The 144179-nt window shown below is 36.1% G+C and overlaps 10 protein-coding genes and 1 pseudogene across 21 annotated transcripts; 3 read left to right on the forward strand and 8 right to left on the reverse strand.

Moving 5' to 3' along the window:
• Positions 1 to 24045: 24045 nt before the first annotated feature.
• On the reverse strand, positions 24046 to 24759 carry LOC147569692 (uncharacterized). Its single transcript, XM_086663232.1, has one exon. It carries the CDS (start codon positions 24757 to 24759, stop codon positions 24046 to 24048), a length of 714 nt encoding a protein of 237 aa, XP_086519358.1.
• A 3521-nt stretch (positions 24760 to 28280) lies between these two features.
• Positions 28281 to 29039, reverse strand: LOC147569693 (uncharacterized). Its single transcript, XM_086663241.1, has one exon. It carries the CDS (start codon positions 29037 to 29039, stop codon positions 28281 to 28283), a length of 759 nt encoding a protein of 252 aa, XP_086519367.1.
• A 16331-nt stretch (positions 29040 to 45370) lies between these two features.
• Positions 45371 to 48269, reverse strand: LOC147569694 (F-box protein At5g51380-like). The gene is made up of 2 exons (XM_086656199.1): positions 46858 to 48269; positions 45371 to 46392 (listed from the first exon to the last, which is right to left on the reverse strand). Exons 1-2 carry the CDS (start codon positions 48057 to 48059, stop codon positions 46125 to 46127), a joined length of 1470 nt encoding a protein of 489 aa, XP_086512325.1. The 5' UTR covers positions 48060 to 48269; the 3' UTR covers positions 45371 to 46124.
• A 6379-nt stretch (positions 48270 to 54648) lies between these two features.
• LOC147569695 (uncharacterized) lies at positions 54649 to 56617 on the reverse strand. The gene has a single exon (XM_086656200.1). The coding sequence runs from the start codon at positions 56349 to 56351 to the stop codon at positions 54912 to 54914; it is 1440 nt and encodes a 479-aa protein (XP_086512326.1). The 5' UTR covers positions 56352 to 56617; the 3' UTR covers positions 54649 to 54911.
• Positions 56618 to 60221: 3604 nt separating this feature from the next.
• LOC147569696 (replicase polyprotein 1ab protein) lies at positions 60222 to 65086 on the reverse strand. The gene is made up of 4 exons (XM_086656201.1): positions 64472 to 65086; positions 64160 to 64213; positions 62136 to 62261; positions 60222 to 60686 (listed from the first exon to the last, which is right to left on the reverse strand). Exons 1-4 carry the CDS (start codon positions 64859 to 64861, stop codon positions 60489 to 60491), a joined length of 768 nt encoding a protein of 255 aa, XP_086512327.1. The 5' UTR covers positions 64862 to 65086; the 3' UTR covers positions 60222 to 60488.
• Positions 65087 to 66722: 1636 nt separating this feature from the next.
• LOC147569697 (pre-mRNA-splicing factor of RES complex protein) lies at positions 66723 to 73554 on the reverse strand. Its single transcript, XM_086656202.1, has 8 exons — positions 72971 to 73554; positions 72150 to 72864; positions 71535 to 71599; positions 71332 to 71390; positions 68994 to 69097; positions 67984 to 68056; positions 67705 to 67885; positions 66723 to 67273 (listed from the first exon to the last, which is right to left on the reverse strand). Exons 1-8 carry the CDS (start codon positions 73155 to 73157, stop codon positions 67188 to 67190), a joined length of 1470 nt encoding a protein of 489 aa, XP_086512328.1. The 5' UTR covers positions 73158 to 73554; the 3' UTR covers positions 66723 to 67187.
• A 1793-nt stretch (positions 73555 to 75347) lies between these two features.
• LOC147569698 (pentatricopeptide repeat-containing protein At5g15300 pseudogene) lies at positions 75348 to 78042 on the forward strand (annotated as a pseudogene). The gene has a single exon (XR_015231332.1). The product of XR_015231332.1 is annotated as a pentatricopeptide repeat-containing protein At5g15300 pseudogene (transcript).
• A 9057-nt stretch (positions 78043 to 87099) lies between these two features.
• Positions 87100 to 91139, forward strand: LOC147569699 (auxin canalization protein (DUF828)). Of its 3 annotated transcripts, none has more exons than XM_086656213.1 (7): positions 87100 to 87172; positions 87451 to 87592; positions 87861 to 88189; positions 89210 to 89591; positions 90022 to 90237; positions 90481 to 90588; positions 90735 to 91139. In XM_086656213.1, exons 2-7 carry the CDS (start codon positions 87538 to 87540, stop codon positions 90986 to 90988), a joined length of 1344 nt encoding a protein of 447 aa, XP_086512339.1. In that variant the 5' UTR covers positions 87100 to 87172; positions 87451 to 87537; the 3' UTR covers positions 90989 to 91139. The 3 variants fall into 3 exon arrangements, with proteins under 3 accessions (XP_086512339.1, XP_086512340.1, XP_086512338.1); XM_086656214.1 differs by lacking the exon at positions 87100 to 87172 and adding an exon at positions 87687 to 87750 and having other exon boundaries at positions 87211 to 87592; XM_086656212.1 differs by lacking the exon at positions 87100 to 87172 and having other exon boundaries at positions 87270 to 87592.
• A 355-nt stretch (positions 91140 to 91494) lies between these two features.
• Positions 91495 to 99557, reverse strand: LOC147569700 (autophagy-related protein 9-like). Of its 5 annotated transcripts, none has more exons than XM_086656207.1 (12): positions 99153 to 99332; positions 98994 to 99036; positions 98699 to 98786; positions 96607 to 97257; positions 96207 to 96527; positions 94732 to 94954; positions 93785 to 93964; positions 93417 to 93623; positions 92945 to 93022; positions 92772 to 92842; positions 92519 to 92629; positions 91495 to 92393 (listed from the first exon to the last, which is right to left on the reverse strand). In XM_086656207.1, exons 4-12 carry the CDS (start codon positions 97182 to 97184, stop codon positions 91601 to 91603), a joined length of 2562 nt encoding a protein of 853 aa, XP_086512333.1. In that variant the 5' UTR covers positions 97185 to 97257; positions 98699 to 98786; positions 98994 to 99036; positions 99153 to 99332; the 3' UTR covers positions 91495 to 91600. The 5 variants fall into 5 exon arrangements, with proteins under 5 accessions (XP_086512333.1, XP_086512334.1, XP_086512337.1 ...); XM_086656208.1 differs by having other exon boundaries at positions 98699 to 98792; XM_086656211.1 differs by having other exon boundaries at positions 94732 to 94822; positions 99153 to 99330.
• Positions 99558 to 107424: 7867 nt separating this feature from the next.
• PXY (Leucine-rich repeat protein kinase family protein) lies at positions 107425 to 111566 on the reverse strand. The gene is made up of 2 exons (XM_086656205.1): positions 108610 to 111566; positions 107425 to 108127 (listed from the first exon to the last, which is right to left on the reverse strand). The coding sequence occupies exons 1-2, from the start codon at positions 111392 to 111394 to the stop codon at positions 107691 to 107693; spliced, it is 3222 nt and encodes a 1073-aa protein (XP_086512331.1). The 5' UTR covers positions 111395 to 111566; the 3' UTR covers positions 107425 to 107690.
• Positions 111567 to 130607: 19041 nt separating this feature from the next.
• LOC147569702 (putative glycosyltransferase At5g03795) lies at positions 130608 to 139263 on the forward strand. Of its 5 annotated transcripts, none has more exons than XR_015231334.1 (7): positions 130608 to 130715; positions 135274 to 135489; positions 136093 to 136572; positions 136876 to 137006; positions 137398 to 137746; positions 137888 to 138709; positions 138990 to 139263. XR_015231334.1 is itself a non-coding variant. In XM_086656203.1 (6 exons), the coding sequence occupies exons 2-6, from the start codon at positions 135438 to 135440 to the stop codon at positions 138572 to 138574; spliced, it is 1608 nt and encodes a 535-aa protein (XP_086512329.1). In that variant the 5' UTR covers positions 130608 to 130715; positions 135274 to 135437; the 3' UTR covers positions 138575 to 138961. The 5 variants fall into 5 exon arrangements, 2 of the variants coding, with proteins under 2 accessions (XP_086512329.1, XP_086512330.1); XR_015231333.1 differs by having other exon boundaries at positions 136184 to 136572; XR_015231335.1 differs by lacking the exon at positions 130608 to 130715 and adding an exon at positions 130773 to 131995 and having other exon boundaries at positions 135143 to 135489.
• The last annotated feature ends 4916 nt before the right edge of the window (positions 139264 to 144179 follow it).

Consider the following 144179-nt stretch of genomic DNA (forward strand, 5'->3'; position numbering starts at 1 on the left):
TAGTTTTTGAAAAAATGTTCTTTTTGTAGCCATCATGTTATCTTCATCGGTATTTTATATTTCGAACAACACAACCATCGTACCATCACAATTATAAAAACAAAGAAATAAAATATTTTTTTTGTTGAAAGAAGAAAAAAATATTTATCACGAAAGAGAGGACATTCTTTTTACAAATAAGAGTAACTCTAATGCAACACTCAATTTTAAAAACTTCGAGTGACAGGTATGATTTTTACAATGCAAAACTCAAGTTAGATCTTTAAGGTCCACTTGAGATATCTCTAATTTTCCAGCTCATCAAAATTTGAGTTTCAACCAATAGAAATCAAGTCTTCATATATTTTATTTCTTTACAAAAGTAACCATGCAACATAAATGAATAAAACAAATTTCGAGTTTTGCAGTGGATAAACAAAAGAAATAAACATCTCTACTTTCGTCACCTAAGAACGAAAATCTCAAATTAAAACTTGAAACATAATATAGAGATTCTTTTTTAGTTTTGCATTGAAAATGCTCTAAATTTATAAGATGACAATGCATAAAAATTGGTCGACGTATTAGGATATAGCAACCGTGAAGGCACAAGGAGTAAACTTCAAAAAAGTGTTGTTAAAACTTCGCTCTCCATGAGGTCAGCACAAGAGGTGCGACCCACGTCTACCTCACAAATATATATATATGTATATTGCTTTCAATGAGATGAGCACCAAAGCTGCGAATGGAACATATATATTATAAAATGCTGAAAACGATATGTTTTCAACAAATAACGTGTCTTCATCGATCCAGGGCAAATGTAGTTTCGTCCAAGAAACTCTGGCTCTAAATTCGCATTTGTGGGCAAAAATCTCATGCTTATATAGTTTGTGGAATGACCTTTTTTTTTTATTATCATCTCAAGTTCGACCGTTCTTCCTTTCATTCACATACTAAATGTTGAAAGGCTTCTCGACAAATGTTCCATACGATTAATTACTTCTGAAAATACGTAATCATGCACCTTAGATAAGTTTAAAACTTGTCAAGTAGAGCTTTAACATACAGCTGCAAATTTAGTATGCAATAGAACAACAAGAACCACCTATCAGTTCATATTACCATGAAACCAAAAAAAGTAAAAGAAATCGTATATCGACCTACTCAGATATGACTTCTGAGTATGTGCATCTAATTTTCAACGAAGAAAGGTCTAAACTTTAACAAGTAATATAAATCTGTTTTGGTGTCCATGATTAATACACGTAAAGCTTACCCGTTTCAATCAATACATATAACATTAATCAAGATAGATATTAAATCTAACATTATCATTTTACACGAAAAAGAAATTAAAATAAAATTGAATTTCAGATTCCACTTTCTTTAGTTCTTTATTCTTTAAAAGATTGTAAATATATACCCAACCAGAAAAGATCTTAAACTAAAGAGTCACCCATTGTTACATATGTGTTAATAAATGTTGCTGAAAGATATTGAAACGATATCTGATAGTGACCATACCTTTAACAACATGCAATCTATTCTAGAATTTTCTTTAAAATAAATGTTGCTAAGACTCGAAAGATATATTTTTATCATTAAATAGAAGATCACGAAATCACTACATTAATTTTTTCCCCATAAAAATGCCACTAACCCTATCTTTAAGATCTTTAATATTCCTTACCATCTTGTAGACTAGTACATTTCTTATACATGAACAGGGCCCATGGATTTTTTCCACCCAAGTATTATTAGAAACGAAACCAAGAATTATAAAAAAAAAAAAATATATATATAATTGGTAAGTGTATTAATACTAGTTACCGAGAGATAAATATACCTTCTCGGCTACCCATAGCTCGTGAAATATGCTATGTTGAAGCTGTGCAAATTACTAACCGGTCTCCGCACACTGTAATTCTTGTAATTTCTTGCAGATTTTAATTTGCTCACTTAGGATGTACCATTTATAGGACACTAAGCTATTGCTTAGTTCCTCTTTTCCTTCAATGCAATCAAATCGTTCCAAACTAACATTTGTATAGACCCTCAAGTTTCAATATTCATGAGTGAACTTAAAACGTGAGGATAATTGCGACGATAAAATTTAGTCAAGTGCAAGTACGAAATATATGAGAGAATTTATAAATTAAGCCTCTAGATCTCTACGAAGAGTAAATTTATTCATGGCGTAAGCGCAATTAGCAACGATGGTTAAAGTCCCTAAAAATGACTACAAACAAGTCAAGTATCTATGTTTGAAAATGATGTATATAGTCGACAACGTAAAGAAGGTGATTGACTGATTATAACCTAGAAAACTTCAACCGTCCACAATCTGGAAAACATAAAAAAGAAATGAGACCCATTCATCCAATCTATTGGTTTCTATGCTCTTCAGCAATGCACATAAAACATACTTCCCAATTTTTGCGTAGTGTCTTTAAAGCTCAACGAGTCCAAAGCTTCCAAAACAGCTTTAAATCTTTCTCAATTATTACGATTTTGATATTCATAACACAAATAGGATATATACAGCATGCCCATTATAACCACTCCCCACTCCCCGTTCATATAACCATGCCGCTATTGGTAGTACAAAAACAAAATAGTTATGATTACGGAATGTCGTGACATTACACCAAAAGTTTTAAGAATAAAGGCAACGATTAACCAACTACTGTGCAAAAACTAGTAAGTTAATAACTACAATATGTCATCTGCCTTCAGTATTTTACATAAACTAGATAGGTACTTGAGATTCCTTTTAACGTCATTAACATTCTCGAAACCAAAACTCATGCATGAGTTTCAGAAATCCACCAAGCATTTCTCACTTCGTTCAATGATATACACTATCTGGTTGGTTATTACAGGTTGTACATAAGTAAATGTAAGAAGAAGCTCTCAACTCTATTTTATTTCAATAATCCTTTTTAGTTTACAATTATCCTTTTATAGGAGAATTAAGAGAGTTGTAGTTAGTTAGCTATAACAGAAAACTTAAAACCTAAAAACAGAAAACAACTGAAATCTAACAAGTTTAACTAACTCTGTTTTCTTGATATCGCAGGTGCCTTTAAAACACAATAGAAGTCAGTCTACTCTTGTTGACTTAGTCTTGGAGCATGGTCTCGGTCCAACTATTTGACTTGACTAGAACAGATTAGAAGAAGGGTTTTAATTGACCATATAAAAACCCTTTTCTAACCTTTTTACCCTAATCTCATTTCTTCTCATCTTCAGCCGAAACCCTAGTTCTCCACAGCCCCCCTCAAACCGATGGTGTGGAGAGATGAAACACCATCAGTTTGGCTCGAAACTTCTTAAACAAATCTTCTGGTAACCCCTTGGTGAATATATCTGCTATTTGATCTGTAGTGGAGACATGATTCACCATAACCGAACCATTAGAAACCAGATCTCGTACATAATGAAAATCCACTTCGATATGCTTGGTCCTCGCATGGAAAATAGGGTTCGAAGCAAGATATTTGGCAGAGATATTATCACAGAAGAGAAGGAAAGGACGAGTTAGTGGAAGACGAAGCTCTTCCATGAGGTAAGATAACCAAACTAACTCTGTAGCAGTGTTTGAAAGTGATTTATATTCGGCTTCTGTTGATGACTTTGCTACTGTTGCCTGTTTCTTCGAACTCCATGATATTAGATTTGAACCAAGGAATATACAGTAGCCCCCTGTTGATTTCCTTGAATCTGGGCAACCAGCCCAATCTGAGTCAGAGTAGGCTGTAAACTTAGTTAACTCACCTGCAGAGAGGGTTATTCCAGACCCTATGGAACCCTTGAGATACCTTAGAATCTTTTTGACTACAACCAAGTGTACTGTTGTTGGTTTATGCATGAATTGGGCTGCATAATTAACTGCAAATGATATATCTGGTCTAGTGAGTGTTAGATACTGTAATGCCCCAACTAGACTCCTATACTCAGTGGGATTTGAGAGGTCTTCCCCTTCTGTGATTGAAACCCTTTTACCACTAGAAACTGGTAATTTAGATGGTTTAGAGTCCAAAAGCTTTGCTTTTTGTAGTACCTGCAAAGTGTACTTGTTCTGTGTAAGAAGTAGTTGCCTCTGATTAGTAATGACTTCAATTCCTAAAAAATAAGATAAAGGACCCAGGTCTTTCATCTTGAAGTTACTGCTTAAGTCCTTGATAAGAGATGATATCTGAGACATTGAACTCCCTGTTAGAATTATATCATCCACATATAACAACAGAATCATTGTTGATGTGGGATGATGAAGGACAAACATTGAATGATCTGATTTGCTCTTTTGGAAACCATATGACAATAGAAAGGTTGTAAATTTGTGGAACTAGGCCCTAGGTGCCTGTTTAAGACCATATAGAGCTTTGTGTAGATGACAAACAAGGTTGTCTGTTCCTGGTTTGATAAACCCTGGTGGCTGAATCATATATACATCTTCTTCTAAAACTCCATGTAAAAAAGCATTTGAAACATCAAGTTGTTTGATATTCCATGCTTTTGAAATTGCTATAGTGAGTACCAATCTTATAGTATTTGCTTTCACAACTGGACTGAAGGTCTCATCATAATCAACACCCTCTTGTTGATGAAATCCTTTTGCTACAAGTCTTGCTTTATACCTTTCAATTGTACCATCACTCTTTTGTTTCAACTTAAAGACCCACTTGCACCCAAGTACATTCATTTTGTTGTGATAAGGTACTAAAGACCATGTTTGATTGTCAAGTAAGGCTTGGTACTCCTCATTCATGGCCTGAACCCAGGCAGTATGCTTAGCTGCCTCTTTATAAGATGTTGGCTCAGTTGGTAGTTGTAATATGGATAAATAAGCAACATCTAAAGTGTGAGAGGATGAATAATGAGCTACAAAATCATTGGGTAGATCTTTCCTTTTGATAATCCCATTTCTACCTCTTGTTGTGATTGTTCTAGATGGTGGAGGATGAGATGTTCCTGGTGATGTTGCTGGTGTACTAGTGGAAACATTAGCAATGCCCTCATCACCAGCCAAAAGCCTTGATACTGAATTAGCTGGTGTACTAGTATTTATACTAGGTGTCCCTAATTCAGTTGGACTGTCTAGAACATGATTAATAGAAGGTAGGGGTAATGAGATATGTGGCTGTGTATTCTGATCACCACTAGACTGTCTATCAATGAGGTTGACATAGGGAAAGTTGTCTTCCTCAAATGTGACATGTCTAGACATATAAAGCCTTTTTGTTAAAGGATCATAACATCTATACCCCTTATGTTCATTACTATAGCCCAAGAAAACACACTGTACACTCTTGGGGCTGAGTTTATCTTTTCTGAGTTCTCTAAGGTGTGGGTAACAAGCACAGCCAAAGACTTTGAGACATGAATAATCAGGAGAATGATGAAATAGTGTGTCATATGGAGTATTGCCTTGTAAAGTTTTGGTGGGTATTCTATTTATTATATCGACTGCAGTACTAAAGGCATCAAACCATAGATGTTTTGGTAAAGAACAGTGGAAAGATAGTGTATTACCAAGTTCTGTGATGTGTCTATGCTTCCTTTCAGCTTTTCCATTCTGTTGAGGTGTATATGGGCAGGAACATCTGAAAAGAATACCACTTTTGTCTAAGAATTCTCTAAATTCTCCCTTTTTGAGTTCTGGTGCCCCATCTGACTGAAAATAGACAATCTTCTCTTTGAGAAGGTTTTCATTTGTTGCTTTGAAATGACTGAAACACTTCAAACTATCAGACATTAGTTTCATTGCATAAATCCAGCTATACCTGCTGAAATCATCTAGAAATAGTATATAATACCTTGCACCATTTGGAGTGGTGACAGGGGCTGGTCCCCAAATGTCACAATGAATCAAATATAGAGGAGTATTGGTAGTAGAAGAAGAAGATTCAAAAGGTAGACACTTGCTTTTACCCAATTCTTAGTACTTAGACTGATTTTATGCTCCTCATGAAGTTGCTTTATAACTGCACTATTTGAATGTCCCAATCTTGCATGCCAAATATCATAGTTTGAAGATGACTGAGATAGATAAGCAACCTTATGTCTATTTTGTAACATAGCATTATGTACTTCTATAGGATACAAATTGTTTTTGACAGGCCCTTCTGCTAGGATTTGTTTTGAATGAATGTCTTTTATATTATATCCCCATGGTAGAAACTCAACTGAGCATGAATTATCTTTTGTAAATTTTGAAATTGATAGCAAGTTCCTTTTAAGATTAGGTACACAAAGAACTTTACTAAGTTCAAAATTGTGAGTTGAAGTTGAAAGTGTAGATGTACCTGTGCTAAAAATAGGCAAAAACTTCCCACTGCCTACCATAACAGCATCAGAACCATTATAAGGTTGAATTAGTGTAAGATTGTCTTCACTATGAGTCATGTGACTACTGGCTCCTGTATCAGCCAACCAAGAGCTAAACTTTTTTGATACAGAAGTAGAATCTGTAGTAACAAAACACTGCTCCTGTTCTGGGTTGCATTCATAATAAACTTCATCAGCTAAATCTGTAATCACTACAGCAGTATGACACTCATGAAATTCATCATATTCATCACTGTTTTCATATGGTACTAGTACAGCATTATTGCATTCTAACATGCCTTCTTCCATATAAGAGTATGATTTCATGTTTGTGATATCTTCTTCATGATGAACTACTTCAATATCATCTTGTGGACATTGGGATTCAGTATGATAAGTTGGGTAGCTTCTATTTGGTTTGTATCTAAAATAACAGACACTAGGAGTATGTCCCCATCTTTTACACAGACCACATGGGACTGAAGAGAAATCAAAGTCCTCAGCCTTTTGACCTTTTAGTTGATTGTTTACTGAAGATTGACCCTTTGTAGGAGACCCATCTCTCTTTGCATAAGCTTGATTTTTATAATAAGATGGTGAGGGTTTATTTAATTGTCTTTGATGTGGCTTTGGATACTGTCTCTTAACATAATATGCCTCCTGTTCAGTTTCTTTTTGTAATAACCACTGTTCATGTTGGATTAATCTGGATTTTAGATGAGCTAAAGTCAATTGCTCATTGTTTGCCCTTATAGTAATGACAAATTGATCATAGTCAGAGTTTAAACCATGAATAGCGAGTCTGACTAGCTCAGATTCACTAATTTTATCATTTACTGAAGTTAAAGAATCAGCAATTAGCTTTAATTCTCTGAGATATTCAGCAATAGATGCAGTTCCTTTCTTAATTGTCTGTAATTTTCTTCTAAGTTGGTCCTTTTTTTATTCTAGACCTTCATTGTTGGTAAGATCAAGGTATTCCCATATTTCCTTTGCTGTCTTTAGCCCATATGTATCATAGTAAACAGATTTTGAGAGAGTACTCTTAAGATATGACCTAACAAAACTCTCTTTCGATCTCCATGATTGAAATTCAGAGTTTACTTGTTCTATACCATTTACATATCTAAGTTGAGGTGGTTCTTCTATAGTACCATTAACAAACCCTAATAGATCATAGGTTCCAAGCATAGTTTCAACTTGGTCTTTCCACATTAGATAATTGCTATCATCTAGTTTTTCTGTTATAAAGTTAGTAACAGAAGAAATTGGGGGAAGATTACCTTGATTAGAGGCTGCCATGATTTAGAAAATTGAATGGATGATTAAAGAACCAGGAGATGATGGAGAGAAGTCTGAAAAAAACAGTAAGTGATTCTTTATCACTTAACACTTTTGATCTTGAAACTTGATATTGATCTTTGTTATCTAATTTTGATCTTTGTTGTCTGAATTTGATATAATCTTTGAGTATTGATCCATTTTAACTGAATTTTGATCTTTGTTGGTTGTTTTGCGAGATTGTGGATTGAATGTTCTTGAGTTGATGAGCAGAAACCCTAGCTATGGATCTTTAAACAAAACCTAACTGATACCATGTAAGAAGAAGCTCTCAACTCTATTTTATTTCAATAATCTTTTTTAGTTTACAATTATCCTTTTATAGGAGAATTAAGAGAGTTGTAGTTAGTTAGCTATAACAGAAAACTTAAAACCTAAAAACAGAAAACAACTGAAATCTAACAAGTTTAACTAACTCTGTTTTCTTGATATCGCAGGTGCCTTTAAAACACAATAGAAGTCAGTCTACTCTTGTTGACTTAGTCTTGGAGCATGGTCTCGGTCCAACTATTTGACTTGACTGGAACAGATTAGAAGAAGGGTTTTAATTGATTATATAAAAACCCTTTTCTAACCTTTTTACCCTAATCTCATTTCTTCTCATCTTCAGCCGAAACCCTAGTTCTCCACAGTAAAAATAGACGGATTCTGAACATTGAGGAATAAATAGTTCAAACTTCCCCGAGAATGACTTCTATTTAAGCAACAAAATAAGTAGTGAAAACGTGTTAAATGGAAGCCGAATCAGCTTCTGTTGATTGCTTTCGTTAAAAGAAAACGACTAGCTCCAGAGTGATTATTTATTGAGCCTCAAATAGGAGACCGCGTTATTTAATTCAACTAAAGAGACTACTTACGTAAGAAACATCTTATATGCAGGCCCTGCAATATAAACACATGAGAAAGTTTTAATCTTACATGCGGCAGCCTTATTTCCTTCAAAGTTTTCACCAACACGACGAAGATATATCTAGCGACCGGCTTTATCACCCCTGTCACTTCATATCCCCATGATGATTTGTCAGATGATAACTAATCAAATTGATAAGGGTAAAAGTGGTACTTAAGTCAAGTATTCCTACTCGAGATACAATCAAGGAAATATTCTCATATATATCTCCATAATTTGAACACACTAGAATTTGGATTATTTATATGTTTACGTTATTTATTTCTAACCATTGTAATTCTCCTCTATTATAAATAAATATGACGGTATATGGTTTTCCTCATCCAAACCTAAATCTTTCACAAATACAACAACTAACAAAATAAGCATTGAACTCAGTCCGATTTAATTGCATGAGAAGCTTGACTAAATTCTCAAAGATATATTATAGAAGGTTACTACACTGATCGTGCTAGTATAAATACTTTTGGCCCCTTATTCTGATTCTTTTTTCATTCCCCATTGAAACATAAACCTCCTAGTACGCTTGGTTTAAATCACTTACCGAAATAGTTGTAACGATTAACATAAAAAGAAAATTTAGCTGTCTTGGTGATATCATTATGATCTAACGTTAATTTTCACTCGATATTCAACACGTTTGAACACGCTTATAGTGTGGAGCACTGTAAATATACACACACAGTTTGAATTTTCTGCCATCAATCGCTCAAATAGTTTTCATCGAAATACAAGTATGTAAGACCAGCTAGAATAAAAGAAAATTCCTTCTTTTTCATTCAATATGATTTTCTTCCATTCATAAGCAAATAAATCCGAAGTAACTAAATTAACCCTTGAAAGCAAAACAAACCAACAAAAACGAAAACAAAAGATAAATAAAACAAAATAATAAAGTACTCCAAAAAAAAGCTAAGAAGATCCTGCCCTACTTTCTCCTCATCAAGAACTCATATCCACGTTAAATACGTTTTCGGCGGAAATGATATTCAATACTTAATCAGAAAATGATCCTCTGCCTGATCTATATCCCAGCAAAACCCTGTCTGGAGTATGTAGATTGGTAAGATTCAAAGAGAAAGTACTCTCACTGTTTCTCTATAAATCTTGCCCATCTATCTACACCGGCCAAGATTCGACTAGAATATGTGTCGGACAAAGTATCAACGTTGTACATAATTAGTCTTCCTTGGTTGGCATTTCGTACTTGCAAAGAGGGCAAACATTACCGGTCTCCAACCATTTAGTAAGGCATTCACGATGGAACACATGAGAACATGGCATATGTAAAATTTCCACTCCAACAATATAGTCTTCCAAGCAAATAGTGCACTCTTCGGAAGAGATCGACTCGTCAAACTTTTCCATTATTAAAGCCTTCACAGATGACGGATCTGCAGGCACAGTTGTCGGAACATTGCTCTGATCGTCATTGTCATTATTGTTGGAAAAAGGGGCTTTAAACCAAATTTGAAGTTGGGCCTTGTATGGAATATTATGTGGGCTTGGAGTTTGAGTGTGGCTTGAGTACTATAGGGTTATCAAATAGAAGTGTGTTGGAACAAAAGTGGGTGCAAGTAAAAAACGTGTTTGTGCCTGAGATTAGAAAGTATCCTAGTGAGAGAAAGTAAAAAAATGAGATAGAGTTCTTGGTGGTTCTTTTGCAAGAGGATGTGCTACTTTAAAGAGATAATCTAATGGAACAAGACTCTTTAGCTTAATGGTATTTTGTGTTGTTTATGTCAAAAGGTTAGTAGTTATCTATGAGTATTTAACTTTGTTGTAGAAAAGATTTGAGTTCATATTTGAATCTAAGTTTGATGAGATTTAGTTGATTGATAATTTTAGGGTTCATTACTTGAGGTTTTTATTTGTGATTAATCTTTTATCATCAAACAACATGGTATCAGAGCCATAATGCTTTAGCATTTTAACACTTTGAGAATCTAGGGTTTGTAAAAAAATTGGGGATCTTGTAAGAAAGATGGCAAATATGGTACAATCTCAAATACCTAGATTAACAAAAGAAAACTATGGACATTGGTCTATCCAAATGAGTGTGTTGTTGGGTTCTCAAGATTTGTGGGATATTGTTCAAAATGGTTATGTAGAACCAAGTTTAGAAGAAGAGGATAGTATGAATGATTTACAAAAAAATGTTCTTAAAGATTCAAGGAAGAATGATAAAAAAGCTTTGTTTCTCATATATCAAGGGATAGATAGTCCTACATTTGAAAAAGTATCCGAAGCAAAATCATCGAAAGAGGCTTGGAATATTCTCAAGAATTCTTTTAGAGGAGTTGATAAAGTAGTGAAGGCTCGTCTTCAAATTTTGCGCGGTGAATTTGAAAGGTTGAGTATGAATGAAGGAGAACTTGTTTCCGATTATGTTTCAAGAGTATTGTCTAATGTTAACGAAATGAAAAGGTGTGGTGAAAAATGTGATGATGTTCGGGTGATGGAGAAAATTTTACGGTCTTTGACACCAAAATTTGATAATGTGGTTATTGTTGTTGAAGAATCAAAAGACTTGGAATCTATGACGGTAGATGAATTGATGGGAACATTGCAAATCCATGAACAAAGGGTGAATAGAAATGTTACAAACTCTTCAAATTATTCGGTTGATCAAGTGCTTCAAGCAAAACTAACTTTAGAAGAAAAACAATGTATATCAAAAAAGGAAAAAGACTATGAGAGTTATGGAAGAGGCTATGATAATCATAGAAGGGGCTTTGGAAACCAAAGAGGAAGAAATCCTTTTAATAGAGGAAGAACAAATGAATCAAGAGGAAGAGGTAGAGGAAACTTTACTAGACCTTATAATAGTCAAGGTAGAGATAAAAGGGATATTGAATGCTACAATTGTCACAAACTTGGACATTATAGTAATGAATGTTGGTATAAAAATGAAGTGAAGGAAGAATCAAATCTTGTTGAGAACGATGTAGAAATTAATGTGGATCCTACATTGTTATTTTCTTGTGATGGGTTTGATGAATCTCAAACAAATACTTGGTATTTTGATACCGGTGCAAGTAATCATATTTGTGGGAAAAGAGAATTGTTTGTTGAAGTAAATGAAAATGTAAAAGGGAATATAAAGTTTGGCGACTCTTCAAAGATTCCGGTGCTAGGAAAAGGTAATATCCTCATTCAACTAAAAAATGGCAACCATAGTTATATTTCCGATGTTTATTATGTTCCCGATATGAAAAATAATATTTTGAGTTTGGGACAACTTTTAGAGAAGGGATATGATATTAGATTGAAGGATCTTCATCTCACATTAAGAGATAGAAGTGGAACTCTCATTGCCAAGGTGAAGATGGCGAAAAATAGATTATTCCCTTTGAACATTCAACATGGTGATGTAAAATGCTTAAACTCTATTGTGAAAGATAAATCTTGGTTGTGGCATTTGAGACTTGGGCATCTAAACTTTGATGGGATGAAGACTTTGGCAAGCAAGAATATGGTAAGGGGTTTGCCATATATTGATCACCCACATAAAGTGTGTGAAGGATGTATCTTTGGTAAACATCATCGAACAAATTTTTCGAAAGAAGGAAGGTGGAGAGCTTATAATCCATTGGAACTTGTGCATACCGATGTTTGTGGTCCATTGAAGCCGATGACAAATGGAGGTAATAACTATTTCCTTACTTTCATTGATGATTATAGTAGAAAAACATGGGTATACTTCTTGAAAAATAAATTTGAAGTATTTGAAGCATTTAAAGAATTCAAGAATATGGTTGAAAAACAAAGTGGTTATGTGATCAAGAAATTAAGATCCGATAGAGGTGGAGAATACACTTCAAGAGATTTTGATATGTTTTGTAAAAATCATGGGATTATTCATGAACTTACTCCATCATACACACCACAACTAAATGGAGTGTCCGAGAGGAAAAACCGCACCATATTAAATATGGCAAGAAGCATGTTAAAAGAGAAAATGTTGCCTAGAAATTTTTGGGGGGAAGCCGTGGCATGTGCCGTATATTTGTTGAATAGATGTCCCACAAAAAGTGTGTATATGAAAACATCGGAAGAGGCATGGGGCTACTACAAGCCAAGTGTGGCTCATTTAAAAGTTTTTGGGTGCATTGCTTATGCAAAGATACCGGAAGCAAGAAGAACAAAACTTGATGACAAAGGTGAAAAATGCATATTCCTTGGTTATAATGAACAAACAAAATGCTACAAGTTATTCAACCCTATTGCCAATAAAGTTCTTCTTAGTAGAGATGTTGTATTTGAAGAAGAAATGGCATGGGAGTGGAAAGGAAAAGAAATTACTCAAGTTGAACTTGAGCTTGAAGGGGAAGAACATGAAAAAGAAGAAGCACCAAGAGAAGTTCAAAGAGAGCCACAAACACCGATGTATAGAGAAGCATCATCATCGTCATCACCTTCATCCTCGTCTCCATCATCTTCATCATCGGGGGGAAGTTCTAGTGAAAGACCAATGAAGACGAGAAGTTTGAGAGAAATTTATGAAGTTGTAGATAATGAAGAAGAATTGAACTTGTGTTGTTTTCTCATGGATTGTGATCCTATTAGTTATGAAGAGGCCATCCAAGAAGAAAAATGGGAAAATGCAATGAATGAAGAAATTAATGCAATTGAAAAAAATGATACGTGGGAGTTGACAAATTTGCCAAAGGGATACAAACCTATTGGCGTGAAGTGGGTGTATAAGACAAAGAAGAATGCAAGTGGAGAAGTCCAAAGATACAAAGCAAGACTTGTAGCTAAAGGTTACAAGCAAAGAGCCGGCATTGATTATAGTGAGGTATTTGCTCCCGTTGCTCGTATGGAAACAATTAGATTGTTAATCTCTATAGCGGCTCAATATTCATGGAAGATTTATCAACTTGATGTCAAGTCGGCATTTTTAAATGGTATCCTAGAGGAAGAGATATATGTTGAACAACCTTTGGGATATGTTAGAAAGGGAAAAGAAGATAAAGTTTATAAGTTGAACAAAGCCCTTTATGGGTTAAAGCAAGCTCCACGTGCATGGAATGCAAGAATTGATAAGTATTTTCAAGAAAATGGGTTTGAAAAGTGTCCTCATGAGCACACTTTATATATGAAAGTGAAAGAAGATGGAGGTATGTTATTTGTTTGTCTCTATGTTGATGATTTGATATTCACCGGTAATGATTCAAAACTATTTGAAGAGTTCAAGAAGAGCATGATTAAGGAATTTGATATGACCGATATTGGGTTGATGGGTCATTTCCTTGGTATTGAAGTGAAGCAAATGGAAAATGGCATATTTATTTCTCAAAGTGGATATGCCAAGGAAGTTCTTAAAAGGTTTAAAATGGAGTCATGTAATCCGGTAAACACCCCTCTTGAAAGTGGAGTGGAGTTAAGAAAATGCACAAGAAGAAGTGATGTCGATCCTACATATTTCAAAAGTTTGATTGGAAGTCTACGTTATCTTACATGTACAAGACCGGATATTCTCTATGGAGTTGGGCTAGTGAGTAGGTACATGGAGACACCGGATGAATCTCACCTTAATGTTGCAAAGAGGCTCCTTCGATATGTTAAAGGTACGCTCAATGATGGTTTATTTTTCTCTTGTGAACAAGATTTTAAGCTTATCGGTTATTCCGATAGTGATTGGGGTAGAGACTTAGATGAAAGAAAGAGTACATCCGGATTTGTATTTTTCATGGGCTACACGGCATTTACTTGGTCTTCTAAGAAACAACCCATTGTGACTTTATCTACTTGTGAAGCGGAATATGTAGCCGCTAGCTCTATGGTTTGTCATGCAATTTGGTTAAGAAATATGTTGAAGCATCTTCAATGCCCTCAAGTTGGTCCAACCGAAGTGTTCCTTGATAACAAATCGGCTATTGCTTTAGCCAAGAATCCCGTTTGTCATGAAAGAAGCAAGCACATTGATACACGCTACCATTTTATTCGTGAACATGTTAAAGAAGGTGATATTGAAGTGATGTATTGCAAGTCTCAAGATCAAATAGCGGATATATTTACGAAGCCTTTAAAGCATGACGTCTTTGAAAGATTGAAGTGGATGTTAGGTATGAGAAGCTACGGAAATTTGGTTTAAGGGGGGATGTTGGAAAAAGGGGCTTTAAACCAAATTTGAAGTTGGGCCTTGTATGGAATATTATGTGGGCTTGGAGTTTGAGTGTGGCTTGAGTACTATAGGGTTATCAAATAGAAGTGTGTTGGAACAAAAGTGGGTGCAAGTAAAAAACGTGTTTGTGCCTGAGATTAGAAAGTATCCTAGTGAGAGAAAGTAAAAAAATGAGATAGAGTTCTTGGTGGTTCTTTTGCAAGAGGATGTGCTACTTTAAAGAGATAATCTAATGGAACAAGACTCTTTAGCTTAATGGTATTTTGTGTTGTTTATGTCAAAAGGTTAGTAGTTATCTATGAGTATTTAACTTTGTTGTAGAAAAGATTTGAGTTCATATTTGAATCTAAGTTTGATGAGATTTAGTTGATTGATAATTTTAGGGTTCATTACTTGAGGTTTTTATTTGTGATTAATCTTTTATCATCAAACAACAATTATCAGAATCACTGGCATCTGTATCACTATAAAGACCTGCATAGAGAAATTCTTCGAAAACATTCTCATCAAATATTTTGTTTAACGTGACACTTAGCTGGATAACGACAGGAATTACCATACGCCCAGTATTTGCAGCGGCGGTCCTTGAGAAATATTCTTCAAGCCATGGAAGCAATTGTTGTTGAACCCCCAATGGTACGCCCATTGATACGAGCATGGTAGTTATGTTCCAATTTGAAGTTGGTTGAGTTGTTGATGAATTCACGTTTATAAGAAACACTTTAGTGATTGATGGGAATTCAAAAGTAGATACCACTGTTGGTGGTGCATTTTCTTCTATCATAACAGTTTGTTCTTTGAATTCGACAAGAACTGTGACATAGAATACAGGGTGCCTGTTATGATCAAAAGAGTATAAAGCTGGATCAATGAATTCAAGAGATTCCCATGCCTTAATAATAAGAAATGCCTCTGGATTCTGATCAGCCATTAAGAGAGACAGAGATGGATAGAAAGACAGATAATGGGGGGAGACAAGAAGAAGAAGAAGAATTGAGTTTGTTGATGGTTAAAAGATAGGAATTGGATGAATATATAAGAAATTTTAGGGTTCTTTCTGCATCCATTGGTCAAAAAACTTTTGTATTACAAGTAAATAATTCAATTTAGTTCTATACATCCTTAGGCAATGATCTTTGAGATATCTATATATATGAATACCCATTAATAATTTTAACATTTTCTCAAAATTTGGGTTGAAAATGGATTCATTGATTCATTTTCATGCTATATACACAAATTCTCTAGCTATCACATAAGGAGTTTGCCACCTTTGGTGTAGAGAGCAATGATTCTGCATCCATATTCTATGAGGTAATGAAAAGTATTCCCAATTCGTCGTGTCTAAGACCCGGACTGTTCAACTCAAGGAAAGAAAGTAATACTGATATTCTTTTACAAATATTAGGTTATTATTACAGATTTCAAAAGATAAGATGATTTCACATCCACAACTATATCACGACTCGTTTAATGAAGAAAAGCTTGTTATATTAATATATTAAATAAGTTTCCAACTTCTAATAAGGAATAATAATATTGTGATTGCGAGAGAAATATATTCATGAATTTCCAAATTATAAAATTGACTAGTGAAGGAAAAGTAATTAGTGAGAATTTACGATGCAAAAAATGAATTGTCTTTATAGAGAATAATAAAATTTTGTGAGAATTTATGATGCTCACTATAACCACTACCAGTTCATATAACCATGATGCTATATTGCTATGTACTGAAATAGGTAGTACAAAGACAAAAATAAATCGCTGATATATATAACAAATTTTGTTCATATAGAAGTGGTCGATCAAGTATGTTACGAAACTAGTAAGGTACTTGAGAGTTGAGAGAGAAGAAATGCTTTAGACGTATTCTTGACTTCCTTATTCACAAGCATTCTTACCAGAAACGCATGCATAAGGTCATAGAACTATTAGTGATGCCATATAAATTCTCCTTCGATGTAGTACAGTAACTTCAAGGCCAAAAAAAACAGTGTTTTATATGATATTTAGTTTAGTTGACAAACCAATATACATGATCTCTAGAGTACTATTTACGTAACAAAAGAAATACTGAATAAGTTTTAAGTGGAAGCCGGAATCAGATTCTGTTGACATCTTTCGTGAAAAAACTTAACTAGGTTCTAGAGTGATTATTTAGTGAGCCTCAAATACGTGATCGACTTCTTTAATTCATTTAAAGAGACTACTTACATAAGAAACGTCTTATATTTAAGGCCTGCAATATATAGTTATTATATACACGTGAGAAAGTTTTGATTTTACAAACAACAGTCTCATTTCCTTTAGTATTCACCACCACGACCAAAAAAAAACTAGCGTCCGGCTTTATCACTATTATCACTTCATATCCTCATGATGATCTGTCAGATGATAACTAATCAAAGATAGGTCAACCTGTGGCCCAAGTGGCTCCAAGGTGTAGACATAAACTCCAGAAAGCCCTGGAGGTCTCAAGTTCGAAACCCAGAGAAGGTGGATATTAGAGCATAAGGATCGAGATCCGAAGATATCAAAGTCAACGGTCCAAGATATAGAAGAGATCCGAAGATATTAAAGTCAACGGTCCAAGATATAGAAGATATTATTTGTATTTATCCTAGATAGATTCCTAGGATAATAAGACACCCAAGTCACTCTATAAATAGAAGTGACCTCTATGTATTTTATTATTGAGTTGCATTGAGTCTGAGTCTGTAACCAACAATCCCACGATTGTGGAGATAATATAAAGCAGCCATTAATGACTTTCTCCGTGGACGTAGGTCGTGATCATCCGACCGAACCACGTAAACTATTGTGTCATTTATTTTAGTTTATATCTTTTATTCTAACATGAAATCTTCACATGGTATCAAGAGCAGGTTAATCAATCTTGATCAAATTTCGCATTTTATCGATTTTTTTTAGATCGATTAGTTCACAAATCCTGTTTTATCAAAACAAAATCATCAACTCTCTCATCATTTCATATGTATTTATCCACGGCTCAATCTCTTAGCCGAAGGTTGCAATATGCTCAAATCAAGAGAATCAGATTATAAGTCTCTCTCTCTCGTTTTTATCAAGGATTAAGAGGGATTTCCTAAAACCTTTTCCTGTCTCACTCGACTTCTCTCTCTCGACTTCCATCAATCCCGGAAGAGGGTTATACTATAGTCGGTTAAACTCAACACTTTGAAGTTAAAACCCTAATAATAATTTCATCAATCATCTCCTTCAAGCTTCCGTATTATCCAAGGTACTTTCCTTGTGATTCAATTTTTTTTTCTCTAGCTTTTGAGTCAATCTAATATCCACTTGCGAACCATCATCGTCGTAAACTCTTTCTGAGATTTCAACAAATCAAAATCCAAGTTTCTGGATAGTTCAATCCCAAGGATCTCCATATGATTCTGCAGTTTCTTGTATATGGTTTGTTACTTTTATTAAAGTATTAAGATCTATAGAAAAGTTCTAATCGACAACCTCTTTGTTGGGACGTTTTTTATCTCTTTCTCTCTCTAGTTCTCAAACCTTTATGAATCCCAAAACAATCGATGAAGTGCTCTCCAATTCAAAATTTGAGCTTGAATTCTAGGTTAAATTGTTGCCACGACATGACCACATGTGGGAGTTCAATGTTTTAAAAATAGAGTTTCAGAATTCAAATGCCTATACAGGTAACCCTACTTCTATGTATATGAAGTGTTTGTGAAAATGTTTCAATGAAACTTTCTCTGTTTCTTTCATGTCTTTTAGCTGTGTTGGTAACTTAACGAAACAAGTCAATTATACGACTTTGTTGTTCGATCATGCAAGCTAAACGGTCGTTGAATCTTCTCTATGCCTGGAACAATTTAATACAAATCTCGTAGAGTCTCTGACTCCCACTCTGCTCTCTCTCTAAACTGTCTTTGTTCTTGTAACAAATGGTGTCAATGGGTTTTGGTTCACTGCTACTATTCATTAGCAGTACTTGGTATCCTTCTTATAATCTATAAAGAATGGCAAGATACCCATATGGAGGTTAGCTAAAGTGACATTGATTACTTCGTCTTTTCTGGTGCTGCTTCTCTAATGGCTTCAGGAAAATCTCCTTATGAAAGATTTTTTCAATTGTTCTTTTGTAATTAGAGAATATCCTTTGCATTCTTTTTGGGTTGGTTCATGTTCGTCCTTTGACGGTGAACTGAAAAGTGTTTCAGTGAGTTCAGATAAATCTGGTTCTATTAGTCGTAGTAGCATCTGGTTCTATTAGTCGTAGTAGCAGCGATGATGATTGATTTTTCGAAGAGGGTTTGGTGGTGTTAGTCATTGGTATAAAACATTTACAAACCCAGCTGCTGCAATGAACACTAGATTTATTTATTTTTCGATAGTTTTTCCGATCTTCCCTATCACCGATTGGTATCTCATCTGTTTTTGGACAACTTCCACTGTCCCACCATCGATTTTACCTCACTCGGTGACACATCAATTAGTTTCTTCTTCTCGTTTTATGACAGTTATCTCTCTCTTTTGCCGATCGATTTTTTTTTCAGGTCTTCTCTTTTATCAATCGGTCATTCCGATCGTTTTGGACAAGTTCACATGGGGTTTGTATCATCAATCAAATCTCTTTGTCAAGCTACCTTGTGATTATCATCATCTCAAAATCGAGATGATCGTTTCTAGGGTTTTATCATCAACTTCATTTGTTACTTCCGCCTCTTCTGTGAGCATGATAAACCTTGAAGTGCATAAACTCATTCATGAGTTGATATTGCACATATACATTGAGAAGAGTATTCTGGTTTTTCACCCAAGGTACTATTCATTGGTGCAGCAATGGGTTCTTGTAAGGTCATTTAGTTCAACTTTGAAAATTCACATTCTTTACATTAGCATTGATACTGAGCAATCTCTGATGGCTATGAACAATCCGTTAACTTTCGAATGAGTTTGATCTTTTATCAATCGATCAATCGATCGATTTTTTGTAAATTTATTCGTAATCTCTAAATTTCCAGCCTTTTGTTGTGATATAATCTAATTCATTCGGTCGACTTCCTAAAGTTTTCAAGTTTCTTATCTTTCTCCAGTGCCAACTTTTTGTTGCGATTCATTCATCTTATGATGTTTTTATCACTATATACTGATCTTCTCGAGTTTATAAGCAAATCTTGAACAAGTTCTACAAATTTGTTTCACTTTGGCTTATTCATCTAAGTTGTCTTCTTATCGTTTATAGTGTTCCATTCTTCACCTTTTTCAATAACTACTGAAAAAGATCTTGCTTCTCTCCATAGCACTCGAACTATGCGATCATCGTCATCGTCTCTTTATGAGATTTTCATTGATAAATTTTTTTTCTCAAAAGATGACTTCTGCAGAAGTTCTTTTCTCTTTTGTGCACAGAAAACAAATTATGCCTTTTAATATTAATAGCAATCAGAATATGTCTTTATGTGTTTGTAATTAAACCATCACTCTGAATCATAGGAATCAAGTTATCAATTCTCTTTATGAACATCATGCTTTATAAGCCAAATCAAAGTCCAAGTTTTTGGGTATTCAATCGTGCAACCTCCTTTCCACATGATATCCCATCATGAAAACGAAAACCTAAAGTCAGATTCATAACTAAACTTTAATATTTAAATCAGTGAGGTTCTTTGTGCACCAACAATGAATCGACATTAATATAACAATCTAGTCAAGATCACTGATCAATAGCATATCAATAGATCTAATAAGAGCACCACATCTATGGATGCTTCTCTCTCCATCCAATCATGGTGATTTTTACCTCACAGATGTATTCTACATCTTCACATTGTCCAGATGTTCACACTATCTGTGATTTTCGTAGAGATTATATAATTTTTTTTTATTGGCTTCAACTCTCCTCTTCTCGCTTATGGAGGCTAATCAATCGTGTTCCGATTACCTCTTGGTTGTTCTTCACAATATTCGTGACATTTTATTTAGTTCTGTCACTGTCTCTTTTACGGCACTATGTTTGTTGTTGTGAATATTTTATCACGGTTTCTGCTCTATACAGGAAACGTCGTGTTTATTACTATACTTTTTCTGAACTGTTTATAGTTGTGACAAATTTCTCTGTCACCTTTCTCTTTCTATTTGTGACACTGTCTTCATCATCCTCTTCATGGGTCCTCAAGATGAACCCATTATATCTATCGGTTCCTCTCTTCCATCATCAAGTACATATGGTATCGTCTCCTCATTAGTTGATAAATTTGAAGCTGACCTCCTCCACACCAAATGTTATACAAGCTCTAGAAAGAAAAGAGGAAAAGAATAAAAGGAGAAAAGAATGTTATGCAAGCTTACAAAAGACAAAGAATATTATATAAAGTTTATGTGCGAATAAAAGTTCAAGTTGACGACAAAGAATTCAACACCATTGACAATTGTTCGACATTAAACGGAAAACAAAAATCAAGTTCAAGTTTTGAATCTAATCGTATACGAGCAACAATCATCTTTTCCAAGTTCAATTTTCAAGTTGGATACTTCACATGTTCCGCAGTCCAACTTGAGGGGGAGTATTAGAGCATAAGGATCGAGATCCGAAGATATCAAAGTCAACGGTCCAAGATATAGAAGAGATCCGAAGATATTAAAGTCAACGGTCCAAGATATAGAAGATATTATTTGTATTTATCCTAGATAGATTCCTAGGATAATAAGACACCCAAGTCACTCTATAAATAGAAGTGACCTCTATGTATTTTATTATTGAGTTGCATTGAGTCTGAGTCTGTAACCAACAATCCCACGATTGTGGAGATAATATAAAGCAGCCATTAATGACTTTCTCCGTGGACGTAGGTCGTGATCATCCGACCGAACCACGTAAACTATTGTGTCATTTATTTTAGTTTATATCTTTTATTCTAACATGAAATCTTCACAGTGGAATCTTTGGTTATTTGAATTGGGATTATTGGGTATAAGTAATGTAGCTACTCCTTTGTCAAATCCTTTGTGCTTCTAGCACTTCCGGATAGGGATCTTCTGCTACACTGTCTCAATCAAGCGAAGGGTTCTTTACCCACTAATGCTAGAAGAGGCTCTTACTCTAGATTTATCAACCATCTCAATTTTTGTAGCTACTCTATTTGTCTAGGACTTTTCAGTTTCATTCATGTTTTAGTCTGAGATAAGTACACTCATTTTTTATATATATATATCTTCAGTTGCCATTTTCTTTCATCGGACAGTAGTTCAACGTGGTTTCAGGCAATACACCCCTTGTTATTAAAGACAGTGTAGCAGGAGATCCCTATCCGGAAGTGCTAGAATCACAAAGGATTTGACAAAAGAAGTTACCCAGTTGATGTGGTTGTTCTGATATTCATCTCTCAACGGTTCTGATTTAGTCAAACTTTCAAACCACAACCGCCACATCAGTTGGGTAACTTCTTTTGTCAAAATCCTTTGTGATTTTAGCATTTCCCATCCCTCCCCCCGTATTAACGTCCATGACTATATACCATGAAAACCACATGAGATCACTCGAGCAAATTGAATAAGAATTATGAGGCAATGTTCATTTCTAATAGATTGAGTTTCTTTACTTTATTTTTTTACGGGGATGGGGCCTTAAACCCATTGACAAATGCAAAAAACAAACATGCTGTTTTGAACATATGATTACCTCTACTACTGTTGTGATTAACATGATTATGTCTTTCCCGAAAAACACAATACTTATGGAGAAAAGAGTCTTGGTTACTCGGGAAATATGGAAACCACCAGCACACCCGTATTTGAAAATTAATCTTGATGCATCGTTCACAAACATTACTTCTCACATTGGGACTAGCTTGATAGTTCACAATGCAGAATCTAGATTTATGATAGCTAAATTTTCTTGCTCTAGAGCTCAAAATAGCGAGGAAAGGGAAGCAATAGCAATTCTTAATGGCCTCTCTTGGGCGCAGGAAAACAATCACAGGAAAATTATTCTAGAAAGCGACAACATCAACCTTATCAACCATCTGAAAAACAAACGACATCAGATCCACTAGCAATAAAAAATTCATATAAGGAAGATCAGAGACTTAATGAAGGCATTTGACAGTGTTATCTTCAGCTACACAAAGAGGGCTCTCAACACACATGCAGACAAACTAGCAAAGTGGGCTCATAGGAAAAATCCATTTAAGAACTAGCTTAATGTACCTTATTTTCTTGTTTCTATGTATTGTAATAGTACTCTTATTACTTTACGATAAGGATTGTTATAAAAAAAACATGCTCGGGTAAACTAATTTTTAATATGAAAACAGACATGTCGGTGGGCTTATGAGGTATATGGGAGCTTTCAAATTGTGATCTCAATCACTTAGAGTTGGGAGTATGTCTGGCCTTAATAGGATCTATTGTTTAGGTATTCTTTTTTTTTCTTGTTGAACTATTGTTCAGGTATTCAACAAGCAAAAGAAAGTGAAAAAAAACCCCTCTTGAAACATATAACATATTATCTCACATATACAAACCAAACAAGAAAATGGTATTAGTGATCCCTACTTTTCTTTAGAAAGAGGTGCACTGACAGGAAACCGGAAAACCTAAAAAGATAAGGAAAATGAATAGGGGACTCTCTAGGGATGCTCCCAAGTGTACTCCCCTCACATGACAAGGCCATTTTGGTCTTTTTATTCTGATAAAAACTATGAAAAGACGAAAATGACCTTGTCTCTGGGAGGGGGAGTACACTTAGGGAGTCCTATCATCATTTTTTTTTTTTTGTTGAACTGAGTCCTATCATCATTGAAAAGATAAATACAAATATGGATGACCGGCTAGAATAAAACAAAATTCCTTCTTTTAATTAAATATGATTTTCTTCCATTCATAAGCAAATAAAGGCAAAGTAACTAAATCAACCCTACAAGCGAAGCAAAAATAAAACAAAACAAAATCCCTTCTTTTTCATTAAATATGATTTTCTTCCATTGATAAGAAAATAAATGCAAAGTAACTAAATTAACCCTACAACCGAAGCAAAAACAAAACAAAACAACAAAAACGGAAAAAAAAAGTACTCCAAAACAAAGCTAAAAAGATCCTGCCTAGTTTCTCCGCATCAAGAACTCGTCTCCACGTTAAATAAGTTTGCGGCGGAAATGATATTCAATTCAATACTACTTAATCAGAAAATGATCCTCTGCCTGATCTATATCCCAGTAAAATCTCGTCTGGAGTATGTAGATGGGTAAGATTCAAAGAGAAAGTACTTTCACTGTTTCTCTATAAATCTTGTCCGTCTATCTACACCAAGCGAAAATTCCACTAGAATATATGTCGGACAAAGTATCAACGTTGTACTTAATTACTCTTCCTTGATTGGCATTTCGTACTTGCAAAGAGGGCAAACATTATTGGTCTCCAACCATTTAGTAAGGCATTCACGATGGAACACATGAGAACATGGCATATGTAAAATTTCCACTCCAACAATATAATCTTCCAAGCAAATAGTGCACTCTCCTGAAGAGATCGACTCGTCAAACTTTTCCATCTTTAAAGCCTTGACAGATGAAGGATCAGCAGGCACGGTTTTCAGAACATTACTTTGATTGTCGTTGTCACTGTCATTATCAGAATCACTATCACTTTCATCAAATACTGTGTTTAATATGACACTTAGCTGGATAACAACAGGAATTACCGTACTCCTAGTATTTGCAGCGGCAGTACTCAAGAAAAATTGTTCAAGCCATGGAAGCAATTGTTGTTGAACCGCCCATGGTATGTCCAGTGACATGAGCATGGTAGTTATGTGCCGATTTGAAGTTGGTTGAGTTGTTAACGGGTGCACGTTTATAACAAAAAATTTAGTGATTGATGGTAATTCGAAAACAGATACGACTGTTGGTGGTGCGTTTTCTTCTATCATAACAGTTTGTTCTTTGAATTCGACACGGAGTTTGATAGAGAATACAGGGTCGATGCTATACTCTAAAGAGTAATAAGCTGGATCAATGTTATCAACAGATTGCCATGCCTTTAGCATAAGAAATGCCTCTTGATTCTGATCAGCCATATAGAGAGACAGAGATGGAGGAAAGACAAGAATGGAGGAAGACAAGAAGATGAAAGAAGAAGAAGAAGAACAATTGAGTTTGTTGATGGTTAAAAGATAGGAATTGGATGAATATATAAGAAATTTTAGGGTTCTTGTGCAACCATTCTGCATCCATTGGTCAAAAAACTTTTGTATTACAAGTAAATAATTAAATTCATTTCTATACATCTTTAGGCAATGATTTTTTGAGATATTATATATGATACCCATAAATAATTTAACATTTTCTCAAAATTTGGATTGAAAATGAATTCATTGATTTACTTTCATGCTATATACACAAATTGGCTAGCTATCCCATAAGGAGTTTGCCAACTTTGGTGTAGAGAGTAATGATTCTGCCTCCATATTATATGAGCTAATGAAAAGTATTCCCCATTGGTCGTGTCTTAGATTGTTCAACTCTAGGAAAGAAAGTAATACGGATATTCTTTTACAAATATTAGGTTATTATTACAGATTTCTAAAGATAGATGATTTGACATCCACAACTATATTACGACTCGTTTATGAAGAAAAGCTTGTTATATGAATTAAGTAAATAAGTTGCCAACTTTCACTAAGGAATAATAATATTGCGATTGTGAGAGAAATTAATTCTTGAATTTCCCAATTATAGAATTGACTAGTGAAGGAAAAGTATTTAGTGAGAATTTACGATGTACAAATGAATTGTCTTTATAGAGAATAATAATATTTAGTGAGAATTTACGATCCTCACTATAACCACTACCAGTTCATATAACCATGATGCTAATATGCTACGTAATTAGGTAGTACAAAACAAAAATAAATCGTAGATATATATATAACAAATTTTGTTCATATAGAAGTGGTCGATCAAGTACGTTATGAAACTAGTAAGGTACTTGAGAGTTGAGAGAGAAGAAATGGTTTAGACGTATTCTTGACTTCCTTATTCACAAGCATTCTTACCAGAAGCGCATGCATAAGGTCATAGAACTATTAGTGATGCCATATAAATGATATTTACGCAACAAAAGAAATACTGAATAAGTGTTAAGTGGAAGACGGAATCAGCTTCTGTTGACATCTTTCGCGAAAAAACTTAACTAGCTAGTTCCAGAGTGATAGTGAGCCTCAAATAGGTGATCGACTTCTTTAATTCATTTAAAGAGACTACTTACGTAAGAAACGTCTTATATTTATTTAAGACCTGCAATATATAGTTATTATATACACGTGACAAAGTTGTGATCTTACAAACAACATGCTTATCTCTTTTAGTATTCACCACCACGACCAAGAAAAAAACTAGCGTCCGGCTTTAACACCCCTATCACTTCATATCCCCGTGATGATCTGTCAGATGATAACTAATCTAAAATAGCAATTAGCAACAACTAACAAAATAAGCATTGAACGGCCACTGAATTTGTTTTTCGTTCCCCATTGAAAAATAAACCTCCTAGTATGCTTGGTTGAAATCATTTACCAAAATAGTAGTAATGATCAACATAGAAAGAAAATTTAGCTGTCTTCGTGATATCATTATGATCTAATGTTAATTTTCATATTCGATATTCAACACGTTTGAACACGCTTATAATATGGAGAAATGTAAACACACATACACACACATACACACACACATACATACATAAAGGATTAGCATGAACGAACGTGGACAAAACAGAAATAATCGATATCCAAGTGACGCAGTGAAATATCTTAATTAAATTACAATGCCAATTAGCATTAACCAACATGGACAAAAGAGAAACTAGCCTCAAGTCTGCCCCTTCAGAACCTTCAACAAGCATTTCACCTTCCTTCCTACCCATTAGGGAAGCTTCCCTAGGAGTTGCACTTAATTGGTCGATTTGGGACGTTTTTTGAATTTTCTCCCATTAGTCGCTCAAATAGTTTTGACCTAGTTTACCAATTCAATACATTCCCCGAAGTTTCTCCTGTAGAGAAAAAGAAATTATCCAAGGACCCATTTTAACTAAAGACATGAATCATGCATGCCAAATGTGACTAAAGTTTATCCAACATATATAAATTCAAGATGTTACAAAATACCAAGAACTATGCAACTTAAGTACTACCTTTACCATGTTTTGAGGAATCCCTTCAACGCCCTCAGCTCAAATTAGTATTTTCATGGAGAAAGTACTAATTTCCAACTTCTTGTTTAGAGGCGTTTGAATCGAAACTTGAAGCGAGAAGAAGCCGATTCAGTGTCTCCCTTTAACAACAATAAGCACTCAATCAAGCAGAGGGTTTTCTACCCGCCCTCTACACCCATTTTCTCAACGCCGGACTACTCTCATAATCTTTATTTTTCTAGTCCACTCTCTTTTGAAAGACTTTTTCACTTCGACTCCTATTTAGGTCTGAGATAAAGCCGCTCTTCCTTTTCTAATATTTTCAGTTTCATTTTCTTTGGTCCGTAGTAGTTCAACATGGTTTCAGGCTATATATTCTAAGAAAAAAAAAACAATGGTGAAGTTTTGGTGGCAGGGTTAGATAGTGTTAGACTCTTAATCAATTTTATATGGTGAGGTTTCAATATGGATTTTGACTAGGGTTGGAGATAACAAAAAACAAGAATATTTAGAGTTGTCATTGGCACCGATTCCATGACTATAGGAAAAAATGATATATGACCCTCCTCGTAAACTCTCTTGTACTGTCCCTTGTCTAGGTGGTGAATACTATAGGAGACATGAGATCACTCAAACAAATAGATTAAGAGTACGTTATGAAGTAAAGTTCATTTGTAATAGCTTGAGTTGTTTAGTTTCTTTGTTCCGGTGATGGGGCCTCAAACCCATTGACAAATGCAAAAAAACAAACATACTAGAATAAACTAATTTGTAGTATGTCTCGCATTAACACGCTTTACTGTTTAGGTATTCAACAAGCATAGGAGCGAAAAAAGGCCTCTTGAAACATATAACATATTGTCTCACGTATGCAAACCAAACAAGAAAATGGTACTATTAGTAATCCTTGCATTTCTTTATAAAGAAGTGCAGTGAGAGGGAACAATAACGATAACCTAAAAAGATAAAAACAAGTATGTAAGACGGCTGGAATAAAAGAAAATTCCTTCGTTTTCATTAAATATGATTGTCTTCCATTCATAAGCAAATAAATCTAAAGTAACTAAATTAACCCTTCAACCCAAAATAAAAACAACAAAAATGAAAAAAAAAAAACAGTACTAGAAAAAAAAAGCTAAAAAGATCCTGCCCTAGTTTCTCCTCATCAAAAACTTGTCTCCACTTTAAATACGTTTGCGGCGGAAATGATATGCAATTCAATACTTAATCAGAAAATGATCCTTTGCCTGATCTATATCCCAGCAAAATCTCGTTTGGAGTATGTAGATGGGTAAGATTCAAAGAGAAAGTACTCTCACATTTTCTCTATAAATCTTGCCCGTCTATCTACACCGATGAAGATTCCACTGTGAAATGTGTCGGACAAAGTACCAATGTTGTACGTCATTAGTCTTCCTTGATTGGCATTTCGTACTTGCAAAGAGGGCAAACATTACTGGTCTCCAACCATTTAGTAAGGCATTCACGATGGAAGACATGAGAACATGGCATATGTAAAAGTTCCACTCCAACAATATAGTCTTCCAAACAAATAGTACACTCTTTGGAAGAGATCGACTCGTCAAACTTTTCCATCTTTAAAGCCTTGACAGATGACGGATCTGCAGGCACGATTTTTGGAACATTGCTCTGATCAGCATTGTCACTGTCACTATCAGAATCACTAATATCTGTATCACTAAGAAGACCTGCATAGAGCATTTCTTCGAAACTATTGTCGTCAAATATTGTGTTTAATGTGACACTTAGCTGGATAAAGACAGGAATTACCATACGCCTAGTATTTGCAGCGGCGGTCCTTAAGAAAAATTCTTCAAGCCATGGAAGCAATTGTTGTTGAATCTCCAATGGTACGCTCATTGATACCAGCATGGTAGTTATGTGCCAATTTGAAGTTGGCTGAGTTGTTAATTCATTCACGTTTATAAGAAAAACTTTAGTGATTGATGGTAATTCAAAAGCAGATACCACTGTTGGTGGTGCATCTTCTTCTATCATAACAGTTTGTTCTTTGAATTCGACACGAAGTGTGACATGGAATCCAGGGTAACTGTTATGATCAAAAGAGTATACAGCTGGATCAATTAAATCAAGAGATTGCCATGCCTTAAGCATAAGAAACGCCTCTTGATTCTGACCAGCCATTAAGAAAGACAGGGATGGGGAGAAAGACAGAGAATGGGGGGGGGAGACAAGAAGAAGAAGAACAATTGAATTTGTTGATGGTTAAAAGATAGGAATTGGATGTATATATAAGAAATTTTAGGGTTCTTGTGCAACCATTCTAAATCCATTGGTCAAAAAAATTTTGTATTACAAGTAAATAATTTAATTTTTTTTTCTATAATCCTTAACCAATGATTCTTTGAGATATCTATATTTATGAATACCCATTAATTTGTAAATTTTCTCAAAAATTGGGTTGAAAATGGATTCATTGATTCATTTTCATGCTATATTCACAAATTGTCTAGCTATCACACAAGAGTTTGCCACCTTTGGTGTAGAGAGTAATGATTCTGCTTCCATATATATATATATATGAGGTAATGAAAAGTATTCCCAATTCATGGTGTGTAAGACCCGGATTGTTCAACTCTAGGAAAGAAAGTAATACTGATATTCTTTTACAAATATTAGGTTATTATTACAGATTTCAAAAGATAAGATGATTTCACATCCAGAACTGGTATCACGGCTCGTTTAATGAAGAAAAGTTTGTTATATGAATTTAATAAATACGTTGCCAACTTTCACTAGGGAATAATGATATCGCGAGAGAACTTGTGAAGGAAAAGTATTTATTGAGAATTTACAATCCACAAATGAATTGTCTTTATAGAGAATCATAATGATAGAGAATCAAGATGTGTTTATTCTTTTTTTATGTTATTTTCTCTTTATTATTATTTTTCCAATAAGGGTTTATATCAACTTCATAAATGCATATATTTTTACCCTTATAGATGTTATTTGGGTTTTATTATTTTCCCTAAAATTGTATATTTTCAGAAAATATAGATTGTTTTTGGAAGCCGAGATTTAAGTGACAATCAACTCAATTAGGTGGAAATGTTGATCACTAGTCGACTGAATAGGTGTATGTATCTGTATATATATACCTTATGTATGGTTTGTTAATTAATGTTATCTTTTACTCTTCGGACTTCTTTATTCAAGTTTATCGATCATGAGAGTCGTTGTTCTTCTTTATTTTGCACGTTGGCCTACGTAATTACATCGGTAAGAATAACTTTGATTTATGCATGTTGGCCTACGTGGTTTTTTAATTTTCCAATGATTTGAGTTGTGATTTAATGCTTAAATTTTTTTCCCCGCGCTTTGTTTAGGCTAAAACTAGTAAAGGTCTAGTTCTTCAACATCGTAACTTGCTCATTTTGTGTTTAAGATAATCTAGTGGTAGTTTTAATTATAAATTATTTTCGCTAGAATGTATACCTCAATTCGTAGTTTAAAGCCTATATAAATCAAGAGGAACTAGAGAAAAGAAATCAAACTATTGTTATCCCGTTCTCTATCTATTTTGAAGTATTCCGGACATGAGTATTCTTTCATTTTTTTTTTTCGTTTGAAACTGATCGGGACATATGGGTGATTTTATATTTTTGGCGACCGTAGACGGCTACTTGCACGAAATGGTAGAGCCACGAATAGTCTTCAAGAGAGCACCATTGTTTTTATCTCAACCCAACATAGATCTAAATTTTACCACCCTAACTGAACTTTTTTATTTTGCATGGTTTAGGTAATATTATTCATTTTATGCCTTATTTTAACACTAATAAAAATTAGCCAACAACATGTATCCAAACTTTAGGCCAGTAGTTTCATTAGGCTTTAGGATCGGTAATTTCTGTAAAGTTTAAATTTGGCGGTTATCGAACTTATCACATCGTAGTAATATCTTCGTAATAACTATGTAAATATCCAAGAAAAATAATACTAAAAAGTATTTACATACGAAGGAAATGCATCATTGCATAGGGAAAAGTCATTCTTATATTCTCTCTCTCCTTTCACATTTCTCCCCCTCTACTTCAAGTCTTTAATGTTGAAAGTATCACCATCAAACTCTCCTTCATCTTCTAGAAGGTTCTTTCTACAGAATTCTTTCTCTAGAATTATCCTTAACTATAAAATATCTAGTATCTAGATTATTATTTTATTAGTGTATTCTAGAAAACTACTTCTAGAATAATGGTTCTACAACTTTCTAGAGAAGCTTCTAGAAAGTATCTTACATACTCTAGAAATATCCTAGGACTAGTATAAATACCAATGTAACCCTTCTCATTTGATTACCATAAGATCAAGCAACTTGAGAGGTTGTGTATAAGTGAGAGTATATAAAGAGTGAGTGTGGGTGTAGTTAAAAAGAGTGTTTGAGTTGTGAGTCATAAGTCTATAAAGCAAAGTGTTTGTAATTATCTTTGAGAAATAAAAGTATACATTTCAAAGATAAAGTTCTCATCTCAAAGACATTATTTTTCAACAATCTGGTATCAGAGCTAGACGATCAAGGATCGTTCTTTATCCGTTAAGGCTCGCTAAGTGTTATTCAACATTTAGAGAACAGTCTGGGACTGTGAAGAAAATTGGTCTGGGACCAAGTTTGGTAATTTTGCATCATCAAAGCAATGGCTGATCTTGCTAGCTCAACTGGTGGACTCACTAAACTCAACAACAGTAACTACAGATATTGGCAGACACATATCAAGTCTTACTTGGAAGGACAAGACTTGTGGGAGGTGGTTGGTGGTATCGAAACTACTCCACCAAAAGATAATATTAATGAACTTAGAAAATGGCGAATCAAAGCTGGAAAAGCATTATATGTGCTGAAGACTACAATCGAGGATGAACTACTTGAGCATATTGAAGACGCGGATACACCTAAGGCAGCATGGGACAGGTTTGCATCCCTTTTCTCTAAAACTAACTTAGCTCGTCTCCAACTCTTAGAAAATGAGTTGATGAGTACCACGCAAGGCAAAATGTCGATCAATCAATATTTTCTTAAAATAAAAAATATTTGTCGAGAGATTAATGAGTTAGATCCAAAGGCAAAAATCGACGAAGATCGGATGAAAAGATTGATTGTTCGGGGTTTGAAACCTGGATACAAGCAAACAATCACAGCAGTTCGTGGCTGGGCCACTCAACCATCTCTACTAGAGTTAGAGAACCTATTAGCTGAAGAAGAGACATTGTCCAAACAAGATTTTGGAGTCTCATCAAGGAATGAAGAGGAGACACTCTTCAACAACAAGAGTAAAGGAAAATATGGAAGGAAAAACTTTACAAAATATGAAAGAAAGACGGAGAAGCCACATGATACGAGTTTAAGATCAAAGGGAACTCAAATTCCCAAGGAAAAATATCAGTCTACTAAGGGAGATCAAAGACGCAACAATGAATGTTTCAATTGCGGAAAAAAGGGTCATTTTGCTAGAGACTGTTGGTACAAAAAGAAACCATTCGAAGGCAATGTAGTAACTTCGAGTGGTCAAAAAGATAGTAGTGAAGATGAATGGGACTTCCATGCTACTGTGGCAGTAACTGGGTCCGCCCAAGAATCGAGTGCTGGAGAGAAGATAAATCCAAGTACAAATGAAGAAGAGCTAGCAGTAGTTGCAGCATCTGACCCTAAAAGAGTAAATTATGATGAAGATTGGACCGTTGATTCTGGGTGCTCCAATCATATGACCGGTGACAAGAAGAAGCTGTCAAATATGTGTGAGTACACAGGAGGTAGAGTGGTACTTACAGCCAGTAACTCAAGATTGCCAATTGCACATGTAGGAAAGTCAATAGTAAGTTCTCGTCTCAGTCCTCAACAAGTGCAGTTACAAAACGTCTTCCATGTTCCAAGAATAAAGAAGAACTTAGTATCAGTGTCACAAATGACATCATCAGGTACCTATGTACTGTTTAGTCCTGAAGATGTAAAGGTATATCACGACCTTAAAATTTCAGGGACACCAATAATGAAGGGGCAACGACTAGAATCTATTTACGTATTCTCAGCAGAATCAACATACGTAGATAAGACACGAAAGAATGAGACTGCAGACTTATGGCATGCACGATTAGGACATGTGAGCTATCAAAAGCTGAAGATAATGATGGAAAAATCAATGTTGAAAGGTCTCCCACAATTAGATATTCGAGGAGATACCATCTGTGCGGGGTGCCAATATGGTAAAGCACATCAACTACCATACAAAGAATCAAAGTTCAGGGCTAAGGAGCCTCTGGAGCTAGTTCATTCAGATGTGTTTGGAAAAGTGAAGCAAGCATCCATCAGTTGGAAACAATACATGGTGACCTACATCGACGATTACTCAAGGTATGTATGGGTATATTTCTTAAAAAATAAGTCTGATGTCTTCGGCATATTTAAGGAGTTTCGAGAAAAGATTGAAAACGAAGTAGGAAAGAAAATCAAGTGCTTACGCACAGATATTGGGGGAGAGTATACCTCCAAAGAGTTCTCAAACTACCTTAAAGAATGCCACATTCGAAGACAACTGACTTGCTCAAATACCCCACAACAAAATGGTGTGGCTGAGAGAAAAAATAGGTATCTTGCAGAAATATGTCGAAGCATGTTACATGCCAAAAATGTTCCTAGTCGTTTTTGGGCAGAGTGCATGAAAACAACTGCAGATATAATAAATAGACTTCCACAAGCAAAGTTAGGGTTTGTATCACCTTATCAGAAGTTGTGGAAAGCTAAGCCTGCAGTAAGTCACTTTAGAGTTTTTGGATGTGTGTGCTACGTGTTTGTACCTGATCATCTACGTAGCAAGTTCGATAAGAAAGCAATACGATGTATCTTCGTAGGATATGATAATGAAAGAAAAGGATGGAAATGTTGCGATCCTACGACCGGTCGTTGTCATACATCAAGAAATGTAGTATTTGATGAAGCTGCAAGTTGGTGGACGACACAACAGGTGGTGCTTCCAGACTCCGAGAGCTTAGACGAAAAGCTCCAAGAAAAGTTAGGAGAAGATAAACAAAAAGAAGTACAACTTGAGGAAGAGGAGGAACTAAGTCCTCTAGAAGGAATCATAGACACTGAACTTAGTCCAGAAAGACTACATAGTCCACTGAAAACTGGGGTACACTTAGAGACTTCAGAAGAAAGGCAAACAAATCAACAAAATAAAGGAGCAGAGACAACACTTAGAAGGTCAACCAGGCAAAGAAAACCTAACCCTAAGTATCATAATGCAAATTTAGCCGAGGACATAGAACCGACGTGTTATGAAGAAGCTTCACAAAGGGTCGAGTGGCAGAAAGCAATGGAAGAAGAAATTTCTGCACTGAAGCAAAATCAAACCTGGGAGCTAGTTCCTAAGCCAAAGGATGTGAACCCAATATCTTGCAAATGGGTTTATAAGGTAAAAACTCGTCCTGATGGATCTATTGATAGATATAAGGCTAGACTGGTAGCTCGGGGATTCTCACAACAATACGGACTAGACTATGATGAGACATTTAGTCCAGTGTCTAAGATGACAACCATAAGAGTCCTAATAGCACTAGCAGCAAGTAAGTCCTGGAAGATGTGGCAGATGGACGTCAAAAATGCATTCCTTCACGGAGAATTAGACAAAGAGATATACATGGAGCAACCAAGGGGATTTGAGAGCAAAGCCCAACCAGCCTATGTTTGCAAACTGAAGAAGGCATTATATGGATTGAAACAAGTCCCGAGAGCTTGGTATGGCAAAAGAGGAAATCCATCAAACAAGAGAAAACTTATCAGTAAGATTTCAGATGAAGGAGCTTGGAGAATTGAAACACTTTCTTGGGCTTGAGGTAGATCGAACTAACCATGGCATATTTGTCTGTCAACACAAGTACGCCACAGATTTACTACAAAAGTATGGAATGCAAGATTGCAAGCCTATCTCAACACCGATGGAGCCTAATACTAAGTTGTGTGAAAAGAAGGCAAGGACCTCACTGACACAACAATGTACCGACAATTGGTAGGAAGTTTAATCTACCTGACACTGACACGACCTAATATAGCATTTCCCGTCGGAGTCGCGAGTCGGTTTATGCAGGACCCAAAGAAGCCTCACTTGGAAGCAGTGAAAAGAATTTTGAGATACGTGAAGGGTACTATTGACTATGGTATTTTATGCAAGAAAGGTGAAGCTTGTAAAGTAGTTGGTTATTGCGATGCAGATTATGCAGGAGATCATGACACACGAAGGTCAACTACAGGATATACATTTAGCCTTGGTTCAGGAGCCATATCTTGGTGCAGCAAAAGGCAACCAACTGTATCTCTGTCAACCACAGAGGCAGAATATAGAGCAGCAACTATGGCAGCTCAAGAAAGCACATGGCTGATGCAGCTAATGAGAGATTTACATCAGATTGCAGATTCTGCAGTGACATTATACTGTGATAATCAGTCAGCGGTACGCCTAGCTGAAAATCCAGTATTCCATGCAAGAACTAAACATGTGGAGGTACACTATCACTTTATTAGAGAGAAGGTACTTCAAGGTGAGATAGAGATGAGAGCAATCAATACAGAGAACCAGGTAGCAGATATATTCACGAAAGGACTAGGCGTTGCAAAGCTTGGCAATTTTCGAAAGAAGCTGGGTATGACTTCAAGAGCTGAGCAAAGCCAGGAGAGTTGATGTTGAGGGGGAGTGTTGAAAGTATCACCATCAAACTCTCCTTCATCTTCTAGAAGGTTCTTTCTAGAGAATTCTTTCTCTAGAATTATCCTTAACTATAAAATATCTAGTATCTAGATTATTATTTTATTAGTGTATTCTAGAAAACTACTTCTAGAATAATGGTTCTACAACTTTCTAGAGAAGCTTCTAGAAAGTATCTTACATACTCTAGAAATATCCTAGGACTAGTATAAATACCTTTGTAACCCTTCTCATTTGATTACCATAAGATCAAGCAACTTGAGAGGTTGTGTATAAGTGAGAGTATATAAAGAGTGAGTGTGGGTGTAGTTAAAAAGAGTGTTTGAGTTGTGAGTCATAAGTCTATAAAGCAAAGTGTTTGTAATTATCTTTGAGAAATAAAAGTATACATTTCAAAGATAAAGTTCTCATCTCAAAGACATTATTTTTCAACATTCAACTATATATTATTCTCATCTATCACCATCTCTATCATTTGTCACAGTCACCACCATCTGTGTCTCTCCTAAAGACCCCTTGGTTACGGCCTTACTGGTAGCATCGGAGGACCCCGATCCTGGGCTTCAGCATACCTTGTTCGAAGTTTTATGTGGCTAGGTCAGGGGTTTTAGAGAAAACCCTCGTTTGAGAGTTAGAGAGAGTTGTTGGAAAGAAAAAACAGACCTTAAACCAAAAATTTAACAACTAAAATTACAAAAACAGTTCAACTGCAACATAGCAAAATATCTCATGAAGTGGCAAAACTATAAAATTAGAAATACAGGGCTTGTGATAAATTTGTACAACCGGGATTTGCTTGGGTCAAATACGTCATACTATGTGCTATGGACCTTTTTTTAATTTTAGCTGCCAACTGGACTGAAAAGCTGAGGGTTAATTTTAATGCATGGACATTTGCCCGTGATACAAGTTTCTGAGAGGAAATACAAATTTTTGATTCCTCCAAACACTACCAACTTTTAATGTTCTTTTTCATTTTCTTCCTCCCCACCTTCACATCCCACCACCATCAACTCTGGCAACATTTCAACCATTAATTGTGGCGACACCTCCAGTATTAACTCTGGTCATCATCAAAAGCAAACTAATCATTGTTTTTACTCGAACAGACCTTAACCTTTTACTTGGTAAATGTCCTTGAAAGTCCTCTCTCTGAATAAGGATACGTGATATAAGACAGATCGAGATGAAAAGATCCGACGATCAAGATGAATCAAAGAATTAAGATACGTGTGTAACACGTGTATGTACGTGACAGATCGAGAAGACGAGATCTAACGATCAAGAATTATTCAAGATATGTGAAGATATTTCAAGATATATGAAGATCCATAATATTTACTCCCTTATATTTAGAATATCTCTTGTAACTATCTAATGGTAATATTAATTAGAAAGATTTTATATTATTTCCTAGTTTAGTTAGGAGAAATTAGGAAACCCTAAGTTCTCTATAAATAAGAGAGGAATTTAGGATTAAATCGTTCGATTACTATGCAGTTATTGTAACGAATCACCACAATTGTGAAGAATAAAGTTTGTGGACTTTGTGGTTTTATCTGAGGATGTAGGTCGTGAATATCCGACTAAACCTCGTTAAATATGGTGTCTTTACTTTATGTTCATCTGTCCGATTATAATATGATCGTGATTTTAACATGGCATCTGAGCAGGTTGTTTAATCTTGATTTAAGCTTCCGCAAATTTCTGACGATTTTTTTAGTCGTTGTGATTAAGTAATCGATAAGTCATTTTGTCGATATTTTTTTTTCCAAGTAAATCTTGTGATTCTCATGAGCGGGATTATCCAATCATGTATCGTCGAAAATTTTTTTGCTTCCGCTATTTCCTACAACATCGTATTAGAGGAAAATTTATTTGTGGGTTATCATTTCTAATCATCAAAGATGCACCAAATACTTCCTCTTCCTCTTCAACAAAGGTCAGCTCTACTTTAATTTCCGTATCTTTCGATTTCTTTTCAATTTTTTTCGATTTTTTTAGACCTAAAATAGGCGTGGAAATTGAAAAAGACACTTCTAAAACAAAAAACGACCAGATCTGGTCAATTCCCGTTCCAGTCAACCAACTATATCCCGATTTTTGCCCAACTTACGCCCAAACAGACTACAGTCAACAGATGTTAACCGCGCCAGACCAGACTTCTACAATTTGCTGACCAAGTCAACAGACTTTGACCACCCTAGACCCGAGCTGCTGCTTCTTCTTTCCCGTGACAGAAACCCTCGGGTTTGATCCCTGCATTTTTTGGCGAAATTTTCGTTCCCAGAAGATCGTTCCCATCGATTTATACATCACTTTACTACCCACCACCGATTTCCTTTCGCTTTGGTGACGAATCAACCCCATATTTTTCTCAGTTCTTTGACCAACAAACCATTTTCTCTCTCTAGAAATACATAACCAATTTTTATTGAATTGTCCAACGTACCTCGAACCCTTGACCTCTAAGGTGGAAGACTATACCTGTTACCACTCCAACCAAGAGTTATTGGCAAATACATAACCATTTCCGGCCATATGTGTCTCAAATCAATCGGCTATTGGACATGGTAATCGCCTAATTTATATTGATTAGGGTTCTTCCAGTACGCTATTGTGTTTATACCTCTAATTGAGAAGGTCTTATTAGTCTCTTCAACGAAACACCAATTTTTGAAAAACCCTAACTTTTTGTTAGAAATTTCTAATTTTCCCCAATTTGTTTTGTGATGACTTCCTTTCAACAACGACATTATTCTGTCAGTGTGACACTTTGCACACTGTCACTCTGTTTTATCAAAAGGAAAGTTACGTTGTTTCATACTGTGACTATTTTCCTTTGTTGTAGTTTTTGCGACGACTCAATTATGTGATCTTTTCCACAATCTGTCGCAGCCATACACTGTTCTTTTGCCACAGTTTTTTCTACTGTTCTTTTTTAAAAGTGTTTTCTTTCCTTTCACTTTTATCCAACTCTTTCTAGTTGTGACATAATCTTTCTGTCGGCTTTTTTGTTCTACTTGTGCCACGAAATAGATTAATTTTACTTCTCTTTTCTCCAGAATTCAACCTGTGGCATTTTTCGAATCATACTTTGTCTATGATGGCTTCTCTTTTTATCATATCATATTTTGAGTGTTTCCCTCAACGAATAAAATATTTCTAGCTTGACTTTTAATTCTGGAATTCAACCAGTGACCTTACATTTTTTTACAATGAAATTCATATCGACCATCATTTTGGTTGTTATTTATCCAATATTTTTGGCATTCCGACAATGATTTCTTGTCGCTTTTAAACAACACAACATTATTTTTCTATTACTCATTAGGTCACTTCTTGACCATTTTCTTCCGACAATGACTCTTTTGTCGACATTCACAACATTTTCTTGTTGACATTTTCTTTCATATTGTTCATACAATGACCAACTTTACATACATGACAATAATACATTTAGTTTCGTTGTCATTGATTTTTGTTAAATCTCTGACCGCATTTCCAACGTTTTCGTTGTGACAATCATCTTTCACTAATCTTCACCAAGCATCAAAAAATATGAGAGTTGCAAAAGACAAATAAGAAGAATCAACAAGTTTTGTTTCTCTCTCTTAGTCGACCACTTCAAAATTTTCATGCTCCAACTTGCGGGGAGGTAATAGGATACGTGATATAAGATAGATCGAGATGAAGAGATCCGACAATCAAAATAAGTCAAAGAATTAAGATACGTGTGTATGTACGTGATAGATCGAGAAGACGAGATATGACGATCAAGAAGAATTCAAGATATGTGAAGATATTTCAAGATATATGAAGATCCATAAAATTTACTCTCTCATATTTAGAATATCTCTTGTAACTATCTAATGGTGATATTAGATAGATTTTATATTCTTTCCTAGTTTAGTTAGGAAGGAAACCCTAAACTCTAAGTTCTCTATAAATAGGAGAGGGTTCTAGGATTTAAATCATCGAGTTATGTCTGACCAATGTAACCCATCAACCCCACGAGTTGTGGTGATTATTAATGAAACAGTTATTTTTTCGTGGATGTAGGTTGTGATTATCCAACCGAACCTCGTTATATTATCGTGTCAATTATTTCAATGTCTATCTCCGATTATCACATAATCGTGAATTTAACACAGGAAATCTATAATATACTTAGACCAGAGCTTCAACTACCGAAAAAAAATAGAATTAATTTTGGAAATGATATCAATCATATATATTGAAAACAAAAAGATACACGTATTTAAGACACGTTTGTTAGATTTGGGACATCATTTGTGACATTGAGACAAAAGTTTGGTTAGAGATGTGACGATTCAGCCAAAATCTAAGACGTCTTCACTGTTTGTCGTTGAATCAAGAGGAAATGGGGCGGGTGGAACAATAGACCATCAATTATCCCGAGTTTGCCACAAGAGGCATGTTTGAGGGTCGTTAGATCGCAAAGATCGCACCCCACCTGTGCCCAAAACGACAATGTTATAGGTCGTCAAATCTCGCCATAAGAAGCTTCCTAGAGGGCCATCCTGAAGTGTATTAGAAGATTGATGCGAATTTAAAGCAACCTAAATAATAGGCAAAAATAAATCCGTATTTTGTAATAAAATTCTGCAAGTGCACGGGTCTATGTAGTGTAGACCTAGTAAGTACGGGTCGATCCCACGAAGACAAGTTGGAAATCTATCTCGTTCTAAAATTAGAAAAATGATAAATTTTTTAGATTTGTTTTTGATGAAATAAATAACTAAATAAAGTAGTAAATTGAAAATACTAATTCAGTCCGAAGGAAACTAATATGAGAAAAATCCTAGAGTTTGGAATCCACCATAAACACTCATAAAAAAGAATATCTAACCATTCATAATTCTCTATCTATTTTATAACTCAATATTTGATATACCATTTGCATTCAAATATCGGATAATATGTAGTTTCAAAAGCACATAATCATATAAAGGTTTGAACTCAATTTAGCGAAACAATGATAACTTAATTATTATCTATCAACTAATAAGCATAAATCATTAAAGATTCAAATCTAAATATGATATATCAATTGGAAGAATAAATAATGAAAAATATATCATAAGAAAAACTAAGAAGAGTTCAACATTTTCCTATAATAAAACACATTCAAGAGAATCATTGAGATTAAACACGATTTTGTTTATATTCATGGCTTCATCTTACACTCGAGGTGAAAAGTCTAGCAATCCATTACCACAATTAAAGTAGTTGTATCAAAGAGAAAGAAAAAATATCACCCATATGATGCTTCAATGTCGATCTTCGTCCGCCTTCAAATGACTATAGTTGCACACCAAGAGCATCAAGTCGGCTACCTCTTTCAAAGTCCCTGACCTTCATTAATTTCTTATGTTCTGTAAATCTCGGATTCTTGCCATTTCTGTTTTTAATTCCTTCTCTTAACTTATAAAGTAACAAATAAGATAATGAGAAGCCGGTTGAGAGAGAGAGAAAAGGAAGAAAAGATTCCCAAGATTTTGGACGTGTATGGCTAGCTGTTGGCGTAATCCAAGTAGAGAGAAGACTATGGTGGAAGGCGGACTATCGAGACAGAGAGACTCGACCGTCGATCTGAGCTATTCATCTCCCTGTCCATCTGATGTGCGCGGTCCTATTGTAGTAAGTTGCGACCAGTGCACTGGATCCTCAGATTGTGATATCCCTTGCACGCCCGATTTAATCCCAAGACAATCCCACCATTTGCATATTTGCGTCACGTGTTTACTAGCTGACTTGGTCAATTGATTTTGACCCCGACTTTGACTCGAGCTAACTCTCTCGTCCGGACTCTGATTCCACTTTTTTTTCGTCGACGGGTCCGTCTTGGAGTATAATTTCATTTGAGCGTCAACATTGACCAACTCACAAGACTACCATAATCTCCAAATGACCAAAGCCCTTTTTGTGTGCCTTCGCCAATTTTTATCCGTTTTTCGTGCTCAATTCCTTAGAAGGCACCTGGACAAGAGAAACACGTAATTCATCAGAGTAACTGCTCAAAATGGACTAACTAGCCCAAGTTAAGAGATTCAGATAGAACATTTTCATGTCTCATCAAAGATCCTAACGCAAATTGTTCGATTGTAGCTCTCAAGGCGGGTGGAATGTCCACAATTGTTTATGGATGTTTCACATTTTGTTTCGAGCCCAAAACTAACTTTCTATTGTTACTGTTTAGTCCTTTCTAACTGAACTTCAGTTGAGAGATTTTGTAGGCAATGCCCAAAGTAGTTAAAAGAAATCCACTAATAGTTAAGGTAATGTGGTGTTAAGGTGCAATTGTTGCCAATGCGCATCTTCCTTCTTCTCCTACGAAAAGCCGCTGACCAACAACCTTTAACTCTTCTTCTTCCTCTTTCTTCCTTCACCTCTTCTCTTCCATCCCTTCTATATTATTGCCACCGGGGGCACGACCCCCTTCGCCGCCTTCATGTAGAGCATGAGTTCCAGATCATGATATGGTTTAACAAATGCCCAGTAAAGGGGAGTCCTACCCTTCGCCGACAATAGTATAAAAAGGGAGCGAAGCAAAGAGGAGAAGAAAGAAGAAGGATGAGAAGAAAAAGTAGGAAGAGAAAAAGAAAGAAGACGAAGAGAGAAATTTTTTTCAAGTTAAAGTCACTACTTGCGATGTTTTGCTGGAGAAGAAGGAAGATGACGTGCCTTTAACAATCAACTTCATTTGACCAAGTCTTGAGTGAAAAACACATTCCCTTTAATCATTTTGGACATTCTTTATAAGGTCGCGGCTTTGGGGAATAAAGAAAATTCTCCGGGGAATAAATTCACGAGGGAATCCAGATTATTTTGAAAATTCTCCGGGGAATAAATTTTTATGGGAACACAAAATACATTTTTTTGGGGGGTTCTCCTCTATCTCATCACCTCTCTCTACCACCTCATCGCCATCTCATCATCTTCTCCGGCGAAGGTCGCCGGCCGGCCAATTTTGCCGGCGACCTTCAAACATAAAAAAAAAAAAAAAAAAATATTGTTTTTTTTTCTCTCTCTCTCTCCATTTTTTTTTCTTTTCCTCTCTCTCTCTCTAGAACAGATCTAGAGAGAGAGAGAGTAGATCACGAACAGACCTGGTCTGTTCATGTAGATGGAGATCTACTCTCTCTCTCTCTCTAGATCTATTCTAAAGACAGAGAGAGGAAAGGAAAACAAAAAAAAAATTGGAGAGAGGAGAGAGAAAAATATTAAATGAAACTTTTTTTCTTTTTATGTTTGAAGGTCGCCGGCCGGAAAATTAGCCGGCCGGCGACCTTCGCCGTAGAAGATGATGAGATGGAGGAGAACTCCCAAAAATTAGAAGTCCCTTAGTAATAAAAAAAACATAAAAGTCAATCTTGTTTGACTAGTTTTAAGAAAAGTCTTTATTCCTCGGAGAATTTTCTTTATTCCCCAAAGCCGCGGCCCTTTATAAAACTTCTCACTTCAGTTAAGGTTAACGGCTTCATCTAATCTTGAACTAGTACGATGTTGATTTACACACACATAAAAGACTTGAACAACTAGTTGGTCTGAATTCGTATGTCCATTGCTACACTTAGATTGAGTTTTAATCGTATGTTGATCTAGCCTTCATTTCAATGGTTGATTTATTTGATACGGATCTTCATAATTTCATACTTACGAGAGCGTAGTGGAAAACAAAGATTTAGTGTTAAAACTTAAACCCCTCGAGATTAAATGATTAAGTAATATGAAGACAATTCTTTATACGAAAAAAACAATCTCAACAAAGTTTCCACCCAAAGAAATAATCCAGAGACAAATTCCTTTTACAAGACATAATTAGCAGACAAATTGCAAATTTTCCAGAAAAACAAGGCTAATTTGCAAATTCAAGACTTTTTTTTTGTTACAATTGTTTCCTAGAAATACATCCTCATTTCTTTCTTCAATGGCCAATTGAATAGCTTCATAGCCAAAGCCGAGTGCATCATGTTTGCGTTTTTGGGAACTCATAAGTGAAATTGAATAATGGAAAAGGCGGAGTTTGAAACGCAACCATCATAGAACAAGAAGTCAAGAACTATCCACAATATTAAATCATTTGTGTCTAAATTTGTCAAAATCAATAAATTTGCTATTGTTCTTGTATCTTCTAAGATTGTTGCAGTTCAAGTTCTGCATTTTCATTTTTACTTTAAGATCATAAATAGCTCTCTTTTTTGTTGCACTATCCATTAATAGCTACAAATAAAACGTTTTACAAAGTACAACTGTGAGTGAAATGCCCAAGGGTATTTCAAACCCAGCTTAATTCACCTCCCCTCCACCTAATTTGGTGGCAGAAGTGTTGGTGGTTACGATTTGGTGGTTGTTATGGGTAGAGATGTTGGTTCAGTGTTGATAGCTCATAGCTGTAGTGGTGGTATGGTGCTAGCGAGGATGTCCACTCAGTGGGGTTAATGATGGTTAGGGTAGCGCTGGTGGTAATGGCTTGGTGGCAGTGCAGTGATGGTCATTGTGTAGTGATGGTGGTGGTAATATGGTGGTTTCAGACCACGAGTCAGATATCAAATATGACTTAGGTGCTGTTTGTTTTTTTTTATGTCTGAATCTGAATTGGCTAGATCTGAAAAGTCTGAACTGAATTGGCTGAATTTGAATTGGTTGAATTATTTTAGAAGTTAGATGTTTGTTTTCGAAATCTGAATTAGTGGATCTGAATTATAATTTTGACATATATACCCTACTTGATATTTTACACAAACAAGCCCTAACCCTCCACCCTTCTCTAAAATAAAAAAGAAAACCCTAACCCTGAACTCTTTATCCTCTCTCTCTCCAAGTCTCCAACCTACCTCTTTCAAACACTTGTTCCGGCGAGAAAGTCCGGCAATGGAAGTACGGCGAGGTTTAGACTCTCTCAATCCCTTTCTCTTTTCGTCCCTCTTTCTCTCTCCAACAGATCCGGCGTTATGTGGTGGTGGTGGTGGCGGCGGTTTGTGTTCATTTGGTGGTGCGGTTTATGTTCATTTGGTGGTGCGGTTTGTGTGGTTGTGTGGTTGTGGTGGTGGTGATCTAGGTTGTGTGGTTGCGGTTTTGGTGGTCTAGGTTGTGTGGTTGTGGTGGTGGTTTTGGTGGTGGTGGTTGTGTGGTTGTGGTGGTGGTTTTGGTGGTGGTGGTTGTGTGGTTGTGGTGGTGGTTTTGGTGGTGGTGGTTGTGTGGTTGTGGTGGTGGTTTCGGTGGTGGTGCTAATTTCGGTTGTGGTTGCGTGGTTGTGGTCTAGCTTGTGTGGTTGTGGTGGTCTAGGTTGTGGTGGTCTAGGTTGTGGTGGTGGTGGTCTAGGTTGTGTGGTGGTGGTTTCGGTGGTGGTGCTGATTTTGGTGGTGGTGGTGGTGGTGGTGTTGCTAAATAAAATAATGACTGAGAATAGTAAAATCTATGGGGGTATAAATGACATTTAGCACATTTCAGCCTTGGAGATTTGCTTTCAGACTTGTTTTGAAGTCTGAAAAATATGGGCTCTTTTTCAGCCAATTCAGGCAATTGACCAAATTCAGACAATATTTCACATTTTCTTAAACACAAAAAAACAAACATCTTCAGATCTGAAAATTTTAAAAAACAAACAGCACCTTAGAGAAAACAAAAATACTGCATTCAATCTAACCTACCAAGTACCAACAACCTAGTATTATGATCAAATAGCCGAAAGCAGACCTAGAACTTCTGCAGTCAAACAAGACCTCAAGACAGTTTGTTTCAGAATTGAGCTTGCTAACAGATATTAAAAGTAACAAAATATGAGAGTTGAGAAGTTTGAAACATTTAAAACAGAATCATTCAGGGTATGAAGTAATGTAATAATGAATCTCCTTTTCAAAAAAAAAAAAAGCTAATGTATTCAATGGAAGAACATTGGTGAGTGACACAAGAAGTACCTATTTCGGCTCCGAAGGTGCATTCAACTGGAACAAAATTTTAGTAAATCACAGCAACAGTTCACCAAGATTCCCAAATCCATGCAACTATAGAGCCCCTTACTGCCAGCAGAAACCAAGTAGCAAATCACCAAGATCTCGGAGCATTGTCATGGCTCGGTAAATATGGTATATATCTATATAATCCAGTATGCTACATATCTAGATAATGAAAACATAAATAAACTATCTCTGAATTAAACAACAAAGAAGTATGAGGCTAAAATATACCACTTACTAACCCTTGAATTTATTCGGTACAACTAGCCATTATCGAAGAATTAGCATTCTAATCTTAGATTAGTAGGTCGAGAGTAAGAAACAGGATGCCTAGGGTTAATGCATAACACGAGCGGAGTAGGAGGGTCGATTCTCCAAAGCACCATTGTTGGTATTATGAACTCGTCCTCCTTTAAACCAGCTGATTATGTCGATTCAAGAAACTAATTTGAATGCCGAACCGAATACATAATAGGAAGTTATCTCAATATACATTATGCAGAAACTCCTATTCTCGACATTTTGAGACCTTATACTCTCCTGAAAAATCTACCACCTTTCTTTCCTACTCCAGTTCCTGCAAGACTTAATGTAAGGAGAGATTTGCTATCTGGTCTCCATGTGAACTCTTTAAGAACAGAAAACAAAGTTGACAGTGCAGGAGTAACTTCCGCATCTTTGATATTGTTACATGAGACTACAGTTAGCCTTTGAAGCTCCACCCACGAAAGTACTACGGATTCCAGTCCTTCTGTGGTTAGCGATGAGCATCTTTCCAGCGAGAGATATTTTACCCGCCTGCGAAGAAAATAATCACCCATTAAAAAGCTTAAACGTTATTATAGTTTTGACTCGACAGCAAAGAAAATTCCAGTAATTGGACGGAAACAGTGAAGCCAGAAAAATAAGGTAAAATACCCAAGTCAATGTGCAAAATTACGATAAGAAAAAAGAAAACATGATTTAGCTTCAGCACAAGTTTCGTAGTTACCAAGTATACAAGGATGAGTGTACAAGTAAAACCAAGGATTGATAACCAAAGAATCAATATTCGCTAATCGGGTAGTTATCTACATAGTCAAAGCAGTCAAATACAAAAGAGAACCCGTCCCTATTCCTTCCACTATTAAAGACACACAACAAACTATCAAATTACTACTACTTAACCCACGTACTATTTCTTATAGGTATAAAAACGGAAACTTATATTCTTTTATAAATGAGAGAGCTATGAAAAACAGATAACACAAGCTTGGATCATACCTGCAAACGCTAGAACAGCTGAACATGTCACTGTCCAGTCCCCAGCAGTCATGGAAAACGATCTCCTTGACTGCAACGCAAACCAAAAACAATGCAGTCACGCTCTCCTTATCACGGAACTGACACTGCTGCAAATGCAACCGTTCAAGCGTCGGACAAGAACCTAGATGCTGAGTTGGTCCTGGACTCGGATCAATCGTTTTACAGGATTGAAGCCTTAAAGTCTTCAAGTTTCCACAAAACGAAAGAGCGGCAATCCAACCTTCATCCATTCTATGATCACAAAGTGTCAATTCTTCGAGCATTTGACAGCATTGACCGATTGCTCTGATTCCATCATAACTTCCTTCACATCCACTTAGCTCAAGCTTAACCAGTCTCTTACATCCTTGAGCCAATATAGTCAACCCAATATCAGAAATCACAGAATCGTAAAACCCATGAACAGAGCCAATGAGTTTTACGATTTGTAAATTCTGACAAGCCGAAATCCCACGAAGCGATTGGTCCGTACAGTGATGAAGTTCTAACTCTTGCAAAGTAGGGCATTCTTCAGCAACATTTAAAAGGCCTATCTCTGTGGCAGAGATGAGAACAAGTCTTCTCAAATTAGGGCAACCACGAGCAAGAACACAGAGACCTCGATCAATTATTTCAGAAGGTAATGAATTTTCATTACGAATAAAAAAATCCCCAGAAAAATCAGAATCAAGATGAATTGAAATTAATCTATGACTCAACAAAATTCCAGAATTATTTCTCGAAATAATACAAGCTTTAGCAAGATCAACATCAATAAGATTAGGAAAACGAGAAACAAGACGACCTGATTTAAGAAAATCCCAATCAAGAAGCTTAACAGAACGAACAAGACGACCTAATAAGAACATCCATCGCTTACAAACAACAGAGCTAGGTTTCCATTGTGAGTCAGGAACCTTAGAGAGAATACGAAGAAGAATCTCATCAGATAATAAAGAGGTTAAGTCGGGATTGAACAAACCATTATCAAGAGATAGGGTTTTCTTCTTCTGAGGTGTTGAAGGTAGTTTCTTTTCATCATCGGCATTGTTATCAACAGAATTAAATTGCATCTTGAAGAGTGCGTTTGAAAGAGATTTAGAATCCTTGAACCAGTGATTTGGCCAGCTTGAGGGTTTCCCTAATGGCCGTTTAGGGTTTCTGTCAACTGAATATGGCATTTAGGGTTAGGGTTTGAATGAAAATTTGTTTTAGGTTGATGATGATGCATCTCAGAAATGGGGATTTTAGTATTGTTGGTGGTATTGGTAGGGTCTCTCTGGATTTCTCTTATCATTTCATTTTTGTTTTTTCGGGTTCAACTCGTCCTTCAACTTTTTGTTTATTTGAAATCTGATTTGATTAATTCGACTTCTGATTTGATTATAATTACTAGATTGTCCATTTTGTCTTACTATTATAAATTTGGGGGTTAATTCTGTTTTGGCCCATAATTTGTGACTGACTGGTCAATTTGGCCCCATAAGTTGTTGGTAGTTCTATTTGCCTCCCAAGATGCGAAAAATGTTCAACTTTTTCCAAAAAACTATAGGGGACAAAATGAAATTAATCTCGATAAAATGTTAAAACATTGATATCTTCCTCATTTCCCTTAATGACCCCATCTCTCTTCCACTCAATCTCTCTCTCTCTCGTTCCACCTTATTTTTCTTCTCCAGTAGAGAAAATAAAAAGATTTAGTTTTAGGGGCTAAAACGAACTACCAAACACTGGTGGACAAGACAGTCAATTGGTCATGAATTTGAGTCCTAAGTTGATTCTTAATCAAATTAAAATCATCGTATCATATGGATTACATTTCAACAAAAAAAAATATCATATGGATTACTCCTAGAATGAAATAAACCCATAATGGTCATGAAATATCTTTATATCATCAAAGAAAATAGAATAAAAAGAATCAAATTTTTTATGTCAGAATGAATATTTTAACTTTTATATTACAGAGACGAATATTCGATCACAAAGTTAAAATAGAAACAAAAATACGAATCCAACTGTTAAGACAAAGATCTTTTTAACAAACAAGATTAGAGATGAAGATTACTAACGGATCTTACACCTAACATTTGAGGTAAATAATAATGTTATAACCATCATGAGACTTATTAACAAGGAGTAGTGTCATTAATGATTGAGCTAAATTACAAGTCAATCTACACGTATACAAATCAATTACAAAACTTAATAAATTGTAAAGAAAAGAGCAAGGGGTAGCTTCAAGAGTAATATTAGAAGAAAAAGCAAAAAAAATCGAAGGCCTAATTTTTTGGGTCCGTAATTCTAAATTCCACAATATGGTGGATGATAAGAAATGAGTTCAATCTTAAATATTAATGCAAAAAAAATCACTCTGTAGAATTCTTACCCCTCTTTACACAAATGGAGACCCAACTGTTCTTCCAAATTTCTCGTCCAACTTTCATCCCATCAAGTATGAAAGGTTAATAATCCAATTTTTTTTTTATCTCTCTTCCTTCACTTTACTGAAGATATCCAAAACTATACATCTTCTTCTTCTATCTCTACAAGTTTCTTCAAACATTTACATCTGCTTATTCTCTCTCTAAAATTTTCGTCAAACACTCTGCATTTTCATTTTGTAGATCTTGTAGCACAACTTTTAGCTTGAGAAACAAAATCGAAAAGTTAATCGGCATCTTCAAGAAACTAAGGGTGTGTCGGTTCCTTACTCAGAGTCTTCAGAAACAACGAAAAGGTGGTGGCGTTTAAGAAAAACCTACTTGAAAGGGTGGATAATGTTTGGTTTTATGTAAGTAAGAGAATGGTTAGGGTTTGTTCTTAAATTGTCGTTTTCGGTGTAGAAATTTAGGTTTTGCTTTTGATCCAGAAATTTTTTTGTGGCGAAAATCTAAGTTTTGACGATCTTTCTTACTGTTAAAGAGATTTGGTCGTTGAGAAGTTTTCTGGATATCCACCACAAATTCGTCTGTGTTTTGAAGATTTGGGTTTTTTTTAATATTTCAGTTGAATATTTTAGATGTCCTCAGTCGGTTTTAATTTATTTGTTGTAAACATTTTTCAAAATGTTTTATATTTACCTGGAATGCATTTTTTTTATTAGTCATTTTACATTTTTTTGTAAACATACTTAAAAATGTTTTAGTATCTCATTGTAACTCTTAATGTTGATAACTTTTCAAAGCATTTAGGCTTATTCGGTTGAATATTTATGTGTGGGTTTCCTTAAATTATGTTTTGTTGTAAACATTTATAAAATGTTATAGTTTAATTTTGCATGGTGAGTTTATGGTAGAATTTTTTTTCACCTGTGAGATGTTTTAGACAAATCCGGTAGGATGTATTCCTCACTGGTTTTAGTCATTATTTGTTCTGTATCAGACATTTTTTAAAAGGTTTTAGTATTTCATGGTGGGTCTTAATGTTGATAACATTTCACAGGACCGAGGTTTATTTGGTTGGATATTTTGTGTTGGTCTCAGTAATTTTTTTTTTTATTTTGAACATTTAAAAAAATGAATATCCTTGCATGGTGAGTTGTTTGGTGGAAAATTTTTTCAGCAGCGATCGTTATTTCTTGACATATTTGTGATGGATAATGCTACTCAGACTCCCAAAGTACAGACAAAGTCAAGAAAGTAGGCACTATTTGGTTAAAGATCTGTAAATCAATTTTATTTTGGTAAAGGTGAATACAACCCACACTCTCAAAATGCTTACATTCTTGACTTTGTCTGTACTTTGGGAGTCTGAGTAGCATTATCCATTTGTGATTGCTCTAAGTTAATTTTTATTTGCTGTGAACGACATTTTTCAAGATGTTTTAGACTAACCTGGTTGAATGCATTTTTTTTGGTTTAGTCATTATTTATTTTGTTTCGAACATTTTCAAAAAGGTTTTAGTATTTCATAGTGGGTGTTAATGTTGATAACTTTTTGAAGCTTATTTGGTTGCATATTAAATTTTGTTTTGTTTTTAACATTTTAAAGATTGTGTATCCTTGCATTGTTAGTTGTTTGTGGGAAAACATTTTTAAACACTAAACATTATTTGTTTGCATATTTTTATTTCCTCTAAGTCAGTTTTTATTTGTTGTCAACATTTTTCAATATTGTTTTAGACTAACCTTGTTGGATGCATTTATTTTGTTACGATCATTTTTAAAGAGGTTTAAGTATTTCATGTTGGGTCATAATGTTGATAACTTTTTCACAGCACTGAGGCTCATTTGGTTGCATATTTTGTGTTGGTTTAGTAAAAAAAAAAAAAAATTGTTTTGAACATTTTAAAAAATGTGTATCCGTGCATGGTAAGTTGTTTGGTGGTTTTTTTCAGCAGTGCTCATTATTTGTTTTAGGGGTGGGAATCGGACGGGCTCGGGCTTCAAAGTTCCGGGCTCGGGCGGATCGGGCTCGGACATGCCAAGCCCGCAGTAGGGAGTCGGGCGGATCGGGCCGGACGAATCTCATGTTTTAAGTGTCTGAAGCCCGTCCGAGCCCGCCAGCCCGAGCGGGTTCCAACCGGCTCGGGCCGGACGGGCTCGGATTTTTTACAATTAAATAAATATAAAAACAAACAATTATTTTAATAAAACAGGATTAATGAAAATTGGAAATTCTTTAAAATTAGAGAAAATTCATATCACACTAGGTGAACATATTTTTGTTTGAGAATCTCAAAAACTTAGGTTTTGCCTTTCAAATACACAAACTCATTCTCAACAAAAAAAAATACATAAACTCACATAAATAACTCATTCTTTCTGATCAACAAGAGTTACAAAGTTCCGATGTTAAGTTCATCAGAAACAAGTTAAAAGAATGAAAATAAGGAAGATGAACAAAGAAATAGAATAAGCCGGCAAGAACTACTTAGGTTTTAATCTGATTTTGGGATAGAATGAGGTTGATGTGAATTCCACTGCAACAACATCCATACTATCGATGTACCTGATAAGAAAAACCAGAAGCACATTTGGACATTTTCCATCTTGTCTGTAATCTCATCAGCTGCTATTTCCTTTACGAAATTCCCATTTGCAAGAACAGAATCACTTTCTTTCTCTTCAGAGGTTTTGGAGATGGTTTGCCGAATCCTAATAGTCCCGTCTTCAGATCCTGATGCATAGGACTCGCCTCCAGGGGAGAAACGAACACAATGTACTGGACCATGGTGTCCTTTGTTGCATGCTGCACCAAATTAGCAATCATATTATCATAGCCTATGATTCATAGGTATACCCAAAAATAGAAATTACGGCGGAGGTAAGACCCGATTAACATGTTGTTAAAAAGAAGTTGAATGAGCGTGTTAACAAGAAAAAAGATATATAAACTGAGTCCCACCGGTTCACTGTCATTAACCCAATACTCACATCATAGCGTACCGCGTACCCGTATCACGTACGGGAGCGATCTGTGTACCAGGTAACATTGTAAAGACTAACAGTAAATAATGAGATACAGAAACCATAGAACAATACATATGTTGCTTTGGAATAATAATTTCAGGGTTAACATGATTTCCAACAAAACAGATTATCCGATTACAAACCAGCCCTTTTATTTCAATAACCACCTCTACAACACGATCTACAGAAAACTATAACCAGCTAATTATTCTCTTAGTAAAGGAACTCATCTCTATAATACTAAATCTATATTTTGAATATGAAGATAAACATTACGTATCGACCCATCGTTCAAAAACTCCTTTAACTTCAATTACCCTAATGAAAAACTTTATTCCGGTTCACACTATACAAAACACTACAAACGAGTACAGTGGGTGTGTTCAAAAACCTAAATTATGTTTTCATAACTCAACCCTAACGCGGAAATCAGAGAGATGATGATGAGATACTTACCATATTGATGTTTTAACCTAGATGATGATGATGTGTTCTTTTAGAGTCGACCAACAGTAGATGATGAAGATGTGTTCTTTAATGACCAAAATAGTTAAACCCTAGAGAGAGATGATGGTTTGAGGGCTGAGGCTGAAAGAGAGAGAGAGAGAGGGGTGGAAAGAGAGAGAGAGAGCGCCGGAAACAGAGAGAGAGATCGGCGGAAGAGAGAGAGAGAGGCATTAGGATTTAGGGTTCGGTCAGTGAGAGAGAGGCATTAGGGTTTTAACTGGGAATAGAGGGGTATTTATAGGCCCGATAGATTTAATCCAACGGCTGAGATTACATGTAATCTCAGCCGTTGGATTCATTAAAAACACGCGGACAATTTCGGGCTGATCGACGGGCTACTCATCGGGCTCAACTATCGGGCTACACATACGGGCTACTCATCGGGCCGGGCTTCGGACGGGCTTAACGGGCCGGGATTCGGAATTGAGAACCTGTCCGAGCCCGGCCTTATTAGCCAGTTTAATCGGGCCGGGCTAACCCGGCTCGGGGCTGCTTCGGTCATCGGTCTCCCACGGTTCGGGCCGAACGGGCCGGATCGCGGGTTTCCGGACCGTTTTCCCAGCCCTAATTTGTTTGCATATGTGTGGAGGGGGGGGGGGAGTGTTTTGTAAAAAAATTAATGGTTATTTTCCAAATAGCCCCCAACTTTGTGACTAGCTTCCTGCGTAGCCCCCTAGATTAGCAAAAATATCCATATGGCCCCCTTTTTCAGATTCCGTTATAACATCGTCAACCAGTCATATTTTCTCTCTCCTCCATCTCATCTATTCTCTCTGCCACTTCATCTTCTCGCCACCTCATCATCTCATCTCCGGCTAAGATTTTGCCAAATCCATCAGCAACATCAGTGAGGAGAGAGAAGATATTTTGTTTCTGGAAAAAGTGAGGAATGAGTAGAGGTTGTTGATTAAATAGAGGGGTTTATATAGAAGGGCGTAAATGGTATTAAGATATAAAGGATAAGCCTCGAGATGGAATTTTGAGTATAAAGATCCGAAATTGGGCTTGATTTTTATTAATTCAAAAATTGGGTTTTTGATATGATTATTATTTGGAGTGGGCTTATTTTTGTATTTGTATCCATTTTGTGGGGTTTTCACTAAAAATTTCTTTTTTTGGGCCTACTAAGTTAGAGCCGTTGCTTTGCTTTTCACAATTCAAAACACAATATCATTTTATCATGTTGTGTGGGCCTGACTTTTGATTTATATGAGGTAAGATGTATAGAACTATTCTCTACGTGTCTGCTTGTGTTGAATTCTATTTCAAGAATAGGAAGTTGTTGTCTGTTTGAATCTTGAAATGTACAAGTGATCATCACGTTAGAATCAAAAGTATCAATAAGATTTGAATAAATACAATCAATAAAATAATTGAATAAATAAGGACCCCATCAAATAGTTTAAAATTTATTTATGTATTTTCTAGTGAATTACAATTGATTATACATGTGAAAACCTCCGCGAGCAGGAGAGCGGGCGAAAAAAATTCTTTTTGTTGTCAAAAGTTTAAAATTTATTTATATATTTTATGTATTATAATGAACTACAATTGATAATACATGGATTTAATCATCAAATAGTATCATGTAAAATAAGAAGTAATCAAGTCTTAAAAAATAATATATAACAAAAATATATTAAACGAATAAATATATTTAATATTTTTTTATTGTTGCAAAAATTAAATACCTTGAAGAACAAAGGTAATCAAAGTCCAAAAGAAATAATTAGTAAAAGGTAATTAAACATAACGAAAGTACCATATAAAAAAAAAACAAGTCCTCAAACTAAGGTAATCTTTCTTTATGTTCGAGAAATAATGGAGTGATGTAGAAACATCTTCCATGTATTACAAAAAAAAAAAAATCTTGTTGCATTGATTGTTGTGATTACAGTGTAGTGATAATCTCTATTGTAAAATTAATATGAACATTTCAGAGATACATTCTTATATTTTTCACAGTAAATGAACACAAATAAATGAAAAAGGTAAATAAATTAAAAACAAATCTTTACTATATACTATAATTACAAGTTATTAATTCTTCAACTTATAATGGAGGTGTAGCAGTGGAATCAATTAATAATAATATTTTATGCAGGTTGGTTGCTACGTATTTGGTAAGTTAGTACTAGTTGAACCGATACCTACCTGCAACCATGAAGAAGAATTATCTTCACCGCCCATTTTCAAGTCTTTTAGATCACTTAATTTCAATAACTTAACATTATCCGTACTCGTTCCTTCATCTACATGATCTTCATCTTCATTAACCAACTCGTTCTTTGAGGGTATCTTAATATTGTATACATTGTCATCGTTCTTGTTATTGTTTTGACCTTCGCTGTGGTACTTGTTCGTTAATAGTCCGATCCATGGAACTTCAGGAACTGGGGCTTGAAGATTAAGATCAAGATTAACTGAATTTTGTAGATTATCAGTTGTTGATACTTGATGATCAAAATTTATTTGACTATTCTGGCCTTTAAACTGATAATGGAAGGGGTTAACTGAAGAAATATTATTATCTGATGAATTAGAAGTAACCCAGTGACATCTTTTGTGTCCACCTAAAGCTTGTCCTGACGAAAATATTCGATGACATATGGAGCATTCGTGCACTTTCGATTTCCTTTTCACTGTTGTTGATGATGATGGGTTACAGTAGTCACCTTCATCATCGAACGAGAATCTATTAATATTAGGTTTAGATGAGTTAATGAAAAATTCATGGCTTGTTATCACATGTTCATCCAAAACTATACTGTCTTGATCTTGAAAGTTTTCATACTTAGCTGCAAAACAACCTTTAACCTTCTTGTGACTAGCTCTATGTCCTCCCAGTGCTTGATGAGAACTGAATACTTTCTTGCAAGCTTTGCATTCAAATAGTCCTTTTGAACTTGCTATGCCTTTAGCCTTATTATTTTCATTATTGTGTACTAGTATTACTTGTTCATGACTAGTCAATGGGACCTTACAAGGTCGTCTATTCTCCTCCTTACTAGCCGAACCACAAGATTCTTCGGTTTCAGCTACCGAAACAGGATTGTCAACCCGAGCATTGGATAGCAAAACTAAACTATTAGCAAGTTCTTCGTCTTCGGTAGATGGGTAACTAACTGAGTTCGAATTCATACCGAATTTAGAACTACGCCTCGAACGAATCCCTTTAGACCAAGTACGGGTAATATTATCTTCATTATCTGATGCAGGTGGTGTTGTGACATGATGACTATCAACATAAACTCTTGATGATGAACTACATTTACCATGTTCAAGAAAAGACTTCCATGATGAAAATTCCATTCCACAATTCTCACATACCCTGCAAGTTTTGAGTCGATTAAAGTTTGTTCTTAACGCGTACATTCGTTTATCACCCGGTGGAGGATTTTGATCATCCCAATTGTTAGATCTATCTTCGTCATTGATGCTAATCCCATGAGCTCTCATATGACCTCCTAAAGCTCTTCCACAGAAAAACCCTCTCTTGCAAATTCTACAAAAATGTTTCAAAGTAGGTTGTTGATCCACACCCATAGCCATTGCTAAATCTATAAAAAATTAACAAACTTATTATTACCTTGTTAAAATACATGATTATCTAAACAGATAAAGAAAGAGAGAGAGAGAGAGAGGTTGAAGATTAATGAGATTCTTGTAAAGCAAGAAAAGCTCTAGGGCTAGTTTGGGTAAGTAGTTTGTACGGAAGATTGATGTTGGGTGGTGGTTAAATATGTTTTTGGTGTGAGAGAGGTGGGACTAAGTTGTTTTCCTAGTTTTCAGTTGAAAGATTGGTTAGTTTTGGATGAATAGAATGAGAGGAGAAGTGTTGAGTGGGTGCCAAGTGGGAGGAGGGTAAAAGGGATAAGACTTATTCTATAAGACTAGTGGTCAAATGGTCCTGATTTGGGTTCTAAAGAGAAATTTAGAGAGAGAAAGAGAGGTGTTTAGAGAGAGAGTGAGAGTAATTTGTGGTGTCTAGGATAATATTTGGTCGTTATTTGGTAGAGTAAAATATGAGTGAAGAAGAAAGAGAGGGTTTCTTTCATTTTCTTTTTCATTACTATATTCTAACTGCAAACCTATTCATATCCCTTCAATTCTAAGCCAAGACAACTAACCAAAAACCTCTTATTAACTTATTGCTTGCTTCCCCTCACCTGTCGGTTGGTCCTTCTCTCTTTTCCACACAATTCTTCTTCATTTCTTACCAATTTACTAAGAAACAACAAAGATTTAATAATTACTCGATTCACTTTCGTTTAGGCCATGTTTCGTGCCATGAATCAATTGCAGGAATAACATTCTTCGAATATGACTCATTGTAATTGCAACACTTTATTAGATTTTTTAGTTCGACCATAAATATGAATGACAGAGATTGATTTTTTTTTCGTGAATGTACTCGTACTTGAATGATCTAAAGGAAAGGGAACTGCAAACATATTCACACGAGTACATTCTCATGATCTAAAGGAAAGGGAACTGCAAACATATTCACCACTCAGGGTTGGAATTTCCCCTGAGGAGAAATGACATTCTCCTGAAAATACTATTCCTAGTACGTTCTCATGCACTAAACACTATAATGAAATGTGATTCCTGGCAATGCACTGAGCGTGAAGCATAGCCTTGCAGTTTTAGACTGGACAGTGATAAAGTATAACAAGGATTCTTTTCATAATACGGTAACAGCACGTTACTTTCAATTTTCTTCAAGTATAATTATCTTAACAAATAAATAGTTGAACTTCAAAGTTATAACAATGAAATAACGAAAATAAAATGATTTCAACTTGAGTACTACAACATATTATTGGTAAGTTCATCTCAATAGTGTCCTTGACAAGAAATATTTATTGGAACAACTAAAAATAAGTGATTAACCGGGTGGTAAGAATCTTTGTCGAGTAAGTTGTTAAAATAAAATTCTTCATCAAAAAAAAAAGTTGTTAAAATAAAATAACCGAGTCGTAAGAATCTTTGTCAGAGTAAGGTGTTAAAATAAAAATTCAATGTACTATTTCCTCTCATTGACCCACATTAGAGATTAAATTTTCCAAATAACCAATATTTTACCTTTTTCACCCCAATCAACTTTCTACTGACTTGTAGACAGTGGCATAAAATGCTATTTTGCTGGATTCTTACATTCCATTTATGTAGGAGCTACAAGAATGGGTCAAGTTAATTTTGGGGAGATGCTAGAGTGCCCAGTTTTTAGCCCATTAAATTGCCCAGCTGATGTGGAATCACTAAAAGACAAGGGTTTTTCAAAGTTTGACTACGATGGGGACCGCTTTTATTTCTAAATAAGGAAAGTTGGGCATTTTAATGGGCAAAATTGCAGGGCACTCTATCATTTCCCTTAATTGTGGGGTGAGAAATAGAGCAGTTTCTGTGACCCGGCCAAATTGGACTACTACAGAGAAGATAGGAAAACGATAGGGAGACCGACAAACTGAACGTGAATCCACATCCAACCGTTGGATTCATGCCACTTACTCTCTTCTGATGAAAGCAGGGTTAATCCAAGCCGTTGAATGAGAATTCACCACAAATTCAGACTGAGTTTGTTGGTTCCTTCTAAAGTTTGGAGAGATTAGCCTAAGAGTTTATAAAAGGGAAATTAAGGAATGCTTATAAATGTGTAGAAGAGTTGGAGTATATATCTCAAGTTCTCTCTCCAAATTCACATAATTGTAACTCTAAATCGTTCATCTATTCAAACTTTAACAGTTCTCTCCCTCCACAATGATACGGTGAGTCTCTAGTTACTGTAGTGTAGATCGGTCGAGACATTAGGCTAAAAATCGTATAGCCACTCTCATGGTTTAGCCACTTATTATTTAGTGAAATTTTCATTATCTGAGAACAACTCCATCCTTTCTTGAGACTTAAAATTTGTGCAGGTGGAAACCGCACGTGTGAATTTTTTGTGAGTGTCTAAAAAATGTATGTGATCTTGTGTATGTGCGAAACATCTGTTTGAACTACTATCAAAATAATATATTTTTCTCAAAGATTGAGGAATTTTTCGAAAACCAACAGGTTGATGGGGATGTACTTTAATTATTAATATGTGAGGTTTTGTAAGAGTTTCAAAAACAAATTAAAACTTATTGAAGTAAATAAAATAATTAAGCTAATTATATATATATATATATATATATATATATATATATATATATATATATATATATATATATATATATATATATATATATATATACATATTTGTAAATAATTGGCCTTTTGATTTGCTCCAACGACCGAATCTAAAAGACCTGCCCGTTGGATTTGGGGTTTCCAAGATGGCCACTGGGAAAACCCCAACGGTCACCTTGGACCCCCTTCAGCCGACCCAGCATATTGGGTCGGCTGAAGGGGAGAGTTGGGTTGAGCCTCAGCTCAACCCCCTCCAACCGAGGCTGGAACAATCGGTTCAGGCCGAAAATTTGAATTTTCGACCTCAGTCGACTGGAGTTGGAATTGCTCTAATACCTTGACAAGTAGGATGTTCATTAGTTCAGTATCCCATATTTCAGAATCATCTGCAAACCAATTAGAAGTATCTGGTTAGTATAGTATCTCAACCAAACTAAATCGTACATAGTTTACCAAACTAAAACAGATTTTAGCAGATTAATTGGTTTGGTTCGGTAATCACTCTATCAAAAACTTGAAAATATATAATTAAACATGGGTTGTAACAAAAATATATATAATCAAACATGGAATATAAAATTCATGTTGAGAAAAAATGAATATTAACCAAACAAATCCAACAGTTTTTCAAAAAAATTACTGCCAAACCAAATTGGTGATTGTGAGGAGCTTTGTTGAAAAAACAAGTTTTTTGGTTGAAGAAACCGGTTGGATTGCCAAAATTAAACCCTTTCATAAACGGGCTAAAAATCCAGTTAAATCCTTGGCCTAAAGCCCAACCCAATTTCTTCATTTATAACCAAATTCGATAAATCATAGATTTCCACTTCCATGCCGAGGAGATGCACTACCGTGCTACCAGTCTTTGGCAACGTAGTCATCACTTTGTGGTCCCAAGGTACTCCTAACACTACTAGAGATGTTATTACCTGCATCATTTAGTAATTGTTACTTTTGGTGATGAGCCAACAAGTTAAGAATGTTGATTTTAGTAGGTTTGTAGAAGACCAAGAACAAAAACTAGAAGCTTAACAATTAGATCCCCAGGGGACTTCTTGGAGGTGTATGGGCGCCTAGCCAGGGTAATAGATTGAGAACATCGATGTTACTCAAACCGTTGAGTACTGGCTTCCTCTGTCTCTCTGCTGAGCCAGTAACCCTAAAATCTCCTTTCCGTTGAGTTACAGTCAGCTTCTCCGGGAACCCCATTCATAAATTTTGAATTTTGTCTCCTTACCCAACTTATGATTTACTTCTCTCCCTTTAAGAAAATGTTCTCAAAGGTATATTAAATTTGCTAACAAATTCTGTTAAATGTAAATACAATAAGGCACTTATAAGGATACAGATACAGATTCTAACAACGACTTTGAAGAATTTACAAGACAAGCAACAGAATTAGAAAAGAGAAACCTAAAGAGAGAGGGGGCATCTCTCTCACCTTGTTGGTTTATCTGGCTTCTCGGCTATATGGGCGGATCTCTAACGGTGAATGAAATAGATGATGTGGTTTTATTTCTCTTCAAATTCAACATCGATAATGTCTGGATTTGACCTTGAAGACGAACTTGAGTCTTTCCGACCTCTAGAGAAGAAGTCATTATTACTATTATTATCCTTTGGTTGCCACACAGTGTTTCCACAGCTCGTACATCGTACAACTTGGTTCTTGTAGCCCATGAATTGCTTCTTGCAAGCTGGGCATGCCCCCTGTGTATCATAAACGACATCATAACCAGGTTTAGCAAATTCTTCGGGACTATTCGATAAAAATCTCAATTTACAAATGCATTAGCATTTCCCGACATGTCATAATAAGTAATACAACTGAAAAAGAGTGAAGAGTTTAGGGTTTTGTTTTCTATAACCAATGAAATGATTGTGGAGTAACAATTTTTGACAAAGTAGCCTCCTTCTGTGAACTCATCAGCCACTAATGATAGAAATAATAATATACGACATGCGAGAAAAAGTAATCCAAAAGGTTTAGATGATAATAAAATAAATTCATGACCTCTCTTAAGATATACGAACAATTAGCTAGCATTTAAAGAAAACGTAAATGCGTGGATTGGTCTTTACTATCATCTCACGCGGCCAACAAAAATTCAATTAACTTGTTTAACTCCGTAATTTAAAATTGAAACAAATGTTGTTAACTATAATGTATGCCACACATGAACTTATTAGGAGGAAAAAGTGAAATTTACTCAGTATGAGATTCACTTTTTAACAAATTGGCTAGTGACCGGGTCTCAAACAGTTGTTTGATGTTTGCGAGGGGGTAAGAACTGATTGATTAGTGTGGTTCTTTACAAAATTTTGCATTCTAGCTTAACTATCATCCAATAGAAAGTGGCAATGACTTTTTATTACTTTATTAGGTATAGCTTGTGCCTGTAGTAGTGTAGGGTACCAACAGTTCTGTCGACTAAGTTATGCAAGGTATGCATATATACTCAACAGAAGACCCCATTGTTAATTCTGAAATGAGATCTGCATGTTAATTGATAAATTACTCCATGTATCAAGAACTCAAATTTCTTTCCTAGACGGCTCCCATGCATGCTAATGCGGAAAGAAATTCACGGAGACTGTAAAGATGAAGACAAGCAGAAGAGTCACAGTTTTGGGAGAGGAAATAATTTATGAGAAAAAGAGTGGAAGATGGAGAACGAGGGTAGTAGAAGGAGACTATAAGAGGTGGAGGGAGAAAGAGGCCAAAAATGAAACTGTTCTGAGAAGACATGCAAACAGTAGCCAAAACAGAAACTGTTTTGAGAGGACTTGCTGTTAAAACTTAATTAGGCAAATAATGAGAAGTGGAACCGTTATGAAGGAGGAGATCGTGGGTGGTGAGAGAGAAATTAGGACTTAGGAGTACTTGCTCCCACAAGGAGTAGCCCTTCTGTGGGACAACAAACACCTGACTGGGATTACAAAGTGACTGTAATTACGACAACAGTTGAATTCTATTAAATAGATTTATTTAGTAGGAATGTAGGATTACTACGAGGGACAACCTTAGTTGCTATAGTCTATGTCGCGTTGGAATAGGTCGACATATAGATCAAGAACAGAAACGAGATTATACAACTTAGAATATGCTATTCCCTTGTCAGAATCTGAACATGAAATAATGCTTGGAAACAGAATTACCTGGATCACGAAGTTATTTGCAACTGTTCCAATGAGAAGGGGAGCAGCAATTGGCAACACAAAGGTTGCGAAGATCAAGAACCTGAACATCCATCCAGATAATGCAAACCAAAGGAAAAAGATTGTCTGCGTAAATAAGAAAGATAACAAAGTCAATACAGCAAAACAACACAAACTATACATTGAAGAGAAGCAACATATGACACTGACTGTTAACCCTTACAAAATGTACTTTTTAAATCTTTTGTTCTCTTAAACAGCCATGAAGGGAAACAAGCTTTGTAACTAGAACAAACACCATGATCCAGGGTAAAAGTTGGAACCACAAGTTTGCGTGTTTATTTTTTAAAAATAATAAAACAAGTCTGCGTGGTCATGATTTTTAAAGTTAAATTTCCTAAATGGTTTACCTAAAGATATCTTTGGTTGGGGTCAGTTACCTTTTTCTTTCATACATGTCACTACCCCTTGATGTATCACATATATAATTTTTTGGTTCCTAAAGACTTTGGTTTTATCAAAAAGCTCTAGTCCTTCTTAAACCTATGTCACAAGGCCACTTCGTTTTAGTGTTTTAGCAAGCTGAACAATCAGACAGTCTCGCTGTACATCCGGTTACTTTTCAGAAAATTTTGAACACTTTCACATAATAACGTGAGATTTTGAATCTACATCAATGAGTATCCTCACATAATTGTAAGACTTAAGACCACAAAATATGCATGTATACAGCTGCCCGTTTTAAAATTTGGTACATCTGTACGTCTCGAGGCGTGCACCAAGGCGATCTGATCTGTTTCCACCTCAAGGTGTACGTATCTATAGTGGAAATTGAATATATAGAATAAGGATTGATTAGATTTATGCAACATAAGCAGTAACAACATTTACATTTCTTGCTTTTTAAACACCTAAGTCTTTATATTGTTATCGCCAAGTGAAAAGACTATATTGTGTTATCTTAATGTGGTACCGTTTTTTTTCTTCTACAAAAGTTTGTGTACACCTTTAACGCATCGAGAGATACGTCATACGCCGCAAGGCAGTGATTCTCTTTTTGGAGCAAACCGCCTTGAGGCGACAAAAACTTTTTACAACAATTGTAATGTTGTCTCCCCATTACGACCTATTACCTCCACACTCTTACCAATCCTCGCACCAGAATTGCATACTGAGAGTTCCATCCTTATGACGGTAATGTAGGATAGAAAATATCATTAAATTTTTCCCCCGAGGAAAAGAACACTACAATAAGATGGCAATAGTTCGAAAATACGTTTTTAAGCCTCGAAGCGTTGGGCTCTCAAAAAGCGAAGCGGTGCCTCGAAGCGTATGCCTCGATGCGTAAAATACATAGTTTTATATATATATATATATATATATATATATATATATATATATAGAAATTCAAAGAGTGTAACTGTTATACTTATAACTTATACACATATAGAATACACATACTAACAAATACACATTACAAATTTACACATATACACATACTATTAGTCTATTACTAACACATACACATACATACATACTAACAATTAACACCAAATTTAAACAAATCAAACAACAATGCTATATTGCTATTACTATAAGGCGTACGAGTTGAAATTGATGGTCAAAGCGTGTGACTCGATTCGGTTGGGTTACGCATCGAAGCGAAGCGCGCCTCGATGCGTCTGCTTCAATCGTTTTTTCAAACATTGTCGATAACATGTGTGCGATCTGACAGAATTAGGCAAAGCAATCCATTTTCTACCTGTGGGGAGGAGTTATTTCTGAAACGAAATACTCACAATGCACTATATGAGCTACACTAATTTCTAAGCCTAGAGAGATTCTGATTATCGATAGGCATTCTTAAAACAGAAAAACTCGAACTTGTCAATTTCATACGGATTCGCTGAAGACTAATTATGCACATAAAAAACGAAGGGGATTAATAAACCCACAATATCTTACTTATAGAACACAAAGGAAAGGACATTTGCATAATTCATAAAAAGTAAGGAAACACTCACAGCAAAACTTCTTCCCAGTGGAGAATTCAGAAAATCACTTAGCTGTTTCCTGTACTGCAAGAACACAAATAATCCGATAAATTATGACACTTAACTATAAGCAAAACAAGATTATACCAGTAAGTAAGTAAGATTTCAATGCAAAATTTAAATCACCAGTCAGAGTGAGAAAATGAGAACTATCTAAAAGTAATCTAGTATGAGTGAAAATGATTTGGGGATAAAACTTAGGGTTTTATAATTCCATGACTATACCGCTGATCGATTGATAAATGAAAAATTAAGTATCTGAGAAGAAAAAAAAAAACTAACCCTAGGAGAATTACGAGAGAAATCAAGAGTAAAAGATCTCCAACGAGTTCCAATTTGAAGGTCACGATCGAGTTCTCTAGCACGATAAGCAGCAGTATCAGCAAGAGAGCTAATACGGCGAGAGACAGAGTAACGACGGTCAAGACGCTCAGCGGCTTTAGTAGCATCGTAAAGGAGCTGTTCAAATCCATCGTTAGCACTTCTCCATGCTTGTCTCCAAGTATCACCGGAAGTTACTCGTTTAGCGAATCCGTCGAAATCGCTTCGGCGGAAGCACTGGATATTGTTGGGTGGTGATTGACGATTGATGAAGAGGTGCTTACTACGAGACGATGATGATAATGAGGGTAATACGGGATGATGATGGTGCCATGAAAGGCTGGAAGCCATCAGAAACAACAGTGGCGGAGGATTCCTGAACTAGAGAGAGAGAGAGAGAGAGAGAGAGAGAGAGAGAAGAAGCGTGTAGAAACGTCTGGCCTGAAATTGGGATTCGAAGCTCTTCGGGCCACACATGGTTACTACAAAAGGTCTTAATCTACCAGATTAGCGGTTTAGACTACTACACAGTACACAGTAGACTGTAGACACAAACATAGGTTTTGAGTTTTTGACACTTCAAAATTGTATACCTTGTATTTTAACAAAAAAAAAAATTGTATACCTTGTAATAGAAGTCTATAATATCAAAGGACGGAAAACTAAAAATGTTCTCCTCAACGCACCTTTAATTTTATCTCGCCGACATAGCCGCATAATAGTCAGTCCGCGAACTCGTTGGAGATTCATCTTATTTCTATTCTCTCTTTCTTCTCTCTCTCTCCCTCTCTCTCTTCTCTCACTATCTTCCGCGAAGGGGAGGAGCCCCTTCGTCGGACGTCTGGTTTGAGTTTCAAACCAGACAAACTAGACTCGTCTGGTTTAAAACTCAAATCAGACTTGTCTGGTTTGAAACCAGACGAGATCTGATCTTGTCTGGAAACCAGAGATCCGGCGAAGGGGCTCCTCTCATTCACCGAGATAGAGAGAGAGAGAAGAAAGAGAGAGGAGAAAAAAGAAAAAGATGAGAGAGAAAGAAGTGTTGTCGGAGATGAAGGTGTCGCCAGAACTAGGAGTGGAGGTCGCCGGGGTTGATGGTTGTAGTGGGAAATGAAGAAGATTGAAGATGAAGCTGAAAAATATAAGGGCCTGGTGTGTGGGGAAAACAAAAAGTTACACACTTTTTTGTTTCTACCCAAAACTTTACACTCCGGAAAATTTCTTCATTTCTCTAAAACAGACGATAAAATAATGCGGGGGCAAAAAAATTACTTCTTCATCCTAGCCCAGGGCATTCATCTCCAACTTTCACCTTGGAAATTACATCACATTTTTCTCCTCTTCTCTTTTCTCTCTTGCTTCTACCTTTTCTCTTCCCACAACCACTTATTTTTTCTTCGTCGCTCTCCCTCGCATCCTCCTTAAGTTCTACTTTTTTCCTCTTTCTTCTACTTATCTCTATTTGTTCTAACGAAGAAGAAAGTATCTTTTGTCAGAACAGATAGAGAGAGGAGGAGGAGAGAGACGAAAGAGAGAGAAATGATGGTGATGAGAGGTAGCAGTCAGAAGAGAAAAGAGTTTTGAATAACGAAAACTAAAGATAGCTGGCAATGGCTATTGGTCGAAGTAGAAAAAGAATGGTGATGAAACAAAAATAAAACCAAAAAGAAATACCACGCGAATTTCATTGATAATATTGTAACGCTGCAAAATTTCTTATGTCCTGAAGCAGTAACTTTTAAAATAGTGTCCGAGAAATGTTAAAAGTGTTCTTATGTCCTGAAGCAGTAACTTTTAAAATAGTGTCCGAGAAATGTTAAAAGTGTCTCTTTCCTCGATCCTCCTGAAATTTGTCCGAAAAGAGATGTCTTTAAACTTTGTGTTGGCGCTTTTAACACTTAGGTCGTGAAATTCATTTTTCTATACCTGATGAAAGGAATAAACTCGGTCAGCTTTGTGCCAACAAGGCTATCCTACGGAACCTAAAGCCCAAGTAATCTGCTTCCATCCAACAACACTAGCCAGAGAGTATCTCGAATATACTCTTTTGGTAAATAAATATTGTCTTTTAGATTTCCAAGTAACTAATTTGTTCTTCTCCTAAGAATCTAAGATATCAGTAAATAAATGAACTTTAAAATTTTGTATTGGAGAGACAAAAGATCTCAATTTTGCCACCTAGTACAAAACCAGTTAAAAATGGAAAAATAAATAACAAAATGATCTCAAACTATAAGCAAGAGGTCAAGTAGAACAAGGCAACTGTAACTCTACCCTTTTACAAGTCCCAAAATTGTATCTGTTTTACCCTAAAATATGAAGTAAAAGGTAAAGTAGACATCATTCAGTAATCAGCTGTTAATCCCCAATGTCCAGATATCAGTTTCCTATCTATTCATATCCCTAAGAGACCAAACTGAAATAGACTCAAGTACATTGGGTAATAGAGTTGAGTACATTCTCATTACATGAAGGGGTCACCCGAGCCTGTGAAAATAGATACCACCGCTATTACTTGGAAGATTGCGAATACACTACCATTTCTCAAAACAATTTGACACCCTTTAAAGCAACAAAGAAATCGATACTTGTAAATCATCCATTCAGAATGTACAACAAAAAGGGAAACCCTGGTTTCGTTAAGAATGAGGATGTGAAGATTTTGCTTGAACAAGTTTCACATGTCGGACACCGACCAGAGATAAGCTTCTTTTTCTGTAGCTTGCTTCTCGTTCTTCCTTTTGAAAAATTCTCTCTCATACCCTGCATTAATATAAATGAATCGTTAAAGATAAATGAAGATTTCAACAAATAACTATCCCAGAGAGAAAGCGATCGTTTATGAGTGAGTGAAGCATGGTTGGTTTAACCCTAAAATCCCAATACTTGCGAGAAGAAATAAGAAATATAAATAACTTCTGAGAGAGAACTCAGAACATAGTATGATAGTATACATGTGTAGTAGTTCGGCTCGGGACTCAATCAATCCTGGCTGGCCGGCCAAGTGATTCCTGAGTCACTTCGGCCAAAAACTTGACCAAGGGTTGTTTTTTGTAATACAAACTTAATTAACATAGATTTCTGAGGTGAAAGAAGATAAACTTCTTTTGTATAATTCGAAGTTCCAATATAGAACACAAGAAATTGAAGCAAGAAAAAATCCGGGAGAGAAATGAAGATGGGAGAAAATATACCATTACTACGATCCACCCCATCCCAGTGACGGCCTGGTCTTATTCCATAACGGTTAGGTGCAGCTTCGAGTTTTCTTTTTATCCAGCTGTGGCTAGGAATGTCCTGAGGTATCAGAAATCCAGATTCTTTCATCCTCTCATCGTCGCCCAAATTTCCCAAAGCCACCTCAGGTTGCTTTCTCTGTAAATAATAGAAAGAAAAAGGAATCAGAATAATATGATCACCAACCAGCACTTGATAATTTGCACCTTAAAAACACTTGAAGCTTTAGGTATTACCTTCACCAAGTGAGCCATAGGATCCCCCCATCGAACTCTCTCCTTCAGCATGTTGTCAAGTTGTGGATCATCTCTATAAATGCATACAAGTTAAATTTGTGAATAGGAGTGACAGATTGAACACGTAAAATTGCAAGATAATTCAGAATCATATATTCAAACCCATGAACAGTTCACTCAAATGTGAATGAGAGGATTACATCCTAATCAGTAGCATACGATTTTGCTGACCGAACCTTTTGCCAGACAACATGATAGCACCTTGTGATTGATCAATTACAACATGTAGACCAATGTTACCCGGACGGATCACTTCCATACAAGGTACAGAACCGGTACTCAATACCCTACAATGCGTGCGAATACGCTATGTTACGGTTTTACCTCCTCGGTACCCACTTTTGTTGTGATACACTGATACATTTTGGACTTCTTTCCTAGACAACATGTACTCCCTATGATGCACATACAATAGATACACCTACTTTTAGACATTTAAATTTCTCAACTAGTTTACAAAAACACTAGCGGTTGACTACTCAACTAGTTGAACTCATAAATTTTACAAAGAAAACGTGATAATTAAGGCTGAAGATTTCGGTACTGGATCACAAACGATCCTAAACGGTACAAGGAACCCATTATGCGGTATGCGAAGGGGAATAGAGTATGTACTAACATTGCTATGCACTAGTAAACTGTTAAGTCCACCAATTAAACAGCGGGAAAATCTAACGTTTCTAAAATACATACAAGTCTACAGAACTTGCTTCACATTGACCAACAAAATATACCAGGTAGAGATATCTCATAGGATAGACAACATCACATTGACCAATGACTCTATTTTAAGCTACTGCTACAACATACCACCAATAATGTTAAAGGAACTTATGAAGTGTGTTCTAATGCAATCAGTTTATCATGTAAACATGTAAGATTTCAACACAGAAAACGTTACATGTGCATCTAGTACAACAAAGTATTAACTTCTGACCATGTCAAGTTACCTGGTTCTGGCAAATGGCTTTTCCTTCTCAGCTTCTAATTCTTCTTGCTGAGCTTCGGCCTCCTTCTTTTGCACCAAACCTTTGCCCCATTCCAACTTCTTTTCCTGGTGAAAACATGGCGCAAGGATAACTCTTAGAACCACGTAATAAACAATAGTACAATACAAAATGAGATCTGAGGTCACGAAACATTCTGACAGTAGAAACAGCTGACACAATAATGTATTTCTATTTGGAAGGGTAATACATTATACATCTTAGATATTAGATAGACATAGGAAAACGACAAGGTTAATACTGTAAAACCATCTACTAAAGAACATTTTGATTTAGGTCCATAATCGAGACAAATTATCAGTCAAGACGGCAACTAAAAAATTGAAATTTTTTACAGCGACAGTTGTGCTTAACAAGAAACCTTCATCTCTCCTCAAATCACTAAATGTAAAGGGACACATGGAGGGGCCCCAACCCAGTAGAACCTATGGAAATTTCCAGCGATTCCTTATTTATCTTGCTTATAGTACGAATATATTTGGTTTTGATAGCCATTGAAATAAGATTCAACATACAGTGTTGTTCTATGACTCAGGACCTTACTTAGAGAAAGCTAGCTCCACCCCGACCTTTCATGCAGTAGTCAAGGACCAGGGATCAACAGCTAATTACAGAACTAGGGGGCCTGTTGCAGCCTTAGAAGCAGCTGCAGCAGCAGGTCACGTGCCTTAATGTACCTTTTAGCAGCTTATAGTCACCTACAATAGTGAATAGAAAAGGGAAACAGCTGCAATAGCAGTTTGGACAACAACAAAAACAACAGCAAACAGGGCAAGAACAGCAGCAGCAACCTACTATAAGGGATGACACTCTAGCTCACTTTAAAAGCTTGACTGCCTACAACCTAAAGTACAAAAGGCTCGCAAAGGTATCGCACTGCAGACATCAGCAACTATAAAACCTCATCCAAAAAAGAAGATGGATAAGGGGAGTCCAAATTCAAAAAAGGGGAGGAAGCAGGAGAGTCCAAACCTTCATCTATAGGAAGGAGGAAGAACAGGATTCGAAGCGCAAGAACGAGGAGGGCTGAACGAACTAGCCAAGAGTGGGTATGAAGTGCAGCAAGAAGCGGTAAGAGTAGACATCAAGCATAAACTAGAAAAGATGACAAAGTTAAAACACAATGAGGAAACTTTTGGACAGCATTAAGTACTTTATAGTAAGTCGGCGCGAAGATCCCAGAACTGGTTCAGAGGACATGAGAAACGTCAAAAAGGCGTACTACAAGATGTACAAAGAGGAACAAGTTGGGGAACTTTAAGTAGAAGAACCTTTCTGCTTTTAGTCTCTCGCATGCAACGAAGGCTTTCTCTCAAGGCCGGAGTGCTAGGGAGAAGCAAGACTCTGAATGAGTCTTTCTTGTTAGAAAGGGAGTTACAAAAGCGCCGGTGGACGCACATGTACAAAGCAGCCGAATAACAGGTTCGGGTTTATGAAGCATTTTTAGGTAGTCTCAACTATTTAGAACATCATCTGTAATTAGGAAGAATCTGTATTCTGTAGTACTTCTCTTTTCTACTTACAATTTTGGTTGTGGTAAACTTGCTAAGAAATATAAGTTTAGATGGGATCAGCTAGATAGAGTTTAAGTGAGCCAATGACTCCTAAAAGAACTTACTCCAGTCGGTTGCAGCTGGCCTACTTGCCTGCCATAAATAGAACCAATTAAAAAGCACAGTTGATGGTAAGTTTTATTACCCGTTCACTCCTATTTGCCTCTTACTCATGTCTGTTGTTAAACATGATATTGGTACATCCTTTAGTCTTGGAAAACACTACATTATATGACCTCAACAAATGAATCCACCAACAGCAAAGCCAATGAAAGAGAAAGAACGGGAGTGTGTTGATGAGAATATAAAAGAAGATAGAGATGGCATGGGTGTACGCGATTCCAATGCATTCAATGTTTGATAAGTTTTCCCTAACTTTTTTAAAGTCTTGGGAAACTATTCCCCTTTTTAATGAAATTCGAGGACTAACTTGTGTCACTTTCCGGTATAAGTTCTTAACAAAAAATTCTATATCACTTAAGCGTCCTAGTGATCGGATATCAAGAATTTATCACACAGGTAAGTCTTAAACTCAAAATGCACACATGCCATATATTCATAATACTCTAGAAGATGATCTTACATCAAGTTTGGGCACTACTGCTAGACAGAGTCTGACACCTCGGTAGTAATAACACAATTTATAATCGATTGCACAGTTCTATGCTTTTTAAGCAACAAAATCAATTATGTCAGCAAAAGAAACGTTAACTGTATTCGAGAAGTACCTTGGGTTTCTCTTCTCCTTTTTGTAATTTGAAGGCTTCATCCCTTGATATGCGTCTTCCTAGAACCATGCCAAAAAGTTAGATAACGTGATAAACATGAAACCTTGCATACAACATTAACCATTTCAATTCAATTATAAACATCCTCACTTAAACATGACCTAAAAGTATCAAACAGACACACAAAAGGATGTTTCTCTGACCTTCTTTATCACGGAAAATTTGTTCAGCATTGCGACCGCTTACAGAAGGATCCAACTTCTTAATCCTGCAAAGCACATTCACATACAAGGTTCAGTACTTAAGTAAATCATCTTCATAAATGTAACACCAAGACTACAAAAAATTTAAGAACAATTTAATCAGCATAGACCAAAGACGCCATTTTTCAGTTAATGAGAAACTTTTGTCACTTTAAAAGTTACAATTTTCTATCCCTTAGATGAAGAAACCCACTACCGTTTTCTATCCTTCGGTTGGAGAAAACTATGCATATAAACTTTAAGAGAGAACAATATAATATGACTGCCAGTCGACCAGCCACAAACATCATAGTGCAATGAGGTTGACTTCAAACATACAACAAAACTACTTTATAACCTACATACCAACCATAATGATCCTCGTTTAATGTCAATTGTCAAGACTCACGAGGTGTGTTATTTATGATCGAAATTTAAACTTTTACTTATATGTGTTAGTTGTTCAATTCTAGTTCATAACATAGAAGCATTCTTAACATTTGATGTAAATATATTGCGGGAGTTAAAAGAGTTTGTAGACGATCTTTTTTAGTTCATGAGGATAAAAGAAATTACCAGTCAAGCTCTTCTTTCTTCTTTCTCGCTATTTCTTTCTTAATTTCTTCGGGAGCTAACAACCCACCCGGTCTTTTGGAAGATGAATCCTTCTTATTTTTCCTTGGTGGAGAAAGGTCTGCTGCCACTGAACCAAGAGAAGCATTGATTTCTGGGGAGCGGGTACGAACTCGGCGAGGAGGGGAGAGGTCCAACGGTTCAGACTGCCTACCATTGTTCCTGCTTTTCCTTGGGGGAGAAAGATCCACTGCCCTTGAACCAAGAGAAGCATCAGTTTCTAGTGAGTGTGTACGAACTCGACGAGGGGGAGACATGTCAGGTGAGTCATTCCTCTCTGCACCTTTAACAACTGACGACGTTTTAGAATCGGAGCGTCTAGGCGGAGATAAATCCTGGTCTAATTCTCGTTCCGGTGATGGAGTGTGGAAACGCCTCCGCTTTTGTCGTGGTGGTGATAAATCAGGATCTTGATTTCCAGGACTTGTACGGTCTATTTCTGGTGACGGCGTGTCATATCGGGCTCTTCGCTCCCGAGACGGAGATGCATTAGGACTTGCCCTGTTATTGGATCTTGAATTCCTAGGAGCATCAGATACTGATATCCAACCACTTCCATCCTCAGAAATCATATTGTAGGGACGCTGTAATCGAATCTGCTCCATTTTTTTCATTCGCTTCACCTCAACATCTTCATTAATTTGGGGTTTCTCTTCATCTACAATCAAATGATAAAACAAATAAAAATTAGAAATTGAAGGCCAAATTCTACTAATATATGAATATATCTTCTGTTAACAAAAACGATATTAAGATTACATTACCAGCTGAATCTTCTTCTTCTTCAACCGTTACGGGTTTCTGCCAGACAGGATCTTCATCAACAACAAGAACACCCATTGGGTCTTTCTTAATCTTCTTACTTTTCTTCTTCTTCTTCTTTTTCATCTCTACTTCATCGTTGTTTGCATACTTTTTCAGGTACTCTTTGCGAGAAACAGAAGCTGCCATTATTACACACTCTACACAAAAAATTCAACAAAATTAGGGTTTTTGGAATTACAAAAAGGAGAAATCTTTTGTAACCAAACTAGAGAAAGTGAATTAGTCAATTAACAAACTAGATACAAGGAAATTTCATATTAAGATTAAATTTCAGATTTCCGCTGAAGAGAAAGGAATTGTAATGCTTACCTGAATTGGGTTATCGTAGTTAGGGCTGGGCGTCGGGAAGAGAGGAACGGAGGAATCAAGAGTTTTACTCTTCCGATCTTCCCCTCTATTCTATATAAAAGGGGTTATTTTGTACTATCGGTGCCCTTTGCTTTCTGTCAAATCCTTATTAGGCAGGCAGGCAGACCTCTCGAGTAGGAAGAAGAATAGGAAGTAGATTGTTTCACTGTGAGACAACCAAGGGAGCTTCAAATAGGAGTAGTTACTAAAAGATTCATGCGTCCAACGCCTTTTTTACTCAGGCCACCTTTCACTCTTCGCCCTCCACAGACTACTATGAAGTCCGGGGGCATCTGAATTGAACCTAGTTTGTGTTGGGCTTGAACAACAGGGATTCAGGACCGTCCGAAGCCCACGAGGAGTGGCAAGAGTGAAGGAGGACTTGAACAAAAAGGCGAGCCACCTTTATATATAAAAAAAAACAGTTATGCTATAAAAGGTTAAATGAATTGGTCTAGTCATCCAAGTGGTTGTATTGTAGTGGTTGTATTGTTGACATAAACTCACCATGAAGGTCTCAAGTTCGATTCCTACAGGAGGTGGAATCCATGGTTATCGAATTTGGGATATTAAAAGGTATAAACAATGTGTTGAAGGATTTCCACACTAACTGTTCCATCGAGAAGGATGATGGGAGATGGTATTTTCAAGTTGTTATTGAACGTTACATGTTCATATACGGACGGGACGGAAGTACGACATTCATGATTTTTCCAAGAACGAAGACAGTAGTATTTGTAGTTTCTTTCGTCAAATTAAAAGATGACGGAATATGTTGCAATTTGTTGGAAGTTTCTTTCCCACATTTATTTTTGCAAGATTCTTTGCACTATGAGATTGAAGCTAGTGATTTCGTCCAAGTGGGTGTCCTTCGACCCCAATGCACCGTTCGCTCGAAGTGGGAATTAAGGATTGCATTGTTGAGTCTCACTTGAGGGCAAGTTCGTTCTCGGTCGGGGAATATGATGGAGACCATCAAGACGGGCCTCATGGCCGAACTAGTAAGACGGGCCTCATGGCCGAACTAGTTTAAGGGCCTCATGGCCGAACTAGTTTAAGGGCCTCATGGCCGAGTCCATTAGGGTTAGAGTTTAGGAGTTTCCATGTTTTAGTATTTCCTACTAAGTCTAGGTTTAAAAGTTTCTATGTTTGAGTATCTTTGATATTTAGGAATCCTAATTTGAGTCTATCTATAAGTTTCTAAGTTCTTATAAAAGGAAGCCAGGTCTGTCCTTGTTATTCAGATCAGAGAATATTATCAATCAAGTTATTAATCATGTTTATTGTTTATCGTTATTTTATCAGTTTTATTTCGTTAGTTTAGTTTATTAACAATGGTGGATTCCATTACTTTTACGCTTCCGCAACAATCTACATCACAATGTCATAAGTTTGTTGGGTTTTAGGCTCTATGTTGGGCTTTAGGGCCTCTTTTATTATTGACTTAACTTATGCGGTTATCGTGTTTATCACATCTTCATGATGTATCAATGTCTTGTAATGACTAACGTAGATCGTAGTCGATTTTTCAAAAGAAAATGTCAATTGGTCTCATTTTTAATCCCTCTCTCTTGTGACTGATTTTCATTCTATTAAGGTATGGGTAGGTCTATTTTTTAGTCTTCTCTATCACTTTACGTAAAAAAATGAATAGCAGATAGTTTTATAGACTTCAAAGTATTTTTTTTCTTGATTCTCTTTTTTTCATCGCAAATTTCTGTATTGTTTTTGTCGAAGGCAAAGGAAACTTTTATTATCGATCCCCTTTTGTTACCAATTATCTCCTTCGTGACTGAGGAAACCGACGAATAGCGGAAGGTTTTTAACTGAACACCATAAAGGCATGGGGTAATAGAAGAAACCTCGTTGGAAATTTCAACCATTCATCCCAAAGGAAGAGGCACTGGTTGGCAGGGATAACAGACTGAGAATGAGAGCGATGAGACGAGGACATAGAGTGATGAGTCGAACAGAGAGCGAGTGAAGAGAAGAAGGTGAGTGAAAAGGTGAGAGATAAAAGACGCCTGGGAGGATGGTGGGGCTGGTCCGTTGTGGTGGTGATGTACATGGTGCAATCTAGAGTGAATGTTTAATGGTTCAATCTTAAGTGAATGTTTACAGGAACCCTAAATCCATTATAGAGAATTGGTATTCTTACTTTGAGAAGTAATGCCGAGTTTCTCCAAATTGGTTTTAGTTTAAGACATATCGATGGATGTAAAAGTGGTGTGAGTGTGGAAGATGCTTTTGTTGATTCACTTCCATGAGGTCGAACCTTGGACATCCGCATGAAGCAGTACATGCACTTACCAACTGGGCTACCAAATGTCACCGGACGGGGAGGTTATAACTTATAACTGCCATACTGTATTCTCTGCCTCCAGAACTAAGAAAACAGAGTAAATGGGTGGTTTTTCAAGAATCAAGCTTTCAAATGTCACAACTAACTTAAATTCTCTCTCTCTAGAAAAAATCCTCAAAACTCAACAAAACCTCTCCAAACCTTCTCTAAGAATCTGGAAGGAATGCCAATTAGAAACAGATGAATTCGCCCAGGTTGGAAGCATTCGTACATTAAACCTAACCCACCCCATTCTGCGTATTTTAGAATCTTCCAAGCTTACTTTGAATAATTTCAATCAAATTCATACCCAATTAATCATCTCAGGGATCTTCCAACACTCCCTCACATCTGGTAGAGCTATTAAAAAGCTTTGCTCATCTCCATCTTTAATTCAACATGCTGTTTTTCTGTTTACTCACATTGATGAACCTGATGCTTTTCTCTGTAATACCATCATTAGATCATTGGTTAGTTGTCATAACCCAGATACAGCTCTTGATTTTTATTACAGACAAATGGTTTCGAAATGGGTACTACCCAATCACTATACTTTCCCTCTCTTGTGTAAGATTTGTTCAGAATTGGGATCAATTCATGAAGCAGAGAAAACCCATGCCAAGATTGTGAAATTTGGGTTTGAATTGGATTTGTTTGTCCGGAATTCATTGATTCATATGTATTCTTCATTTCGTAAAATTGGGGATGCTCGTTTGCTGTTTGATGAAAGTCCTGATTTAGACTTGGTTACTTGGAATTCAATGATTGATGGGTATGTGAAAAATGGGGAGATTGATGTTGCTCGTAAGTTGTTCGACGGTATGCCTGAAAGAGATAGTTTTAGTTGGAATTCGATGATTGCAGGTTATACAGGGGTTGAAGATATGAACGCAGCTGAAGAGATTTTTGAGAGGATGCCAGTTAAAGACACTGTTAGTTGGAACTCTATGATTGATGGGTATGCAAAGATTGGGAATATTTCGGTCGCTTTTGATCTTTTTGATCGAATGCCTAATAGAAATGTGGTATCTTGGAATACCATTTTAGCACTTCTTGTGAGAACTAAGAATTACAATGAGTGTCTTATATTATTTGATAAGATGATAGAAGTAAAACCAAATGAGGCAACTCTTGTGAGTGTTTTAAAAGCATGTGGAAATTTAGGTAATCTCGATAGAGGTATTCGGGTGCATTCTTACATGAAGGAGAATGATAAGATTAAACCTGATGTGTTACTATCAACCGTTCTATTGACGATGTATGCAAAGTGTGGCGAAATGGAGCATGCTAGAGAAGTCTTTGAGAGTATGCCAGAGAAAAATATCGTCTCCTGGAATTCTATGATAATGGGGTATGGGATACATGGACAAGGTAAGAAAGCACTTGAATTGTTTGCGGAGATGGAGAAGAAAGGACTACTGCCAAATGATGCAACATTCGTTTGTGTCTTATCGGCGTGTACTCATGCTGGTATGGTTTTAGAAGGTTGGCGGTATTTCGATCTAATGAAAAGAGTTTACAAGATCGAACCAAAGGTTGAACACTATGGTTGCATGGTTGATCTTCTTGGCCGTGCTGGGTTGATGACAGATACAAAGGAAGTTATCCAAAATATGCCAATGGAGGCAGGATCGGCTTTGTGGGGAGCTTTATTATCATCATGTAGGACCCATTCAAATTTTAAACTTGGGGAAATTGTTGGGAAGCGGTTAATGACGACTGAGCCAAACGATGTTGGACCATATGTGCTTCTATCAAACATATATGCCATGGAAGGTAAATGGGATGAGGTAGAGAAAATGAGAAAGTTAATGGAAGAAAAGGGTTTGCAGAAAACTGCAGGATTTAGCTTGATTGACCTTGTCGAATCTAAAGATGCCAATTGTTGTGGGAATGATGGATCATTCCATAAGAAGAATATGGTGTACTCTATGTTGAGTGAGGTGGGTACTCAGATGAAGTTGTCATGTAGAGATAATACTATTAGACCTCTGTAAGATCGTCAAATAGACAGGCAAATCGATTGGATTTACTAACATTTTGTATATAGAACTAAAGGAGAGATTTGAACATTAGGTAGAAAAGGAATGTGTTAATCTAGAGATGTTGTTTGTCATTGAAATAGATTGCCTGTGATTTGTTTTTTATTTTGCCTTTGTATCTGCCATGGTGAGTTTGTTCTTTAAATATTCGAAGGTGTGAGATAAGTTGTATCTCGACTTTCGAGCAGTGTTTTGGGCAGAGAGAAGTTATCTTGGAGATAAGAAAATAGTTCTTTTCGGGTTTGAAAATCAAGAGTTTGGCATAGGATTGATGTTAAAAGAGTTGTGTTTAACCAACTGATGATTGTTTGATTTGTTCGAGTCTGAGATAGCTAGGGTGGTATTGTTTGATGAGTTTTGCAACCTCCAATGAAGAATCATATTGTGCAGTTTATTTTGCAGTAGGATGAAAGGCTAATTTTTTCGTGTACGCAACAAAAAGAAAAATATTGTCCGTCAATTTAGTTCCATCGAAACAAATAGACTTTGGGGAGAGCCGCAAAGGGGACATGGACTTGAGTTGACCAGTTAAATCTGTTTGTTAAGTTCTAAAACGTTAACTGTAACACCGTTAAGTTCTAAACCATGAATTCAAGAAACACATCTTATATTTTTTTTAAATTCAAGCTCCAAACATACAACATGAAACTAAATCTTGATAATTGTGCTTTCGCAGTAACATGTGGAATATTCTGGGGTTTCATGGCTAGGCACAAACGCATCGAGGCCAACCCGTCGAAGATCGCTGCTCTGCTAGAGATGTCGAGTCCAACAAAGCCAAGATAAGTGCAAAAACTCGTTGGCGCGCAGACTAGCCTCCTTGTCTCGGTTCCTGAGAAAGATTGTTGACAAACCCTCTTCTTCTAGAAATTCTTTTGTCGTGGTCCGCTCAGGCCTATGCTCTCTCTTTGTTATATTTCAGGAGTCTCTCCTCTGCCATTATACCAGTACGCACCTGTTCAAAAGATAGCAAAGCTACATAAATGTAAAGAATAAAATAGTAGAACACAGGGTTCCTCGAGTTTGTCGTAAGAGGAAATTTGCACATGAAAACTGTTTCTTCTTATGTTGTTTGCACGACCGAGTTGTCGTAAGAGGAAATTTTTTAGATTACATCTCCAAACCCTAACCTTTCTAAAACAAGGCAGAAGGAAAGAACAAACTTAGCAGCAAATGAAAATTTTCTATATGTTGGACAAGTCAGTCGAATAAATGGTGTTCGAATGTTCGATTGAATACTTAAAAGATACATTCGCTATCTCACATGCCGCATTTTCCAAGGAAAAACTGTGGACAAAGAAGGCGAGAATCACTTTCAAATTTTTTTTTATTGCTACTTTATTTTCCACACAGTTTTTCCGAAAAAATGGCGAGATCCAGAGATATTAATAGTGTCTATGAGTATTCAACTCGAATACCATTTTGTCAACAGACAATGATTTTCTATGTAGCAAAAGTTGTTATTTCCTTCTGGTTTTTTTTGGAAGTATTAGGGTTTCAAGATATGACCAAAAAATGTATCCCCTTATGATAACTCGATCGTGGAAGAATTATTCATGAAAACATTTTCATGTTTATGTCCATCAAAATATTGTAATCTCAGTACCATTTTAAAAACTAAAAACAAAATCAGTAAAAAATAAAAATAAAAAGTGTTTGAAACACATAAAATTTCAAAGCGAAATTTGTATGTTTAATGCGAAAAATTATTCGTTACACAATACTTTTATATTGATAAAATATATATAAAAATAATGTATATACCTTTCGAATGTATCTGAATAGAGATTAAAGAAAACTAGGGTTTCTTTTCTTAAGAAAAGAGCACAACAGAGGAAGGAAAAGGAGGTTGCTGCAACTGCAACTGCTTCGCATAATGTTGATAATACTCGCACAAAATTAGAAATTTGTACTTAACAAAATTAAATTTGTCCAGACAACATGTAAAAATATCTGCGATCTTATGCATTTTGCATTGATCGTTCACGTAAAAAGATTTCTTTTGCACCAAAAAAAACATACTCACATTCAACGACATGTTTTGGCCTTCTAATTTTTTCATATTAATAAAGACAACACACTTTTTTCTTTTGAAATTGGTTGTGACAGTCATTACGAGGCATTGATACATTATGAAGAGATAATGCAAAGGTACATTATGATTCATGAATTGAGTAAACTAACTGTCTGATCTAAGCCACTTGAAGGCCATCCTAAAGAGCCTAAAACCCAACTAAATTACTTGATTTATTCCCAAGTTCAATAGATTATGGATTTGAACTTCCATGGGATAGAACTGGACTTCCGTAATGTGGAGCGGGTGTCCAACCGCTACACCAAGAGGGGGTGGACATGACACACCTACAAACACACAAAACATTACCTATTATGGCCAGGGGCGTGTTTGAGGGGGTGCGACAGGTGCGGTCGCACCGGACCCCCTCAAATCACATAATTTTGTCAAAGAGACAGGGGCCCCTAAATGTCAAATCAAATATATTGATTTGGCAGTATGAAATGAAACAAGATAGTGATATAGCTCATTTGGTAAACCTCTTCAACATTTAGTATGAGGTCTTAGGTTCAATCCTCTCCATGGTCAATTTTTTGTTTATTTTATTAACTCACATTGCCTCGAATTATTTCTAACAACTATTAGATTAGTTTAGTGTTTATCTTAATGAAGTTGAATACTTATTGTTCTATTCACTTCATGGAAGGAGTGTCAAATGTGTATTGTTTTTGCATATAAGTATTTGGGAGGAAAAAATGCACAACTTAAATATTATTGGAGAAAGGGCCCCAAACATTTTTTCCGCACCGGGCCCCCAAATTCTCGGCCACGCCACTGATTATAGCTATAGGCGTTTCCTATCCAAATATAACTGTAAATTGGTAAATGGATTTACTCCCTTATATTTGTTATTTTTGACAAAAACGCTATTATGGTGTTTGGCATGCAGAAAAGAAACGTGGCTATCAAGAACGATTGTCCTTTCAAAAGTTATGGAATTAATTTTATACTGGCCCAAGAGTAGTTCCGGCAAAAGATCACCTTTTTTTGTTTTTGAAGGCCAAATCGAACTATGGGGTCCAAAACGTTGAGTTAGACACCTCAAGAAATCTAAGAAGGGTACTTTAGCATAAATTTCTTTTGTAGAAAATATTGCAAAATAATAAAATCTTATCCGGTAGCAGATTTGGGACGAAAACAAGTCACATGTGGAGACCAAAACAATGTGCGAGACACTCTTGAGGACAAAACGCCACTTAGTCACAATTGAGAGCTGAAAAAGAATTTAATCATAAGATAGGTGATCTGCTGGGTCACTCGATCGAAGAGACCACCTTCTAATAAGACAAAATCGTTTTGATATTTTCTTACTTTTATAGAGTATGATAAAGACTAAAAATATTTTTGGTCTATTCGCTGAGTAGACAAGGCGGTCACTTAGGGAGTGACACACATAGGTCATTGGTCATTTTTATAAGTTAAGATAATATCTAAGAGCAACCGTGATTTTATGAATTTGAGAACCCTACCCAAATGTCGAGGGTTGGCTCCAACTCAGGAGATTATGGATTGGACTCCTCGAGGGATTAGGAGCCCCTCCTAACCCCAATAATAGTCGTTTGAGGGCTCTCATAGGCTATATTGGGGCGGATCCTTAAAAACGGGATCTACTTAGAGCTGGGAAAAAAGTCCGCAAACCCGAAATCCGTCGCGGGTACCCGAGTCCGTTAGAACCCGCGGGTACCCGAAATCCGAAGGCGGGTTTAGCCCGACCGACCCGATGAAATCAACAGGTCGGGTACGGGTTTTGAAGTGCTACCCGGCATCCCGCCCAGCCCGCCCCATAATCTTTACCCGATATAACCCGCTTAATAATGTCATCCATTTATATGATAATACCTATGCACATTATATGTATGCTTGCTTGTATGTATTAATGTATGCATGTATAACATATATATAGATATATTTTTAAAGTATTTGAAGTGTATAATATATATATATATATATATATATATATATATATATATATATATATACATACATATATTGTTGTCCAAGTGAGGAATGCCCTTGACACAACATTGTTAAGAGAAATTTAATTAAATTTTAGTTTCGATAGAAATTTCGGTACCATCGGAATAGAAATATTTTGGTGATTTCGACCGAGATATTTTGAAACTGGTGAAAACCCGATACTCGACCGCCCGATACCCGAGAAACCCGAAAAGTTTGACGGACTTGGACGGGTTTTTGACACTAAGATTTTTAAATAACCCGTCCGATTAAACCCGAAAGCCCGACTGGACAGAGAGTTTCAAAGGGCGACCCGATGAATAACATGAACCCGACCCGCTCGACCCGGACCGATTCCCACCCCTAGATCTACTCCACTATATTTTAATCTTTACTATTTTTTGTTTTAGTTTTTTCAATAGGTTCTTGTCTAGTTCTTTAAAAGTTTATTTTTGTTTATCTTTTTAAAATTATATTTTTCTAGATTTACATCAAACTAAAAAAATTTATTTAGAATTGAAATAAGGCTAATTCATAATTGATAATTGAAATCAAGAATTTATGCACGTACATCACATAAAAATTATAACATACTGTATTAAATTTGGGTTAGTGTCTCTATTGGGAGCGCGCTTAAAATCAAAATTGAGGGCTCCTGGGAGCTCAAATCCCATACATTGGGCCATTGGGGTTGGTCTAAAGTTGACAACACTTTACTACTAAAGTTGGATGATTTATAACCCTAACCCCAACCAAAGGAATCCATATCCTATTTAGGCCCTATTTTTTTTTTTGAAAATCTATTTCTTTTTTCTTTTCAAGGTAGTTACCCTAGTTCTTGGCATTTCTAAGGTCCAAACTCCCTTCCGGAAGTGAGCATGCTGCATGCCTTTTATCATGTGGTAGAAAAGCTAGATAATGAAGGGAGCAACAACACTTCCTCATCATGATGTTGTTCTTTACTTCATCAAAACCCCCAAAAGTAAAACTTCCTAGATCTAACATGTTTCATATCCAACATGTTTATTCATAATTTCTCACCTTCTAGCCTTCTTTTTGGCTTTTAGGCATAAAAAACCCTAAGTAAGGTTGTCATGGTTTGTTAAATATCTTAAGTTTGTTGTATAAATGAAATTACTCGTAATACATTTATTAAATTGTGTAAGGAGCATGTTGAAAGCTAATAAACGTCTGAAATAAGCCAAGATCCTAAGCATATGACATCTTCTTACTCGTACGCAAAAGAATTAAAACGTAGTTATATGGACCAGTATCGTTTGAATTTTTGTTTCTCAATAATTGATGACTTTTATTATTCAGAATAGCAATCCACGGACGATACTCGGGTTGTTTATCTAGATGGATAGATTACGTAACCATCAAGACACATCCTCGAAGATATTATATGAAATTAATATGTGATTGAACTACATAAAGTTGATATTAATACTAGATCTCTAATCTGTTAATTTGTGGAGTAGCATTTAATAATCAATCCTTCCATACCTACCCATCACCAAAAGATTATTAAAGAGAAGATGATGGAAAAGAAAAAGGAAGTCCACCCAAATAGATAACGACTTAGATCAATAGGCAGCCGCTCGATTTTGCCGACACATTACTAACGTGGGTGAGAAAACCCACTATTCTATTTATACTTATGATTTAGTAGATGCTCTCAAATGTTTACATCTCTTTCAAAAATTTAATACTACAAATTAGTCATTAAAGAGATAAGAGGGCATATCTTTATGAGCATTAACTTTTAGATTACCTATGTTCGTGTCATCAATAAGATTTTTTTTGTTTGTTGAAACGTATCATCAATAAGATGCAAATAGAAATTTTGCGTTCAAAGGAGTTTTAAAGAAAATTCTGTACACAATTCATCTTACTGAGAGTCAAAATTTTGAAGTTTTTCTTGCATTAGAGATACTTTTGACATAAAAAATAGTAACTGTTATCTTAAAAGAACGTCTATTAGGAAAAATAACAATCAATGTTATCTAACGCGACAAACAGAGAAATTTAAAGTCCGTCTCATATGTCGAATTGTAATAAATAGGATTAAATGTCGAGAATGGTTGAGTGTGTAGCAATATGCGGGCCTAGGTCGTTTAATAATTACCAGACACACATCCACAACAATAGTAATACCGTTTAAAATTTGCAATCTCTATTTAATGTTTCTTCCCTTTGGTCAATTGAAAATAGTCTCCAACAACAATCATGGGCCCTTGACTTTAAGGCCCAAAATTTGAGAATAATAAATAACCACATCCAATTTTATTTTTTTTTTTTTTTTTTTTTTTTTTTTTGAGGGGAGCAACCAATAAATTAATCGGAATAAAAGTATACAACCAATCACTTCCCAAATAAAAACACTCAAAAAATAATACAATCCACTAACTACAAGGTAGACAGTAGAGAGCTTGGGAGGCTAAATCGTGGGCCACGTTATTCGCTTCTCGTCGACAGCAGGAGAAAGTTATATTATAAGCGGTAGCACGTGTCTTAATCTCATCAAGGTAAGGTTGTAATCTCCACGGAACCGTTGGACTTTCTTCCATGAAAAAGGAAAATAAAACCCTAGAGTCAGTTTCTAGTATAAAGTCCCGAGCTCCTATTGATTCCGCCGCCAGCAACCCTAATCTGTATCCAAGCAATTCAGAGTGTAAAGGAGATAGAGCTTCAAAAGTATCATATAAGGAATGGATAATATCACCATGGTTGTTACGAACAACCGCCGACGCCGATGCTCCAAAATCCGTAAGTGCTCCATCAGTGTTTATCTTTACCATATTTTGAGGTGGAGGTATCCATTCTTCATCCTGTACATTTTGAAATAATATAATACTTTTGAAAAAATACATTTTGTAAAAGTACAACTTTACTCCAAAATTAACGTGAGAAACATTTATGAAAATTTCTAAATAAATCTTAATTTGCTCTCAACAATTTTGTATATTTCTGAACAAATTTGTTTTTGCTCAAAAATTGGTTTGCAAAAATGTTTTGCATTTCGTCTTTTGCATTTGACAAACACAGACTGCCACTAACATTTTGACTAATGAGTTCGTCAACATTTTATAATAAGTCAGAACGTGCCACTAACATTTCGACTAATGAGTTCGTCAACATTTTATAATAAGTCAGAACGTTATTACATATTTTGCCAACAGTTTGTAGCAACAAAATTATATATGTCGCCGACTGTTTATAGCAACATATTTATATATGTTGTCAACATAGAAGGGTAACAAGGGGATTATGAAAAAAATAAGACTGTCTTGTTAACAACATAATTATATATGTTGTCAACATTTTTAAAAATGTTACAAAATGAGTTTTTTTTTTTTTTTTTTTACAATACTCACTCCATCCCAAATTAAGAGTCCCATATTGGTAATCCAACTTATTTTCATTTTTTTTCTTCTTCTAGGATTACCCTTATTTATTAGACACTTTTCTTGAAGTAATTCAATGATTATAATTTCTATTCTAGAAATACATGTAACTTTTCTTGAAATAATTAATTTTTCTTGAAGTAATTGATAGATTACAAAGAAAAACCAATTTTTGTGTTGGAAAATGTCAAATATCTTAATTAACTTAATTAATGCATCATATGTTAAAAATATCAAAGAAAGGATAATCATGGAAAAGTAAGGAATTTTATATGATATATTAGGAATGAGATTCTTAATTTGGGACATCCAAAAAAGGAATAGCGAACCTTAATTTGGGACGGAGGGAGTATTATTTTTTAGTGGGCCTAACTTTCAAATTAGTTTCATTTTGTCGATTTTTCACTAAAAAAATTCTAATTTTAAACATATCCTGTAAAGTTAAATGATCTGAAAACATAAATCTTAAAGTACAATGCCATAAAAAGATTCTTTTACGAAACTTATTGAAGTTTAACTATCCACATAAACAATTTTCTCATACTTTATCTTCATCATTTGGAAAAAATATTCAAAAGACGACTTTGCTTTCCATGACCCGTGGTTTCGATGTTTGTGAATTTTGAAAGAATTTGATGAAATGATATTGACAAATTAAGATGAGTTGTTGACTCTTTTGCAACGAGAACTGATGAAGCATTTGTGACGTTTTTCAAAAGAATCTTCTTTCTTCATCAATTTTTGCCATGTATAAAGGGTTTATGGGTTTTGATTCATAATTCTCTACATTGTTGTTACATTTTTGGTAAATATGTAATTTCTTTGAAATTCTATTTAAACGAGACAAATTAGAGCAAAAACATTTTTATATTCTGAGACGATATGACAGGTTCAATGATTCGAATGAAGAACGACCAATTAGTATCACGAGATCATTCTAATTAGTTTTAATAGACAAAAGCATCATCAACAATTTACCCATACGGCAGTGTAGATTTCAAATCAAATGATGCAAAGAAGAAAAGACATCTAGAAGAAGAAAACAAAAGCACAGAAGAAATCGTCTTCGCTTAACAACCTTAATTCGACAAACTTACCAACTCTCCCTTCTGAAATCCAAGATATTATTCACTCGAATCCTGAGAGTTATTTACATTACCTCGTATAAATAAATAATAGGCATTGAAAGGTCTTGTCATGACTTTTAAAGGTCTTATTAAGAATATTTTAGGGTCTTTCTATTACATTTGAAATCCAACAATATGTGTTAAGGCCTTAAAGTGTTCCTTCAACCATCATGTTATATTTAATTTCATATTGTCTTAGTCATATGACATCTTGGAATTAATTCCCACATTCAAAGAAATAATTTTGTTTTTCAAAGTTCAAAAAACGTAATGCTATACTTTTTGTTGGTACATACTCCAAGATTCGAATTCCTCTCTCTCACAAAGTGGGTTTCTAAGTATAATGTTCATTATCACATTATACTTTTTTTGATGAAGAGTATAGAGTATCACATTATACTTAAGTGATGTGTGGTGGAGAGGGAAATGAGGTGGAATTAAGATTTTATTTTTATTTTTAATTTTGAAAAAAGATTTAAAGGAAGGGTAGTTAGGACAATTACATAAAAAAAAATGGGTTATATTTGAATTTACAGAATTTTGGGGGCCATATTTAAAGCTGGTCACAAAGTAGGGAGCCAAATAGGAATTAACTCTATTAATTATAATATTTGAGTCTTGCAATTAGGTATGGTGGGTTTTGTAGACACACATTTAGTGTGTGTGAACAAAAGTTAGTCTGTTTGGTTACTCCAACCACTGGTAGTCGTGCAAGGCAGTAGTACTATTCCATACACATGATGAGAGATTGAGAGGTGACTGAGGAGTGGGAATAGAGAAGGGGACCCAAATCATTGAAATTTCAGACTCTCCACTTGAAAAAGGGAATGTTTTCTTTTCTCAAAGGTTTTAACTGGTTTCTTCCCCTTTTACTTACTCAAGGTATAGACTAATTGAATCATCTATAAATGATTAATTAATAGACAAACCCTTTCTTTTCGCTAAAACAAAGTTCACACTGCATTTAGATCCATACAATAGCGAAAAAAGGTATTAGACTCATAGATCATATTTTAGCACGGAGTAAGAAAAAATATATCGACTAAGGGTGTGTTTGATAACAGACGCGACCTTACTCCATGGGTTGGGTTGTTTCAAATTTCTATATTTGTTTGTGTATATAGGTATATCATATATGAAGGGAAACAGGAAAGCTGGCAGATAAAAGGTGTTTTGATACAGAAATTGGGAACAAGGACCAACCTAATTTCATGGAGTATGTTCACAATAAGCACAAGGACTTAATCCCTTCTGACAATCTATCATGTATGTCCTCTCTCTCTCTCTCTCTCTCTCTCTCTATATATATATATATATATAATTTGTACTCTTCTTCTTATTGTCTCCTATATATGTGTAGAGAGTATAGCTCAAGGTCTTCATATCATATTTAACTTTCTTTTCTTTCTTGGGCAAAATACAAGGTACTTATGGGTACATCTCTATTTATTAACAAATTCACTACCCAATAAATTGGTCTATACTGTTTTCAAATTTTGAGTTCATCTCTCTTTGGTTTCTACATTTTTTTTAGTGAGAAGAAGAAATATGGAGGGTAGTAGAGGTAATTATAAATGGAATAAGCAAGATTATTTGTCCCAAAGATTAGAGAATGTTGAAGAGAATGAAGAGTTAGATTTAACATCTTTATCTTCTTCTTCGTTATCGATATCTTCGATTCCACCACCACAAACACCAAAGGAACCAATGGAGTTCTTGTCTAGATCATGGAGTCTCTCTGCTTCTGAAATTTCCAAAGCTCTTGCTCATAAACAGAACAAGTTTCTTTTACATGATACAAAGAAGCAACAATTTTCACTTCATGCAATTAATAATCAAGAAATGCTTGTTCCCCCAAATTATGTAAGTATAATCATACATATAATTATTATTTTTCATATACTCGTAATAACGTTTTTCTTAATGTACCAGCCTGGTAAAAATGCGAACTGAAGATGTCTCTTTCATTGATGATTGGACTTATACCATCCAATTGTTCGAAAACTAGTTAAATTTGGAAATTTAACTTATCCGTCTTGAATAGATATGGGAAGATGATAAGTATTTCGAGACGAACGAGACCAATAGGGTAAGTTCAATTTGCCATTCGAAAGGGGTAGTTTGGTCAACTAAAGTTCAATTTGCCAATCGAAAAGGGTAGTTTGGTCATACAGGAACAAATTTAACTAACTTCAATTTGCCATTTGAAGGGGGTAGTTTGGTCATACAAGAACAAATTTAACTGGTTTCTATCGGTTAGATGGGTAAGTCCAGTTACAAATTAAAAAAATAAAGGCACATCTTCCATTAATTATTCCTGCCATCTGGTAAATTGGGAAACAACCCTAATATCTTTCTTCGAAATTCTCTTTTTCCTGAAAGTTAAATCAAACACAACTTTACTGTATTATACCATTTTGTATCGGTAAAAACATGGGAAGCTCTATACAGAAGCCCGGTGTCTGACGAAAAACATTTGTTTCATTTAGACATGGGAAGCTAAAAAATTTTGTAAATCACTTCTACTTTGGTAAAGTTGAATGAAACCTACATTCTCAAAGTGTCTACTTTCTTGACTTCTTCTGTACTTTGAGAGTCTGAGTAGCATTATCCTTGTCGGAAAAACTTCATTTGAACTTGTTTGATAGGCCCACTTTGTGTCTTCCCCTCAATGCCACTGCGCCGTAAACCAGGCTCTGGTACCATTTGTGAAGTCTATTGGACGTACCTCTCCTGGCCACTTGCTTAGATGAAAAGGGTTGCACAAACTTTATACATTCTTATTATAGCTGCCCTAAAACTCCAGCGGAAGACTTGATTTATAGGTTTCATCTCTTACTACAACAAAACTCAAGATACTAGTATATGTTTTGATTTTTGCAGCAACTATATCAGACAGTTAATCCTCGGAAATCACCATTAGTTGGAAAATGGTTTCAAAATACAAAGGAATTGAGTAACAACAACAAAACAAAAAAGAAAGAAAGGGCGCGTATTGACAATGCTAGGGTACATGCTGCCCTAAAGGTTGCAGGTCTTTCTGCAGCATTAGCCGCGGTTACTAGTAGTCTAGCTGCCTCTGAGACCTCTAGCTCGAAAATGGCTTCTGCGGTAGCATCAGCTACTGAACTTTTAGCTTCACATTGTATGGAGATGGCTGAATCAGCTGGAGCAGATCATGATCAAGTTTCTAATGTTGTCAGGTCGGCTGTCGACGTAAGAAGTCCTGGGGATTTGATGACCCTAACAGCTGCAGCTGCAACAGGTACTTGTACTACCTTTGGTTACGACATGCTGTGTTTTATGTAAAGGATATATTTATAGAGAGATGCTAGAATCACAAAAGATTTTGACAAAAAAAAGTTCCCAGCTGATGATTTTCATCTCTCAACGGCCTAGATTTGGTCAAAGTTTGAAACCACACCCGCCACATCAGCTGGGAACCTTTTTTTGTCAAAATCTTTTGTAACTTTATCCAGTGTTAGTGGACAGCCCCTCTCACTAGGGTGCCCAGGACGGTGGGACACAGGCCCAAGTCAAAGGCGCTCGTAGTATAGCCAAACTAGAAGTGGCTCTCACGGGGTAAAATGACCCCTGAGTCCTTTTAGACAGAGATCCGAACTACCGTTCTAGCTAGAGTAGATAGAAAATGTATCGTAACCGTGGTCTAATTTGTATGTTCTTTTTTGAAAAAGCTTTACGAGGAACAAGTGCATTAGAAGCAAGAAATGGACACTCAAGAGAAGTGAGAAACACTTCCATTTCTCCTTGTTACAATGAAAGAAAGATGGGACTGTCGGTGAAGCAGGCGGTAGAGCCACCACCGATTTGGACTGATTTCGTTGATCATAATGTCGTGAACCATGATTCTCCTTGCTGTAAGGGTGAATTGCTTCATCGCTCAGGGAAAGGTATATAACAATGTACTTTCAATAACAATGACAACATGTTTACCACACCTTGCCTCCTACTTTACCGCATTTGAATATGACCAGGGGAAACATAATTTCAAGGACAATAGTTCTTTCACTTTTCCTACCCTATCCACGTACAAAATGCGGTAAGGTAGGATGTAAGATAGGAAGTTCGCCCTTCTTAATAAGTAATTGGTCATTACTAAAACTTGAAATGCTTGAGTTTGGATAATGTTGCAGGAACTTTTCATTGGAAAAGAGTCTCCGTCTACATCAATAAAAACTCTCAAGTCATTGTTAAGCTCAAAAGCAAACATGTAGGAGGAGCCTTCAAGAAGAAGAAGAAATGTAAGTTTTTTATTTATTTGGGTAAACTCCCAAATTGCTCTCAACTTCTTACCAATTCTTGCTTCCAATTTTGACCAATAGACACTTCGGTCCACAAACTGCAATTAGTTTGTTGGTTGATAATGATAATTATAATTGCAATATAGGTATCGTCTACGAAGTATACGATGACGACGAGATCACGATATGCCCGAAAAGAGAAGGAGAAAAAAACAATATCAAAGCAGAAGAGAAAAATTGCTACTTTGTATTAAAAACTGAACAAGGTCTATTAGAATTCAAGTGCAAAAATAAAAGTCATAGACAAAATTGGGTTCATAACATACAAAATCTACTCCACCATGTTTACAGCTTCCAAGGGACAAATCAACTATCTCTTGCATCAATGAAATTATACTAATGGAAATTTTGGGTTTAGCAATTAAAGCTTATTTAGTCAATATTTGGAAAATGTAGTGATGGGAATAAAGGAATAGATATCATTGTTTGTATACATAATTGTGGGGTGATTATGTAGTTTTGGTATGTGAAGAAAAAATTGTTCGGTGTTCCATTTTTAGTTGACGTTGAACTTAAACCTGTGCTTGGGAGAAACCTGTGCTTGGGAGATAATTGTGTGTATACTGATGGAAGACGGACCCGTCCGAATTACCCAGATCTTCTAAGTGAATAGCAAGTTTAGTTTACATTGGATCTCATTTGAAACGCCCGTTTATCCTCGTGAGAAAGTGATCTTCAACTTAGTCATTGAGAAGAATACACTCTCACCTAATTAGGGTTGATTTCAAAATATTTATTTTCTGTCTAACTTGTCTAAGTGGAAAACTCAAACTAATTTGAGTCTATTGGAGTCAGCCATAATAAAGTCTTGATTAAGAGTCCATTGTCTTGAATATCCTACATTCCGCCACGGCCAAAACAATTCACTATTTCAAACGATTCAGATCAAACATAACCCATGAACTAATAACATCTGAAAAAGGTATCAAACAAATTCAAATCTATTTGTCATTTACAATTCATGATCTTTTGTTCTCGTTTCAATATCTTCTGAAGGGTTAGAGTAAACATTGAATGGAGGATTGAATTCTATGTCTAAATCAACATCGTCTTCCATGTAAGTTGTTCTTGATAACATTCGTGAGTTCCTCCAATCCAATCTCTGTTCTTGCTCCTCTGTACTTCTATTCGAGCAGTTATCATAAATATTTTCAGATATGGGTTGGCTAAAACTAGGAGGCTCCATGAAACTTGCTTGAGGACCTGTACAATGTGGATCACTACGAGCCCACCAATGGCTATCAGTAGGGTGTTCTTCATGGCTTGAATCATGATGTCGTATCAAACTTCCGCGGGAAGGAGTTGAGGTAGAAGCTTCCATGTGACTACTCTGTACACGATCCTCGTCTAATGGAAAACCCCAGTTCTCTTCGAATCTTGGTATTACACGCTTATAATTCTGATGAAATGGCGGCGCCGTAAAAACTCCCCCACCCTCAGTTCTCTCTCTATAATGTGATGGTTCGCCTTCGAGATCAAGGGGATCATCAGCTGCATGAGGAGCCCGTGATGTATAAAACCAGTCCAGCAAATACGGGTGACCCTTGCCTGCTGAGATACCCCGATGAACAGAAGTGTCAGTTTGGCCTTGGAATCTCAAATTCGGTCTAAATTGCCTATTCCTGAGATACCCCATATCTAGTTGTGTTCTTCCTCGTAACTTTTGCTCCCTAAAGTTTCCAACATTGGATATAAATTGTTTTCCTTGAGCATCTGGTTCCCAGGTAGAGTAGCTGTTATGAAAGCTGAAGAATAAAAAAAGAAACCACTCAAGATGTCAGGAGTATGAAATGGCAACTGAAATATAAGATAGTTCGGAGAAGGACTCTTAAGTTTCTCGGACAACTTAATTGCCAAAATCAAATCATACCTCAAGAAAGATTTTTCCATTTTGCCCTGGGAGCTCCTCTGGGTTCGTGGTGCGTTATGTGGTGAACCATAATTGCTGTTTCCATGTTTTTCAAAGTCGAAGACGCTAAAGCTGCAGTAAATAATAACAACAAAAAGTTAAGAAAAGAAAAGGACTTGGTCAACAAAGTCAAAGTCAATAGTTAAGGTGTTCAACTTGTTACTGAAGTGACGCCATTTTAGCTGGTTTCAAGAAAATTAAAAAGAACAAGAACCTGCAAACGTGACCCACGCCTTCAACTTCCACAGTGAAATCTGAAATGAACTTCAAGATGTCATCCACCCGCTACAGTAAATTTGCAGAATTTCTTATATCAGTAGTAGCTTGGGAACACTAAAATGGAGAACGAAATAAGAATGTAACTGGAGTAGGGAACCATAATGTTACCCTTGGCACGGCAACAAGAAGTAAATATGGGGTGAGAAAGATCGAGGCCATCTCCTCCAGTAACATCATTCCAGTATACTGCATCATTCAGTAACATAATAATACCATGAGAGCCAATTATTACCTATAACAGCTAAATTTAGGGAAGCTAGAGACAGAAGTTCCTTTACGAGTTTATGTGTGATTTGGCAAAAGAACTGAAAACCTCTACCATAATTTGAATTATGTTTGAAGGAACTAAAAAAGCAGCAAGTAATGCACAATCTTATATTTCAGAAGTTTATCACTGGGAATGATGCTTATGAAATATTAGGGAAAAATCTTTTCTGCATTTTGTTCTGTAAAATGTAAGAAATTAATAGTTTAGCTACCCATTTTGCTTATATGGAAGAAAAATGGGGTAATTTATCATACTTCATTAAGATAGGTTCGATTTTGAAGTTTTCATAGTTAGTAGAGGTCTACCAAGTACCTGAAATAAGGTTTCAAATTCTGACCGAACCACATCAGAACTTTCTTTTCCGCGCCATCTCTTTGGCATAAAGTGTGTATGATGGACTACTAGTGACATCGTTCCTTCTGGGTCAAGGACCTGAAGTTCGTCCCATATTGCAGCTCTGCTAATTGCTGTTACCGTTCCAAAAACAGCAGCATACCAAAATAAGTTGCGACCATATATCTGCAAACATTTCGATAGTTTTGATCAAATTAAAGGGATAATAAGAACATATTATATATAATATATATATATATATATATAATATATATATGTAGACACACACATAAAGTGAAATTGCTTGCTTTAAAACTTTTTAATCAGTTGAAGGGAAATGCTATTACATGGCCTTCTAGTAACGATTCCTCAATAAACGCTATTATGATGAGAATAGCAGCGAAACCCCCAGATACGAAAGAGATAAACTTGGCAATGATAGTAATAATAGGGGATGGGAATTGCTTTAGATAATCAGCAGCATGCATTAAACTGCTGTTCATTCTGTGCTTGAATAAATGGTCAACCTGAAATGCAAGATTAAACATATATGAAAGACATGAAAAGGAGGAAATCAATACCATAAAGAAACATTAAGGAGTTAATGAAGAAAAATAGGTCGACGCGTAATATTGTAAATTTTAGTGTTCTCTAGAATAAAAAATCAAGTAGAACTCCTAATTTCTTTTCAGATCAAACTTAGAACAGAATTCTCCTTTGAATGGGGATTTTTTTTCATTTAGCAACTGCTTTTTTAGACAGACCAGCTAAAAGATGTTTTTAGGAGCTTCTTTATTTTAAAAACTGGTTGTAAATCGCAACATACGCCTAACATTTGGTGGGATTTGGTTTATTGGTAACCCAAGGAAATCTTGAGGATTCACAAACCCTTCGTCCGAACAGATCAAATATTTCAAATAAACAATTCAAGGCTGTTGCCGAGTCGCTTACACATCAATGGTTTCATTACAGGAATCAACATATTCAGATTCAAGAAACAACTTTTGAATCATGATATCTTTTTCTTTTTCTTCTTCGCTGATACAAATGGTTTTACAACCTTTTGCAGTGCTTTCAAATTATCATTGAAGTCATGATTCAAGGTTGCAGTGGTAGTGTATCCGCTATCTCTATTTGGTTATAAACTTATACTAAAGCTAAACCCCTAGATCACTTTTTACTGCAATCTGCTTCCAAAACAGAACAGTATTTACATTTGCTAGAACGTTATTCCACAATGATACATAAGTGACAACATCGAAGGTAAAATTGCTCAACACCAGGAGAGAGATACCTCGTTGAATTCCCTAAAGATCCACTTTGATAAATTTGACCATCGTCGAGATGATGCCGTGCTTGGATGATTATAGAACTGTTCTGCGTGCCTCAAGAAGAGATATACCAGCATAAATATGACAAGAAAAGGAGAAAGGAGAAGCATTGCTAATCCAACTGCCATAAGCCTCTTTCTCAATGCTGTAGGGTTTGAAAGAAAGTCTCTCTGTAGACAGAAGTTTCTGATGGAATAGAGCACATTGGGATAACCGGAAAAATTATAAATTACTAACGATTGTCACTGAATAACATGATCTAACTGAAATCGAACTAATGATTTTGAACCCTTCCATAAAACAATGTGGCATAACAATAAGTCTTGATCAGTCTCATGAGAGAACTCACGATTAGCAACAAATGTATGTAATGAAGAATAAATAATGCATTAATTGAACCAAGCATTATTGTACTAGTATCTATTCATAAATCCACAATTCAATTTATTTTGAGTGACACACTAACAGTAAAATATAAAAGAAGGGTTCAGCAGACATTCACCAAAGAGAGAAATTAAACTTGTTTAACATTCCAACACATGCATTTGACGCAAGAAGAACTATAAAATCTGGATAGTGCCTTGATGAATAGTGATATAAATTGTTTGTAATACTAAAGACTGTTTAGAAATGTCAACGTATATCATGCACGTAGGAATCTAGATACGATCAGACAAACTATCCTTCATTAGATGGGCGTTCCACTCAGTGCTTGAGAACTGGCGAAGGGAGTAATTATTCAAGCACCTCTTTTTCCTATTTTAACCTTCTAAAATCTAAACAGAGTGACTATCATTTTTTAAGCTCTAGCACACGAACCATAGCAAGTTCTATATACGAGACATATTGCAACACGAGGTTTACTTCTTATGACATCTTCTTGAGACATATTGCAACACGAGGTTTGATGCAATACACGGAGTATCAAGGGGATGTTAGTAATGGAACAAGCAGGAAAAACAACATCTATTGTTTGTCTCCTTAAGTTTCATAAGGACTAACAATGTATAATAAATTTTTAGCACTATCCATCACATACCTCTATTTCCGGTTTAATCTAAACTTGACACTCTCTTGCTGTGAAGCTAATAGAAGACACCTTAAACTATTTGGAGGGGCTACCAAGAGAAATGAGAAACACAAAAAAAGAACAATGGAGCAATTTTTACATTGAAGATGAAGGAGGCATGCCCATACTGGTTTCCGTAATCATGTAAACTTCAAATAACAGTGAAGGTTATGTACACAAACTTCACAAGTCAAACGGTTTGTGCTTGGTACATAAACGTAGGTTCATCACACATAAAATCTGGTGTCTATCCTATGATTAAGAATGAGTTCATTCTGATTTGTAACAAAAATAACGCCCACAATAATATAACTTTGTTAAAATTCTGAAGAAATAAGAATAAACTTGAAGTTTGTTAATATGGCATACCTGTCAAACATGCTATGCAGTATGCACCAATTCAAAGTCCATTCAAGAGTCTTTGGCAATATTAAACGATAGTTCCTTCCATGTTTACCAGAACTCACTGCAGGACCAGTACCTGGAACCCATTCAGAGATGGGAAATGCAAGAACACCTTTATTGAGCATCCCAATCAAATAGTTTTCCTTTCGCATTATTCGCATGATCACTTCATGTGCAGAGAGATCTTTGACCACACAAAGTTGTTTTGATCTTTGTATCTGGACAACCTTTTCGAGAATGGATGCCCATGGTGTGGTTTGAACTTCACGATCAGTAACATAGAGACTACATAAACGAGAATGCAAGAAACTTGGTAATCATGCCAAAATAACGCTTAGAAATCAGAGAAAACTTTCAACATTACCTATTGTAATAAAAGCTCCGAATCTCCAATGTTTCTCTTAATTGTGCAAAGAACCTCAAAAAGCAAAAGATCCAATAGACAGAAAATATTCCTAGATATCCAACAATGACCCCTTTGGTAAGTGTAAAGGGAGTTAGTGGGTGTTGGTGAAGTGCCTCTTTAGCCAGATCACATGGTCTAATTCCTGACTCAACTGCATCTATCCCGCACTTCGCATTTCGCAAGCCATTCCAATCAACGAATAATAGGAAAACAGCAGAGAAGCATATGGTGAAACCCAAGCTTAGGAGTTCTACGACCCACTTGATGATAATGCACCAAAGCCCTTTCTCGCAATAGTAACTATAAAGCCTTTCAAAGAAAATGTCTAAATCAGCAATTGGTTCTACATTCAAGCCTTCACCATTGAGAAGTCCAGAAGGACTTTCACTACCAGGACTTGGCTGCCTCCGGTAGTCAGATAACTCAATCTCAGTTGGCACATCAATTAGCAGTTCAGTGTTTAATGATGATTCTTCTCTCTGCCATCTCCATTTAAAAAATTTAGAAATATTTGTAGCCCCTTGTGTACCAAACATTATTCACTATCTTGCGCAAAAAGCAAATACAGAAAGTCCATGCCCGAAATCTTGTGAATGGACAAATGAATAGCTGAAAGCAAGAAAATGGACCTTTATAGTTTAACGTGAGGAAAAATTTTGAGAAATAAAAAAGCAAGTTATCACTTAATAGACAATAAACGGACTATTCATATATAAAGCACATATGGAGAGAATATCACATACTCGTGAACTTTCTTGAGACAAGAAGTCCCAAAAAAAATAGAATACTCAAGCTGGGGCCAACATTACGACACTGCGTCTCATACTATAGATAGTGGCTATTTGATAAACACTATTAGTCAATTAAATCACTTGATATTGATGTGGTAGTATATTAGGGAATATAGTTCGAATGAAAAAACCAAAGTTCACTATGTCATCAAAAAGGCGTTAAATTCAATGGGCGACTTCAAATACAAAATCAACTTTCCAGAGTTGGGATGTGGATTTAGACACATTGCAAAATACCAGAACTAATAAAATTTTAAATGACATGCTTTGAAGTGAAGAAAGAAGGATGATTAGACATAAATATTTCATATAAGCTATGTTGGAAAAGTCGGCAAGGGGGACTAGTCGGCGGACTTGGGACTAGGCATAGTCGCTACTAGTCGTATTTACAGGGGACTAGTCGTAGAATATAATTATATATAGGTATAAATATAAGTATTTGGTCTTAATGAAGTATAAACACTAAAAATTCATCCCTAAGAAGCACACATATACTTATCAACAAGTTCTACAACATTAATGAAGTATAAAACACTAACAACTAACATTTATTTGAGTTTATAGAGAAAAAGAGTACAATATGGGTTCTAAAAAGTAGTAAAAAAGATTGAGAAGATAGAGAAACTTGGAATCTTGTTTGGAGAGCAAGAAAACTTCAAAATTACTTCAATCTGGTTATAATGATATTTGGAGGGGAGAGGAAGGGTGAAAAGCCGAATGAGCAAATCCTAAACCACCTTTGTCGATTTAAGCAAAAGAAAAAAAGGCTCAGCTAAATAATCCCGACTGACCCGACTAGTCGACTCGGTCCTAGTCGGACCAAGTCGGGGATTTACTCGGAATCCCACGGGACTAGGGTTTTGGCTCCTAGTCGAGTCGGCAAGATGGGGACTGAGGAGTAGTCGGTGTGTACTCGGGGATTAATCCCGACTCTTTCTTCATAGCATATAAGGTCTGCAGTACCATCTCCCACAACTTTACAATGAAACTAAGACATTCAGATAGTCGAATTGGGTTTTCATTGTATAAGTTTGGTTTAAGCACTTGATTCGACAAGCATTTGAATGGTCTATCGTTCTTTAATATAACAGTGCCGCCCTTTTAGTAGGGTGTCCCATCCAAATAACATAATGCAAGACCCTTGATTAACATAACAGTCAGCCCACTTCAAAACTATCTTCTAATAAGCAAGCATGTACCTAAAATTCCAATCATAAGCTAACATCTAAGTCAATTTCGCACTAAACCCCAAATAGTACCTAAAATTGTGAGACCCAAAATTCCCTGAAGCAAGACTCACATTTACAGCTGATTCATCCCCAAGAAGCTCCAAATTCATTAAAATTCCTAATTCTTGAATGTCAAGAATTAATATTTTGGTCATCTTTATCAAACCTAATCCCCTAATTAAACCAAACCAATAAAATTCTTTCTTTTTTGATGTCTTAGACAACACTAAGAAGTACCAATGTATCATACAAAATCTGAAAGCTCTAAAAACCCAAATATCACATTAATACAAAAATCTGAATAAAATAGCAACTGATTAATTACCTGAGACCCACAAAGGATTTACTTTCCAATTAAGCAATTAATCCTGAAAAACAACCAGAAGAAGTGATTTGATTGGTATTGAAAAATGCAGAAAAATAAAGTTATAAGGAATTAACTTAAAGAACAGTAGAGAGAGAGAGATGAGACAAGAAGTACTACCTTAGAGAGAGAAATCAAAAGGGAAAAAAGAGATAAAAGAATTGAAGAAGGAAAATAAGAAGCAAAGAAAGAACAAGAAAGAGGGGTTCTTTAGGTTTAATTGCGTGGAAGTAAGGAAGAATTTGTTGTTAATATATTTGCTCTCTCTTTCTCTCTGCTCTTCTGTTTCCCTTCCTTTTTGTACTCATGGAGTCGAAATGAATGACAGGAACCCATGGCCCATGGGCCTACTCCTTGAAGGCCTGACTCACTCGATTTAGATCAAGCGTCGTGGAAACCGCAACCATTCTGCAAGAGAAGTAATAACTACAAAAGTAGACCTACTCCAAACCTAAATCAATATCAACCGAGTGCAAAAGTCCAACAAGAGAGAGAAAAAAAACTGACTCGAAAACAGAGACAAGTAATTTCGTGTAGGTTTGAAGTAGGCCATGACTTGTAGGCATTAGCTCGTACCCTCTTTGAAAATTGGTGGTTTTACCAAACTCTTACCTACCTTCTTGACATGATCGATGCAAGTGGACTAACTCAATTGCAAATGACACAAAAGAAGAAAATGGTGGTGGTACAAGGGATTGTGAGGCGACGTAGATGCAAGAGAAAGAGGGTGGTGGTGAGGGTGAGAGCTTGTTGTCGGTCGTTCTCCTCACTTCTTTCGATTTTTGAATGTACTGTGTAACAGTAATATTTGTGGGCTTAGAAAAGTGTGAATCTGAATGTGTTTTTATCTGTCTGTGCCCTTTGTAAGTGTGTCCATACTTTAATCTGAAAATATCTTTGATGGAAAAACATGGTGGTTAATATATGGACAATCAAATATCTTATGTGAACAACAATTTTATGTGGACAAATTATAAAACTATAAATTCTAAATGGGCAACAATTTGAGAGAGACATAACTTTAGTTTATTTTATTGATATTTTCTAAAAAAATTTAATTTTCAATTGAAGTCCTTAACACCTTCATCAATTTGTTCTCAATAGTAATCATTACCTGTAGACTGTAGTGAATTTTGGACGAGGTATAAGACCAGACATGATTTAGAGAGAGAAATTGTTGTCTTTTTTCTCTCTAAACTCTGTCTGGTAACATACCCCAATGAAGATTCAACCGAAATAGCGACCAAACAGAGTTTCATTTTTCTTTCGCTTTTCCTCCATTTTGGAGTGAATAAGAGGTTATGGTCATTAATGTCTATAATAACACAAGAGTGTTTTTCAACAAAAAAAAACACAAGAGTGTTGATCTAATGAGTTCGAGCCCATGCCTACAGGTATGAGTTTGAGCCCTTCCGACTCTTACATTTCAAAAATCTTCTCCAATTTTTAAGGCCAGCGCTTTGGGGAAAGCTAAAAAGTTTCCGGGGTGTGAAGACTTGGTCAAAAATTGGTCAAATTTGTTTGACAATTTTATTTAGGGGAAAGCAAAATAGCTTCTCCACCTCACCTCTCTCTCTCTCCACCTCACTTCTCTCTCTCTCCACCTCACCTCTATCTTCTCCGATTAGGTCGCCGGCCGGAAAATTTTCCGGCCGGCGACCATTAAAAAAAAAAAAAAAAAAAAATTCACTCTCTCTCTCTCTCTCTAGAAACTCCGGCGAAGGGAAACCCCTTCGCCGGAGTTCCGGTCTGTTCTTCAACAGATCCGGTCTTCAACAGGCCGGATCTGTTGAAGAACAGACCGGACTGGTCTGTTCTTCAACAGACCCGATCTGGTCTGTTGAAGAACAGACCCGATCTGGTCTGTTGAAGAACAGACCAGATCTGGTCTGTTCTTCAACAGGCCAGATCGGTCTGTTGAAGAACAGACCGGGACTCCGGCGAAGGGAAACCCCTTCGCCGGAGTTTAGAGAGAGAGAGAGAGTGAAAAATTTTTTTTTTTTTTTTTTTTAATGGTCGCCGGCCGGAAAATTTTCCGGCCGGCGACCAAATCGGAGAAGACAAAGAGATGAGGTGGAGAGAGAGTGAGGTGAGGTGGAGATAGAGTGAGGTGAGGTGGAGATAGATTGAGGTGAGGTGGAGTGTTTTTTTTTTATTTCCCCTTAAAATTTATTTCCCCGGAAAATCTCTAAAATTATACATATTCCCTTTAAAATTTTACACCCCGGAAACTATTTAGCTTTCCCCAAAGCGCTGGCCATTTTTAAGAAGATTTGTTATAAATTCTCCTTAAATTGTGCACAATTAGACCCAATTTACATCCACCCCTTACAATCAATATATTTGGGGTCTATTTATATAGCTGTCATCTATAGACATAATAAGTCATGTTCTACCTGCTTAATTACATCAATCGCATTATAACTCAATCCTTTATTAATTACCTGCTTAATTACATCAATCGCATTATAACTCAACCCTTTATTAAATTTCGATTGCATCAATGGCATTATAACTCAACCCTTACATGTTCAATCTCGATTAATTTTCGTTTAAGGACTATTTGTTATGATCCGACATTGTTAAATTTTTCTATCATCAATTTATCTTGTCTCTTTTTTCCTAATTTAACGTTTTAATTTTCAAAGAGTTACACGTCGAAAATATTTTCTTTTATGTAGTAAGTTGACCAACACAGAAAAAGAAAGTAATAGTTATTTTGGATGAAATCATCCGGTGGACCACAAAAAATAGGTCGTTTAGATGTATGAGGATAAACAATTTTTGATTCATATTACATAATAGGTCAGGCAATTATATAATTAAGTTGATTCGGATGGCGGAGGATATAGTCTATTTAATTTATTTTTATTTTTGTTGAAAGGCGATACATTAACTAAAAGAGTCTATTACAATAACCAATGAAGAAAACAACACTACAATAAGTAAAGAAGTACAACAAAATAACATAACTGGAGGAGTGCATAATAGAGCTTCGATTTGTAACGCAGTATTCGTTTTGTAGCTTGCGTGTCTGGCAGCTCTTCTTGAGAATGTTGTGATTTCTGGTCATGAGAGTCCGTCTGGTTGATTTAAAGATGAAACTTGTGTCAAACTTCCTGTAACACTTAAGATGGATTAAACATATATCCAAAGTTTCGAGAAGAAACGGGTATGTATGCAAGATGGAATCAAAAGATGATTCCGGTTATCCCGCCAGTATTCCCCATATAAAGAGACCATATCTGATCGAATTCTACGACGTAGAACGGGTCAGACACCTGGAAAATGGGATCGCCGTCATAGCCCGAGTATAAATACTCAGCTAATCTGGCAAAAGATCACAATAAAATTGTGAAAAGGGGTGGAAGTGAGCATGTTACGGAACTAGGATTCAGAGTTAAATCTATAAGATCACCAAGAACAAATGCAATCAACGAAAATCGAGCTGGAAGATAAACAACATAAACTGCTTGACAAAGATGTAGAGTAATGTGCAAAATAGATTTTCGACCGGGGTCGAAGGGAAAATTGAGATGAATGCTATTTAATTCTAGTCTGATTGATCAGCATAAGAGTCCATCTATTGGACGATTAGTGTTCCTAACCTGTTTTCGATTCAAGATGGGTCAAACTAGAGTGGATATCTTTTCAAACTGATCATAATTAGTTCGATAACATTGTTACACTATATGCCGAGGAAAAGAACTGTAATCAAAGTTGTCGTGAAGGTACAACCTAACTGGTAGACAGATAAATTCGATGTCAGGTTGAAAAATAGCTGTACATGGCTTTCTACCATGATTTTTGTTGTTCTTAGTTCTATCTATGGAAAGTTGAAGTGAAACTAGAAAGTATATTTTTCCCATGGATGAAGCATACAATAAGGCAGATTATCAGGATGAAAACTGCTCATGGTTAAGTGAGCATGCAGCAACGTATGAAAACTCGATAAAAGTATGTATAAATCCAAACCAGAGAATAAGGATAATTAGAGGAGTTTAGTTATGCTTCCATGTTATGGATTCGGCTAATGTCTTGGCTGTGATTGAGCTTCACTAAACTGATTTCTCGATTGTTGTTGAAGAATAAAAACGATTCTGGAGCTTGATGGTTTGAACCAGACTTCTGCAACTCTCTTTATTGCACGATGAACTTGCTTATCCCTTTACCTTTTGATTCACTATTAGTGGATCTTCTGATGTTTTCAAGTATTGTTCTAATCTAACTTGCTAACTAGGAGAGAACAGAAAGGGAAAAGATCCCCAAATTTCTTCAAGTTAAAATCGCCTAATAGTGAAACCCTAAATCTGCTAGCTAAATTGATGGTGTGAGGGGATAAATTGCTGCTGATTTTTGATGACTTTTCTTTGCTTGATTTTGGGTTGGCTTTAAGTTGAGAAATCAGGGGGATATCTGGGTGATGTTATGGTTTGGTTGTGAAGATTTATTGTTTGTGTTTTGGGGTATGACTTGTTATTTTTCTGAGTATAAGTTTTGAAATATGTGTTTGTGGGTGAAGAGGAAGGAATTACTGATGGTGCATGTCGAATCTGATGGTTTTTAGGATAGGCGGCGGGTAGAAATTAATGGTAGAAGTGATTTTAGGGTTAGTTTTGGGGAAGAAAGGAGAGGGTGAGCTTTTCGCCTGTTGATGTCAGCGGGAGCTTTTCGCCTGTTGATGTCAGCGGGAGCTTTTCGCCTGTAGACGTCAGCGGGAGCTTCTCTCTCCTAAAAAAATCCCTAGTTCTCCCCTCGAGATTCTTATTCGACAAGATGTTGAACATTAACATATTTATGTAAGGGGCTATAATTAAAACAGAAAATTGGGCCAAAGACCCAATTTTAAATTTTCTAGTTAAAGAGACAATTTATACTTTTTCTTTTGTTAAAATCCCAAAATTTAATTTAGTTTTTTTTAAAACCAACATTTTGCAAAGTTGTTGCAAGACGTCGTAAGGCGGTTGCAAAATTGTCGCAAAACGTTGCAAAACTGTTGCAAGTATTTGAAAATTCAAAAAGTAATGAAGGAGCTGAAGAGTAAAAAAGATTGGTTTGCAAAGCTGTTGCAAGTATTCGAAAATTCAAAAAGTATTGAAGGAGCTGAATTTAAAAAGGATTGGTTCATCCTTTTTCACCAAATCAAATAATTTATAGGGAATTTTGACCAAACTTCCCTTAATTAAAACCAATTATAGATATTTTTACTACCATTATTTCTATAAATAATGATAGCTATTTTTCTAAGGACTCCATTTCCCTTTGATTTAACCAATTTGACCAAAGAAAAACCAATTATATCGACCATCCATTTCTCTTGTACAAAACAATCAATATTTTTTCAATTTGCATCTTTCGATGTGAAACGAGGAGGCGATTAGATCAATTCCCCATAGAGAGCCTCAAATTTGGCAATGTTCACATGTTCTAGAAATTAAAGTAGTCCTCGATCAATAATAAGCAATGAAATATATTTTTTAATTATTACTAAACTTAAAGATTACACTTATAAAGCAATAAATCCACTCTTTCATTTGAGAATCAACTAGGTCAAAAAAAAAGATTTTCTTAAGTTTTTTAGATGATGGAGGTTAGTGTTCTTGCTCGTCACAGCAATGTGGTTGGAATTGGTTTGCTGCTATTCTTGGTCATGGGGAGTTTAGATATGGTGAAGGGGAAAACTTATGTGGTTGGGGATAAACAAGGATGGGTTTTAGACCCTGATGTGCTAAATAATTGGGTTAAAGGAAAGAATTTCAAGGTTGGAGATGTTCTTGGTAAGTCTCTTTTTTTTTCAATTTTTCATCTCCTTTCTTTTATCATAGTTTGATTTAGTTCGATTGGTTGGTTTAAGTGATTAAAGGTAACGCAACTTTTTAAGAACTAAAAATTACTAAAATGTATTTTTCCAGACTTATCCAATAGATATATTTTATTAAAATAGTATCGCTGCAGAGATCGTAGACGATTTATTTTAAGATAAAATTTTGAATTTTTTTTTTATATATTTACTATGGTTTACAAGTTTACAAAATTTAAAATGGCTCTTTTTTGGAAAAGGTTTTCTTTATATATGTAATGAGATATCCTTTGAAGTTTATATTCTTGACCTGAATTTGGGTTCCTTAAATATTCTATTTATAATTTTCTTGTGTTTGAAATTAAACTCAAATTTTAAACAAAACAGTCTTCAATTACACGACGGAAGGCGGAAATTTATACAGTTTTGCTAAGGTGAACAAGACTGGTTATGATCTTTGTCAGGCCAATGGCGGTAAGAGATTTTCGACTGGGCAAGATCATGTGACCTTGGTGAAAGGATACAACTACTTTATCTGCTCCGTTATAGATTTTTGTGGATATGGCATGAAAATTGCAGTCTATGCTACATAAAGTAGTAGAAATTGAGTGAATATAATAGTGAAGAAATAATAAATCAAATGAATGTAATAGTAAGATGGATCTGACATGGCCTCTCCTATCTAGCCGTTGTTTACCTCTTTTTATAATTAAAATAAAGTATATGTTCGCCGTTGGTTCATTTTTTTCCAGTATAAATGCAAAGTTTAGTCGAACATGTAGCAACATTTTGGATGGCTTAGAACAAATCTTAGTGCTACGTGCGTACAAACGTTTTGGATGGTTACCAAGCAACATTGTTCAAGATCTTTTGTTTTTCAGAATTCAGCCTTTCTAACATCAATCTGAATTTTGTACATTTTTTAAAGGGTTAATTCCGTTTTGGCCCCCATATTGTGACCAACTCACCGTTTTGGCCCCCAATTGTGTCCGGCAGTTCGTTTTGGCCCCAATTTCCTATTTGGCCCCACCATATTTTTGTAAGCTTCTCCATTATACCCTTATGGCAAATTCGTAATTTAAATGTGTTTTCTTTCTCTTTGTCCACCTCACCAAGCAATTTCCACGTCACATTTGTCCACATAAGGTCGTCGGAAAATGTCGCCGGCGACATCATTTCCGGCGACCACCATTTTTTTTTTTTTTTTTTTTTTTTAACTTCTTCTTCTCCAACCATCTCCTTCTTCTTCTCCAACCATCTCCTTCCTTCTTCTTCTCTCTCTTTCTCCTTCTTCTTCTCTCTCTTTCTCCTTCTTCTTCTCTCTCTCTTCCCCTCTTCTCTCTCTCTCCCCCTCTTCTCTTTCTGTTAGGTTTCCGGCGAAGGGAAACCCTTCGCCGGAAACCGTCTGGATCTGGGGAAAACCCCAGATCCAGACCCCTCTTCGTCTGGGAATTTCCAGACGAAGAGGAACCCCTCTTCGTCTGGAATTTCCAGACGAAGAGGACCCCTCTTCGTCTGGATTTTCCAGACGAAGAGGACCCCTCTTCGTCTGGATTTTCCAGACGAAGAGGAACCCCTCTTCGTCTGGATTTTCCAGACGAAGAGGAACCCCTCTTCGTCTGGATTTTCCAGACGAAGAGGAACCCCTCTTCGTCTGGATTTTCCAGACGAAGAGGAACCCCTCTTCGTCTGGATTTTCCAGACGAAGAGGAACCCCTCTTCGTCTGGATTTTCCAGACGAAGAGGAACCCCTCTTCGTCTGGATTTTCCAGACGAAGAGGAACCCCTCTTCGTCTGGATTTTCCAGACGAAGAGGAACCCCTCTTCGTCTGGATTTTCCAGACGAAGAGGACCCCTCTTCGTCTGGATTTTCCAGACGAAGAGGAACCCCTCTTCGTCTGGATTTTCCAGACGAAGAGGACCCCTCTTCGTCTGGAAAATCCAGACGAAGAGGTGTCTGGATCTGGGGTTTTCCCCAGATCCAGACGGTTTCCGGCGAAGGGTTTCCCTTCGCCGGAAACCTAACAGAGAGAGAAGAGGGAGAGGGGAAGAGAGAGAGAAGAAGAAGGAGAGAGAGAAGAAGAAGGAGAGAGAGAGAGAAGAAGAAGGAAGGAGATGGTTGGAGAAGAAGAAGGAGATGGTTGGAGAAGAAGAAGTTAAAAAAAAAAAAAAAAAAAAAAAAAAAAAATGGTGGTCGCCGGAAATGATGTCGCCGGCGACATTTTCCGGCGACATTTTCCGGCGACCTTATGTGGACAAATGTGACGTGGAAATTGCTTGGTGAGGTGGACAAAGAGAAAGAAAACACATTTAAATTACGAATTTGCCATAAGGGTATAATGGAGAAGCTTACAAAAATATGGTGGGGCCAAATAGGAAATTGGGGCCAAAACGAACTGCCGGACACAATTGGGGGCCAAAACGGTGAGTTGGTCACAATATGGGGGCCAAAACGGAATTAACCCTTTTTTAAATCCATTTGTTCATTTATTTAAATAGATTTTTGTATTAGTGATCAACATAGCCATTTTTATAACACAGTTGTGTTAGTTGATCATTATGTTGTAATAAAATACGTAGCGTGTGCACAAATGTGAAATATGAAACTTCCGTAAATGCACGACTAATATCACTAGTATCACTTGTTATGGGCATACAACTAAATCAACCCCAAGGGTTAATTATTCATACCTAATAATCCCTCAAAGCTACTTTGCTATGAGTCTAAAGTTCAAACTAAGTCAAAAAAAGCACAACATAGGAGAACAATGCCAAAAAAAAGAGTACAATTCTTCCATCTATACCAACCGACGATTACAAAACGCACACAAAAAAAATCATCAATTTAATTTTATGAACTACACATTGTTACTTTTGAGGCAAGCAACCACGGTATCGCCACCACCACCATTGCCATCACCAACACCAACAACTACGCTATTCACGTTACTTAAGCTACTCGGAGTCTTTCTATGGGGCTTGGCTTCGTGTAACATGGAAACAACGTCTCTCATGGAAGGACGGTCGGCTGGGTTACGACTTGTGCAAAGTAATGCTACTCTCAATACTAACATCATCTCTTCCCTTACGGACGTGCCCGATGCACCAGCATTTTTGTCTAGGATATCAGTGATACCATCTTTCGCCTTGATCTTGGACTTCACCCAATCAACAATGCTATTTCCTTCTCCAAATTCAGCTTCCACTGACTTTTTCCCGCTTAAGATCTCCATTAGAACTACTCCAAAACTGTATATATCGCTCTTTTCATCCACTTGCAATGTGTATGCATACTCTGCAAAACCGAACATATTGAAACTCACATCAATTTTGCTTTTCACAAATTAACATTACAATTTTTTATTATGATTGATCATAGTACTTTTTTTTAAAAGTAAAGTTGACCCGACATAAACGACCTTTAAATCGGATAAGTTAGACCCAAGGGTGTCTCCAAAGGCGCACCATCCTTTTGTTTTTAGCACATCCCTCTCTCTTTGTACTCCCCGTGAGCCACAAATTGAGCAGTCTGAAGCCTAATAATTGGGGCAGTCTGAAGATTCTCGGACGGGACCTGATCTGTGTTATTCAAACCCAACACGGATAAGGCCTAGTCCAAGTGCCTTGAGACTGCCACAAACAGTGGACGTGAAGAAAAACAAAGGTCCAAGAATAATATGAAAGACGCCTAATAGACCCAAACCTCGAATTAAAAACCTAAAATTTTGGTGTAGAATTTATCTAATAAACAAGAGAAAGAAGGGGAATATAACTCACCAGGGGCAATATAGCCACAAGAACCAGCAATAACAGACATAGATTCATTAGTTTGAATCAATTTAGCCACACCAAAATCAGCAACCCTAGCTTCCATCTCACCATCCAATAGTATATTACATGGTTTAACATCTCTATGTACAATAACAGGATCACAATCATGGTGTAGGTAACAAATACCTTGAGCCACTCCTAATGCTATCTTATACCTAATCACCCAATCATTATTCTCTCCTTTACTTTTTCCATGTAATAATTCATCTAAACTTCCACCTGGCATATACTCATAGAGTAGTAACGTACTTTCCCTGTTCCTGATACACCCTAACAATCTCACTATATTTCTGTGTCTTACGTTACCCAATACCTCTACTTCTGCTAACACTCCTTTTACACCTCCTCCTTTTTTCATCATCGTTATCATCCTAGCCGTCTCTTTTCGTTTGGACCCCACCCATAATTTTTTAACTGCTATGATCTCGCCATTTGGCATTTCAGCTTTATATACTGTTCCTGTGGACCCCATTCCTATTATTTTATCACTCGTTGATAAACATTCTAATACATCATCCACCGTATAATTCAATCTCTGAAATGCTGTTAATTTCCACGGTCCTGATTTATTCTTATCTTCTTCTTCAGATTTTAATCTACGGCTATAACTTGCTTGAAAACATTTACTACCAGCGATCAAGATGAAAATACCAATCCCGAAAGCAACCGCCATTATCCACACTATAGCTCCGGTTATCTTTTTCTGTTCGTGCCGGAATCTGACACTTTCGTCTTCTTTATTGCCGGAACTGTCAAGTTTTCCGGTGAAACAAGGCCTTTTTAAAATCTCACCACATAGATCTTTGTTACCGGAAAATGACGATGGATGAAGATTAGGAAATATTGTACCAGAAGATGGAATTGATCCGGTGAGAATGTTAAAGGAGACATTGAAACTTTCTAGGGTTTTACAAGTATCGAAATTAGAAGGAATTGAACCAGATAAAAGATTATGAGATAGATCTATATCTGTAATTGAAGGAAGAGTTGATAATTCCCAAGGAATTATACCTGAAAGTGAATTATTTCGAAGATTTAAGCATAAAAGTTTCTCACAGTTTCCAATATCCCAAGGAATACTTCCATTAAAATCATTTCCTTCTAATTCAAGTTTATATAAACTTTTACATCCAATGAAATCTGGAATTCTTCCATTTAGGTTACTGAAACTAGCTGAGAAGATCTGAAGATTCGATGCTTTCCAAATGTTTTCAGGTAATTCTGGTTCAAATCTGTTCTTAGAAATGTTTAAGTATTCTAATCTGACTGAATTACCTAGATCTGATGGAATCTTACCTGAAAATTCATTCATACTTAGATCCATATATGTCAAATTAGGTAAAGATCCAAAACCGATTGGAATCGATCCATTGAGTTTGTTATTTTCGATTCTAAATCTCCAAAGTGAAGAACATTTTGAGAGAGAATTTGGAAGTTGAGATTCAAATTTGTTGGAAAAGAGGATTAATCGAACCAGTTTGTTTCCGTAACAAAGAGTCGGTGGAATTGGACCAGATAATGAGTTTGAAGAGAGATCTAGTTTCTGTAATTTTGAATTTAACCCTAGATTTCTTGGAATATAACCGGTGAATGAATTGTTCCAGAGAAGTAAAGTTTCAAGATTTGGAAGTTCTCCGATGAAATCTGGAATTTTTCCGGTAAGATTATTGCTTAATAAGCTTAAAAGAGTTAGTTCTTTTAATGAAGAAAATTCTTCAGGAATTTGACCAGTTAATTGATTATCTGATAAATCAAGAGCTTTAAGAGCTACTAATTTTGAAAAACTAACTGGAATTTCACCAATAAATTGATTTTTAAAGAGAAATAGAGATTCAAGAGCTGTTAAATTCCCTAATTCTGATGCTAATTGACCTGATAAATTTGCAGATGATATATCAAGGTATTTGAGATTTGGTAACAAGCTGATTTCAACTGGAATACCTCCATTAAAGTAATTATATCCAATCTCTAAATGTTCAAGTTGGTTTAGAAACCCTAACTCCGGCGGAATTTCCCCTGTTAATGAGTTTCCAGCCAAATGTAGATACTTCAATGTCGGAATTCTTCCATAACTCGCCGGAATACCACCATCAAAGTAGCTTCCACCAAGATTAAGTTGTTCGAGAACTCGAAGGCGAGTAAATTCGAGTGGAAGAGAACCAGTGAAGCTGTTACTATAAGCATCAAAAACTAATAAAGATTTGAACTTTGAGATACCAAGAGGGAAATTTCCACTGAAATTATTATGACTAATATCAAGAGATTGAAGTTGATATAATTCAAAAATGGAGGTACTAAGAAGACCATCAAATGAATTTCCACTCAAATTGAAGTAATTTAACTCAGTTAAGAATTTGATTTGAGGTGGAATTGAACCAGAAAGATTTCTATGAGATAGATCAAGTGAAATAATATCATGGGTTTTTGTATCACATTCAATTCCTGACCATGAACACCAAAAAGGGTTGGATGAATTTGTTAGTAGTGATATTGAAGTGGCATTCCAATCACTAAGAGAAGATAAAGGGTCTTTGAGAGAGGTTTTTAGAGAGAGAAGAGAGAGAAGTTGGAGTGATTTTGGAGTTGGAGTTGGTGTTGATGAAGAAACTGGAATTTGGGAAATGAAGATGAAGAAGAGATGAAGAAGAAGAAGATGAAGAAGGAGAAGAGGAGAATTGAGATGTTTCATGGTTTTTTGAGGTGGTGGAATTGTGGGGATGAAGAATGACATTTGAAATTTGAAGAAAGGAATTTAATGGTGGAGAAGTTTTGATGGTTTGAATTGCTTTTTGGGAGTGCTTGGCGCAAAGGGTGTTTCATGATGATTGCTGGTTATTGGTTTGGTGGGCATGAAATTTTAGAGAGAGAGAAAGAGAAAGATTTTAGAGAGAGAAACACAAGGCAAAGTTAAAGAACAGTGCATAGTGCTTCTTATACCATCTCCAGTACAAGTAAATCCTTCTGATTAAAAATGAAAGAAAGAAAAGAAAAGATAACAAGAAAGAAAATTCTTTTGAACTGTTGAGGTATTTCAGAGGATTATTTGTCAAGGACCAAGGCTTTCTTTTAGGTGTTGCAAGAAGGACCAACTGACCAAGGTTATCTTCAACTGTTATGGGTGCCCCACTAAATAGAGCCATTTGTATATTTGTTACTAGAATCACATGTTTTTGGATATATCTATGGATACTTTTTAACATTATATGTATCTAAATCTTGGTATACGAGTGTACGAACCAGTTTATTAAATTGATAGATGTATTTAACGAAAGTTAGTCAAAATTTTATACAAATATTTTGTTTTAGAGAAAAATGATCATTCAATTTTTTTTTTCCTCTTCAGTTCCCTAAGTATCGCAACACCTTTAGAAGAAATTTGCGACAACTTTACAAGAGATTAGCAACATCTTGGAAGAGCTTTGCAACCCCGTGCAAAGAGTATAAGAATATTCGCTTTTAATCAAACAAAATAAAAAAATTTGGATTTTTAACATATAAAAAATACAAATTTAAGTTTTTAACTTAAAAAATTATAATGCTAAACACTTCGTCTCTTTTTTTTTTGTTGAAATGCACTTCGTCTCTTATTAATGTAGAATTGTTTTGCATTATAATTTTTTAAGGTCTTGCCATTACAAAGATTATGGTGATAATAACATGTTATATAATTGTGTGGACAAGTCTTTCAGGTCACAAGCGATTGTCCGCTTTAGGGGTTTAAGAGCTCAAAACTTTAAAATGTCTTCACGTGAAAGAGTGTGCTTAAATTTTTATAAGAGGCATCACCCTTTGTCTCACACCAACATGAGTTTGGTTTACACATTTTCATTTAATTCATTTGTTGTTTTTTGTCTAATATCTACTTCCCCTTTGTCTCACACCAACATGAGTTTGCTTTACACCTCTTAACAAAAAAAAAAAAAAGAGTTTGCTTTACACATTCTTCATTTAATTCATTTGTTTTTCTCTTTTTTGTCACATATCTACTTCTTTTTTCCGATGAGATATATATTAAAAGAAAAAAAAACACACCCACAAGGTCTTACAAACCAAACTAACTTAAAGATGAAACAAAAGAAGGCTCGACATTCCATACATAATTCTGACCATTTATTATGTCCCATTTAACTAGAGCATCTGCTTTGGTATTGTTTTCCTTGGGAGTATGGGAGAAGATGATGTATGTGATCTGGTGTTTGAGAGCGAGAGACGGAGCTATGATCTTTTTAGATTGCCAGTGCAGACCTTCCTTCTGATCCTTGATGTAGTTGATGATGTTGAGATTATCACTTTCGAGATGAACATGTTGAATTTGAAGTTGGCTTGCCCATAAGATGCTGTATTGAATGGTCAGGCTTTCACATTCTTCTGAATTCTGTCCTCTCACGGTATCTGCTACAGCTATGATGAAACTTGCATCTTCATCATGAATAATATACCCTATTCCAGCTGGTTCTGTAAAGTGCATGAAAGAGTCGTCTACATTGATTTTGAGATATAGTGTCGATCGAGGTCTCCATTGTTGATTCCTTGGTTTTGATCTGCATTTCTAGCTTTCCATATAAATCATAATATTTTGGCATATAGTGTTGCATTTTCCTAATCTGGTTGTTTCCATTGCTGAATTCATTGCCAAACCGATAGCAAGTGTTCTGAAAGAACCTGAAAATGAAATCATATAGCCCTGACATAGTTACAGTGAAGCATCACATGGTCTATTGTTTCGGGTTCCTCACAGTTCGTACAATTGTATATATTACCAATATAACTGCCAATTTTGTCCCTTACTGGTAGACTATTGATGCAACATTTCCAAAGAAATAGTTTTATACGAGGTATCGTGTTCATATTCCATATAAAGAATCAGTCATTCGTTTCATCCATACCCGTAGTGTTTCCATTCCTCAAATAATTATACATAGATTTAATAGAAAACTTGCTTGATTTGGTCAACGTCCATTTAGCGGTATCCTCCTTGTCATCCTGCAAGTTACTACTAAGAATGACATTGCAGATATCAATATCAAAACAATTGTTAAGCAGTTCAGTATTCCAGTTGTTGTTAGTAATTAGTCGGGCAATCCATTCAAGGCTAGAGTTATGCTGGTTATTAATGGGGGGATGGTTTGAGATCTAGTAATTATTAATCTTAGTCCCTTTATTGATATCCCAGAAGACTAACCTCTCCATATGGCTAAACTGATTACTGATCGCTTTCCAAGGCCAAGAATTATTAGCCTTAGGAGGGAGAGGTTTAGAAGATTTTGGGAAATACTTTGCTTTGAGGGATTGGACCCAGATGGAGTGGGGATTGTTAAGAAGCCGCCAGTTAAGTTTGAGGAGAAAGACTATGTTGTCAAGTAGCGGGAGTCGGAGGCCTAGACCACCCGATTTACGTGGCTTACAAATGGCGTATCAGTTGATGGTGTGAAAGGTTTTGACTTTTCCCCACCAGAAAGTTCTTTGGATGGTCTCGATGCCGCTGCAAATGCCTTTGGGAATGACAAACCACTGCATCTGGTATCGGAGAAAGACCGCTGCTATAGTGGATATGACTATAGAGCGACCAGCTTGGGAGAGAAGATTGGTTTGCCATTTGGAGAGTTTGTTCTGGATTTGAGTGAAAAGGGATTGTTTTTTATTTTTATCAATGAAAATATTAGTGCCAAGATATTTATCCCCAGAGGAGGACTGGTGAACTTTAAGATCGTCTAATATCTACTTCAAACAGGATTACTCTCATACTGGGGAGAAAATTGCCTTATAAAATGACGGTCTACAAAACATGCAGTAAAAGTATCCTAGCATGGGTTCCGAATCGCAAATAATAGAAGGTCACTAAAAGCAAATATACATACCTTTTTTTTGTTGAACTAAAAGAAAATATACATATCTTTTTTTGTTGAACTAAAAGCAAATATACAAACCCAAATTTAATTAATACCTTGAGAAAGTCTGTTAGGAACGAAAAACATACATGGAAAACACATAAATGTTTAAGATTGGTTGATGACTCAAAACATGTTGCAAAGATGAATATTTATCGTTCGCAATAGAATTTAAGCGGATCAATGTCGTAGAATATATGACTACGAATCCCATTATAAAAATAGATGATTTATTCCTTGTACTCAATCGGATCAATGTTGTAGAACATTTATCGTTCGCAATAAGATTAAAGAATGATCAAGATATTAAAATTTACGAAAGAAAAAAAATTATAACTATATGCGTGAATTTTCTATAAATCTCTTCTTACATTTATTTTTAATAAGAATGTTTTAGTAAGTTAGAAACACAATGATGGAGACCATTCATGGCTAGATGGGCCTCCTGGTCGTGGCAATGACGGGCTTCACGACCAAGTCACTTAGGTCTAGAATTAGGAATTTCCTAGCTTACTTATTTTATTTGTTTAGGAGTTTCGAAGTTTAGGTATTTTGTTTGTTTGGGTTATTTTCTATATAGCTCCCTAGTATATGACCTAATTCCCATCTAACCCCCTAGTTTATCAAAAATACACAGATGGCTTCTTTTTTGTCTTTACCATCACATTACTGTGAAAGTCAAATTTTTATTTCAAATTTACCCTTCGTAATCAACATTGATCTCGTAGTCAATTGGATATGATTAAAGAATGAGAAGATATGAATTTTTTTAAAAAAATTATTGATGTATATAAGAAGTTGCTATAGAATTCAGAAAAATAAACAAATTTTCTGAAGTACAAAGTTTTAGGTGGAAATAAAAGAATTTTGGAACTTTTTATTTCCTTCAAACATTTAAACTCTTATATTTTTGCAGCTTATTTCCTCTTCTTCCTCTCCCACTACCACCATCAACTCCGACGTCCTCCACCACAAATTCCGAGACACTTCAACCATCTCCGGTGACAGTACTTCCTCTCTCATCTTTCCTCTTTTATTTATTTTTTTCTCTCTCCCCCTCTCTCTCTGTATCTATCTATCTATCTCTATCTCTCTCTCTCCTCTCTCTTTATCTCCTGCGAAGGGGAGGATCTCCTTCGCAAAAGCTCTGACCAAACAAACCAGATATCGTTTGGAAACCAGAAATCCAACGAGTTTCGTCGGTCGACGACTATACTGGCGACTTACAAAAGGAAGGTTTGTTTGGGAGAACATTTTTAGTTTTCCACCATTTGATATTTTATTATGCGAAAACTTTTCTTATTTCTCCAAATCACCCACTTTAAGTTATCACCTAAAATTAGTATTGACTTAAGTAACCCAACGAATGTTATAATCTTGTTGTTTGAAAGCAAATAATACCCGTCGAATAATTAATCCTTGTTAGGTATGAAAATGAGGATTCCAAATTGAATATGTCTATTCTCTTTTGCTTCTGGGTTAAAGGGTACTCGTTAATGCCTTGTTAGTAACGAATAATGTAATATAAATCCTCTCACGATGACTAAATTTTGAATGTGACCACCACAAACTTAACCTTTGAGACGGGGCTTAGGAAAGGCCCAAACATCCTACATTGCCAATATATAAAAAATAAAAAGAAATATACATAATATATATATATATATATATATATATATATATATATATATATATATATATATATATATATACATACATATGAAAAGAAAAGAAGAAATATTGCTTATTAAGGAGAAAAAGAAAAAGAGAAAATGGAGACAGTTTGAAGGTGAAAGTATAATAGAGATATAAAATGTTAAAGATTTAAATCTTATCAGAGACACTCTTCTCTCTCTACTTTAGGTTTTTTCTTTGGAAGCTTTTGCTGGGTTTTACTTTTTCATCATTTCATTCTTCCCTTTTGTCTTTAGATGATGGCAAAAAAGAAAAACAAAGAAATAAAAAAGAAAAGAAAATGGATAAATCCGGTGAGAGAGAGTGGAACTGTGACATGCGGGATCCGATAAAGCTACCAACTTGAATCCATCTGTTACTCCATTTCTCCCTCTTGGAATCAATCCCAAATTCCATTTATTATATAGATTAGATTTAATTCCTATATGGCCCCCTACTTTGTGACCAGCTTCTTTTATGACTCTTTTTTTTTCGTAAATTCAAATATAGCCTCTTATTTTTAAGTAAATGTCATTACTACCCTTCTTAATTCTAAATTTAAAACATTAACAAAAAAGTTATTTCCACCTCACCCCACTCTCTTTCTCCACCTCATCTCTCTCTCTACAACTCACCCCTCTCTCTCTCTCCAATTCACCTCTTTCTCTCTCTCTCCAATTCACCTCTTTCTCTCTCCAACTCACCTCTCTCTTCTCCGGCATGGTCGCCGGTCGGAAAATTTTCCGGCCGGCGACCTTCAAACCTAAAAAAAAAAAATAATCTCTCTCCTCTCTCTCTCTAATTTTTTTTTTTTTTAAATCTCTCCACTTTCTCTCTAAAAACTCCGGCGAAGGGGAATCCCTTCGCCGGAGGATTTGTTCGTGAATAGTAGACCTGTTCACGAACAGATCTGTTCGTGAACAGATCCTCTGGCGAAGGAAAACCCTTTCGCCGGAGTTTTTAGAGAGAGAGTGGAGAGATTTTTTTTTAAAAAAATTTTAGAGAAAGATTTTTTTTTAGGATTGAAGGTCGCCTGCCGAAAATTTTCGACCTTGCCGGAGAAGAGAGAGGTGAGTTGGAGAGAGAGAGGTGAAATGGAGAGAGAGAGAGAGGTGAATTGGAGAGAGAGAGAGTGTGAGTTGTAGAGAGAGATGAGGTGGAGAGAGAGAGAGGGGTGAGGTGGAAATAACTTTTTTTTTTAATGTTTTAAATTTAGAATTAAGAAGGGTAGTAATGACATTTACTTGAAAATAGGGGGTCATATTTGAATTCACGAAAAAAAGAAGACCATAAAGAGAGCTAGTCACAAAATAGGGGGCCATATAAGAATAACTCTATTTATTACTCCATATATAAGCTTGACCTCTTATTGTCTAGGGCTATAAATAGAACTTCTTACCATCACGATTTTGGTTGTAATTGGCTTTGAATATTTAAAAATCGAATTTCGAAGTTACAAAATTATCTCAAAGGTCTCCGAAATACTTAAAAGCATGTAGATTTATAATATGAAGTTATTTACTCCAGTGATATGTCGCGACGTCGGCAAGGACTGAGAGTGGGACCAAAATGGAAGGATGAGTAGAATTTTGGTATTTGGAATTAGAACATATTCAAACAAATGTCCAACACTAGGTTGAAGTAATATCAATATGGACTCCTATACCATCAGTTGGATTTTGCATTTCATGAAGTCAATCACACTCCTATAACTGCATTAAATATACATTAAAAACTACGTCTTTTTTTTAAATGAAGGTAGACTTGTAGTCTATATTTTATTGGAGAATAACTTCATGAACAATATTGGGTTTATCTATACCCAATTCAACTGAGATACAACTTGGGGGTTGTGGCCCTTGCCAAGCATTATTCGACTCATTTCTAAAAGTAAACTTCGCTAAAGCGTGTGCTACAATATTATTTGAGCGAAAACAATGTTTAAAGGAAATTGAGTGAATCAAGTCACTAAAATGGTGGATTTCTTCAATAATGGGCCTGATTCTCCAAGGAGGAATCTCCCTCTTATCCGAGCAAGCCTTAATAATTGTGGAAGCATCTCCTTCTATATCCACTACTTGGTGTCGAAAGCCTTGTGCCAACTCTATGACTAGTAATGCTGCCCTAGCCTCAGATTCCATTGCTGATGTAGTTTGTATAAATCTTGATTTGACCGAGAGAAGAACTCCTTCATGGTTCCTACAAACTGCCGCAATTGCTGCCTTGCCATCCTTAAATGAGCCGTCAAAATTAATTTTTATAGAACCTGATAATGGTGGTTCCCACACTCTTGATGGAGCTGCCTCTTCATTTTGTAAGTTCATACTGTTATTTTGTGCTCCACCATGGAATTCTTCATGCATGGCTAACGCTTCTTCAGTAATACTCATACTATTTGGTTGTGTACCCTCAAAAACAAGTTTGTTTCGAGCTTTCCACATGAACCAAGCAATGTATAGTGTTAGCCGAACCTTCTCACTATCAGGTGTATTGTTTATCCACTCACAAATCATCTAAAAAAAACACACATTATCATCTAACCTCAACCCTAACGGCGACTTGAACCAAGTTTCTTTTGCAAGCCGACACCCCTTGAAAATATGTTCAATATCTTCTTCATGTTCCTGACATAGTGAGCACACTTTTGACAAGTGGCTATTGAAGCGTAAGGCTCGACTCTTAGTAGGCAACGCACCTTGAAGTAACCGCCATATGAAGAATTTGACCCTTGGGGCAACAACAACATTTTTCCAGAAATTATGCCAGTTAATATTATGGTTTACTGCATCTATTGATGATGTTGATGATGAACTTAACTCCAGAGATCGATAAAGTGTCCTGGTCGTGAAGTTGCCTTTTGTTGTATGTACCCATATATATTTGTCTTTATAAGCCCTTTTGGAGATGGGTATCTGTACGATTGCTGCGGCGGACAGCCTATCGAAGATAGTATTAATTAGAGGACGGTTCCATTGGCCATCGTTTTGTATAAGTTCATTTACCTTGCTCACCATCGGTTCCTCTTGTACTTCATCCTTCTTGCCTGGCTTAAACCCTCTAATATTAGGGACCCATGGGTCTTCCCAAATTCGGATATCCCGACCATTGCCTATCGAATAACACATTCCCTCTTCAACATATTTGCGCATTTTTAGAATACTGCGCCAAGTATTTGTGATTCCGGCTTTGATCTTATGAGTCCAAAAGTTATCATTCTTCAAGTATTTAGCTCGTAACAATTGTACCCATAAACTATCTGGTTCCGTCTGAAACCTCCATACTAGTTTTCCCACCAAGGCTTTGTTCACTAATCCCATATTACGAATCCCTAACCCTCCTTCTTTATGATTTTTTTGAAGCTTTGCCCAATTAATGTAATGCATTTTGGTTGTATCTGTATCATGTCCCCACCAAAAATTTCTTTGGTGTCGTTCAATGTCTACCACTACACTGTTGGGAACTATATTAATGGATAGAAAGTAGAGAGGTATGGAGGCTAACTCACTTTTTAATAAGACCGTCCGTCCTGCGTGGGATAGGGTGCTCCTTTTCCAACCTGTTAGTTTCTTTGATATCTTCTGTATAATAAACTCATAAGATGATTTTTTGTGTTTTGCTTTCAGTAAATAAATTCCCAAATATGCATCATCTAACTGCATTTCTTTAACACCTAAGATACTCATCACCAACCTTTTTTTATCCTCTCTACACTTAACATTGAAGTGAATAGAAGATTTGTTGTAATTTATATGTTGGCCCGAGCAACCCGCATACACATCAAGAAGACCCTTCAAACGGAGAATATTTAATTCAGAAGCATTACCGAAGAAAAACAAATCATCGGCGAACATAAGGTGACTCACACTAGGTGCACCTCTATTCACTTTCAATCCACTATAAATCCCATTCCTCTCGGCCTGTACCACTAACTTCGTGAGGACTTCAGAGCATAATATGAATAGATACGGACTTAGAGGACAACCCTGTCTAAGCCCTCTTTCGCTATGAAAATATCCCCTTGGTCTGCCATTTATCAATATTGAAAAAGATGCCGTAGAAATGCAATTCATAATAAGAGAATGTGATTTATCAATAATTCCAAACCTCTTCATCACCTCATCTAGAAATTTCCAATCTACTCGATCATAAGCTTTTGCCATGTCGACTTTCAAAGCAAACGCCCCTTCTTTCGCTGTAGTTAATTTGAGAGAGTGCATAATTTCTTGTGCTACTATAACATTATCAAATATTTGCCTTCCTGGCACAAAGGCATTCTGAACTTGAGATATTAACTTGCAGAGTAGTGGACTGAGTCTCTGAGTTAGGATTTTTGTAATAACCCGATAAAGAACGTTGCAAAGAGCAATAGGTCTATAATCAATTGGTTTCTGAGGAGCTTGAATTTTCGGTACAAGGGCAATAAAAGTATGATTCAGGTTACTTGGGAGTGTGCATGTTGAGAAAACTGTTTGAATCTCGCTTGTTACCGCATCTCCTATTATATCCCAACATTTTTTGTAAAAACTACGTCTTTGATCTCCATCTTTCACTTTCTTTACAAAAAATTATTTATCTCTAATTTAACATCTCATAGTGCTTTAGCTTAAATGTTATATTAATTGCACAAGTACGAGGGTTTATTTTCCAATCCTTCACTTACCACAAAGGTATAAAATGGTTTGGGGATTTGAATATTCTTAGGTTAACTTTACTAGTATCTTGATTGTTCATGTCTGTTTGACTTGAGTAAGATTTTAAAAGATAATGGTACTAAACTTTGTTTAATTAAAGTAAGCTAAAGTATAATATACTAGTGTCATTAGGAAAAGACCCTACAATTTTCTTGGTAAGACAAATTAAGCATCTAATACTAGATACTACCTTATATGTAAAGTCTACTCTTGATCATATTTTTTTATTTTATGATTATTTATTATCTAAAGTTTGAACATTGGGGGTTTAGTTCAACAAAAAAAAAAAGAACATTGGGGGTCACTCATATATTTTGTTTATTCATGATGATATCATTCATCATAGGGTCCACTTTTATAGTGAGGGGTCAATTAGTTTTTTGTTTTACTTATTTTGAAATGAAGATGATATTCTGTTTATTCTTGGCAAAAGTTTGTACTTTTTTTTTTGTTGAACTAGCAAAAGTTTGTATTTGAAATAGGGATGTTTAATTGATGTACGCACTCGCTCATGTACCTCATCACACACAACATACATAAGGAGATACTAATATGGAAGTTTGATTCAAACAAATAAATTAATTCTTCTTCTTTTTGTATTTTTTTCCCTAGGAAAACTAAATCATAACCCATAACAAGTTTCATTAACCACATTCTTTAACAGAAAAAGAATTCCATAACAACTAAAGGAAAAAAAAAAACAAGAAATAAAGAGAACAAACTACACAACTTTTATCCCCCACACTTCTATAGGTACCATGATAAGATCTAGTGTAGAAGAGTTAGCTACTCAGATTTCAATTCGAGAGTTCCTTTATTTACTGAATTCAACCAAAGTTATGGCTTAGTTCTTTTGTACTCCAATTGGGTTTCCTTAATTGAGAGATAGAGGAGAGAGACAGAAATTGTTGAAAAATAATGTCTTTAGGATGAGAACTTTATCTTTGAAATATATACTTTTATTTCTCAAAGATAATTACAAACACTTTGCTTTATAGACTTATGACTCACAACTCGAACACTCTTTTTAACTACACTCACACTCACTCTTTATATACTCTCACTTATACACAACCTCTCAAGTTGCTTGATCTTGTGATGATCAAATGAGAAGGGTTACATAGGTATTTATACTAGTCCTAGGATATTTCTAGAGTATGTAAGATACTTTCTAGAAGCTTCTCTCGAAAGTTGTAGAACCATTATTCTAGAAGTAGTTTTCTAGAATACATTAATAAAATAATAATCTAGATACTAGATATTTTTATAGTTAAGGATAATTCTAGAGAAAGAATTCTCTAGAAAGAACCTTCTAGAAGATGAAGGAGAGTTTGATGGTGATACTTTCAACACTCCCCCTCAACATCAACTCTCCTGGCTTTGCTCAGCTCTTGAAGTCATACCAAGCTTCTTTCGAAAATCGCCAAGCTTTGCAACGCCTAGTCCTTTCGTGAATATATCTGCTACCTGGTTCTCTGTATTGATTGCTCTCATCTCTATCTCACCTTGAAGTACCTTTTCTCTAATAAAGTGATAGTGTACCTCCACATGTTTAGTTCTTGCATGGAATACTGGATTTTCAGCTAGGCGTACCGCTGACTGATTATCACAGTATAATGTCACTGCAGAATCTGTAATCTGATGTAAATCTCTCATTAGCTGCATCAGCCATGTGCTTTCTTGAGCTGCCATAGTTGCTGCTCTATATTCTGCCTCTGTGGTTGACAGAGATACAGTTGGTTGCCTTTTGCTGCACCAAGATATATATGGCTCCTGAACCAAGGCTAAATGTATATCCTGTAGTTAACCTTCGTGTGTCATGATCTCCTGCATAATCTGCATCGCAATAGCCAACTACTTTACAAGCTTCACCTTTCTTGTATAAAATACCGTAGTCAATAGTACCCTTCACGTATCTCAAAATTCTTTTCACTGCTTCCAAGTGAGGCTTCTTTGGGTCCTGCATAAACCGACTTGCGACTCCGACAGAAAATGCTATATCAGGTAGTGTCAGTGTCAAGTAGATTAAACTTCCTACCAATTGTCGGTACATTGTTGTGTCATTGAGGTCCTTGCCTTCTTTTGCACACAACTTCGTATTAGGCTCCATCGGTGTTGAGATAGGCTTGCAATCTTGCATTCCATACTTTTGTAGTAGATCTTTGGCGTACTTGTGTTGACAGACAAATATCCCATGGTTAGTTCGATCTACCTCAAGCCCAAGAAAGTGTTTCAATTCTCCAAGCTCCTTCATCTGAAATCTTACTGATAAGTTTTCTCTTGTTTGATGGATTTCTTCTTTGTCGTCTCCTGTGATGATTAAATCATCTACATAGACTAGTATAATTGTTAGTCTTCCTTCTCGTACTTTTATGAACAAGCTTGAATCAGCATGTGTAACCAAATATCCACTTTGAACTAAGAACTCTGCTATTTTGCCATACCAAGCTCTCGGGGCTTGTTTCAATCCATATAATGCCTTCTTCAGTTTGCAAACATAGGCTGGTTGGGCTTTGCTCTCAAATCCCCTTGGTTGCTCCATGTATATCTCTTTGTCTAATTCTCCGTGAAGGAACGCATTTTTGACGTCCATCTGCCACATCTTCCAGGACTTACTTGCTGCTAGTGCTATTAGGACTCTTATGGTTGTCATCTTAGACACTGGACTAAATGTCTCATCATAGTCTAGTCCGTATTGTTGTGAGAATCCCCGAGCTACCAGTCTAGCCTTATATCTATCAATAGATCTATCAGGACGAGTTTTTACCTTATAAACCCATTTGCAAGATATTGGGTTCACATCCTTTGGCTTAGGAACTAGCTCCCAGGTTTGATTTTGCTTCAGTGCAGAAATTTCTTCTTCCATTACTTTACGAGAAATGTCCATATGACCCCCTCCCGTTATAACACCGTTACTCTCTCTCCTCCAACATGTTTTCTCTCTCCTCCAACATGTTTTCTCTCTCCTCCAACATGTTTTCTCTCTCCTCCAGCGACCTTCCCGGAGAAGATGATGAGTTGCCAGGTTTTAACGAGTTGGCAGGTTTTAACGAGGTGGCAGAGAGAGAAAACATGTTGGAGGAGAGAGAAAAGAAATGGAAGAGAGAGAGTAACGGTGTTATAACAGGAGGGGGCCATATGAGCATTTCTCGTAAAGTATGGGGCTAGGCAGGAAGCTGGTCACAAAGTAGGGGGCCATTAGGAAAATAACCCATACAATTTATAGTGTCATGGCTATGTGGTACCACCTAGGAGAGACAGAAAAGACAATTAGTTATGATTGTTGAAGATGTAGTAGAGAGTGAGAAAGTCATGGTGCTTGTCAAGAGTGGGGGTGCACTAATAAGCTACAATTTGACTCTGCATTCTCCGACTGGGCCCACACACAAAGGAAAGATGATCAGACGGTAACGAGACGGTGGCATGATCATGACGATGATGATGGTAATACTATTGTTTTTGGGACATCAACTTATGTGTGTCGCACGTGTGTGTGTTGCGATTTCTTTCTCTCACGCCTATTGTTGACCCCACCGCCCCCACGGCCCCACCCATCAAAGGAGGAGGATATTATGAAGCGTGACGGTTCCTACGGCCTGATGTCAAATTGCCTTTGTGACTCAAACTTTCGGTTTCTTCTTTTCTCAATTTGAAACGGGGAATCCATGAAATAAACATAGTGACAAAAATGGCATAATACCCAAACTCTTTCACTCGTGTACATATCGTTTATCCATGTCTCAAATTTGAAATACAAATATATCCGTTAACCTATAAACAAAAAGATGGTAGATATTTAAGTTTGACTCTCTTTGAGATTGTTAGTATGTTAAATTAACAACTCCAAACTTATCGTACTTTGACGATTTAGCAACTTTGATATTCTCAATCATTAGTCGAATTGCGAAAATTTCGAACTTAACTACAGTTGATCTGGTCGTTACAAATTTAAGAAGTGTGATCCTTATCTAACAATAAAAAAATGAAGTATGAACGTGGTTATTCACATTCAACAATTGTGAATAAATGTATACTTCGTCACTTTTAACAGACACTTAAAAGAGGTGTTTGTAAATATAAATACCACCGTACATACTTATGTTTAAATAATGATTTATTTTCTTAGAAGCCCCCTACTTTGTGATCAGCTTTCCGCGAGACCCCATTTTTGCCGTTAAAGTTAAGTGTCTGTTACTCTTTCTCCTCCATCTCATCACAACTCTCTGCCATGTCATCTACAACGCCACATCATCATCTTTTCCAATAAGTCGTCGGCCGGTCAAATAATCCGGCGGCGACCGGCCGACGACCTTCATGCTTCAAAAAAAAAAATTCTCTCCTCTCTTTCTCTAAACAAATCCGGCGAAGGGAAACCTCTTTGCCAGAGGTCCGTTCACGAACATACCAGAACTGGTTACGAACAGACCTCCGGCGCAGGGGTTTCCTTTCGCGGATTTGTTTAGAGAGAGAGAGAGGAGATAACTTTTTTTTAAGTATGAAGGTCGTCGACCAGTCGCTGGATTTTTTGACTGCCCGACGACTTATCGGAGAAGATGATGATGTGGCGTCGTAGATGACATGACATAGAGTTGTGATGAGATTGAAGAGAGAGAGAGTAACTGACACTTAACTTTAACGGCAAAATGAGGGTCTTCTCGGTATTATTGATAAAGTAGGGGGCCTTGCGGGAAGCTGGTAACAAAGTAGGGGGCTTTTAGAGAAATAACCCTTAAATAATTTACAAAAATATCAAAGTAATTAGTTATATGGTACACCGAGTCACCCAAACGGTCACAACACAATACTACTTTGATTAACTTTATTCTCTTATATCTTTGATTTATCTTTTTCTTCCTTTTGTGTGCAACCAAACAAAAGACTTTGAAATTCAATTGAAGTTATAAATGGAATGATGTACCTACTAGTGACCATAGGGGTGATGTCTTTTCCTATATTTGATAAGGTTTACACATGATATACACCTGTAATTCACTAGTGCACCAAAAATAGAGTCAAAATCTCTCCATTTTCGAAACCACTTTCATAATTCCCACAAAACTAAACCGGCTAGATGGTAGATGTATATGCAATCGTGCCGAATCTCAGACAAATTTAAGACGAAATTTTGTACTATCAACTGTTGGAATTTCTTTTGCAATGTGATAAACAAATCTAGAAAAAGATGACAAATCAATCTAAATTGTTGGTTCGGGTTTCACTCCCAAATTTGCATGGGATTCCATGGTTGGATCATTTCCCATCTATATGGGACAACTGCCTATGTTCAAAACATTTAGTGCGATTAACGTGTTATATTTTCTCATCTTACGACTTTAAAACATGTTCGCAGGAAACTAAAACCAAGTGGGATTGGTACATATAATTGACGAAACCTAAGTAGATCATGTTGGTAGCTCAAAAAGATATGTTCTAATACTTATCAGATATACAACTTCAATTACATGCATAAAATTATGTCTGGTAGTAACAATCGTATATTATTATCAAAACTTTGTATGTGTTGTAGGTGTAAGAATAAAGAATTTCAATGAACATGAAACTATATTAACGAAGGACAATTTCATTTGTGTTCATTGTCCAAGACTTTGAGAAATAAAAAATTGATTTGGAATTGCAAGTCCTAGTTTTCTCTCTTATACCTTGGGGTCTTTGACTTTTTACATGCATTAGGGACTAGTCCAACCACTATGTGGCACTTTCTTTCTAATCCCACATTGATAATAATGCAAATGAGGAATTCACATGCTTAATTAATTGAGCTTCAAATTCCTAATAATTTGGTTTCCCACTAAAATGTAAGATTGTGCATAATCAAGAGGGATCATTCTTGTGCAAAAGAAAAACAAAAAAGAGATCTAGAGAGAGAAAGAAGGAGCTAAGTAGAGGAATATATTAAAGAGATTTTATGCATCTATCTGTCCCACCCATATTGTGTTCAATTTATACATCATTCTAATTGTCCAAGTAGGGTCTAAAGAGTTTATTCTTTCATACCCTTTACTTAAAAGTCAGATCTTAGTTTGTTTGATTGGTCATTTTGCCTTTGCTCCATAATCCTATTTGGGTTGTTTCAAGTTTTCAACATTTAAAATGCAAATATACACTAGCAAGTAGACCTATACTTCTTTCAACAGAAAAAAAAAAATAGACCTATACTTCTCTCTTTTCTTCATCAAAAAAATATACTTCTCTCTTTTGTAAAAAGCTAGATCTCAAAACAAGTCTTCTAATTAAACTTACTGCATATTTTGTAGTTCGTAATTCAAAAACTCTATTTAATGTCTAACTCAACTGGACATATAACAAAATTCTTATGTTTGACAAATAAATAATAGTATAAAACATGTTTTTAGAATCATGTATAAAAACAAACACTACCTAATTCTAAGTTTTAAGTTGTGTTGGTTATTTTATGGATCTTTTAACTTGAATGTGAATTTTATATGTAATTTACTAGTATAATACGAGTTTATTTTAGTATATTAAAAAAATCGATTTTAAATTCAAACTTGTTTATAGATGAAAATACATATTAGGGAGAAGAATACTTGTTTTAAGATGTAAATGTCTAATAGAAAGATAAAATCATCATAAACAATGGTATTTACACAATAAATAATATCTAATTTAGGAATTGAGATTATTAGAAAACAATCACAATTCTAGAAAAAAACACCTAATAGATGACAACCAAGCTATTGAAGCTATAGATTTTACAAAATTACACTCATTATGTGTGGGCCTTAAACGCTCAAGTCATTCCCACATTTGGAAGCAAAAATCAATTGTGAAATCCACTACAAGAGTATCCAACTTCTTAAGCAAAACTTAATTACCTTTCAATTAATTCTCTTTTGCAACAAAATCATTACTAATTGTGGGATTTTATGTACTTTCATAACATGTTCCTTTTTTCTCCTTAACAAAAAAAAAAAAAAAAAAAAACATGTTCCTTTTTTCTTTCATTACTATTTATTGTTGAGGATTCGAATTTAATTTTCTCTGGATGATATATCAATTATCTTCTGAATTATTTCTTAAATTTTTTATCAAAATGTTGCAATATTAAATCAAATTATTGGTTAATAATGATTAATAACATTTAACACCAAATTTAAAAAGTTATTGGGCTAAAAAAACAGGGACTACTTAGGTTCTAGGGGTTGAGAAAAAATTTGGTCAAAACTCTTTATAATTATTTGTTTTAGTGAAAAATAGACCATATGTTATAGTCATCCACACTAGTTAGGTTCTAGGCCCTTAGATAAAATTTGGTCAAAATTCTTTAAAATATTTTGTTTTGGTGAAAAATGACCATTTGTTATAAGTTGGTGCAGACCAACTTTCTGGGATGCTAGTGATACTGTCTGCTGTGACACACCTGAATTTCACGGTTTAAAAGACTTCACTAAGGAATGGTTCTTAACATCTTAAGAGGAGAACCATATTTAGTCTCACCATCCATGTGGGATTTACAACACACCATCCCAAGACTACATCAAAGTAGAGCGAATCGTGTTGATAACGTGTTATAGGATGGTGCAAACCAACTTTGTGGGTGTTAGTGATGATGTCCGCTTTGGCACACCTGGACCTCACAGTTTTAAAAGACCTCACTAGGGAAAGAGTGTTTAACCTCTTAAGAGGAGCACCACACTCCGTATCACCACTGATGTCGGGTTGCTTTACAACAACATTCAATTTTTTCTAATAGTCAAATCCCTAGACATTGTCGTAATTTGCAACAGATTGCAACTACTTGCAAAATATAGGGTTGCAGAACATATTGTTATTTTAGCTAAACAAAATATTAAATATGTGGGTTTTCAACCCATCAAAACACAAGTGCTAAGATTTTAATCAAACAAAATATAAGTTATCGTTTAACTTTTAAAAATTCGAAGGCCAATTTTTTGATAATAATAAGGTTAAGTTAGAAATACTGTTTTTTTTTAGAAAGAAACTTTCATTTTATTAATGATGGATTCGAATCCAAACGTCTTACATGGCTTTAATACATCATGAGAATACAAAATCAAATTACATCACGACGATTGATAGAGTACTTAACTGCCATAAATACAACTTGGACCTTTAAAGGTCATGACAAAACCCTTGAAAGCTATATCGGACTCTTAAAGGCCATTACAAGACCTAGTGAAGATCTATGCTTTATTTATACCATAAAATCACAGATTTTTTACATATGAGTGTTGAAGATCACCCTTATGAATCGCACCCAGTGACCTCTTGGATTTCAGAGTACTATACATCAAACACAACAATTAATGGAGAAATTTGAGATTTGAAGAGTTTGTGGAATAAGGTTGTTGATCGCATACAATTTTTTCTTCTTGATGTCTTCTCTTCATAGTTTGTTGCAGATTCATTTGTCCATCTCTACTTGATGTCGTATTTTCTTCTTCATGTCGTGCTTTCATCTTGATGCCGAAAATCTGAAGGGATGATTTTTGTAAGGTGAACCCTGGATAGGGTTGTTAATAAGAAAAAACTACTTGTCTTCGGTCAGATTTAGTAACCCTAGAAGAGATAAAGGAAAATCAACACTTCTTGAAGATAGGCTCATATGTTTATGAAGTTTGCAATGACTATTCGAGAGAGAAGAAACTTGTATCCATGCCAACATCTTCTTTCATTTTTTCTTCCACTCTATGTACTCCAAAAAAATTAGGTTAGATCTTAAAAGAAAATAACTATAACGGAAAATTTAAACATAGAAAGCGAAGTGAATCTGATCCGAAGGGAGATCCCTTCACCGGAAAAACCTAGATCAAGCATGTGTTTGAGTTTTAAAATTTTGGGCTCAAACTTTCTAAACAAGATATCCTGTTGGACCTGATCTGAATTTAAGGTATTTGGGCCTGAGTTTAGCGATTGCTACTTGGCTTACTCTATATAGGCACTGTGGTTCTTACAAAACAATTTCACTTCCTCTGTGTTGGGACACAAGACACAAAACTTGGATTATGAACTATTCTTCCTCATAAGAAGTTCTAAAGTGCTCTAAATGCTTGCCCAGCTCTAAAGGTTTTGAGTGCCCTCTCCTTATTCGATGTCCTAACAGTACAAATCGACGTGTTTTCTGGTTAAGGTCTTGCGTTTAGAACTTAAATTTATCCAAATTTGATTCCAAATGAATATGAATTGTCAAAATATCGAAATTAACATAAGTACTTTTGTTAAATTTATACAAGCAATAATTTAATTTTAAACTTAGTGAAGTAAAGTAATCATAATCTGTCTCTTTGCATAGATCCCATTGCAAATATATGAAATGAAGTTTCGTTGTTAATAAGGCGTTGTTTAATTCTTTCTAAATTTTGTATGTTCGTCTAGAAGACTGGATTAAAATTTAACAACATGTCTCAAATTTCTCAGCCGCCACTTTGATATTGAGTACTCGTCCACCCTTTTAAATGAACTATGGTTTCCAAATGGGACTTAATAAGTAGTTTTGTTGGTTAGTTAATTGGTCACATTGTATTTATAAAATGGATTGGATTGGTATTATCATGTACTGCAAAATCATTCTATTTTTTTTGTTGCGATGGGCTTGGGCCTGGGGGTGAGTGATCTTTTTTCTTGGTAAACCCAAATACAACGAGTAAAGAGGGGGAGGTATAAATGTTGTTTAATTCTTTTTTTTTTCAGGTAACAGCTCCCCATGGTTCCCTCCAAAATAAACGCACTTTCTCTCACCTCTCTCTCCCTCTCTCTTTCCGAGCAATTGGAGTTAGTGGGATTTCATTGAAAAAAGGTAAATCTCATCCTAGATCTCTTTATAAATTTTGATTATTGTGGTAAGTTTGAGCTTGGATTTGATCATCCCAATTATTAGTTGATTATTCCTTTTTTTTTTCTAGTTAAGAAGATCTTGTTTTCCTGTTTCTCATTGTTTATATCTAATTTTTTGCCATTGATGATCATACCCATGAATCTGAACAGAAATCCTCCCTCCATTTCTTTTGTTTATACCCATGATTTAATTGTTTCATGATTTGTTCATAGGAATCTAGTTTCCCTTTATTCTTTTACCTAAATTGTCTTCTATGGGTATGTATTTTGGTTCAAGATCTGGATTCATCATCTTAGAATTTCAGTAAACCTTATGAAATTTCACGGGCAAGGCATTGCATTTAGTTTCCACATTGCTTATGAAGACCTTCAAAACCCGGTTTATAACATTAAATCATGTTTTATATATTGTCTAGCCCGCTTCGTTGGGCTTTGCGCCTAGATCGATCAGGTAGAGAAGCTTGAGGTGATCGATAGCAGACATATGCCGAGGAAAAACCTTATAGCTGTGAGAATAGTCCCACATGGGAGAAGGGTGGTCTACTGACTAAGAATGTCGAGGCTTCCTCCCTCATTGCCAATTGGTTTTGAGTTGGATGACCACAAGCTTAACATGGTACCATATCTAGGCCCACAAGTTATAGGTTTGAAATTAGCGACATGTGCTTCACGTCCCCCGAGAAAAAAAACATGTGTTAGGCTAAAAAAATGTCACATGTGAAGAGGAGTGCGATAATAGTCCCACATGCAAGAAGGGTGATCAGTAACTAAGAATGTCGACGCCCTCTCTAATCATTGCCAATTGGTTTTGAATTGGATGACCACAAATATTACAGTAACATGTGAAAGTAGGCTAGCGGGGATAGGTAGTGCAAATCAAAGACAACGTCTAGTATTGAGATAACTCAAATAAGTGCTACAATAATTGGTATTAGAACCTACGAAAACTTAAGACTCTAACCCAAGTGATGGTGGATGACGTGAAATGAAAACGTTCAAGCACTTTGTCCCACGAGTCTCAATGAGATCTTTTAGAATTGGATTATAGCATAACACATTGTACTAAAAATTTGGCTAGGCCATTGGTTGAGTTCGTTACCGGGATTCGTCAGGTGTAGAAAGTGGTATAGGGCAAGGCATGCCAAAGAAAAACCTGGTACCATGTGGAACTAGTGGGTTTGGGACCATTCGATGATGTTAAATGAAGGACAATATGGCTGGTACCTAGATGGGTATTAAATCGTTATTGATGGAGACCATCCATCGAGTGGGCCTCCCGGCTAGTCAACTAATGGGCCTAACGGCCAGATTTCCGAATTAGAATAGTTTCCCGTTTATTATTTAGATTTCCATATTTAGAGTCCTAGCAATCAAGGACATAATCTTTAGTAGTTATCTTATTTCCGTATTCGAGTTTATCTAGGAAAGTCTAGTCTCTATATAAGAGAAGTCCGGTCTATCTTGTTGCTCATTGAATTGAATTACAAAAACCCTTGATTGCAACTTCTTTTATATTTATTTCAGTTTATCGTTATTTGATTATCGTTTTTCTTGTTAGTTTATTTAATGGATTCTAATAGTTTTACGCTTCCGCCGAAATCTACATCAGCTGGTATCATGAGCCCGCAAAATCCTAATACAAAAAACGAGAAATTTTTTTCTCTACCCTTGACCATGACTTCATCTCTCCACCATATTCCATCCCTTCTTCCAAAACCTCCGGATCCTGCGGAAAGGCAGAACGTTTTCAAATCAAGACTGACCATCAACAATAAGGTATGTGACTTTATTATTGACAACGGTAGCGACGGAAATATGATATCACTTTGTCTCGTCAAAGCACTCGGTCTTCCTACTTACGACCACCCTTGCCCGTATAACCTCGGTCGGATTTCTGACAAAAGCGAATTGGCAGTTCACCAACAATGCATATTCTTGTTCTCAATCGGTTCTCACTATCATGACTCTCTTTGTTGTGATATTGTTGACATGGAGAACTGTCATCTCATCCTAGGACAGCCATGGATTTTAGATGTTGATGCCGCACATAAAAGTCGTCAGAATACTTATGAATTTAAGTGGCATAAGAAACTTGTTATCCTTGTTCCGCTTCAAGAATACTTACCGGGGAAAGAAAAAATCGACAATGTCAAGCCTAAGGATGCAGACCAAACAGCAGCAAAAGAGGAATTAGACGACAAAGACGCAACTACTAAATCTACATCTATTCTAGAGAAACATGAGGTCTCTCGTCCTTTAAATAGCAGTACAGATGATCATCCTATCTCTGGCAGCAGTACATTAAACGCCCCAGATCCTTCCCGTGAAATCGAGGATTTAAAAAACCCATCAGTTGAAGGAAGTGACGAAGCAACAACAAGCACATTGAGAGCTGAAGATGTGCCAAGTAGTTCATTGCAGGACTCATTAGTTCGTAACAAAGATCTTGCAGATCTTGTAGAACATGAATCAGGTTCAAGGGGTTCGTTGAAGAATACTACCTTTGATTTTGATATGAACATTGAAGATGATTATTCCTCGGCTACTGTAGTTACACAATCTACCCAAATTTGTAGAATGGACCTTCTTGAAGATGCAAAAAGTAATAGGCAGTACTCTGAACTTGAAGTGGGAGCTGAATTTCTCGAGTCCAATACCGCATTGAGTACACAACAGGAAAAGAGATTGAAGCAAATGGGTGCAACAGTAAGGAATGCAAATTCATTCTTAGAAAGGTTGAAGATTAATGAGAGAGCGAAGATAGCAACGGAAGATGGATTAGTTGTTTCGATTCACAAAAGTCTTCCACATCCAATTGTGTCATCGTTGGTTTTATCTCCTTATAATCTTGATATAATCACTAGTTTTTGGTTTTATTCATGGAACCAATGGGACTACGTACATCACGTATTCGATAAAACGTCCCTTAAAGGGTTTTCACATACTCGATTGGTTATGTTCAGTGAAGAAGTCCATAGGACACTAGTTGTTGACACATTAAGTATTTCGAGTGCAATCGTGATTTTATGTGCTGATTTGGCTAAGTTCATTACGTCCTTGTATATCTACGACGGAGTCTCGACTTATTACCATCACGAAGATGAACGTGGGAAGATCGTTCAAGTAATAACGTGGTCCAACGCTTTCGAGGCCAATTGTTTCATTGGGAAAGATGTGGGTTCTTTCATCAACCTAAAAGACAAAGTTGTGGTATCCGTTATGAAGGTGGACACAACTCTATTGGAGTCTTATGCATACATATGTGGTCTAAAGGCACAAATTCAGTTAATCAATAAGGCAATTGAACAATTCAAGCTGCAAAAACTATTTACAAGTTCGTGGTTTTCTTCATGGAATCATGAACCAGTTACAAGTTCATGGTTTTCTTCATGGAATCATGCACCAGTTACAAGTTCATGGTTTTCTTCATGGAATCAAGCGGATGACGCCCATCACGTGCTCGTTATAATACCTCTCACAGGATTTTCACCTACTCGATGGTTTCTATTCAACGAAGAAGTCAATAGGACATTGGTTCTTGTTACACAACATTCTTCCACTACAAAGCTAAACTTTTGTGATGTATCGGCTAAGAAATTGAAGGTTGATTTTTCCATTGAGTATTATGTGGTGTTTGTGTTCTTCTTCATCAAATTAAAAGATGATGGAAGATGTCGCACTTTCTTGCACTCTTATACACTACTAATGCTTTTGCATATATCTTGGCATCGTACGAGTCCGAATATATTTGGTCCGGGAAGAACTTTCTCTAAAGATTTTGAAGTTGGAGATTTTGTTATTTCCAAGCAGCGAACTCCAATCGGCCAGTTCAAGAAATTAGGTCAGAAGCAGTGTGGTCCTTTCAAAATCCTCACCACACTTAACGACAATGCGAATGTTATTGATCTTCCCCTAGATTTCTACATTTCCAACACCTTCAATGTCGCCGATATCTACCCATTTTATCCGGATGGACCCATTTACGATGAACCAACTTGAGGGCAAGTTGTTCCGCAGCGGGGGAGTATGATGGAGACCATCCATCGAGTGGGCCTCCCGGCTAGTCAACTAATGGGCCTAACGGCCAGATTTCCGAATTAGAACAGTTTCCCGTTTATTATTTAGATTTCCATATTTAGAGTCCTAGCAATCAAGGACATAATCTTTAGTAGTTATCTTATTTCCGTATTCGAGTTTATCTAGGAAAGTCTAGTCTCTATATAAGAGAAGTCCGGTCTATCTTGTTGCTCATTGAATTGAATTACAAAAACCCTTGATTGCAACTTCTTTTATATTTATTTCAGTTTATCGTTATTTGATTATCGTTTTTCTTGTTAGTTTATTTAATGGATTCTAATAGTTTTACGCTTCCGCCGAAATCTACATCAGTTATGAATTGATTCTTTTTTTGCATTGACTAATGAGATTACTGTAAATAGTCGTACCTCATATGAATATAATGCGATTGACTTGATTAAGTTATTCTGAGGTTTGAGCACCTGAATTGTCTTATTTTTCAGTGGAGCTAGTCATAGTTTTGGAGGTCCTTGGATAAAGTTCATGGTCGATAATGGACTCGATATGTTCACAAATGCATTTCTTGTGGACTTGTTATTCATACAAGTTGTTATAGGAATGTATCACGGAGTTATTTCAATTCAAGTGATTGCTTACATCTTGAAGAATGCCGACACTCTTTGCACAACAAACGGCGAAAACAAGAAAGAAGAAAGGAAGTAAGTAATGTGGTAACTATTTCATTACTTATTTGTTGTATTTATTGTTTCTTGATCTTATCTCTTCTCATTCTTTACTGATGATTTTGTATGTTATTTACATTCTATGCCTTGGGTGTTTGTATATCAACTCCATTATGGAGTGAAATGCTTTACCTAATATTATAGAAATCATTTTCTCCATGAAATGTATATGCTTAAGCTTAATCTCTACTCTCATAATTTGACGGGCAAATCATCTTTATATACATAATTAAGTGATAACTTCAATTTTAACATAAATGGCAAGTTAACAACACATGCCAACTTCTACATAGTACGTATTCGAGTTTATGATACTTTAACAGAGTTAGATATATTGTAACGGGAAACCTACTTTCATTCTCTCTCTTGCTTTCATGAATCTTATAGCAGAGCAGAAAAGCATCACATTTGGTACTCTTCTTTTCCATTATCAATGAAAGTGAATGTCGTTATGCATTTGAAGGATATGAATAGATGTCCGACAAAAGGAAGACATACCCAGAAAACATAATCGTAAGCGAGTGTAACAAAGACATGCTTATGTTTAGTTGCACTTTCTAATTTTTATTGGTTTGTCAGATTGAAATGTTATAATAGAAGGAGGTAACATCATATTTGGATTATGTGATGGGGAACTTACTTCAACTAATTTCTGCTACCCTGATTAAAGAACTCAGACGGCATTGCTTGGGCTACAGAATCGACTGGAGAAAATTGATATTTGTTATAGCCATCATGACGACGGCAGGGGTTCTGCTACAGATGTTTATACTTCCATATCCCTTGAACGACTGGTTTCTCGCCCCTCCAATATCTTTATCATCTTATAAAGCCTCGTATAGTACAATGCAAGAAAAAGTCTCTCTTGATACGGTTGAGCAATTTCCACCACTAGAGCTCAGCGTTTCGGCAAACTCTATCACCGAGTCGAAACCAGTTGTGGAGGAGAGAGCCAAAACTACTAGAAGGAGAAGGAGGAGAAGGAGGGTTAAGAAAAGAGAACCGCCTGAGCAGCCAATTGTTCCTCCACCACCACCTAGAGTTGTCACCTCTTGGCATGTATAGTTCATTCACACTTAAAATATCGGGAATACTATATGGGCCGAATTTTGGGGCCGACCACATGAAGGCTGGTCTGACCAGCTCCCATTGGTTAGGGTGTTTCTCTCTCCACATGGCCCGACCAATGGAAGCCGGCTACATCAGCCTTCGGCCTATGATCGGGCCCAAATTTCGACCAAACAGCATTTCTGTTAAAATATTCGTTTTCCTCTCAATTAAAGGTAGCAAGGACTTTCCCGCTATCTCCGTATCATTTTAATGTTTAATTATTTTTTCTTTTCCTTGGTGCTTAATATCTAGCGATACATTTGGTCCCTGCCGCCTCATGAGGCACTCGTTTACGCAAAAAAGGAGATTGAAAATGTCTCAATAGCTACTGATGATCCTGATCTCTATGCCCCTCTTTTTCGGAATGTAACTATCTTCAGAAGGTAAGCCTTAAGATTTCCGTCTTTTAATAATTTTAAGAGCTAATTTTCATTTCGAGTATACTAAACTAAAAATTTGATGTTTGATTTTCTGTGTCTGAAAACTTAATATCGATATCAACATCCTTTCAAGTCGTAAGAAATTATCGTATAGCTACTGACTTATTCTGATATTATATGAAATCGATGTACTTCACTTTTCTACACCATAGAAATATAACATCAATTCCTCAACTCAATATTGCTATCTCTTCGCCACTTTTACACTCCCTTTTAGTAAATTTGCAGTTTAGCACTCGTATAGTGGTTACAACTTACTCATGTGAAGCAATATCTACTACTATTCTCATTGAAAACATTTTTACTAAATTCCGTCTACATGTCCTTATTCCAGAAGCTATGAGTTGATGGAGAATATTCTTAAGATTTATATCTACCCAGGCGGAGATAGACCTATCTTTCATCAACCGCTTCTCAGTGGTATTTATGCTTCCGAGGGATGGTTCATGAAGACGATCGAGGAAAACAGGCAGTTTATCACAAGGGACCCAGAAAAGGCCCACTTATTCTATCTTCCATACAGTGCACGCCAACTAGAGCTTGCACTATACGTGCCGGATTCACATAACATAAAGCCCTTATCTATATTCCTGAGGGATTATATCAATGCGCTTTCAGCAAAGTATCCTTTTTGGAACCGTACCCGTGGAAGAGATCATTTTTTAGTTGCTTGCCATGATTGGGTAAGAACCCTTTCAGTGTTTGGTAATTTGCTTTTCTATTTGACTGTATAAGGTTTGAATTTCATTCGGGGCTTCATAAACTGCAGTTTAGTCTACTGACAGTCGTCAATCATTAACGATCATAATACTTTACTTTGGTAGGGCCCATACACATTGACTGAACACGAGGAACTAACGAAGAACACCATAAAAGCTCTATGCAATGCTGATTCATCCGAAGGGATCTTTACTGCCGGACAGGATGTTTCTCTACCAGAAACAACAATTCGAAACCCAAGGAGACCACTCAGAGACGTCGGTGGGAGAAGAGTCTCTCAGCGTCCAATACTAGCCTTCTTCGCCGGTAACATGCACGGTCGAGTCCGACCTAAGCTACTCGATGTCTGGCACAATAAAGATGAAGATATGAGGATATATGGACCTCTACCTGTTCGAATTTCTAGAAAGATGACTTATGCCCAACACATGAAACAGAGCAAATTTTGTATCTGCCCGATGGGGCATGAGGTAAACAGTCCTAGAATTGTCGAAGCCTTCTTTTATGAATGTGTTCCAGTGATAATTGCAGATAATTTTGTCCTTCCATTCAGTGAAGTTCTAGATTGGAGTGCATTCTCTGTAGTTGTGTCAGAGAAAGATATACCAAAACTTAAGGACATCCTCTCGGCTATTCCCTTAAGACGCTATCTCGTTATGCAAACGAATGTGAAGATGGTGCAAAAGCATTTCCTTTGGAACCCAAGACCGCTTAAATATGATATTTTTCACATGATTTTACACTCAATTTGGTATAGCAGGATCAACCATATTCAAGTTGAGGAGCAATAGAAAAACTCGAATAATATATATAACTATCTTCTCTCTTTCCTTGGCATTTTTCATCGAGGTGTACGTCACATAAAGAACCATTCGCGGGTACTAAAGATCCAACTAAACAGACAATGAGGATGTCGGCAATTTCAGGTATGAATCTTTTTTACTCCAAGTCCTTTCTTCGATATCCTTATACTCTTGATATTATCATGTTTAGAAACCTCTCAAATTGTTCGACAATCTTAATTCGTCTAATTGTTTACAATCATTAAACTAGTCGGACTTGTAGGCGAAGAAGCCAACTTCTTACATAAAGTTCACCTATAGCTCAAAATCTGCACTCAAATGATTATAATTTTTAGAAAGCAACCACATTTACTTGTAGGCTATAGCTTTTGTTTCTTATGCATAAAATTTCTATCCTCCACAGGGAAACAGTACAACGACAGATTGAGTATAGCAGCTTCTTACTTTTTGGAGGCGACTTTTGAGTTAGTGTAAAAATGCTTTATTTGTATCATAGACGATTTAATTTAATTCGATACATATATATATATATATATATATATATATATATATATATATATATATATATATAATATATATTATAGAATACAGTCAAGAATGAAATTAAATTTTTATGTTTTTTCCTCAATTGATGGAGATTGCATTATATGGAGGAAATGTATCATATTGTTGAGTTCAATTTGTTGCAAGTGAACTTATGTAGAACACTTGCTCCAAACTTGAGTAGAATTCTTGTTTTTCAGCCTTCAGTAGGGTTTCTTTTTGTAGTTGGGAACTTGGGATCTAACTTGTCTGAATGGCCTGACTCGAGTGGATTTCCAAGTGTTTTTTTTTTGTTTGAATCATGTCTCCAACTGATCGGAGTGGTCGTCTATGGTGGGCTCATTTTGAGTCGGACATAAAATAAGTTTGCTTAAGAAGCACATCATGTGAGATATCTTGAAATAATTAAAATACCTATCCACAAGGAAATTTGGATAATTATTTTCAGATAATTGATTAGTTAGGGGAAACTTAATTTTCTACTATCTTCAACAAAGGGAAATGGTAATGACTCTTGAGTCCAAACAACATAAAAAAAAAAGTGCTTTCAGCTTCCAAAGGTCTGACTGCCACAACTTCATTTTTTTTCTAGACGCGACAAATCTTTTTCGATTAACACCCTCGAAAACATCACATCTGAGTTTAAAGATCAGTAAACAAAATAAACATCTCATCCATCTGGGTCATTTTTTTCTTCCCATCCACTTAAAATGATTAGCAAGTTCCTTCGTACTAAAAAAGGGTAAACATAAAATTAAAATAATTTGATGACCTATATATCTCACCATTTACAGATCAAAGAAAAACAAAGGGGGCACAAAAAAAATTTCTATGGCGTAAAGACTTTGTCGACTAACATAGAAATTTCTATGACGATGGATCACCAAAGAAAATCATGTGGAAAAAGAGAGAACCAGAGTGGAAGGGATGGGCTTTTTTTTAACCCATTACTGGATCCCCTTTAACCATGTTTGGTCAATGAGTTCAGGGGGCCTATAAAAGCAACTTCCCTATTTGTGTCAAACTTACCAATTTGTTTGATTTGTGGGATTCCGTCTATACTCACGGGGCTTATAAAAGTAACTTCCCAATTAGTTGTTTCTTTGTTAAGGGTTAAGAGCATCTCCAATGCAAAACTCAATCTTAGAAACTCGGAGTGCCACACAGGATTTTCTGAATTTTTCTTAAAAGATCATCTCCAATGCAAAACTCAAATAAGATCTCAAAGATGATGTGTCGAGAGTGGAATAGAGATATCTCAAGAGGACACTCTATTTTCAGAGTGTCCTCTTGAGATATCTCTAATTGTCCAACTTATCAATATCTAAATTTCAACCAATAGAAATCAAGCAGTGGTGTGTCCAGGATTTACTTTGAGGGGGTCTAAAAAATTACAGTTACAGAAATTCAAGCAAATAATAGGAGTAATATTCTGTTGATAAAATTAATAGAATAAAGATCTGGTTTTTCTAGAAATTTAGAACTTCTTAATAAGTAGTTATAGATTTATCGAAAAAAAATTAGTTGAAAAAGAAAATAATGAGATTTGAAGATTAGTTGGGATATATCTATGAACTAGTCTTTCTAAAGTTAGAAAATCTTAAAATCGACTACGTTCGGTCAATTTTATAAACGCTAAAAATCCCAAACTAATTCACCACAAAAAAAAAGTCTAGGAATTGAACCCATGACCCCTAGTATACCCCCAATGTTACCTTGAGATCTTACCATTCTACCAAGAATCAATTGACGTTAAGTGTACACAGAATTATCTTTATTACTTGCTTCCTCCTACCAACAAAAATAAATTATCTTTATTACTTGCTTCCTCCTACCAACAAAAATAAATTATCTTTATTACTTGCTTCCTCCTACCAACAAAAATAAAATAAAAATGTTCATGCTTAGACTCGAACCAGCGACCACTAGAGTGGTAAGGTCAATCTTCATCCATTGAGCCCAACAATAAATTTTGTTTTCCATTTGAGATCTTACCATTCTACCAAGAATCAATGGATGTTTCTTCCTCCTACCTAAAAAAAAAATGAATTGAACCATGACCCCTGGTGTACCCCCAATGTTACCTTGAGATCTTACCATTGTACCAAGAATTAATTGACGTTGAACAATTCAACCCTCGACGGAAAGGTTAGTATGTAACCGTTTTTCCTTTTTTTGCTCCCGGGTGGCGCGATTATGTTTGAAAATCGGAGCCTCCACAATTGGTGTTGAGTTAGTTACAATCCGGCCAAAACAGCAGTTTTCTTCCACGTTTTCAGCGGTTTTCAACAGTTATCCCACGTCTCCCACTCCATCGCCTCCTCCTATCGTCTATTTTAGTTAAGAAATCGTATTCAGTCTCTCTACAGGAGTTTCTCATTCTCGAGATTCAGTCTCAATTTCGTTTGCTTTCTTCTCTAATTGATCCCTCTTCACCTCCTTCAATCATGGCAGACACAAACACCCAATTTCTTCAATAGTTCGAAGCATTAACCACCATAGAACAGCCACCAGCGATGGTAGAAGTGGCTGATAACACCAATCAGGAAGCGGATATGATCAAGACAGGCGTTGTGTGGATACAGAGCACCAAAAGAATTGAAATCGGACAAGCAATGATGAGATTAGCCAGGGTTATCCACGGTCCGAACAAGTTTGTGATAACGGAGGTTAAGGAAAATACCTTCATAATACGTTTCATTACAGCAACGGAACTTGACCTGGCGTTGGATAGCTCTCCTTGGGTCATACAGGAGGAACTTATGGTATTACAACCTTGCCGAGGAGACTGCCCCCCAGGAGACCTCAAATTTGATACTGCCTGCTTCTGGACACAATTCCATGGAATCCCTCTAGGTCTTCTCAACTGCGAGACAATTAACAGGTGTGCAGCAGCCCTAGGAAACTACCGGCAGACGACTCAAGAGGACGCGGCAAAGTGGAGCTTATTTGGAAGGGCTAAGATCGAGTTTTCTCTTAACAAACCTCTTCCTCAAATTGTTTATTTGAAAATTTCTAATGCCAAGTTAATCGCCATTGAAATCAGGGTAGAAAAACTACCCCGATTCTGTCAGTCCTGTGGTTATCTTGGCCACACCATTAAGTTTTGTCCTACTATGTTAGCTTTTGGAGACCTCCTCAAACAGCGTCTCTCTTTTGAACAAAATCAACTAGTAATGAAAGCAATGGAACCCAAATACAAAGACAATTTTAAGGTTCCACTAAATGTTAGATCCCTAGGTAGGGAATTGGGATCTCTAGGCCTGGAGCGACTCTCCATTGACCCAAATGGGAACACGAATTCAGAAATTCCAAATGAAGGACCCGCGACATCTAGGCATACACCTAATATCCGTACTAATTTCGGTGAACTTTTGTCAAGTCTCTCGCAGGTCAAAAGGAGTAAAGTCCAAACGTCAGAAGGAGTAACATCGGTCAATGTAGGTGGAGAAGACCCAAGAGTCCATGAAACTGACCAACAGGTGACACATTACGCTGTCCTTCCAGACCCCCACATTCAACCAATTTCTCTGGAAGGACATCAAGTGGAACGTTCAAAAAAGCATTATAAAAGGACAGCCAGACAAGCATTACATGAGCAAGAAGAACGGGTACCGGCAACCCAAATGCCGGATGTACCATGAATCTACTAGCTTGGAATTGTCGGGGTTTAGGGAACGCCCCGACAAAAGAGACTCTCTCGCAGTTCCTAGGAGCGATTAAACCACAGCTAGTTTTTCTCTCCGAAACTAGAATTTCTAATTATGTTGTTTTTCCTTGTTTTTCTAAGTTTAATTTACCAAATTATGTTTTAATTCCGGCCACGGGTAGAAGTGGTGGTCTATTGTTGCATTGGTCAGATGAAATAGAGGTCGTAGTTAACTCTTCGTCTATTAATTATATTCATATTACTATCACTACTCACTATCAACCCGACCCGTGGGACCTATTCTGTGTCTATGGTCCTCCTAGAGTACAGGATAGACAACCATTCTGGACTAATCTGTTATATAAAATTACAAATGTTGTTAATCCATACTGTTGCATTGGGGACTTAAATGCCATGAGTTCTAGGTCGGATAAGTGGGGAGGTAGCTCGACTATCCCCTTTTTGACGAACTTCCAGCGTTTCACCAGTGAGGCCAATCTGCTGGACCTTGGGTTCAACGGTCCAGCCTACACCTGAACTAATAGCAAGGCTTTACATCACCTGACTAGGGAGAGACTAGACCGAGTCCTATGTGACGCTTCTTGGTTGTCGAGATTTCCCGAATCCGGGGTCTTTCACCTTCCTAGGTACAATAGCGACCATGCCCCGATTTTGCTCAGACTTGCGGTTCAGGGCAATGTGGTCAACACTATCTCAAATTTTGAGGTTTTTTGGACCAAACACAAAGATTATAAGAAAACTTTTGCAGAGAGTTGGGAGAACATTCAGGAACCCTTTCTTAAGAAGATTTCCTTAGCAAAAAATACCATTCATACTTGGAGTAAGAGGGCCTTTGGAATTCTGAAAAATAGCCTAAAAATTCTGAGAAAACGACTTGCAGATATTCAAAGCCTCGTACCGACTGAGGACCTACTTCTCATAGAGAGCAGCATCCAAGAGGAGATAATGTACCTCGAGGAAGTCCAGAAATCAAAAGCGGAACAAAGGACAAGATCAAAATGGGCCCACAACGGAGACAGGAACACCAAAGCATTTCACCTAGCAATGTCCACAAGGCGACAGAAAAACAGAATACACCAACTACGCCTAAGTTCAGGACAACTCTCAACCAACGAAGGTGATATTTGCAATGAACTAATCAATTTTTTTCAGAATTTGTTTCAGGCAGAACATGTGACGGATCCACCAACCGAGATCATTAAAGCATATAAGGTATTCTCGGATGAAGCCCTGACCTATATCTCTAGGGTTCCATCAGATGAGGAAATCAAGGCAGTCGTTTCAAAGATGGGTTCGATGAAAAGCCCGGGCCCAGACGGGTTACCATGCTACTTTTTCCAACACAATTGGGAGGTGATAGGGGCTGAACTTATTACTTTC

This window comes from Eschscholzia californica, unplaced genomic scaffold, assembly GCF_041429995.1.
Source record: "Eschscholzia californica isolate CP2 unplaced genomic scaffold, dmEscCali1.0.p SCAF_1, whole genome shotgun sequence".
NCBI lineage: Eukaryota > Viridiplantae > Streptophyta > Magnoliopsida > Ranunculales > Papaveraceae > Eschscholzia > Eschscholzia californica.

Coding starts and splice junctions, on each gene's coding strand:
- LOC147569694 (XM_086656199.1), bottom strand. CDS start 48,059: ATGCCATATTCAGTTGACAGAAACCCTAAACGGCCATTAGGGAAACCC. Junction 46,393..46,857: donor AGCTGTTCTAGCGTTTGCAG/GTATGATCCAAG, acceptor TTTTCTTCGCAG/GCGGGTAAAATATCTCTCGC.
- LOC147569697 (XM_086656202.1), bottom strand. CDS start 73,157: ATGGCAGCTTCTGTTTCTCGCAAAGAGTACCTGAAAAAGTATGCAAAC. Junction 71,391..71,534: donor AATTTTCCGTGATAAAGAAG/GTCAGAGAAACA, acceptor GCATGGTTCTAG/GAAGACGCATATCAAGGGAT. Junction 68,057..68,993: donor AAGCCATTTGCCAGAACCAG/GTAACTTGACAT, acceptor ATGCATTTATAG/AGATGATCCACAACTTGACA.
- LOC147569696 (XM_086656201.1), bottom strand. CDS start 64,861: ATGGCTTCCAGCCTTTCATGGCACCATCATCATCCCGTATTACCCTCA. Junction 62,262..64,159: donor CACTGGGAAGAAGTTTTGCT/GTGAGTGTTTCC, acceptor TTATTTACGCAG/ACAATCTTTTTCCTTTGGTT. Junction 60,687..62,135: donor CAAATAACTTCGTGATCCAG/GTAATTCTGTTT, acceptor TATGATACACAG/GGGGCATGCCCAGCTTGCAA.
- LOC147569693 (XM_086663241.1), bottom strand. CDS start 29,039: ATGGCTGGTCAGAATCAAGAGGCGTTTCTTATGCTTAAGGCATGGCAA.
- LOC147569695 (XM_086656200.1), bottom strand. CDS start 56,351: ATGGCTATGGGTGTGGATCAACAACCTACTTTGAAACATTTTTGTAGA.
- PXY (XM_086656205.1), bottom strand. CDS start 111,394: ATGTCATTCTTCATCCCCACAATTCCACCACCTCAAAAAACCATGAAA. Junction 108,128..108,609: donor TTGTGGCTATATTGCCCCTG/GTGAGTTATATT, acceptor TCGGTTTTGCAG/AGTATGCATACACATTGCAA.
- LOC147569692 (XM_086663232.1), bottom strand. CDS start 24,759: ATGGCTGATCAGAATCAAGAGGCATTTCTTATGCTAAAGGCATGGCAA.
- LOC147569699 (XM_086656213.1), top strand. CDS start 87,538: ATGGAGTATGTTCACAATAAGCACAAGGACTTAATCCCTTCTGACAAT. Junction 87,593..87,860: donor CCCTTCTGACAATCTATCAT/GTATGTCCTCTC, acceptor CATTTTTTTTAG/TGAGAAGAAGAAATATGGAG. Junction 90,589..90,734: donor CTTCAAGAAGAAGAAGAAAT/GTAAGTTTTTTA, acceptor ATTGCAATATAG/GTATCGTCTACGAAGTATAC.
- LOC147569700 (XM_086656206.1), bottom strand. CDS start 97,184: ATGTTTGGTACACAAGGGGCTACAAATATTTCTAAATTTTTTAAATGG. Junction 96,528..96,606: donor CGGAGCTTTTATTACAATAG/GTAATGTTGAAA, acceptor TCGTTTATGTAG/TCTCTATGTTACTGATCGTG. Junction 92,843..92,944: donor TTCTTGTTGCCGTGCCAAGG/GTAACATTATGG, acceptor AATTTACTGTAG/CGGGTGGATGACATCTTGAA.
- LOC147569702 (XM_086656203.1), top strand. CDS start 135,438: ATGCCGACACTCTTTGCACAACAAACGGCGAAAACAAGAAAGAAGAAA. Junction 137,007..137,397: donor AATGTAACTATCTTCAGAAG/GTAAGCCTTAAG, acceptor TCCTTATTCCAG/AAGCTATGAGTTGATGGAGA. Junction 137,747..137,887: donor TAGTTGCTTGCCATGATTGG/GTAAGAACCCTT, acceptor TTACTTTGGTAG/GGCCCATACACATTGACTGA.